Here is a 144,179-nt window from a genome sequence, read left to right as displayed (position 1 = left end):
TACTTATAGATCGTTCTCAAGGTATCCTTAGATTGTCACAAAAGAGCTATATCGATAAGATGTTTAGCAGATTTAGCATGAAAGATAGTAAACCAGGAGACACACCCGTTGTTAAAGGAGACAAGTTTAGTCTCAAATAGTGCCCTAAAAATGATCTTGACAAAATAGAGATGCAGAAAATTCCCTATGGATCAGTAGTAGGGAGTTTAATGTACGCTCAAGTTTGTACTCGTCCTGTCATAACATTTATAGTAGGAATTCTGGGCAGGTATTTGAGTAATCCAGGTATGCAACATTGGAATGCAGTCAAACGCGTGATGCGTTATTTGAGGAGAGAAAAAGACTACGTGCTTACTTATCGGAGATCAGACAATTTAGAGATCATTGGGTTCTCTGACTCCGACTTTGCCGGATGCCAAGATAGCAGACGCTCCACATCAGGCTACATCTTTATGTTGGGTGAAGGAGCTATCTCATGGAAGTCTGCTAAGCAGACTCTCATAGCTTCTTCAACCATGGTTGAGGATTTCATTGCTTGTTTTGAGGCATCCAACCACGGAATATGGTTACGAAACTTTGTCATTGGGCTGCCAGTGGTAGATAGCATTGATAGGCCATTAAAGATTTACTGTGACAATAACTCGGCGGTACTTTATTCCAACAACAACAGGAGCTCAACGAAGTCAAAGTTTATTGACATCAAGTTTCTAGTTGTTGAGGAAAGAGTTCAGAATAAGCAGATTTCTATAGAACATATAGGGATAGACTCTATGCTAGCAGACCCATTAACCAATTGTTTACCGCCTAAGGTCTTTCATGAGCACACTGCTCATATGGGCGTTATTTCTGAGGATACCTTGGTTTAGTGGAAGTCATTTTTTGTACTATATGTTTGCTTTAGACATTGAGTTATTCAATTTTTTAATAAAAGTGATTGCTTATTATTTTATTTATGAACTTGCATGTGTTTTTCTATGTGCAATGTTCACATTGCATTAAGGACTATGGAAAGATCTCACTAAAGACTAAAAAAGGACCAGTTGGAAATAGGCATGTTTGAAATCGCATTGCATGTAATTTCCATGCTACTCATCCATATTTGATTTATGTCATTGAGTGTATTAGTATGGTGATCATCGTGGTTTAGTCACGAATGTAATGTGATGAAAGTCGCGGTGGTTCTATTATTAATATATACAATGGTTCCATTAATAATAGTATACAGATGCGCGCACCTAAAGAATTGTGATATAATTGTTTCAGGAATGATATGTAACCCAAGTGGGAGATTGTTAGGAAATTCACATTTCCTATTCTAATTTAGGTAATATATTTATTATGCAATTATATTTTCTATTATTAAAGGAATGGGCTGAAATTAAGTGATCTAATTTTGTTAAGCCCATTAAGGAATGGGCCATGAATATGGGCCAATTTAGTAGATACCATAGGGAATTATGGGAACTCTATATAAAGAGACACAACATGGTTATGGTCCCCAATATACTAAATCACACACAACTTTTCTTCTCCCCATCCGAAAGAGAGACGAAAGTCCCATTGAGGAATAAGGCGATTTCGTTAAGGAAGACCACAACATCAATATTTGATCTTATCGTTCGTCACAGTAAATTCCGCATCAGAAGAAGAAATTCATGGAATGGATCCAGGTATGTTTTCAATCATAATATTCTAGCATGTTGTAAATTATGGATTAGAATTTACTACTACGGATTCCAACAGAAAGATCCAACCCTTGCCCCTTTTGTGACAGTTTTGTTTCATCTGGTAGCTGATTGGGAGAATCTGCTCACTCATCTTTACACTTCCAGCCAAGAATTTCGAATCGAGTGCTCCATCTTCTCTGTGATAAGACCTTCTGGGCAGGGTTTCATCTGTACGTATCACATGGACAGAGAAGTTGGATATCTTGTGGGATTCAGTATTCTGTTTCAAAGCTTGATATATATTTTTATGCCCCCAAAGCCTTGTTCATCCTATAGTGAAGATTTCTGATTGGATCTGCCTAGCATATATATATAACAAACTTAAATGACCAAATCTTAGTAGAAACGTCTGACTCATTTTTAGGGTTTTGACAGACATCTTGCCTATCTCCTTTGCTATTTTTTTCTTCTTTCTTCCTACTCTTTGTTCAGAGACTGAATACTATGGAGAAGGTGGATAGTAAAGGAGCTTTCGGCAAAAGATCTCACTCCATCCAACAACTGTTTTGACAAATCCGTTTCAATTCTGAAACAGAGATCAATTGTTGGAGCCAAGAGCTCTCATGTTGCTTAATTGTGTTTGAATGGAAAAGAAGAGAAAGAGAGAGGGAGAGGACCAGTCAAAGATTGCACGGCTATGAAACTCATGATTAAAGAACTGTGTGTGGCTTTACTCTTATGAAAATGATATTTATTTAAGGAAAAGGTTCTAAAGGGAGTGTGTGATCGAAAACAAGAAAAAGAAAAAGAGGAGGGGACAGAAAAAGGAAAAGCTACCAGCTCCTTGCGTTTATATGCCTCTTTTTATTTTCTATCTTCCCACCAATATTATGAAGAACAGTAGAGTTGATGATTGGCGGGTGGATAACTCCTCTAAATGTAGAGGCAGCTAATTTAATGGCGGAAGCCATTAGAGGAGAAAATAGAAGCATGCATAGATGGGCGAGAGGAAGTGTAGGGCTGACGTAGCGTGAATAGGGCTGGACGACGACAGATGGACCCACATGACCTTTCAGCGTGGCCTCAGATTTTGTTAGTTTGCGAGCAGACAAAGGGGGGGTTAGTCCACAATGAAGTGGAATGAATTACCCCCGCATTACTTAGTTCATCCCATTTATGACATTAGTCTAGAATGACATGAATTGAAGTGAGATAACACCATTTCATTCGCTCAGGCAAAAACGGGGGAAAGCTGTTTCCTACCTATTTTGCAAATCATCAGCTTTCCACGTGTGACGCGTGTTGCTTCTTCCCCTCCCCCCTCTCGTCAGCCTCTCCAGACGCAGAGCCTCGGCCTCCCTCTCTTCCCCCCTCCGCGATTTTTTTTCCTCCCTCTGCCCCCACCTCCGTCGCAGAGCATGGAAGGCTCTGTCACAGAGCCCCTCGGCCCCCCTCTCTTTCCGCCCCACCGCCCCCCCCCCCCCCCCCCCCCCTGTCGGCCTTCCTTCCTCCCTCTCTCGACCTCCGTCGCAGAGCACGGGAGGCCAGAGCCCCTCGGCCTCCCTCTCTTTCCGCCTCTCCACACCCCCCCCCCCCCCCCCCCCCCCTCGTCGGCCTTCCTTCCTCCCTCTCTCGACCTCCGTAGCAGAACACGGGAGGCCAACGCCCCTCGGCCTCCTGGCATCTCTTCTCTCTCGGCCTCCCTATTTTCTCCCTCTCGGCGCACCGTCGGAGCGTCGCCTCATTCGCCGTTGCCCGCCGCCATCGCCGTTGCCCGCTGCCGTCGTCGTTGCCCAGATCGCCGCAGAGGAAGACGAAGACGATATTTAATTTTTCCAAAGTTAGGAAAAATTAAACATCGTCGGTTTAATTATCCAATTAATTAAACCATTAGTTCTTATTTTTTTAATATATTATTAAATAATAATATTTAAAATGTATATTATGTTATTGATAAATTAATATATTTATTTATTTATTATGTATTTATTTATTTATATTAAAATATTGAGTTTTAATGTTAAACTATATCTTATGTTATTACAAAATAATTTATTTATTTATTATATTCACTTCTGTTATTTATAACTTTTTTTATTTATTTTAAATAATTTATTCTAGTCACACGTAATTAGTATATTAATTTATAATAAACTGTAATCATTAATTGGTTTAATTATCCAATTTTTATAATTAATTAAACCATAATTATTGTTTTAATTTATAATAAATTATAATCATTAAGTAATATAATATAATTTTTCATTAATTAAGATATTAATATATTCTAATACTACACGTTAAATCACTTATAAGTGTAGTAACCACGTTTATTTTTCTTAATTATATGTTTAGGTATATGTTCTATTTAAGTATATTATAAAATGTTACTTATTCTTTTTTTTATATCATATTTTTTATTTAGGGGCATTAACACTAGAATATGTTTTCCAGCCACTTGAACTCGTCTATACTAACACCCAAACATGAATTGAAGTGGAAGCAATTCATCTCATTTCAATTCAATTTTTCACTTCATTTCCACTTCATTGTGGACTAACCCCCCCAAAAGTAGAGAAGCTTCTTATCCTCCATATTGGTTTTCGCTCACTAAAAGGAATCTGGAAAAGCCAAAGGTTCTTCCCACTCAACCTACTCAAGCTTATTGAATGAAAGCTCTTTACAGTGAGGACTCGAAGAAGCTAACATGGTGGCCTCATGAAACTGATACTTTTTTGGGTAGTGGGTAGTGTTGAATAAAACCATATTTAGCGAGAATTCATGGAGTTTTAAGCATTTACTGGAAGATTTAAAAGGAAAAAAAAATTGTTGGGGTAGAGATTTTTAAGTTGTAACAATATTCTCAAACTTTTCTCAGGTAAAAAAGAGTGGCTATTAGTTAGAATGCTTCCTAAGATCATGGTTTAAAGACAAGCAGACATAAAATAAATATGGATTCCTTGTTCTTGTTGGAACCTAGTATGGACTTTTTGAACTTTTCTAGAGTGGACATAATATGCGTGGATGGATTGCCATTCCAATGTTACATTCCAAAGTGTTCTATTGAATCAAGGTCATTCATTCATGTGGATCCTATATGAATGGATGTCTAATTTCATTTCACGTTAGGATTTGATTAAAAAAACACAAGTGAACTATCAGGTTTACACTACAAGTTGCAATCAGGTTGTTAAAATAGTAGCCTTGTATTCTGAACTTGATTTTAAGGGATTAATTAATTGATATTGGCTGGTGAAGACTGTTATGTTGAAGACACTGACTGCTAGTAATGCAATTGACCTTAAGACTGAGGTGGGAATATTAGTGATATGTATGTCATAATTTGTTTGAATCGATGTGAGAGGATTTCTCACTTTATGGATCCAACAATTCTCACAGCCGTAGCAACAATTGATAAAGAAACCATAAAATGGCACAATAGGCTGGGTAATCCTTTCTTGTAAAATTTTAAATAATAAATTCCCTTGTCAAAACCTAATTCTTAGTTATCTTGTTATGAAAAATGAATCCAAAATTATACGAATATAAAGAAAGTATAATGAATCCATAGGAAATGATAAGACATTCTAAAAGATTAAAATCAACAAAATATATGTCAACATGAGAGACCCAAGACCCATCCCAAAATGACTAGCCTCATTTCTAACTAATATACCGAGTTTTTTCTATTCATTGATCCTAGTGTGACTATTCTCTATCTCTCCCTTATGTATGGGCCTTCTTTGTGGTTCCTACACGTAGACAATATTTTTTATGGAGACCCATGTACAAGCACCTAGTTTGATTCTATACAAAATTTGGACCAATGCTCATTCCAAAATGATTATCCAACTTTCAAACCTCTTTCCAGTTAATAAACCCTAGATCTCTACCTTTTGATCCATGTAGAGCTATTCTTTGACACTCCACCTCACGTGTGGACTTTTTTTTTGAGTGGTAGCTCAAACACAAATCACCTCTTCGGTGAAGAATACAAGACTTGAATCAAGCTGGATATTAGGCACACTTCTATATTTATTTTTTAAGTGGGTCTAAGTATTGCTCTGAAGCGATGAAAACACAAGAAGATAAATTGAAAAAACACTAGAGGAAAATAACTTTAACTGAAATGAGGCAACTATGCAACACTCATACTTCCAAACATATCTAGAATATGACCTTTTTTTTTTTGAAAAAAAAAGAGAGTAGGGGAGACTATAACGGTATAACTTAATAAATTTGAACAAGTATAAATTTTTTTGGGGTGGCCACAATATTCGGAGCTGGCGATGCATAAGATACACAACCCAAGTAAGAAAAATTCAAAACTTAAAAGCAATATTGAAGCAAGACATTGCATACCTTGAATGAGCATATCATGAAGTGGTTAAGTCTAACCAAAACTCTCTGATTAGAAAAGAAATTTAGCTAAAAAACTCTAATTTTTGGAGAAAAGGAAAATCAATTCACGTCAATGCATGGAGATATAATAGAAGATAAAATAGAAAAAATGAGAGATTTTTAACAGAATTGACTTTGTACTCCTAATATTGATATATCTAAAAATATAGCTTAGAATCACAAATGGTTATCTCTCAAGAGATTATACTCAAAGATATTTAAACTGATACCTAATTTGAGATAAAAAAAACTTTGTTCTTGCATCTTTTATGACCTCTTGATTTTCTTTGTTCTGTAGTTTATCCTTATCGACTCCAATGCAAATATCCTTAAATATAGATCAAATTGACATGATTTTTTTCTCATTCTGAAACTAAACTTTGATGCCTTTCATTCCAATATAACTTTATTTTATTAAATATGCTTCTTTTGAGAAAAAGAATCTAATAGAATATTAACTTTGTAATCTGACCGAATCGAGTGTTGTTTCTTCTTTTGCCAGATGACCATTGACTCTTCCAATACTTATATCTTCCTCTAAAAATATCAGTTTGAGAATTGGTTTAATATGTAAAAAAATATACTTATAGATCTGTCTTTTGACATATAATTCACCAAATAAAGTCTCGTTCTTGATGTCATAAAATGCCTCAAAAATTGAAGCTTTCTGCTATTGCTTGAACCTCTCTTCCATTTGTTGCTTCAAATATTGATTTATTTTTTTAGAAAGCTCTAATTTTCAAAACTATTTTTGCATGAGAAAGTAGACTCAAATATCTTTCCATCAATATAGAATCTTCAATATGAAAAGTTCAGTATGAAGGTACCAAAGCAAAGAAAAATTGGGTACATGGAATGGAAAGAAAGAAAAAAAGATAAAAAATACGAACCTAAACTACTAAAGGTTATCGATCAGAAAAGGATCACATTATCTCTGTAGGTTGATCGAGTCAACTCATAGAACCCACTATGATACCATGTTGAAGTTTTGGAAAAGAAAAAATTTCATTGACTTGTTGTAATTTGAGTACAATGAGCTTTTATTTATAATAAAGGAAACAAATAGAATCCAATTACAATTAAACTACCGTTATCCCGATTACGCCCAAAGTTAAACACTAAAAGATAAGTCATAAAACAATTAAAAAATAAAACATATATAGAAGACTAACATGACTAAAACACTTTTAACTGAGACTCTTCTATGGGTCTTCTTAGACTCCACCATATTAATTCTGACTCTGTGAGAGTCATGTAAGACTCTTCCATACTTGTTCTTCAACAGTTTTCTTACAAACTAGTTTTCTAGATGAAAAAAAACAAAAATCACTTAAAAAAATGATTGTCACTTCCCCTCAAACTGGAGCAAAGATGTCATACACTCCCAAATTTACATGAGGAGTAGCAATAGACCATTACAACATCTCAAAAAAAATCTATGCTCCATGATATGCTTAGTTTGCTCATGAAATATATGATAGCTTGCTATGTAGATGACCACCAAATTATCACATGCCATTTCAATGGGTTTACTTGTAGGAAAACAAAATTCAGCAAGAATAGATTTAACTCACATTGTTTCACATATAGTATGAGCTATGATATGGTACTCTCCCTTTACACTTGACTTTATAATAATTTTTTTTGTTTTATTGTGATACTGAATTACTTCCCACTAATATAAATTTCTATCAATTCATGATTACTTATAATTAGCAAAAAAATCTTGCTAAGGTAATTTGTGACCATTATTTTGTATAATAAACATTTTCCTGGACCCCATTTTCCTTGAATACCTAGCAAAGATTCTCTATGAATTTGACTTACAGTACTAACAATAAACCTTATATTCTGCCTTGTCATTGTAGCCTAAATAAGTTTGTCTACTAACCACCGACATAGAATCTTGTCTTTGAGCACTAAACTTAACTCATTATGTAGACCCTCATATCACCAAGATACGAATCTCGGTTGCTTTAGCTCCTAACAGCCTTGTTTCAATGAGTAGCTCAACTATATATTTACATTAAGACAAGAAAATACTTGACTTGCCCCTTGCCACTTCAATCTCAAAAATGTGATTCACATTCCCCAAGTCCTGTTTTTGGAAGTGTTGTATGACATGGTCTTTGACCTCTTCAATGCATTGAACAACATCCCCCAAAACATTCACGTCGCATACATACACTATTAGTATAATTGTTCCAAACTACATGCATAAAATAAAAATTGAATTGTCTGAATAACTTTGAACAAAGCTAAACTTCATAATTGAACAATGCGATTCCGTCTGCCCCCAGTGCCGCTACTCTTCCACCGGACGATGTAATCCCATCCGCCCCCAGCCACTACCAAGGCCGTTGTTTTACCACCAGACGATGCAAGTTTATCCGCTTCAGCCGCTACTCTTCTCAACCGCTACCAGTGTCACTACTCTCCAAACCATTTCCGAGAACACACTTCCTCTTTTTGAAGATCAAGCTTGGACTCTCCTCTCGGAGCTTCATATTGCGGGGGTATAATAGAGATATAGATAAAGATAAAAGTGATTGAAAAATAAACAGACTCAAATTGTAGAGTTGTAATCACCTACTATCTCTATTGTAATTCTATAAATAGTGTACACATGATCAATGATAATCACGATAATATTATTTTATATTCCTATATTCTACACTTTCATCATCTAAACAACATACTAGCAAAATGTTTGACTCTCATTTGGTACAATAAAAGAGTCTTATCCCTTATATCAAGATGGTTACAATACAAGCGATCATTAAATAAGACTAATAGTTCATATCTTCAAGTTTGATAAGACTATATCAATTGAAATAAAAGCATGAACTTCTCTCTAATGAAGACAATAGAACAGAAACACTGTAACATAAAAAATTTAGTTAAGGACATCCAAAACTCTTAAATCCATTAAAAGGGTTTACATTTATTTGGAAGAGGGATGCCGAAACGTGTTTGACATTTCATTGAGTGCAGAAAGAAGTCATTTCATGAACAAGAAATAGTTCTTTAAAGACATGGAGATAGAGGTGAAAGCACGGGTGGTTTCTGACAGTGCGCCTTGATTAAGGGGGCCAAGAATGGGTTGAAAGGATAGAACCCTGCAAACTTGGGGAAGCACAGCATGCAGGACAAATTCCAATCGTACCTATCGCAAAATTTCTAAAGATTTCATCGACGCATCCAGGAATGAGGGAGAGAGTCCCAACTAAGGGTGGCTTCTGATCGAGCCGGCTCGCGAGCCGCTTGAGTTCAGCTCGGTTTCGGCTCGGTTCAAAACATTATATTTCGAGCTCGAGTCGAGCTCGAACTCAGAAATAGGCTCGTTTACATTAACGAGTCGAGCTTGAGTAGGGCCCGGTTCGGTTCGTCGGCTCGCGAGCCGACTTGTTAATATAACGAGCGATTCAAGGATCGGGAGACCTCTTCTCATTTTGGGAAACCTCTCTTCGTTTCGCCTGTGAAACCCATACCTCACTCTGCCATTTCCAAGCTGTTTTAGCATGATTTCTTGCAGAAATCGCTGTTCGTCTGCAGGTATTCAGGGGAAATGGGGCATTTGGTCTTCAAATCCCTCATTCTCCCTCTCCCTCTTCGATTCCTCGATTTCTTCCTCTGCGATTTCTGTCTCTTCTTCCTCTATGATTTCTGTCTCTTCTTCCTCTATGATTTCTTTCTCTTCTTCCTCTTCGATTTCTTCATCCAGAGTTTTTCCTCACCGACGAGACGAAATCAACGGTCCGACGGAAGGAGGTAAGATTTTTATTTAATCTTTCTATTTTTTTTCATCGCCGAGCTAACCTAAAAAATCTCTAACTCTCGCTTCGTTTCTCAGCAGTGCTCCTTCATTCTTGGAAAGTCTTTTTGGATATCCGAACGGTAAACACTGTTTCTGTAAGCAAATGTTCTTTTCCTCAGCTCTGTTTTTTTTTTTTTTTTTTTTTTTTTTTTTTTTTTTTTGCAAATATTTGCAACTAACAGTTCAAAGTACACTCGGGAAGAAATCCTTGGAAGAAAACTGCCAGTATGAATTTTATTTCATGATTTTGAGTGTTGATATTGTTTGATTTTTTGAAACGATGAGTTCTTGATTTAAAGGTAGAAGGATGTTTCCTTTTCCTCTATAACTTAAAGAAAAAGAGCTTTGGGGGATGGATTTTCCAATAGAGATGGTCATAATTATTTTCTTTGTTCTCGTGTCTTATTTCAAGTCTCATCTGCACAACCTCCACTGTTTCAAGGAAATCTCCTTTAAAATTCCAATCCTAATGTTAATGTTAAAGTTAGTTTTAAGTGATTTTGGTGGGTGAGGGGCATTCAAATTCCAGTAGTTGGTATTGTAATATAGGTTCCTCCACTAGATGAGTTTTTGGTATACTCTCTTTTTCTTGGAATTGTTTGCATCTCAAATAGTTCAATGGTGCTTCAGTGACACCTGTTCTTACTAGAGGTTGACCTATTTTATTCTCTTAATTTTTTTTCATTTTGTTTTATTTTTTGCTTGAGTGTGCCATCAATTGCATTCTAGCTAGCTAAGAGCCAGGAAACTTCATACTGAGTTATGACATTCAAGAAGGAAAGGAAGGGTGGGGGAAAAAAATCCCCCACCTTGTCATTTGTTATGTTTTTGTATATCTCAGAATGACTTACTAAGCTCAAGTGCTATAATGTTTGGAAAATAGTTGGTTATCAATGATTTTTTTGCTCAAATTCCAATGTTCTTCATAAATGAAGTTATTATTCTAGACTTTCAAATATTTTTATGTTGTGGGATCTTGTTTCTTTTTTGCCTTCTTATTTTTAGGTGTCTGGCCTCTTATAAAATTTTGTACGTTTATCATACATTTCAGCAATAAACAACAATGGTATTCAAATTGTTACTTGATATATTTTAGCAATGGAATTTTATTTCATGATTTTGAGTGTTGATAACATATTCTGTTCAATAATACTCTATTATAGTTAATGGAATTAGGAGCTTTCTTAATTGCATCCAACTTCTCTTTATTATAAAAAAGAATAAAAAATGTTAGTTTTTGTCCTTCTTTCTTAATTCTCATTGAACTTATATCTACTGTTGTTCTCAAATGTTATGTGGCTTGATGTATTAGCAAAAGTGATTTGATAGTTCCTTTGCTATCTTTTGGAAATTGAGATCTTGTGTGTGAACCTTTGATGTCTTAAATTTACTCATTGGATGATATATGATGCCTAAACCTTATCAAATATTCATATTTTGTTGAATTGATACGTTAGATATAGACGGATGTAAATTATCTCTCTTTTTTACAATCGATTTTTATCCTTCCTCTTCGATTTCTTCATCCGAAGTTCTTCCTCGTTGACGAGACAAAAGCGACGGTCTGACGGGAGGTAAGATTTTTATTTAATGTTCTATTTTTTTTTCATCGCCGACCTAACCCTACAAAATTTCTAACTCTCGCTTCGTTTCAGCAGTGCTCCTTCATTCTTGGAAAGGCTTTTGGAGATATCCCTGAACGACGAACACACTTTCGGGTTCTGTAAGTGTTGATTTTTTTTTTCATTTTTATCATTAATTTATTGGTATTGAGGTTGAATTTCATCAGAATATTAGAAGAGAATGTTGGTGTGCTTATTTCTTTCTCTTAGAAGTTTTTAAATTTATATATAAAAAAAGGATCGGTATATTGGACTGGAAACTATTGGGTGCAGGGCTACTGGCTCAAAGAGACCCCGCTGCATTGAAAGACAAGGGTCGTTCCCGATTGTCACAATTTCACGTACTTCCTCTAAGAATAAACAAGTATCTTAAATTATGTGTAGGATCTTTGTTGTTCGGATAACTTTCTTTTCTTTATGTTTTTAATTTGTAATTTTGTTTTTTTTAGAAGTAAGAATGTTAACACCTTCTCAATTGACATCAATAATTAACACTAGTTCTAGTGTGGCTATAAATAGTGACTCAACTCCACCAGAGTCACTACCCTCTGTCATAGAAGTGGGCCCAGATGAAATTGTTAGTGTAAATATGTATATTTGTCTTTATTTGTCTTTTTTGGTTTGTCCAAGGGTCTAATTGTAATTTTCCCTTTCCCTCTTCCTTTCGAATAGGGTTTCTGATGAACCCGTCGGTGTTGTTGTATTTTGAGATTTTTGAGTTGCATAAGAAAAACTCTCTGAAATCAGAGAGATTTACATGGTATCAGAGCGGGAAATCGAGCGATTTTGCTTCAATTTGGTTGTCTAAGGTGATTTGGTTGCTCCCGCACTCAAATTTTTTCTTGTTTTGCTCGGATTGCGCTCGTTCTGCTCATCTTCCGCTTCACGCCGCTCGTCTGCTCCACGTCCGGTGATCTAGGGTACCTGAAGACGCCTCGCCGCCCCACAAAACCCCTGTCGTTGGTTGCATTGTCATTTCGGCGCCATCAAAGGTCGGTTCTCCTCTTTTTCTAGGTTCTTTGTGGTTGTGTTACTCTGTTTCGTCGATTTCTGGTGCTTGTGGTGCGGTGAGCGTGGATTTCTGCATTCCGGGCTCATGAAATTCCACGATTTCGGCAGTAGCCTTACCGTTGAAGGTTGTTGCGTTTGAAGGTTCGGAGTGGGATTTGGCAGTAACTGTGTGGCTGTTTAACGTTCTCATGCTTCTGTTTTTTGTTTGAGAAAGTGTGATTTAAATTTGTGTTGTGAGCGAGGTTGATTAGAGTGGCTGGATTAAGAATTGGCTTCGGTTGTTGCTTGTGGAGCTTTTGCTATCAGACTTACAGTTCTGTGGATTCAATTAGCCATGATCTGAAGGTTATCTCTGTCCGGTTAAATGGGAGTAATTACTCCCTTTGGAAGTTTGTGATGCAAAATTTTCTAATTGGAAAGGACTTGTGGGATTACATTGATGGACAAATCACTGCTCCAGAACCTACATCCACTGACTTCATTAAAGAAAATAAGAAGTGGTTGACTGATAATGCAAAGATCATCACTTGGATTAACAACTCTGTGGATCCGTCTATCAGTTTGCAACTTTTGAAGTATGAGACTGCAACAGAAATATGGGACTACTTGGAAACTCTGTATGAACAGACAAACTTTGCTAAAAGGTATCAAATTGAGACAGAACTGCGGTCTGCTAAGCCAGGTGATCGTAAAATTCAAGAATTCTACTCGTTTATGACACCTCTGTGGGATCAAATATATATGATAGATCCACCCTCCTATCGGAAGCTCCCTGAATATACCAGAGCATGTGATGATTGCAAGCTTACCGATTTCCTTATGGCTCTTCGTATTGATTTTGAACTGATAAGAGGATCTATGATCCATAGAGTTCCACTACCCACTTTGTCTGTAGCTGTATCTGAATTGTTGGCTGAAGAAACACGATTGAGGTCTTTGGGTGGACTTTCTTCCAGTAAGACATCATCACCTGATATGTCCCAGGTACTTGTTTCCGGCACCCACCCTCATACTTCTCAACCATCAGGAGGCATACTTGGTTCTGGAACACACTCTCATACTCATCAGTCATCCGGGAAGCCAAAAATACCAGTTCCACAAGATGAATTTTCCTACTGTCATGGTAAAGGTCATTGGAAACACCAGTGCCCCTCATTACAAAGCAACACTAAAAATCAAGGCAATTTCAAACCTCCACAACATCATGCCTCTAGTCGTCAACATCAAGGCCACTTTAAATCTGCACCACATCATACCTTTAGTCGTCCACCACATAGAGGTTTTTGTCTATCTGCTGCCATTGGATTGTTGGATTATTCAGAAGCACCTCTTGCACCAGCTCTCCCCAGCAGTGATTCTACGCCTGATCTCTCATCATTAGCTGCCGAGCTCACTCGCATTCTTGGCAAGTCGTCTGCTCCTAGTACTCAATTTGCATCCCATGCAAGTATGTCTTGTTTGGCTAGCTCCAGTGACACTCACAAATGGATCTTAGATTCTGGAGCCACACACCATATGACCCCCCACTTGTCTCTTTTACATGATTGTGTTAAGCCTTCTCACCCAGTTAACATCCAAGCTGCTAATGGCTCTTCCATGCCACTAGCCTCGGTTGGAACTGTCACTCACCCTACTTGGTCATTATCTGATGTTCTCTATGTTCCCCATCTCGTTGTTAACCTTCTTTCCATTGGCAAACTTACTGATTTAGGTCTTACCATTTCATTTGCTTCTGATCATTGTCTTATACAGGATCGCAAGTCCGGGAGGCAGATTGGGATAGGCCATAGAGAAGGTGGTCTTTATTTGCTTGATGACTTAAAATTGCCAGTATCTCTGCAAGTGTCTAGTTTATCAGTGCAATCCATGTTGCAAGATTTACTTTCTGTAAATAATCCTTTTTACTTATTGCATACTCGTTTAGGACATGTTTCTGCTTCTCGTTTACAGTTTATGATCACACACAGCATGTTAGATTCTACTATTAAATCTTCCCCTCTTAGTGATTGTGTTGGTTGTCATCTTGGCAAACAATGCCATTTACCTTTTACATTAAGTCACTCAGTTACTTCTTCTCCTTTTGATCTTGTTCACTCTGATGTTTGGGGCCCTGCACCTGTACCCACTAAGGGTGGGGCTCGCATTTATGCATTGCTTGTTGATGATTTCACTCGTTTCTCTTGGATATTTCTTATGCATCGAAAATCAGATTTTTATTCTATTTATGTTCAATTTTGTGCTATGGTGCGAACCCATTTTTCTACTCACATTAATTTTTTTCGCTTTGATTCAGGTGGTGAGTATATGTCATCTTTATTGAATGATTTTCTGAAGTTTGAGGGCACTATTCATCAGTTGTCTTGTCCTTACACCCCTTAGCAGAATGGTGTTGCAGAACGTAAACATCGTCATCTTGTTGAAACCGCTCGTTCCTTGCTGCTCCATGCCTCTGCCCCTCCTGAATTTTGGGGGGAAGCTCTTCATACTGCCACTTATTTGATTAATCGTATTCCTTCATTTGTTTCTGGCAGTATCTCCCCTTTTGAACGGTTGTATGGTGTTCGTCCTACCTATGAACAATTGCGTGTCTTTGGCTATGCATGCTTTGTCTTATTACCCCCTTCCTATCGCACTAAATTATCTGCCAAATCTGCTTTATGTGTGTTTCTTGGTTATGGTTTTGGTAAAAAAGGATACAGATATTACCACCCTGAGTCAGGTAAACTATTTGTTTCTCGCAATGTTAAGTTCTTGGAGCAATTTTGTTATTTTTGGATTCCCTTGTCTACTCCTGGCTTGCATGATACAAAATTGTTACACATTGATCCTTTTGTTTCTGATGAGCCCCATGATGACCAGTTAATCACTCACCATCCGTCCCTTGATTCACCTCTCAGTTCGGAGGCTTCCTCTAGTTTGCCTTCACAACAGTCACATGCAGGTACTGACTCACCTTCTCCCATGGCGCCTCTCCCTCTCGACTCTCTGGACTCTAGTGATCCGCATCTTGCCACCCCTCGCGTCTCCACTCGTGTCTGCCGTCCACCTCAGAGGTATAGTCCATCTTCATATTTGTTCTCTTCTCCCTATTTGACTTTTTTGTCTAGAATTCATTCTTTTGTTGAGCCTAAGTTATACAAGGAAGCTGCATCTGATGCAAATTGGCGCCATGCCATTAATGATGAGCTCACTGCCTTGCACCAGACAGGTACTTGGGAGTTGGTGCCACTTCCTCCAGGTAAGCATGCTATTGGTTGTAAATGGATTTTCAAAGTCAAAACTCAATCTGATGGTACACTTGAGAGCTACAAAGCTCGGTTAGTTGCTAAAGGGTTCTCACAAACTGAAGGCCTTGATTATGATGAGACTTTTGCTCCTGTTGCTCAAATGAAGACCATTCGTACCTTGATCTCTATTGCAGCAGTTCACATATGGCATCTTCATCAATTGGATGTTAAAAATGCTTTTTTAAATGGTGATTTGACCGAGGAGGTATATATGCGGCCACCACCAGGCCTTTCTCATCCTGCTGGTTACATTTGTCGTCTTCGACGGGCTTTATATGGTCTCAAACAGGCTCCTCGCGCTTGGTTTGTGAAGTTTAGTTCCTCCTTGCTTCGTCTTGGCTTTGTTGCTTCCAACTATGATTCTGCCATGTTCATTCGTAAAACTGCTGTAGGGCATATTGTGGTCCTTCTATATGTTGATGATATGATTGTGACTGGTACTGATGAAGATGGCATTGCAGACTTTAAACAACAACTTCATTCTCTTTTTGAAATGAAAGATCTTGGCTACTTACGGTATTTTTTGGGTATTGAAGTTGTCTATTCTCCTGAAGGTTATATTTTATCTCAGTCAAAGTACATCTCTGAAGTGATCAGTCGCGCAGGATTGACAGATGATAGGATTATCGACTCTCCCATTGAACTCAATCATCGCCTTGACCCTACAGATGGTGACTTGTTGTCTGATGTTACCCGGTACAGAGAGGTTGTTGGGTCCCTGGTTTACTTGACGGTCACCCGTCCTGATATTACCTATGTTGTTCATGTGGTTAGTCAGTTTGCTTCCGCCCCTCGTACCACTCATTGGACTGTCGTTCTCCGCATCTTACGTTACTTACGTGGCACTGTGCATGATGACTTACTTTTGTCCTCCACCTCTGATTTGGTTCTCACTGGTTATTTTGATGTTGACTGGGCTGGTGATCTGACAGATCGCAAATCAACTACTGGGTATTGTATCTTCCTTAGCAATTCTTTGGTGGCTTGGAAGAGTAAGAAACAATCTGTTGTCTCTCGCTCTTCTGCCGAGGCAGAATATCGGGCTATGCCGTCCACTGCTGCTGAGTTAATTTGGTTTCGCCGCTTACTTGAAGAACTTGGCTTTCCTCAAATGTCTGCTACTCCTATGTTTTGTGATAATCAAAGTGCCATTTAGATTGCCAAGAATACTGTCTTTCATGAGCGTACGAAGCATATTGAGATTGATTGTCATTTTGTGTGGCATCACTACTTACAAGGCTCTCTCACCTTGCCCCATGTTTCCTCCACATCTCAACTTGCTGATGTCTTCACCAAATCGCATACAGCTCCTCGTTTTCATCATCTCATCAGCAAACTTATGGTCCTTGCACCTTCATAAGTTTGAGGGGGGGTGTTAATGTAAATATGTATATTTGTCTTTATTTGTCTTTTTTGGTTTGTCCAAGGGTATAATTGTAATTTTCCCTTTTCCTCTTCCTTTCAAATAGGGTTTCTGATGAACCCGTCGGTGTTGTTGTATTTTGAGATTTCTGAGTTGCATAAGAAAAACTCTCTGAAATCAGAGAGATTTATAGAAATTACCATAAATGAGGATGAAGGTGATTCTACTCATACTTCAAAAAGACAAAAAAAGTCGCATGTGTGGTTGGAATTCAAAGAAGTATCACTTAATGGTACAAAAAAGGCTCAGTGTGTTCATTGTAAAATCAATTTGAGTGTTATTAGTAGTGGAGTGACCACACATATGAGTCGACATTTGAAACATCGCCCTAGTAGAAAAGTGGCAATGAGAAAAAAAAACCTTAAACTTTCAACCAGTGGGAGCGGGGTCTAATGTTGATCAGAGTCCATCTGGACTTCCTTTTATGGATTTTGGAGGAAAATATGATCAAGCTAAAATGAGAGTACTTATTGCTCATGGATTCTTATGCATGAGCATCCATTCATGATAGTAGAAGAGGAGGGATTTAATTTTGTAATGAAGATGACAAATATGAATTATGAGAAAATATCCCCTAAGACCATTAAGGAGTGTATGGAGGTATATGAGGCAGAGAAAAAGAAATTGAAAATTTTGTTAAAAGAGATTAACAAGATTAGTCTTACCACGGATCTTTGGAAGTCTCAAAAACAAAAAATTGAATACATGGTTATTACAGGGCTTTTTATTGACAGTAATTGGAAGCTACAAAAACGAGTCTTGAGTTTTGTGCATGTTCCTCCTCGTCATGGCGTTGATATAGCAGATGCTATTTACAAGTGTTTGAAAGAGTGGGAGATCGAAAATAAAGTTTTTAGTATTTCAGTTGATAATGCAGCATATAATGATGTTTATATCAGAGTTTTGAAACAAGATTTTTCAAGGAAAAAAAATTTGGTGTGTGGTGGAAAGTTGTTTCATGTGCGTTGTTGTGCTCATATTTTGAACTTATTAGTCCAAGATGGTCTTGTTCATATTAAGGATATCATTGATAATGTGCGTGAAAGTGTCCAATTCATAAATCTGTCTGAGTCTAGACTTCACACTTTTTCTAAAATTGTACAACAACTAGAACTTGGTGAAAAGAGGTTGGTTATTGATTGTCCAACTCGTTGGAACTCCACTTATGACATGTTGTCTTTTGCATTAAAATTCAAAGATGCATTCTCTAGATTTAAAGTTAGAGAACCAACATATGATTGTTTGCCAAGTTTTGATGAATGGGAAAAGGTTGACATGGTGTGTGAGATTTTAGAAGTTTTTAATGCAGTTACTAATACCCTACTTCTAATTTGTACCTTAGTGAGGTATGTAGGGTAAAAGAAGTTCTGGATTTTCATTCTACAAATGAAAATATTTTCATTAGGACAATGGTTAGTAGAATAAAAGAGAAATTTGAGAGGTGAATGCAATTTATTGATGGTTGTTGCTTCAGTTTTGGATCCAAGGGTCAAATTAAAGTTGATCGAAATGTGTTTTCCAGTGATATATTCTAAGGAGGAAGCTACAATGAATATAAATTTAGTTCGACGCACCTTATATGAGATCTACGATGAATATGCATCTTTATATAATGTGGAATTAGAAATGAAGAGATTGTTTCAAGTACTAGCTCTATGGGTGTTTCCACAAGTCGTAGGCCTTCATCAAGTTCGGGTTGGTCAAAGTTAATGAGTTATATGAAACAAAAGGATGTAGTTAATTCACCATGGTCAGAATTGGAAATTTATCTTGAAGAAGGTGTATATAGTTGTGAGAAAACTTCACAATATGATTTTGATGTTTTAGAATGGTGGAAAGTAAATCATATGAAATTTCGGGAATTATCTAAGATAGCAGCAGACATCCTTGTAATTCCCATATCCATAGTAGCTTCAGAGTTTATATTTAGTGCTGGTGGTAGAGTAATAGACTCATATCGTTCTTCCTTGGCACCAAGTACTGTTCAATCTTTGATTTGTGGCAGTGATTGGGTTCGGGTTCTTCACGGTGTAAAGAAAAATCAAAAGGTGAATTTCTTTGATCAATTCTTTATTATGATATTTTTTAGTATATTTTTTATTTTTATTTATTAAAATTTTATTTTATGATTACAGCCTGAGAAGAAGAGTGTAGAGATAATGCTACCAGTTACATGATTTTTCATGTTTCTCTCATCATGGTAATTTTAATATTTTTAATGACATTAAGTAACTAGTAGTGGAAGAGTATTTTTTTATTGGACAATAACTAATTTTATTTTTTTGTTTTTGTCATAGGTGGAGATTTTGCTCATGCAGTAACGTATATTATTTTCTAGCATTAAGAGAAACAACTATAGTTTGTAATTTTATAATGGATTTATAGTTTTTATTTGGCTGATTGTAAATTGATAGTGATATTTCATTTAATTTTGTTGTGTTTGATTATTGTATGAAGTTTATTTATAATATTATGCAATGTATGAAGTGTTTAGACTATTTTATGGAATGTTTATGGAATGTATAGATAATTTTATGGAGTGTTTATGAAGTATTTATGGAGTGTTTATGCAGGTATTATGTATATTGATTATGCCCAATTTTAAGTAGAGGTCATGCCGAATTTTATAAGGTATTATATACATAGATTATACTCAATTTTAAGAAGAGGTTATGCCTCAATCTTATACATGTATTATATATATATATATATAGGTTATGCCTAATTTTATGTAGAGGTCATGCCTAATTTTATGTAAAATGTATATATAATTTTATATATAATTTATTTGATATATATTTTTTGAAAATTTTAAAATGTATGTTGAGGCTCAAGTTCGGCTCAAGCTCGATAACAATTTTAGGCTTGAGACTCGGCTCGACTCGATGCCACCCCTAGTCCCAACACTCTTTCACCTGCGGATCAATTAGAATGAACTGGCTATCATTCACTCGAGGCAAACGCGTCTCTGTGGCTCCCGCTGACTCTGAATTCAGAATGAAGGCTAGGATCATGAGGATCGAGGCTGTGGCTGCTGCTCTACTTCTCATGGTTTGGACACAAGATTTTCTTCTCCTGCTTCATGCACTAGGATGCTGGAGAAGTTATTCTGCTCGAGGGGACTGCATGGATGGGTTTATATAGACTTTTATGGACTAGCTTGAAAGTGGTCGTTACAGGTTGAATCTTGAACGTGAAACGCTGCATTAAGTAGTGTGAATAAAATCTATGACCTTTTGTGATCACGCGTTACCTACCAATGCATAAGTTGGTTGAATGAAAAGAAAGAATGTAAAAAACGTAAAAAGAGTCGTCAAACCGTAACGTACCATGTTGATTAGCATTAGACATTTTAGACAATTGAAATGGAAATGCGGTTTGTTATATATAATGGAAGAGTCCCATGGAGCAGCAACAGGTAGTCGCCTCCACACGAAAGCAGCAGGACAAAAGGGGGAAAAATTCCATCGCCATGCTCCATGGAACTAGCAAGTCCCAACTTATTTTTCCATTGGAGAGAGAGAGAGAGAGAGAGAGAGAGAGAGAGAGAGAGAGAGAGAGAGAGAGAGAGAGAGAGAGAGAGAGAGAGAGAGAGAGAGAGAGAGAGAGAGAGAGAGAGAGAGAGAGTACAATTTTTTTGTGTGATAATCTTAGTGCAATATACTAATCATCTAACCCTATTTTTCATTATCATAATAAACACAGAGGCAAACTGTTTCCCTCATCTCCATGGTTATCTACTCCTTTCAGTACTACGGAACAAATAGATGAGAGTCATATGATTCAAAATGGTTTCTTTATTCAAGAAACTTTACTGAGACTCAGTACTTGTCGACAAAACTAGTATTAGGGCCCTTATTCTCCACGAAACTAGTTTTCTGATCAAAGTCTTAATTAAATGGTAATTTTTCTATCTCCACACCCGGCCTCGGTGTTTCCAGGAGCCCTTTTTCTATTTGGAAACTGAGTATTTCGCAGCTTCTGGTCTCCTTTCTCTTGGAAATTCGCAAGGAAATTTAACAGAAACAGAGGAGATGACAGTCCATGTCTTTTGTGTATGTTAAGTTTATGCTCCATATGCTCTCTCTCTTTCTCAGAACTTTCAAGTCTCAACAGTGTTTATCTTCTGAATTCGTATTCATTTGAAAAATCCAATTCCAGATTTTGATCCCAGAGAGTGTAAATTGTAAAAAATAAATGAAAGCAGGTCCAGGAGAAATGAATTCAGCATTCACACTGAAGAGGGTCACTTTGATTTTGCAAAGATAGTGGTGAGTGGTGACAGGTGAATGAATCAGCTGTTGTTAATGTGGGTACGAAGTCTTGTCAGACATTGGATGGAAGTGTCTTCTTGGAGAAGCCCCTTCGCCTTCGTTAATCCAAAATGAAGATGTGGAGGTTGTAACCAACAAGATGTCCTTTCAAGTCGCTGAATGCTGCCTGCTGTGCGATGAACCTCGACCGTGCATACAAACGTGGAGAAGATGCTTGATGAAGTGAACTCAATGACCAATCTTCTCTACCAATAGTTTGACGGTAGTGTTGTCGAAGACCAGAATATATCCATCAGTTTTAGCCTAAAATTTTATTAAAACAGAAAAGCAAGACATTAGAGATAATATATTGTATCAACTCCCCTAAAATCCAACCATTACCTAAAAAATACTGATACTATCTACACATACTTCATTAGACACATTTGCTGAAGGAGGATCCAAAACTCTTACCTTAGATAGGAACTTCCAACAACAACAATAAGCCTCAACGCATCTTCTCAACTGTTGAACTGATATTTGAAGACATCTCATGGTGGAGACATGGAGAAAGCTTCATCTTTGGCCTGGACCTTGAGAGATGTTGAAGAGATGCCAAATCTCTTCATATTTAAGGCAAAGAGGGGGAAATCCATTTATGCTTCGAGGGTACCAATTGGAGTCATTACCTGCCATGGAAACGTTGTGCCAGCTTGTTAGCTATGAGGCTTTCCACATTTGACTACCTACCTTCCCAAAGAAGAGTCATTCTTTGGTTTTACCATTTATTGCCAATTAATACTTGCCAGAAAAGAGTAAATAAAGACTCTTAGCTGTATCTCTTTCAACTATGGAAAAACCTTTTTCAAAACAGGATATTTGCCCAAATGCCTTCAGAGGGTTGGAAATGGATTGATTTCTAACCCATCAACAATTATTCGAACAATCAAAATCCAAATAAAAGATAATCGGTCATCCCTGAACTCTCTTACTGGACATCTAAGTCTTATTAGGTCAGGATTGGATTACGAGAGCATTGATCATTACTAAAAGTTAAGCAAAATCATAAATAGAAAAAATATTAGGAGAGGAAGTCGATCAATAGATCAGTCTCTGGTCATGTACGTTGCATTTCTCGTAGAGAAGGGGGAGTTGTTATTTCTTTTAAATATAAAAGTTAATTTTAATTATTTTTAAAAATTGTATATTAGGCTACTCCACGAGGTTTCTATTGGAAAATCTATCGAATTGAATTCGTCATACATAAACCTGATCATCTTATCAAAACAACTTTTAAAAAATATATCTTCATATAAAATATGCATCAATGTATCAACAATCAAATAGAATACCTAATGTCATTATGAAATATCTAATTAATAAATAATACACTGAGTGTCTGTCCAAAGGGCACTTTAGGAAGAGAGGGATGAAAGACTTCCACCTTACTGACTCTTACAGGTTTTAGACATTATAAATTTTCTAACCTTACTACGATTAGTAGACACTAGTCTTAGTCATAGTTTCAATTTTCTTTAATTGCATATCTCACTTGCTAATAGATCTTAAAGATCATGGTTTAACCAAAAGTTTTCACAGATCAACTTGAATAAAACACATAAAGATTGAAGAATCTTTCGTTGGTTTTTAGAGTACACTTAGGGATACAACATCTAGGTTTTATTAGGTTGGGATTTGATTATAACAGTATCCGTCATTATTAAAAGCTAAGGGAAACCATAAATAGGAAAACATCGGGCAATGAATTCAGTCTCTAATCCTATACACCTCACTTCTTGCATCGAAGGGGGTGTTTATGTACAATTATTATATTTAAAAATTATATATTTGGTTGCTTTGTGATTTTTCTATTGGAAAATATCTATCGAATTGGATCGATAGTACATAAACCTAAGTATCTTATCAAAAAAAATGTAAAAAGTTGTCTTCACAGAGTATACTTATTGTCATTATTAAATATTCAATTAATAAATACAAGGCTTGTGGATTTAGTCCAAACAACATTTGAGAGATTCAGAAGATCAAGATTAAATACCTCCTCCTTCATGACTTTTAGGGATTGGATTATGAGAGCATTGATCTATATTTATGAGGAACCATAAATAAGAAAACATCAGGAGAGGAGTTTGATCCCTAATTGTGCACATTGTGCCACTTGTACATAGAGTTGGGGTAGGGAGTGGATTGTGGCTTCGGTTTAATGTATAATTTAATTTTAAATTATTTTAAATTTATAACATTGGCAACTTCAAAAAAAGGAAATAAAGATCTCTAAAATTCCACATATGTTAAAATTTTGTACAAATCAATGGTTGTTCCTCCCATCCTTCTTCCATGATTCTTTGATTTTGATCCTCTTCTCATGAGTGATTGATTCGTGTTTGATTCTCTTCCTTTGCTCAAGTGATTTGTGAGGATAATTGTCCTTGATTTATTTGGATTGATTGAGTATGATTTGTAGGAGAATCTTGAATAGCTAAGGAAGTTTGTGATGGGTCCCTCATACGAGTGATTGTAGGAGAACTTGGTAAAGAAGATCCTTGAGGTGGCTGAAATTCATCCATGCATGAGTGTGTACGTCTCCTCTTGTTGATTTTCCTTGGGCATGACTTTTATACTTCTTTATGTACCTGTAGGTTATGTAACCTTCCCCCTGAAGCAGAACTATGAGGCTGATAGAACATTCAACTTGGCTATGAGTACATGAAACTGGTTGGAAGAGGGGTATGGTAAAAATGTCTCCAGGCTAGTTGACAGTGGAAATGTGGTGCACTTGAAGACATCCCATGATTACTTTTTTACGATTAAAATGATAGTCTTTGCCTATTTTTCTGTTGCAAGTGTGGAAAACAGGTCTGTGAGATAAATATGGAGCACTTAAGTTAGCCCATAGAAGAAAAAAGAGGTTTGGTTGAATAAAAATGCAAATCTTTCAGAAGAAATTGAATCCATGTTATTTCTACACATGTAGAAATGAGTTCCCATGTGTTATTTCCTTGAAGAGCATCGTATTCTTCTTCCATGGTATCATGCCATTTCGAAAGTGTAAGAGCAAGTTATATGATGTAGGCTCAGATGAATGTGACTATATGAGCTTGAAGATATGAGGTAGCTGCCTTACTCTTTGCTCTAGTCATCATAGGATGATGATTAGGTTTTTTAGGTGGAGGATGAGATGAAAAAGGTAGGAAAATAGGAAGAACAATTTCAATATTACCAGAAGGTGGTGAGAAAGTTGGACATGGTTTTCGTGAGAATTTAACTTGTATTTTTAAGAGAGGATTTTTTTATAAGGGTGAAGGGTTAGGAACATAGTTTTCGTGAGAATTTAACAGTAAAGGAGTACTTGAAGTTGTGGATGTTTTGTCTAATGATTTGACAAAATCATTAACACTAAGAGTTAAAGGGTTAGTAATTCTCAATTTATTAGATAATATATATGGAAAATATGATTCATAAAAAGCAACATGTTGAGTGACAAAAAATGTCGAGGGATGGAAAAAAGCATTGGTACCGTTTATAAGAATCATGCAACAAAGAGTGGTGTTCAAGTTTTTCTTCATTATAGGGTCGTAGACATGGAAAGCATAAACATTCAAAAGTACGATTAGGTGAGTAGATAGGAGAGGTATCAAATAATAAAGAGCAAGGATTTTGTCCTTGTAAGGGAGTAGTAGGAAGTTGATTAATCAAGTAAAGTCAAGTTTGAAAATCTTCAACCTAAAAACTAGTAGGAACATTGCTTCCATATAACAATGCTAGTCCCATTTGAACTATATGTCTATGCTTTCTTCCTGCTATTCCATTTTTCTCAAGAGTGCATGGACAAGAAATACGATGAAGAATACCATATTGAACTAAATAATATTTAAAAAGAGAGTTGATGTGCTCACCTCCGTTATCCGAATGAAGAACTTTTACCCTCTAAGAAAACTGATTTTTCACCATATTTCAAAATTTAGCAAACATACTAAATACTTCATTCTCAGCCTTGAGAGGATGCAGCTAAATAAATCTGCTATAATCATCTACAAAGATAATTTAATATTTATAACCTGATATAGAAATCAAATGTGATGGTCCCCATTAGTCAAAATGTACTAATTCAAGTGGCTTAGAAGCTCTATATTCAACACGATCAAAAAACAATTTAGTTTGTTTTGCCATTTGGCGACTAACACAAGTTTCTAAAGATGAATTTAAATCATGAAGAATTTGTGTTATGGCTAAAGATGAAATTAAAGTGGAAGGTGGATGTCCAAGGCTACGATGCCACACTATACGTTGTGATGCCTTTCTAACCCCAAAGGCTTTTTTCTTCTTGAGGGAAAAGGTATAGACCATAAGACATTGTCTTGCTGGTCGAAGTTATTCCACTCTGAGTGTCTTTCACATGATAACAATTTGGGCGAAACTCCTTATAATAGTAATTATCTTTTGTAAATTTGGAAAATGAAGTAAGATTATTTTTTACTTGTGGAATTAGAAGGGTATTGTTGAGAAAAAAAGGAACCAATACAAGATGACAATTGCACTTGTCATTTACCTTTTATAGGGAGAACATTACCATCTCCTACTTATAGTTTTTTTGTACCAATATAAGGCGAATGGTTTGAGTACACGCTTGGATTGTTCGTCACGTGTAGTAGCACCAGTATCTGGAAACCATAGTGAATCTTCTTTCAGTTTGGAGATGAAAAATGCTGCTAGAGCATTTGGAATATTTTTTGGTTGATATTTTTGATAGAATCGATGCTAGCATGTTTCAACAAAGTGGGTAGTTTGTGACAAATTTGACATTGTGTACTATTTGAGTGAGAAGTGGATGATTGTTGTTTTTTTTTTCGAAATGACTGGTTGTTGTTGTTGCCTTGTTGGGTGAAATCTATATGTTTAGATGACTAAAGTCTTGCTTGCAAGCATTGCTGAGAATGAATGACCAAGTGTGTGGCTGACTAGAATGCACTAAGAAGGCATTGAAATTCATGTTTGCTAAAAATTGAAAAATGATGGATTGACAAGAAAGAAGAGAAAATCGAATGAAGAAGAGAAATTCCAAGAATGATAAAGTGGAATGAGAAATGAACTCGAATGAGATATGTACGAAGTGAAATAACTTTCTTCTTGAAAGATGAGTGATATTCTTTGGATCAAAGCTTCTTATATGATACCCCTAGAAAATTGAAGCAACCACAGAGGAATTCAGATGGAGCTTCAATGCATAGGAACAAGCCTTCAACCACCAAGAGAGGAACAAAAAGAATTGCTTGAATGAATTCAATGTGTAGAAGTAAGAGTCCAAGGGTTTATATAATTTTTCGAAAGCCGAGGAGTAAGGAAATAAAAAACTCTAGAATTCCACACATTGAGGTATCTTACAGTCATTTGGGGGTTAGTGCACTTAGAAAGTAGATAACCCAAGAAAGAGACTGAAAATAAATTCTAAGGTGATCGACTTTCCCTAGAGAATGCACTATTTTATGTTAGTATGGCCTATAGAAAGTACAATAGAGTGTAGATTTTTTTGTTAGTTAACATTATGACAATTACGAAGAGAATTTACTAATAAAATAGATTAATGATAAAATAACTAGAAAAGAGGGCATTCATGCTATTATAAGTAATTATATATTATAAATATTTTATATCAGTTGACAAAAATCTTGTATTGACTACTCTAGTTATAAAATAATTTTTTTATTAGATGACATAAATTTAAATCATAATGGTAATTTAGAATTAAATTCACATTTATTATTATTATTAAATTATTCTATTAAATAATTAAATTATAAATTATTTTAATTAATTTAAAGATATAAAATTATTTTTAATTAAATAAAAATTATATTTTATTATGAATTAAATTCGTAATTAATTTATTCGCCAACAATGATTAATCAAGGAAGATTCAAGAAATTCATATGAAAATTATAGAACATTAAAAAAAATATTTCATCAAATAATCATAATTTTAAAACTAGAAATACGAATTTGTTTAATATTTAAATTAATATATTTTGATTAAATTTTTTAAAAAATTTAAATTCATAATTAATTATTATGATTAAGCAATAATAGTTCATAAAATTTTAATCAATCTGGTTACAAATTAAAAAATTTATAAAAATTGAAAAATTAAAATAAAAAGAAGGAAAATGGAAATAAGAAGGAGGATTAAGGAACAATGTGAAAAACTACAAAGGCCACCAAGGATGGAAAGTGAAATTCTACCTAGAGAGGTGGATTATAAGTTCCATCATTTTCTTAAGAAAGAGGATGATTCACTTTCTCTAGGCGAAGTGAATTCCACCACGACTTTCTAGGTTGACAAACACTAGAAAACCATTTTCTCTAAAGAAGCCGAATCTTCCATTATTTTCCTTACATACTAATAGGTAACTAGGCGTCTTTACAAATTTGTACAAACCAATGGGTTGTTCCTTCTATTATTCTTCCATGATTCTTGGATCTTGATCCTCCTCCTAAGTGATTGATTTTTCTTTGATTCTCTCCCTTTAATAGAATGACATTTGAGAATAGTTGTCCTTGAATGATTTGGATTGATTGAGTAGGATTTGTAGTAGTATCTTGAATAGCAAATAAAGTTTGTGGTGGGTCCCTCATATGAGTGATTGTAGGGGAAATTGTTCTAGAAGATCCTTGAGGTGGCTGAGATTCATCCATGTAGAGGGATGTCACCCTTATGTCACCCTTTGCGTACCTTGCATGAGCGAGGTGGATGTCTCCTTTGCATTACTTTGCATGGGGGTGGACGTCTCTTCTTATTGATTTTCCATGGGCGTGACTTCTATGCTAAAGCTTCTTCGTGTAGCTTGAGGTTGTGTAACAAATTAACCTAAACCAAGCTTTTACTTTCTATTTCAATAAGTATAATGAACAATGTAAACGAGGTAATATTGTTTTGTTTTATGTAGTTTTAATGGGAAGGTATATTCTCAACATGAACAACCAAGTTACTAAATTATCCATAAGAGTACTTAAGGATGAGCTTCTCAATGTTCCATAAGTTGGATATAAAAAAAGAATAGTATTCCTTGTTGTATAACATCCAATGTGTCTCAAATTTCAAGGGTACTATTACATTGTACATCTTTGGCATAACAGTCATACAAACAAACTGATGCAGGTGGGAATATCTGATGCGGTTACATATTCGGATCCTTAATAGGATCCGGGGTAAGTAGTCGGATCCCTAATCGGATCCATGTTAAATAGTCGAATCCTTAACCGGATCCATGTTACATAGTCGGATCCTTAATCGGATTTTTGTATTGAACCCGGGTTGGACCATAATTTTTAGGGTTAGGGTTTGTTTTATTTTGAGCTGCAGCCCGGGCTTGTCGGGGGAGTTGAGTTTGTGTAAAAGGTTGTTTAGGGTTTAGGAATGGAGGTTGTTGAATATTGAAATTGTAAATCGATTTAAAGAGGTTTTTTTTCTACGATTTTAGGGCGGATTTCTTGCGTTCCTCCTGTGATTCTCAGCTTGATTTGCGTACAGGATAATCGCTATCCGGTCCTGCATCACAAATAGATATAATCTGTGAAGTCCTTTACACTTTGAATTTTGGGTAATTTAATATGATGTCCCATACCATATGTTTAAAATCTCTATGCAAGATATGATCATTTTTAAGTTCAACTACCATTGTTTACATATTGAGCAGAGCTAATAATCACCATAAGAGAATTCTCCCATAGATAAATTTATAATGTTTATTTTAAAATTTTAATTATTTAAGTGATTATCTTATTAAAGAATAGTCCTGTATTTTTAAACAATAATCCAATATGGATTGGTGAGTACATGGAAAAAATTTCGAATTTCTGTAGCAATTTTGGAATAGGACCATTAAGGTTTAGGGGTTTGGTTTTAAAGACCATTTTAGGTTGAACCTTTTCAGGAAATGCAGTTCATCTTAAATTGTAGGCGGTGGTATTTTGGACCATCTTGACCGATCCAACCCTCCTTGTTTTGTTTCATTTCCGTAGTGGAAACCATCTTGACCTTTGAGTGCTGACTACCGTCCGGAGCCGCATGAGTTGCCTTTTCACAGTGTCTCGGCGCGTTTATGCGTTCTCAGTTGTCATCCTCTTACGGATATCATCGTGGTGTTTTTTTTTTTTTTTTTTCCGATAGAGAACAAATTCAGAGGAATCAATCTCCCCAAATTTCCCCTTCGCCTGTTTCGGAGGCTGAATGGCTGGCAAAATTAGCATCTAATGCAGCAGTTACGATAACTGACGCTGCTCTAAATGGTGTTTTCCGAGGCTTGGGTCAGGTCCTCACCCCTATCATCCAGAAAAAGCTGGGCCATTTGTGGCGGATAGACAAATAGCTCAAGAGGTTGAAAAGATATCTAGTGGGAATTCAACCGCTGTTGAACAATGCTAAAACGATGCAGTTTACAGACGAGTGTGCGTTCCTGGGTGAGCGACCTCAGAGGCTTGGCTTATGATGTGGAGGACGTAGTCGATGAGATGAACACTGAGTTTCTTCGATTGCAGCTGGAGGAGAAGAACAAAACCCACGAAAACCAGCTACACACCTTATTCTCTTCTCTCAGACTAAAAGTTTTTCAGCAGTAGAAAAATTATTCTCTCAATTATCAGATAGCTTCTAAGACAAATGAAATCTTGGAGATTGGGAAGAAACAGTTAACAAACGAAAAGAGCATTTGGCGACGGTAATACAAATGAGTATGAAGACTTAGAAAAATAACGGAGGGATGTTGGAAAAAATGCACGGATGCTTATTACGTACTGTAAATCTTGATAATTGGGGTAGATTATAAAAAAGTGAACTCGGGGATTTACCAAGAACCAAGGGTGTCATTCTCCCTGCTCTGGACTCGAGCTACTTGTGCTTGGTCCCTAATCTGAAGCGTTGCTTCACGTACCGTGCCGTATTTCCGAGAATTTTTCATTTAATAAGGTTGTATTGGTACAATTATGGACAGCAGAAGTTTAAGATCAAGGAGCTACCAAAATCTATCTGAAATTTGAAGCATTTGCGGCATCTTAATTCTCCACCACAAACGTAATAGAAAGGCTACCGGACTCAGTTTGCAAACGCTACATTTAGATTATTGTTCCCATTTGGTTGAGCTACCAAAAGCCCCTGGGACTCATCGATGACGGTGGAGACATAGAATGTACTCAAAAGATGTCTGGAGTGTTGCTGCTAATACTCGAAAAAAACCAGTGATTTGTCTCAAGAAGCTGGTCTTGACATATGCAAACTCAGAAATAGCAGGCCAACCGGAAGTGGAAGATTTCTTTCTTTCCATTCTGCTTCTGCCATGCAGCGACTAAAAACAAAGAGATATGGTGCAGTTGGTGTATGCAGAAGAAATATCAAAGAAGGAAGAATAAGAAAAGAGAAGGAGAAGCAGCTGTTGTCGAAGAGTAGTTGTTGCCATATCCAATTAGGTGAAGAATGGAATGGATTTATGGACAATGAAAGACTTTGGCGAGCAACTTGCTGGCTCGGTTTAGGAGTTTGAATGAGATAAAATTATTGGATTCTTGTAGTTTTCATGTGACTTTGCTTCTGCTCGGTTGCAGCATTCTTTCGTCCAATGCTACATTGACATTTCTGGTGTCACTTAATTTTGTTTTTTATTATTTTATTATTATGTTGGCTGTTCATCGCTTGTTATAAACCTCTGCTACGGTTGCATAATTGATGACTGACCTCAACTCATGAAGTTCTAGATTTTGTTATAAAGATCTCTAGTGTGAGAGATGCTGAAATGAGGCAGTTTACAGACGAGTCTGTGCGTTCCTGGGTGAGCGACCTCAGAGGTTTGGCTTACGATATGGAGGACGCTGTCGATGAGATGAATACTTAGCTTCTTCGATTGCAGCTGGAGAAGAAGAACAAAACCCACCAAGACCAGCTACACTCCTTATTATTTTCTATCAGACAAGATAAAGTCTTTTCAGCAGTAGAAAAATTATTCTCTCGTCTTCCTCGCATTGCTGTCCTCCTCTCTGGCGACGCCCCCCGTGCACCCACCAATTATCGTGTTTTTTGCGATTGACTCGTCGCACAGTGGCACCATCTAACCAAAAGGATGGCACCCTTTTCAGCTAGTTTGGTTTCTGGAGGAAATGCTCTTTTGCTCTCTCTGGAAATTGGTTAAACATGAAGAAATATTGGGATCAACACTGACGGAAAAGATGAACACACAAAGAACCGAGTCCGCAGCAGAAATCGGAGTTACCAAAAGCCCTGGGAAACCTCATCAATTTGGGACATCACTTCTTGTGAAATAGAGTTTCGCTACCTCACTTTATGTTTAAAACTAGAAATGCTTCAGGAGATCAAATATTAGAAAAAAAAATTGTGCTTATTAACATAACATTAGGTTAAATAGGCAAAACTATAAGAAAGTCCTGTGCTTCCAATCTAGTACTGGCTTAGAGAAGCAAAAATATTTGGTCATTACTAAAAAGGAACACATCAAGAAAAATGATTGCTTTTATACCTAATAATCTGATAAATTGTACACCCTAAAGTCTGAAAAAGCATTGTAGAGATGATGAACAAATTTAAGCTCTTCTCTCGTGCTGCCATTGATTTTCCAGCAACTTGTTGCATTCAGCAACATCCAAATGCCTCATCTCCCATTCAATGACCAACTCCCCCCTCATCTTCAACATGTGCCGGTTGAGGTCTGCATAGGCATAGAAAGGAGATCAACAATAAAATTGAAATAAAATTTTAATAAACTAAGGATTATTTCTCCAAATCATAACAGATAATCTTTTTACTTAGATTAAGCAGTTTACGCATAAACTGAGAAACTGTGTGTGACTTTTAAAATACGATATTTATGAACAAATATGTAGCATGACAGTATATCCATCAGTTTCAGGCTAAAAAATTATTAAATCACAAAAGCAAGACATTAAATACGATATATTGCATCAACTCCCCTAAAATCCAACCATTACCTAAAAATACCGATACTATCTACACATAGTTCATTAGACACATTTGGTGGAGGGTCTAAAGCTCTTACCTTAGATAGGAACTTCCATGTCTAAAGAGAGGAAGATGAGTGGCTTTGGAGCCACTTCCAACAACAACAATAAGCCTCAACGCATCTTCTCAACTGCTGAACTGATATTTGGAGACATCTCAGGCTGGAGACATAGAGAAAACTTTAGATTTGGCCTGGACCTCTAGAGATGTTGAAGAGATGTCAAACCTCTTCATGTTTAAGGCAAAGAGGGGAGGGGGTCCATCCATTTATGATTCATGGGTACCAATTGGATTATTACCAGCTATAAAAACGTTGTGCCAGCTTGTTAGCTGGGTGGCTTTCCACATTTGACTTCCTATCTTCCAAAAGATGAGTCCTTCCTTGGTTGTACCACTCATTGCCAATTAATACTTGCCAGAAATGCATAAAATTAGGGAACTTAGCTGTTTATCTTTCAAATGTGGAAAGACCTTTTCAAAACGGGATCTTTGCCCACCGTCTTACTTTTATTCCTCCCCTACTCTCCCAAAATTACTTATTAAACATTAAAAGTAGTGAATATCATTGGGGTTAGAGGGGTTAGCCAAGTAGCAATCAAAACCCAATTGACTAACTTGGTTTGGACTGATTTTTCAGTTTTCATGGTTTCTAAGTCCATGGAGGTACAAATCCATTTGAGCATGAGTCTACTGGTTGTGTCAGTTTGGATTTAATAACACTAATGCATTGCACTAAAAGTGAAGCTAAACACACCAATTTGATCATTTAGTAGGATCATATGTGAGAAGAAGATTACAAAATGCTCAGCATTTGTTCTCTCATGGTTGAAATACGTAGTTTAACCATCAAGAAAGAGAAAAGCAAAAATGTAAGAAAAAACACTAAAAGAATGAAGAAAACGTACCTTAACCTTGTCTATAAACAGCTCGGAAGAAATTAATTTCCTCTGGTGGACCCATGCCAAACCATTGGATGAAATGATCCCCCGCTCGAACATGGCCCTTGTGTCCTTTTGATGATACGAGGGCCTTCCCAAATCAAGGGACTTGCAAAGGTTCATCTCCTTCACCACTTCCCGTTGGGTCACATACAATACGAGCATACTTCCCAATAATATTGAACTACATGTATACCGTCCTCATAAAATTAGATAAACCAAGCATTTGCTGAACAAGAGTGGTAGGCTAAATCCACTACTTGACTAACCTCAACCTTGAACTATTATATCTGATCAATGTAGTTTTTCACTTGTTCTCAAACATATTTTCAGCAAAATATTTATTAAAGACCAGCAAATAAATCTATTTGTCATGTTTAAATGCATTGTTCCTATTTTTTATATATTAACAATTCTCATGTAAATTCTCGCATTTTTTATATTGTCAAAAAAGTTTCAACACAAGACAAGACTTTATGATCCCATAAAAGATACATATCAATTGATTTATGTATATTGGTTTTGATATTGGCATTGTTGTACTTTAAATAGTTATTAATACACCATGAATGAGATAAATAAATAAAAGAGATCATTAGAAGTGATTGAGACGGTGACTTGATAGAAGTATTTGAGAAATCTGTCATGAGAAAGGAAGAGCACCCAACATTAAGTAGTGTTTAGATCTAGGTATTATCAAAAACTCCTTGGATGAACTTGATTCTAACTCAACAAAGAATAAGGGATATAGATTATTTAATAGAAGAACTCAGACTATAGATGAATCCATAAATGTGAAACTTGATAAAGTGACCCTAGAAAGCCTTGACAACAATGATGATGAAAAAGAGGTGCATGAAGTTCAAAAGAATCCTCATTTTATAGACTTAGAAAAGGAATAAGAAGCTGATGGGATCACAATGATCAAATCATATTGAGCCCAAATGTAGAAGTTACCCATGACCTCCCTAGAGCTTATAAATACAAATCTACATATCCCCAGGAAAAAGTAATACGAGACACTAGTAGAACTCACTAGGGTTCAATTGAAAAAAGAAATGAATTAGAAATTCATTTTTGAATTAGAATCAAAAGACGTTAAGGAGGCCCTTAAGGATGTTTATTGGATTGAAGCAATGTAAGAGAAACTAAACTGGCTCACTAGGATCAAGGTTTTGGACTTATTCCCTTATTGCTCCTAGATTAGTAGATAAAACTGGCTATTAAAAATAAACTAGATAAAACTGGTAAGTTATTTAGAAATTATAAGGCTAAATTAGTAGCCCAAGGATCTTCTGAAGAGAAAATATTAATTATGATAAAACATTTGACCATGTGGATAAATTGGAAGCCAGTAGAACTTTGTTTTTGCATGCTTCAAGGATTTCACACTATATCAATTGGTTGTGAAATCAACATTTCTAAATAGTCTAATAGAAAAAGAAATATATGTTGCACAACACCCAGACTTAGAAGATCCACAAAACCAAACCATGTGTTTAAACTTTAGTAGGCTTTGTATGGCTTGAAGCAAACACCAAAATCATGAAGGCTTAGTCAATTTCTAATTGATGATGAACTTTCTAGAGAAAAGGTTAACACCACATTGTTTATTAAGAATAGGGTATCTGAAATCCTAGTTATCAAAATTTATGTTGGTAATATTGTGTTTGGTTCTACAAATGAATAAGTTTGTAAATTATTCTCTGAATGCAAAGTGAATTTTCAATGAGCATGACAAGAAAGTTGAATTTTTTTTCTAGGACTGCAAATAAAACAAGAAAAAAATTTACATTCATTTGTTGCTTATACATTTGGATGTGCCTCTTGAGGTCTGCATAGGCATAGAAAGGAGATTAACATTAAAATCGGAATAAAGATTCAATAAAATTATGCATTATTTCTCAAAATCATAACAACTAATCTTTTTACTTAGATTAAGTTGTTTATGCATAAAACGAGATACTGCATATGAATTTTAAAATACAATATTTATGACAAATATGTAGCATGTAACAGAATATATCCATCAGTTTCTGGCTAAAAATGTATTGTAGCAGAAAACCAAGACATTAAATATGATATATTTTATCAACTCCCCTAAAATCCAACCTTCACCTAAAAATACCGATACAATCTACACATACTTCATTAGACACGTTCGCTGAAGGAGGATCTAAAACTCTTACCTTAGATATGAACTTTCAGGTCTAAAGAGAGGAAGATGAGTGGCATTGGAGCCACTTCCAACAACAACAATAAGCCTCAACGCATCTTCTGAACTGAAATTTGGAGACATCTCATGGTGGAGACATGGAGAAAGCTTCAGCTTCGGCCTTGACCTCGAGAGATGATGAAGAGATGCCAAACCTCCTCATATTTAAGGTGAAGAGGGGGGAATCCATTTCCGCTTCGTGGGTACAAATTGGAGTCATTTCCTACCATAGAAATATTGTGCCAGCTTGTTAGTTGGGCGGTTTTCCACATTTGACTTCCTATCCTCCCAAAGAAGAGTATTTCTTGGTTGTACCACTTATTTCTAATTAATACTTGCTATAAAAGCATAAAATAAGGGCTCTGTTATGGTCCTGGGTTAAGTACATATGTCTTCCGCTCCTAACAGGCCGATCTTTTGGGTAGTATTGGCTAGGTGCTTAACATTTGGTATCAGATCGGGCTCCCACGTCATGCGTTCGAATCCCAGAAAGGGCGACCTAGCGGAAGGGGTGACCTAGCGAAGGGCGCGACCTAGAGGCTGGATTAAAATACTTGTAGGCCGTAGGATCGCAACCCGAGTCGGGCCAGTGTCGCTAGAGTAGGCCGTCACTAGAGTGGGCCGCCGTGGACGTCGGCTTGCGAAGGTGGGGTGTGTTCTTATGGTCCTGGGTTAAGTATCTATGTCTTCCGCTCCTAACAGGCCGGTCTTTTGGGTAGTACTGGCTAGGTGCTTAACAGGCTCTTAGCTGTTTCTCTTTCAACTATGGAAAGACCTTTTCAAAATGGGATATTTGCCCACCTGGTTATAGACATCTTTTATTCCTCCCCTACTCTGCCGAATGCCTTGGGAGGGATGGAATTCGATTGATATTTGAACAATCAAAATCCAAATAAAATATAATGGGTCATCCCTGAAATTGAATCCATGTTATTTTTGCACATGTAGAAATGAGTTCCTATGTGTTATTTCGTTGAAGAGCATTGCATTCTACTTTCATGACATCATTCCATTGGGAAAGTATAAGGGCCAGTTATATGATATAGGCTCAGATGAATGTGTGACTACATGAACTTGAAGAGATGAGGTAGCTGCCTTACTCTTGCTCTAGTCATCATAGGATGATGATTAGGTTGTTTAGGTAGAGGATGAGATGAAGGGGTAAATAGGAAGAACATTTTAAATATTACCAGAAGGTGGAGAGAAAGATGGACAGTGTTGGACTTGTATTTCTTAAGAGAGTATTTTGTGATAAGGGTGAAGGATTAGGAACATAGATTTCATAAGAATTTGACAGTAAAGGAGTAGATGAAGTTGTGGATGTTTTGTCTAATGATTTGATAAAATCGTTAGCACTAAGAGTTAAAGGGTTAGTAATTCTTAATTTTTCAAATAATGTATATGGAAAACATGATTCTTCAAAAACAACATGTTGAGTGATAAAAAAAATATTGAGGGATGGACAAAAGCATTGGTACCCTTTATAAGAATCATGAAACCCATGAAAAACATGAAGTAGAGAGTGGGGTTCAAATTTGTTTTTATTAAAAGGTCGTTAAAAAGGAAAGTATAAACATTCCAAAGTACAAATAGGTTAGTTAGGAGAGTTATCAAATAATAAAGAGTAAGGAGTTTCACCTTGTAAGCAAACAATAGGAAGTCGATTAATCAAGTTAAGTGTAGTTTGAAAAGATTCAATCCAAAAACTAGTAGGAACATTGCTTCCATATAACAATGCTAGTCCCATTTCAACTATATGTCTAAGAATTCTTTCGGTCATTCCATTTTGCTCAACAGCGTATGGACAAGGAATATGATGAAAAATACCATATCGAACTACATATTCTTTGAAAAGAGAGTTCATGTGCTCACCTCTACCATCCAAATGAAGAACTTTTACCCACGAAGAGAATTGATTTTTCACCATATTTCAAAATTTAACAAACATACTAAATGTTTCATTCTTATTTTTGAAATGATACATCAGAACAAATATGTTACAATCATCTACAAAGATAATATAATATTTATTACCATATTTAGAAATCAAAGGTGACGGTCCTCATTAATCAAAATGTACTAATTCAAGTGGCTTAGAAGCCCTATGTTCAACACGATCAAAAGACAATTTAGTTTGTTTTTCCATTTGGCAACTAACACAAGTTTTTAAAAATGAATTTAAATCAGGAAGAATTTGTTGTCTGGTTAAAGATGAAATTAAAGTAAAAGATAGATGTCCAAGCCTATGATGCCACACCATAGACAGTGATGCCTTTCTAACCCCAAAGGTTTTTTCTTCTTCAGGGAATAGGTATAAACCAATAGTCATTGGCCTATTGGTATGAGTTATTCCACTCCAAGTGTCCTTCACATGATAACAATTTGGGCAAAACTCCATATAATAGTTATTATCTTCTATAAATTTGGAAAATAAAATACGATTCTTTTTTACTTGTGAAACTAGAAGGCATTGTTGGAAAAAAAAAAAAAAGGAACCAATACAAGATGACAATTGCACTTTTCATTTACCTTTTATAGGGAGAACATTATCATCTCCTACTTGTTGGTTTTTTGTACCAATATAAGTTGAAGGGTTTGAGAACACACCTGGATTATTTGTCATGTGTGTAGTTGCACCAGTGTCGCTAAACCATTGTGAATCTTCTTTAAATTTGGATATGGTGAGTGTTGCTACAACATTTGAAATATTTTTTAGTTGATAATGTTGATTGAATCGATGACATCATGTTTCAGCGGTGTGGTTGGCTTTGTGACAAATTTGACATTGTGTACCATTAGAATGAGAGGTGGATGATCGTTGCTTCTTGTTGTTGAAATGGCTGGTTGTTGTTGTTGCCTTGTTGAGTGAAATTAATATGTTTAGATGACTTATCTTATGTTGGATGGAATTGTTAATTACTCTTATTCCTTGGTTACTTGTTGACTAAAGTGTTACTTGCAATCATTGCTAAGATTGAATGATCAAGTGTGTGGCTCATTAGAATGCACTGAGATTGCATTTAAAGTCGTGTTTGAAAAATTTTGAAAAATGATGGATTAACAAGAAAGAGGAGACTCGAATGAAGAAGAGAAATTCCAAGAGTGGTAAAGTGGAAGGAGAAATGAACTCGAATGAAATATGTACGAAGTTAAATACCTTTCTACTAAAAAGAGGAGTAATGTTCCTAGGATCAAACCTTCTGCTCTAATACCACTAGAAAATTGTAGCAACCATGGAGGAATTGAGATGGAGCTACAATGCATAAGAATAAGCCTTCAACCACAAAGAGAGGAACAAAAATAATTGCTTGAATGAATTCAAGGTGTAGAAGAAACAGTACAAGGGTTTATATAGTTTTTCAAAACCCTAGAAAAGGAAATAAAAAGCTATAAAATTCCTCTCGTTGATGTATCTTAGTGTCATGGGGCAGAAGGGGTTAGTGCAGTTAGAAAGTAGATCACCTAGGAAAAGAGAAGGTGAAAGTGAATTCTAAGGTGAACGACTTTCCATGGGGAATGAACAATTTTATGTTAGTGTGGCCAATAGATACACTAGAATGTAGATTTTTTAGTTAGTTAACATTATGGCAAGTGTAGAAGGAATTTATTAATAAAATAGATCAATGATAAAATAACCAAAGAAAGAGGGCATTCATGCTATTATAAGTCATTATATATTATAAATATTTTTTTATTATTTGACATAAATCTGGTATTGACTACTATGGTTATAAAATATTTTTTTAATTTGATAACATACATTTAAATCATAAAGGTAATTTAGAATTCAATTCACATTTATTTTATATAGTTAAAGTATTCAATTAAAAAAATATTTTAATAGTCATCATTTTTTAATCAATCTGATTAGTAATTATGAAATTTATTAAAAAATAAAAAAATAAACAATAAAAAGAAGAAGGAAGTACGAAGAACAATGGCGGATGAGGGAGTAATGTGAAAACCTTCAAAGGCAACCAACGATGAAACATGAAATTCTAAGATGAGAGGTGGAGTTTACATTTCCATCATTTTATTAAGAAATGAGGTGATTCATTCTCTAGGTGAAGTGAAATTTCACCATGACTAACACTGTAAAACCACTTTCTCTAGAAAAATTGAATCTTTCATCATTTTCCTTACTAATAGGCTCCTTGTTGTGTTTAAAAATTTGTACAAATCAATGGGTAGTTCCTTCCATTCATCTTCCATGATTCTTGGAACTTGATCCTCTACTCTTGAGTGATTGATCTGTCTTCGATTCTCTTCCTTTGATTGAGTGATCGATGAGAAAAATTGTCCTTGAATTATTTGGATTGTTTGAGTAGGATTTGTAGCAGAATCTTGAATAGCTAATGAAGTATGTAGTGGATCCCTCATTTGAGTGATTGTAGGAGAAATTGTTCTAGAAAATCCTTCAATGGTTGAAACTCATCCATGCATGGGGACGTCCCCTTTTGGATGGCTTGCATGAGCGAGATGGATGTCTCCTTTGCATTGATTTGCATGGGTGTGGACATCTCTTCTTGTTGATTTTCCTTGGGCATGACTTCTAAGCTAAAACTTCTTTGTGTAGCTTGAGGTTGTGTAACAAATTAACTGAAACCAATTTTTTGTTTTCTATTTCCATAAGTAAAATGAACAATATAAATGAGGTAATATGTTTTTTTTATGTAGTTTTAAAGGGAAGGTTTATTCTAAACGTAAACAACAAAGCTAGTAAATTATCCATAAGAGTACTTTAGGATGAGCATATCAATGTTCCATAATTTGGATATAAAAAAAAATAGTTTTTTGTGATGTATAACATCCAACATGTCTCAATTTCATGGGTACAATTGCATTATACATCTTTGGGCATAAAATCTCTTTGTAAGATACAATAATTTTTAACCTCAACTGCCATTGTTTACATATTGAGTGGTGCTAATAAACATTATAATGGAATTCTTTATAGATAACCTAAATTTATTTAGGGGTGAAAGTATGAAAGATGGGTTTATTATGTAAATTTTTTATTTTAAAAATTTAATTGTTTAACTAATTATCTTATTAAAGAATAGTCTTGTATGTATATTTTTTTTTAAAATAGTCCTAAATGGATTAGTGAGTGCATGAGAAAGAATTTTGAATTTCTGTAGCAATTTTGGAATAGGACCATTAGGGTTAAAGGTTTTGGTATTAAGGACCATTTAAAGTGGCACCATTTAAAAAAATGCAGCTTATATGAAATTGCAAGCGGCGGTATTTTGGAAGATTGAAGTGGCTTCCTCCATAGCAAAAGACTCCCAACTATTTGATGAATCAAAGTCTCAGGCTATTTTGAGGTGACGACCGACCCGACCCTCCTTGCTTTGATCCATTTCCAAAGGGAAACTATGCCCCCATTGTTGAAAAATTTAAAGCATCGGAAGGACACCCTTTTGACTTTTGAGTGTTGATTATTGTTCGGAGCCATGTGAGTTGCGTCTTCACAGTCACTTGATGGGTTTATGCATTCTCAATTGTTAGCCTCTTAAATTTATATAATCATGGTGTTTTTTTTTTAGATAGGGAACAATTCAGAGGAATTCAATCTCCAAACTTTCCCCTTCGCCTGTTTCAGAGATGTGGGAAATAGTGAGATAGCTATCTCTGGGAAACTACAAACATCTTAGATTTATTGGTTGGGAAAGAGGCTTTCTAACTTAGCTAATCATTCTGGGATGGGTCTTGGACCCAACTTCACATGGTATCAGAGTAGGTACTCATACGTGGGTATCCGCCTAAATTATCCACACACAGAGCCACAAAAGAGGACCTACACATGAGGCAAAATTTTAAAGAATAGTCCCACATGGATTAGTATGTCCAAACATCGTGAGTTTATTAGTTGAGAAAAAGGCTTCATAACTTTGTCATTTTGGGATGGGCTTTGGACCCAACTTCACACTAAGCGATTTGATCTACAAAGTGGTTTGACCGTAGGTACAACAAAAAAAGTTACAAGATCTCAAGTGATTTAGGGTCCTATAAATAATTGAATCCTCTGATTTTGATCTCCACGTAGGAATGTGATTTGAGCTTTGAATAACATGATGGGTGAATTGCAACCTCCATTGGTTGACTAGCTTTAGTGTTATAGGTAGTCTCAACTTGGTGATTATGAGGAAATTTGGACTCATATTACGGTAGTGGCTCCAAAGATGGTGACAAAGTAGTAATCAATCAATCGGGTGTAACAACTATATTTGTAAGAGTCCCTAGGCTAATTGATTGATCATTGCATTGCAAGCCTCTAGAAATCTTAAGTTAATCGATCAATCGTCCCCGATTGATCTATCATGCATTGAAGCTCTTGTTTTAGAAAACTAAGCATGATCAATGAATAGTGTGGGTATGATGGATCATGCTTTATGTTCTATTTCGGTATAGTTTTGTTTAATTGATAATACACAGGTATGATCGATCATGTCGATCACGATTGATCTATCATGCATTGAAGCTCTTGTTTTAGAAACCTAAGCATGATCAATGAATAGTGTGGGCATGATGGATCATGCTTTACGTTCTATTTTGGTATAGTTCTGTTTAATTGATAATACACAGGTACGATCGATCATGTCATATAATTTTTTAAATGCATAGACATGTATGATCAATCTATGCAATGGGAATCACTAATTGTGCTTTATAGCTCATTCTAGCATAGTTTTGTTTGATCAATCAATCCACTTGATTGATCGATCATGCTTTATGTTGCCTAACTGTTTGCACAAGTTGTGATCAACCATTACCAAATAATGATCAATTATGCCATAGCCAATTTTCCAAATTAGGCTTCTAAGCATGATTAAAATTATCCTAAGAATTTTTAACAAGTTTAAAACATAGATATGCATTAAAAAACATGATTTAATGATATATGTCCTAAAACTCCTAAAAACTCATATGTACCTCCAATTTGAAGTTTTAGTGTCCTCTTACATGATTAAAGTTCTTGAGACTTATCCATATAACTTAGACTCTAATCTTCAAGTCTTCATTCTTTCACATGTGGGTGTTTCTTGAAGATGAATTGACACATGATTCATTCTTGAGGTCTTGAGATGTGTTAGATTTAGGATCCCTTGATAGGTAATTGGCCAAGAGAGAGAGAGGGGGGGGAGAAAGAAGAAAAAAAAAGAAAAGGAAGAAGGAGAAGAAAAGAAGGACAACTATGGAGATGAAGAGAGAGAGAGACGGTTTGAGAGAAAAGAGTAAGGACGAGTTCAAGAGAGAAGAGGGGAAACTTAATGATCTATCCCTAGCCTTTAGCCTCTATTTATAGTTTATGAAACATTTAAAAAAATAGTTTATGAAGGAAGGTTGCAATGACTACATTGCCCGTAGGGCTACAAGCTTTCAAAAGAAAAAGACATAAGTAGACACACATCATCTTCTCTAATTACACCCTTGTGTTATCCTTATGAGAAGGACACTAGTTTGCACCTTTTTGCCATCTCCTAGATGTGGGAATGGTATTTATCTTAATGCCCCTTTGAAATGTCTTTCAACAAGATGCATTTGCCAGTTGATCATTCCATGAAAATTGCGCTTGCCTAGATAGTAGTGATTGATCAATCCAAGTGCAATAATCGATCATGCGTTATATCATGAAACGGTATGTCCTGGATGATTGATCAATTGACTATGGTTGATCGATCATACTTTATATGTCTGACTTGTACGTAGGTGTGGCATCGAGCCAAGTCGAGCCCGAACCTACCTATGTTCGAGCCGAACTTGATTTAAATATTTTGAACTCAAGCTCGAGCCGAGCCCAGGCTCGAGCCTAAAATTGTTATCGAGCTTGAGCCTAATAATTTTAACCGAGTTTGAGCCGAGCTCGAGCTTCAACATTCATTTAAAACTTTTCAAAAAATACATGTCACGAGTTCGAGCTCCAACATACATTTAAAACTTTTTCAAAAAATACATGTCAAATAAATTGTATATAAAATTATGCATACATTTTACATAAAAATGGGAATGACCTCTACTTAATATTGGGCATAAGGGTAGCATTGAATCCAGCTGAATCCGAACCTTGTTTAAGCCGAATTTGATTTAAATATTTCGAACTCGAGCTTGAGCAGACCCTAGCCTCGAGCCTACAATTTTAATCGAGCTCGAGCCTAATAATTTTAACCAAGGTCGAGCTCGAGCTCTAGCCGAGTTCGAGCTTAACCTACATTTAATATTCTACATAAAATATATGTCAAATAAATTATATAAATAATTATGCATATATTTTAAAAAAAGACTGATAGGGGAGGTTTGGGATTGAATTTCGATAATGGATTAGAACACACTAATATTAATCTTTTTTACCCCAAATATTGTCTAGCTTATTTTTTAATTTTTGACTCTAGCCATAAATTTACTATGGCCTCCTTAGTACCCCTAATTGAAATTTTAAATTCTAGGAAAAACTAGAAATATTTTTCCTATGATACATATTTCCAAAAAAAATCTTTAAATAAAATCCTATTACTTTTAGTGACTTATTAGAGAATTACATGAAATATTTTAAAATTTTCTTAGGAAAGTTAAATGGACCTCTTATTGCCTCTTCTAGGGAAATAAATAAAAATTAATAATCAATCTAATATATTACTATACTTATCAATAAATTTTTAATCAAATAAAATGTCAAACAAAAAATTGCTATGAAAATTGCCTCATACTAAAAATATTACATCATCAATTGTCAAATACTTATTCAAAAAATTTCTATACGATTTTCTAGCCCATCTTGGCAGGAAAATCATACTTACAAAATTATATGATTTTTAATAAGAATTTTCAATTAGAAAAATATTTACAAAAAAATGAGGTACTAATAGTCCCTAGAAATGTATTCCTACTAAAATGTATTTTCAATTTCTTCAAGAAACATGAGGAAGGGACAACTAGGGGGAGGGGGGAAGAAATTATTTCTCCCCTTAACTTAGGTATCTCTGGTTCTGGTTTTCTGCCAAGACCCGCGGAGGGAAGGGGGTTAGCAGCGCCGGCGAGGACCTATCGTCGGGGATGACGGCTGCTACGGAGGCAGCGACAGCAATGAAAACAGAGGCGAAGACAGACGAGGGGAGGAAGAAATCGAACCGACGGCGATAGAGGCGGATGGGAGGGGCTCGATGGTGACGAGAGGAGGAAGAAGATCTCGAATTTAGTTCGAGATCCAGATAAATCGAATCGAACCGAGCCGAAACCAAGCCGAGCTCGAGCCGCTTGCGAACCGACTTGGTTCGATGCCACCCCTACTTGCATTGTTCTTGATGATCGATCATTACCAATGGTTGATAAATCATTCCAATGCCAGTTTAAAAATGCAGACCTTCTAAAGCATGGAAAATTTTCTCTAAGTGGTCTAGCATGTTTCTAAATATTTTTATGATGATCCTAAACATGTCCATATACAATTTATAACCTAAAACTTTGATTTCACAAATGTATTTAAGGAATAGGAAGTTTGGAATGCTCTCTTACAAAAATTGCCTGAGTTTAGATATTTTGTCTATAACTGTTAAACTCGAGTCTTCTCGTTGTTTTCTTCCTTGTGGGTGCTTCTTTAAGAGATGTTCTTCAATTGTGCTTGAGGTCTTGAATTTGGCTTTGACGCTTTAGACCTTGGGATGCTTTTGAAGGTGAATTATATGAAATACTTGGATTTTCAAGTTATTAGTTCAATTAAGTTTTATTACCATCAAAAGCAATGTGGGAGTCAACCTACGGTCAACACAAGTCTAAATGAAATGGACAATGTGTTGTTTCCAATTTCCATCACCTTGGAACTACTAGAACTTTGGTGGATGATACCCAAGAGGCATCTTAAGTTCTTGGATACGCCGACTGTAGGGCCTTACATAGTCTTGAGACACTTGTCCCTTGTCAACAAGAGGACCGCTTCGAACAACACTGTTGGTGATCATATTAAGAGTGTCCATTGTAATGCATCTGCCCTCAGCCAATTTGAATTCTCCAAAAGTCCTATATTGGTTAGGAAGAAGATATAGAATAAAGATAAAAAGAATATTTTCCTTATGGTATTACTTTCATTGATACATGTATTTATAGTTACAAAATGATAAAAGGATGTACATGAATGTTCGCTAGAGATTGAGCTCGGCGTCGGGAGGTCGAGACTCAACCAGTCATCGGCGGTGGGGTAGAGAGAAAAATCAAATCATAAGCTCTGATACCATATAGAATAAAGATAAAAAGAATAATTTTCTGATAGTATTACTTTCATTAATACATGTATTTATAGTTAAAAATGATAAAAGGATGTACACGAATGTAGAGTTACAAGTGTACATGACTTTTCTTATCCCGATCATCTTGATCTCTATCAGCAGATTGGCTGAAGGGTTTGTAGATGGTTTGTCTTTATAGTTGAGAGGGTTTTCCTTAATTATCTACTTGAACTTCTAACTTCTCCATGAACTGAGCAATTTGGGCATATTTGTTTACCCATTCCTTCATCGCTTGGTGGAGTTCAGTTATGTGCTCCTCAAGTGTTTTTCTTGAGTCATCATGGTGGTAACTTTGATGAAAGATGACACAATATGTGAAGCATCCTTTGAGGAAGATAAAAAATTCAATTCACTAATTGGAGAAGCAACATTGCAATACTTCTCAACATGTATGATCATTATGGCTACCAGAGTTGAGCTCGAGGAGTGAAGTTATACCTTTGATAGGTTGGGGAGAGGAATATGCATTGGTGATGTTGCAACTACTCTTGAATAACTCCTTTGCCCTTGAAATTTTCCAGGGAGGAGACAATACTTTGGTTGTTGTCCTCTCTCCTAAGAGAAGGTTGATCGGTTGAGAGATTCTTTGACATCAAATGGGTGATCAGACCAGCTCTAACCTTGGAAAAGACATGAGTGGGTGATGCCCTTTGAGAGGAAATAGCTTTTGAATATGTGTCGATTAACTTCAACATTTGTGGGTAAGCGACAATTGGATCAAAGGGTCGGATTCTTGGGTAGTAGGGCTTGAGCTGGTGGTGCTAACTCCCTTTCTTTTACCATTGCGGAAAAATACCAATGGGTTGAAAATGAGAAAATGGAGAAGGAGATGCAAGGTTAGATATTGTCTCATCAGGGATGCAAAAATTGTTAATGTACAAAGGGATTCGGTCCTCGAAGCGGTTCAAGCGTAAGTACAACAATAAAGAAAGATACAAGATTTCAAGTTATGTGGGGTCATATATTTGATTTAGTCATTTGATTCGATCCCCATAGTTTGAGCTTGAATGACTTGATCGATACTTGTAGCCTCCCTTGGTTAACTAGCTTCAGTTTTATAATTAATCTTCACTTGGTGCTTGATGAGAAAATTTTGTGCCAGTACCACCAAAGATAGTGGGAAGGTAGTGACAAAAATAATTGCTTTTGCTACCTTTACTATAAAAATCTGATAAAGATCAAAACTAATTTGAGATTTCAGGTTTTGGGAAGATGACAAAGTTGCAGTAGAATATCTACTTGTTGTAAGCTCTATGACAACTTCAGGGGAATTTGACAAAGTTATGACAAAATTTCTATTTTTTGCAGCCTCTATGAAGATTTTAGCCGTGTTTAGAATCTGGAGTTCCAAAAGATCTCCAGCGCTTTTTCCCCTCCAAAAACCTCCCCTCTCCCCCCATAGGTCATCCACAAACACCTCAAGGATGCTTCTATTTATAGGTGGTGGGGGTGGTTCAACCATCCCCACCTTTTTCTTTCCCATGTTTTCTCTTTTTTTTCCTTGACTAGCTACATATGCAAGGATAAAAGAACACTTTGGCATGTGATTTTTCCCATCCCACGAGAGCATGACACCTTACCTCATTCATTTGAAAATATTGTCACTTCTTTCCTTTAGGTGGAGATTTCCTATAACGCCACGTGTCATTAGTGTATCACCCTCTTCTGTTTGGGTGACACTTTGTTGCAAGACTCTTGTACCACCTATTTTGCATGTGTGGGTGTTTATGTGGTACTTAAATGAAATAATCCTCTAATTTGATTTGTAGCGGCCTCGTACAATTAACTTCATCTTGACCATTGATTAGGCTTTTGATCTCAACAACCAATCCAAATCTTGGCAAAAAACCTGAGTTTAACTTTTAACCGTGTACGATCCATTTGGAATGTTTGGATTAATAATAAAAGTTCCTTGAGGCTAGACAAAATGTCCAATCCCACCTTCACAATATAAGACTTGTTCTAGTATCAAGCATTTGACCGTGGTTTTAACCATTAATTTACTCAGGTGTAAATAGAGTTTTTTTATTTAGACTTGAGACCTGACTAAGTCACATAAAAATTCAATTCAAGTCGATTCAAAACTCATCGGTTTAGAATTCATCGATTCAATGGCCAGACTCAAGTCAGTCCTCCCAATTCAACTGGGCTCAGGTGAATCAAAAAGCCATATTGTAATCAGAACACAGTGAAGGGGTGTTAGTCCACAATGAACTTGAATTGAAGTAAAATGAATTGATTCAACTTCAACTCATGTTTGGGTGTTAGTATAGACAAGTTCAAGTGGCTGGAAAACAGATTCCAGTGTTAGTGCCCCCAAATGAAAAATATGATATAAAGAAGAGAATGAGTAACTTTTTATAATATACTTAAATAGAATATATACTTAAACATATAATTAACAAAAATAAACGTGGGTACTACACTTATAAATGATTTAACGTGTAGTATTAGAATATATTAATATCCTAATTAAGGAAAAACTATATTATATTACTTAATGATTATAGTTTATTATAAATTAAAAACAATAATTACGTGTGACTAGAATAAATTATAAAAAATTAACAAAAAATTAAAATATAACACAAGAGAATATAATAAATAAACCTAATGGTTTAATTAATTATAGAAATTGGATAATTAAACCAATTAATAATTACAGTTTATTATACATTAATATACTAATTACGTGTGACTGGAATCAATTATTTAAAATAAATAAAAAAGTTAAAAATAACATAAGTGAATATAATAAATAAATAAATTATTTTTTAATAACATAAGATATAGTTTAACATTAAAACTCACTATTTAATACAAAATAAAAAATACATAATAAATAAATAAATATATTAATTTATCAATAACATAATATATATTTTACATATTATTATTTAATAATATATTAACAAAAAATGAAAAACTAATGGTTTAATTAATTGGATAATTAAACCAATTATGACGATGGTTTAATTTTTAACTTAGGAAAAATTAAACATCGTCTTTGTCTTTTTCAGCGGTGGGCTAGCTAGCAACGGCGACGGCGGCAGGCAACAACGACTAAGGTGACGCTCCGACAGTACGCCGAGAGGGAGAAAAGAGGGAGGCTGAGAGAGAAGAGAAGCTGACAGGGAGGAAGGCTGACAGGAGAAAAAAAACACTTTGTTGAAGGATCGCGGAGGGAGCAGAGATCGTCGGGAGACGAAGGCCGAGGAGAGGGGGGAGGGCATCGTGCGGAGAAAGCTGATGATTCGCAAAATATGTAGGAAACAACTTTCCCTCGTTTTTGCCTAAGCGAATGAAATGGTGTAATTTCACTTCAATTCAAGTCTTTCTACACTAACGCCATTTTTTTATGAACTAGGTAATGCGGGGGGAATTCATTCCACTTCATTGTGGACTAACCCCCCCTGTACAAGACAATATACTTTCCATAAATCAAGTTAAAAGGTTTTGGAATCTCATAAAAAAAATATTGAGTATTATTATTCTAAAAAATAGTTATAAATTTTTTTTATTAACTATTTTTTGAATAATAATGATCAAATTTTTATTTATTTTTTCTACGCACCCAAAAGGAACTTTTATAAAAGCAAACCTGAGACAATTATTTGGAATTTCCACGTGGTAATTATAGCCATTGTGAATCCTCAACTAGTGGGACCAGGAAAGGGTAACATGGTAAGACAAGACTTTCCGATGCTTACACGTAGGGGTGGCATCGAGCCGAACCAAGCCCGAACTTGCCTATGTTCGAGCCGAGCCTCATCTTGAGCCTAAAATTGTTATCGAGCTCGAGCCCACCGAGTTCGAGTCGAGCTTTTAGCCGAACTCAAGCCTCAATATACATTTAAAATTTTTCAAAAAAATATACCAAATAATATATATATAAAATTATGCATACATTTTACATAAAATTAGGCATAACTTATATATATAATACATGTATAAGATTGTGCATAACCTCTACTTAAAATTAAACATAATCTATATATATAATACCTGTATAAAATTCGACATGACCTCTATTTAAAATTGGGCATAATCAACATACATAATACTTGTATAAATACTCCATAAAATTATTTATACATTCCACAAACACTCCAATAAATTATTTATACATTCCATAAAATAATCTAAACACTCCATACACTGCATAATATTATAAATAAATTTCATACAATAATCAAACACAACAAAATTAAATGAAATATCACTATCAATTTACAATCACCCAAATAAAAATTATAAATCCATTATAAATTTACAAAGTATAGTTATTTCTCTTTATGCTAGAAAATAATATACGTCCTTGCTTGAGCAAAATCTCCACCTATGACAAAAACAAAAAAATAAAATTAGTTATTGTAAGATAAAAAAATACTCTTCCATTAGTAGTTACTTAATGTCGTTAAAAATATTAAAATTACCATGATGAGAAAAACATGAAAAATCATTTAGCTGGTAGCATTATCTCTGCACTCTTCTTCTCAGGCTGTAATCATAAAACAAAATTTTAATAAATAAAACTAAAAAATATCGTAATAAATAATTAATCAAAGAAATTCACCTTTTGATTTTTCTTTATACCGTGAAGAGTCCGAACCCAACCAGTGCCACAAATCAAAGTTTGAAATGTATTTGGTACCAAGGAAGAACGATACGAATCTATTACTCTACCACCGGCACTAAATAATGACTCCGAAGCTAATGTGGATATGAGATTTATAAGGGGGGTTAGTCAACAAACTTAAAATTTGAAGTTCATCTTCATCTCCTGCTTCAAATTCATTTAATTCCTCTACATGAAATTCAATTTCAAACTTGGTGTTAGTGTGGAAGAGTTCATATACATTGGAAAATAGTTTCCAGTGTTAGTGCCCGAAAATAAAAAAAAATATAAAAAACAAAAAAATAAGTAACTTATAATAGTATACTTAATTAAAATATAATATTTAAACCCCAAATTAGGTAAAACAAACAAGATTACAACACAAATAAGTAATTTAATGTATAATTAAAATAAATTAATATATTAATTAATTAAATTAGATATTATATTATTTAATGATTGCAGTTTATTATACATTAATACAATAATTACGTGAGCCCATTAACTGTGTACATGATTAATTATAAAAAATAAAAAAATAAACAAAAGAATTTGATCAAATGCTAACTTTAACACACTATATTTTTACGTATTATTGTATCGTCCAAGGAAAAACAGATTAAGAATAGGATTTGCAAGTTTTTTTTTTTTTTTTATAAAAACCACACGTGTGAAACTCGCATGTGTGAACTGCACGTGCGAGTTCGCACGCTGTGTGGGACGGAGCGTCGAGGGGGGAAAATAATCTCCCCCCCTCAACTTAGGTCTCCGAACTTTAGGTATCTTGGGGTTCCCGTTCCGGCGAGAGTGGTGGCCAGCTGATTTGACGGCGGTAGCAGGTAGTGGTAGGGGGGTGACGACGACGGGAGAGGGTCTAGAGCAGCCGCTCTAGTTGGGGTACGACGAGGCGATGGCGACACTACGGGAGTCGACGGCGACGACAATGAGAGGCAGAGAAGGCGATGAGCGGGGGGAAGTATTAGGTGCGACGGTGGCAGAAGGGGTACCGGCGGCGAGAGGGAGAAGGGAGATGGAGGCCGAGAGAGGGAATTTCGGAGGAAGAAGAGAGAAGGGAAGGATGACACGAAGAGAGCGAAGGAGAGAGAGACCGAAAAAAAAAATTCGGGAAAGAACGTGCAAGACTCTCGAAAATTTGCCCCATCCCGCCGCTCGTTAAATTAACGAGTCGGCTTGCGAGCCGCCGAACCGAATCTGACTCTGCTCGAGCTCGGCTCGTTAACCTAAACGAACCCATTTCTGAGTTCGAGTTCGGCTCGGGCTCGAAATATAACAAGTCGAACCGAGCCGGAACCGAGCCGAATACGAGCCGGCTCGGTTTGAAGCCACCCTTACTTTCACGGCTAAATAAGTGGCGGGCAGTATTGTCAACGAAGAGCCCTACCAAGATATCATCGAGATACAGCAATAAAAGGAAAGATCTGTATATACCATTAAACTGAAACAAATAATGTAAGAGACATCTTCAAACATTATTGGAGAGCCAGAGATCTGACATTTGAAGCGGAAAGAAAACGAAAAGCGTGGTTGTGAGGGAGAGAGATGGCGAAGAAGGCTGTTCTCGTGGGCTGCAACTACCCTGGAACAAAGGCGGAGCTAAAGGGATGCATCAACGATGTGAAGAGGATGCACAGGTGCCTCATCCGACGCTACGGCTTCGATGATCAGGACATCACTGTCTTGATCGATACTGATGACTCCTACACACAGCCCACCGGCGCCAACATCCGCCGGGCACTTGCCGATCTCCTCCGCTCGGCGGGGCCCGGCGATGTTCTTTTCTTCCACTACAGTGGCCATGGAACCCGTCTGCCAGCCGAGACTGGGGAGAATGACGATACGGGTTATGATGAGTGCATCGTCCCCTGCGACATGAATATCATCACTGGTACGTGATACGCCTCTGAAATTCCGTTTCTTTTCACCCAATTTTGCTATCGCTTTGACCGATTGTCCCAGTGGTTCACAAGCTGATGTTCCAAAGGAAGAGCTGCTGTCTCTGACAGTTGTGTATAATTGCAGATGATGATATCAGGGATTTCGTGGATCAGGTGCCGCAGGACTGCCTGCTAACCATTGTATCGGATTCATGTCACAGCGGAGGGCTCATCGATGAGGCGAAGGAGCAGATCGGGGAAAGCACGAAGAATGGAGGAGGGCAAGTATCCGGATCGGGATCGGGATCGGGATCGGGATCGGGATTTGGCTTCAAAAACTTATTGCATCAGACTGTGCAAGACGCCTTCGAGTCCAGAGGGATTCATCTTCCTTCCGGAGGCCACCGTAGGCATCATCACTCCAGGAATGATGAAGATGAAGCAGAAGAGAGTCCATTTGAAGATGGTCACACCAAGAGCCGATCTTTACCTCTTTCAACTCTGATCGAAATTTTGAAACAGAAGACCGGGAAAGAGGACATTGATGTGGGAGGGATTAGGCCGACCCTGTTTGATATGTTTGGTGAAGACGCGAGCCCCAAGGTGAAGAAATTCATGAAAGTCCTCATCGATAAGCTTCAAGGAGGGAATACTGAAGGCGGCAATGGTGGAGGTCTCTTGGGCATGGTTGGAAGTCTGGCCCAAGAGTTTCTGAAGCAGAAGCTGGAGCATGATGAAGGTTATGTGAAGCCGGCTTTGGAAACTGAGGTTCATAGTACACAAGAAGCTTATGCAGGGACACGCAAGCGAGCAATGTCTGATACTGGGATTCTGGTAAGTGGTTGCCAGACGGATCAAACTTCAGCTGATGCAAACCCAGGTAATGGAGAAGCCTACGGAGCTTTGAGCAATGCAATTCAAATCATTCTGGCTGAAACTGATGAGCCCATTACTAATAGAGAACTAGTGATGAAAGCTCGAGAGGTTCTGAATCGACAGGGGTTCAAACAGCGTCCCGGGCTCTACTGCTCTGACGATCACAGAGATGCGCCCTTTGTTTGTTAGTTAGTGAAGTCAATCATCATGAATGTTTCTTATTAGGATCAATTTATTGACCCAACTTGTTGCCTGTATTTCATGTGTGCTGAGTGAGTTTGCTAGTGTTGTCTGTTTTGAAGTACTTGTGTTGCTGATAAAGAAGATCAATGGAGTTTGCAAAAAAGAGCTTTTCCATTTTGGCCAAAGAGTATGCATTGTACAATTTTGCATTGAAATCTCACCTTTGTTTCTCTTCCTGTTCAAGGGATGTTTTGACAATGATATAATAAACAGGATATATGACAAAAAACTAACAAAAAACCAGTTCTGCATGGAAGCTTTTGACCTACTGCAAGAACTGAACCAGTTCAAAATTAGGTCCCTTGCTCGTATCAATCTTCAATGTCTTGAACCCATGCTAAATCTGAAAAGAAAAAAAAGAAAAAAAAAGAAAAATAAGCACATAAACTAACTCCTATTGAAGATACTGATGAAATGCTGTATGTACCTTGAAGCACTGATTCAATAGCTGAGTTTGGAACAAGAAGCCCCACTATCCGCTGATTTTCGGTTGTGGTCACTAAACGAACAACACGAAGCCGTTTATGGCTTTGACGAGCCTGTCGACATGGCCAATATTCAGTACATTATTAGATGAGGAAAGAGAAAAAGGAACAAAAAGAAATAAATACATGAAGATGTTATGCAATAACGCAATAACCATGAATATGAACCTGCTTGGAGAGGGCCTTCTCAATGGTACCCCAGATGGGAAAGATGAGACCACCCAAAATATTTACTTCTTGTAATCTTCTGCCAACCGTACAATAGCTGCCTACTTTGCAATTCGGTCCATGCATGCACTGGAAAGTCATAACATGGTATTGTTGAATTTAGGATCCCATGATTAGAACCTCGAACAAAGTAAGAGAGGGAAAGGAGAAGAAGAGAAGAAGAGTGGCATAGTGGGCTTGGTTCCACCTTCTAAGAGGTAATAGAAACATAGGTTAGACAAACTTTTAAAAAGGCATGATCAACATTGGCATGAAAGGAGTCTTTTAATGTCCCCAAAAAATATAATAAAACATAAATTAGGAGAAAGGTCATACAGTTTCACTTGCCCATTGGAAAATGAATGTTAAAAATTTGTAACTGGCAATAGTAATCCCTTTTCCAGATGACCTTCTACCAAGTGACTTTGTTATTAGATAGAAAAAAATAATGTCTCGCAAAAAGTACTACCTGTTTGGATGACACATCATATTCACTTTGCCAGCCTTTACGAGCTTTCTCAACTGAAGAGAGCTTCCTATATTTGCTTTTTAGCTCTGACAAGGGCATCTCTCTGCTTAAAGCAGATAAATTCAAAGAATAATATTAAAGGTGCCAAATTAGATAGAAACACAATATTCAGTGCAACTAGAAATACCTTAACACTTCCCCAACAGCTGGACGAAACACTGAGAACATTTCTGAGTCTGAACTGCAGCACCAAAATCAGAAACAGCTTAGCAACTGTAACAATAGCAATCAAGTCTTCAGAGATTGAGAGCAAAGCACAAAGGATCAAAGGGCAATCAAGTCTTCAGAGATTGAGAGCAAAGCACAAAGGATCAAAGGGACAAGATAACAACAAACTTTCGAGGTAATAATAACAGAATAAGGTTACAGTATTAAAAAAGTGCCCAGGAATTAAACTTTCGAGCACAGAAATTAACATTTGAACCCAAGGATAAAATTTCCCTAAGAGACTGAGAATAAATAAAAATAAATTATCTAATTTTAACTGAAATAATTCATTTATCAAAATATTAGCAGGAGACCAGAATAAAAGAAAACTCTAACATCTGTGATAGGAAACTCTGTTCTAGGATGTAAGTACAAATATGGAATTCAAGAGAACTGCTATAACTTGATTTCTGAGACAGAAATGAATAAATTCAAAAGCACTATTGGCTCAGTTTTTGTTTTTCCTTCCTTGTTTTCTTAGTTTTTGTTTGCTGAATTCAATCATGGTCTCACTCTAGCTTCCAAAGCCTTCCCACAAATACTAAGACCCTTAAGACACAAAATGGATGAACACAATCTCAGATATAATGTAACACAAAACAATACAAAATACAATTTCAGAAGTATAACATAAATACAATTTGGACTAATGACACTAATGATCACCCTCATTCAGCATCTTTTGGCCTCAAAAAAAAATCTGAAGTGATAAATACAAACTTGTCATTAAAATTTCATATTTCCACCTGCTAGGTCAAGGGTTTCAAATTTCAAATACAAATGACTTTTTATATGCAGTAACTTGATGTTATTAAAATATAGTATTAATTGACAAATCGAGAGAGCATGAGAACTAATGAAGCCCTTCAAAGTAAGTCAATCTAAAAATGTTACTGAAATTAAAATGAATTCATGAGAATGTCAATCCTGCATCTGACATGTTGACATGTTGCCATGATATTCCAACTCGGAATCAGGAGGAACTCGGAGTCCAAAATTATCTGAGTCCAATTTGGTGAGTGGACCGGGGCTCAAGAGTCCAGTGGCCAGACTCGGCCGGAGTCAGGGGGCAATCAGTCATTGTAGAAGGGTCGAATCTGAACCCCCGCCCAGTTCTAAATACGAGTCAAGCCAGCTGAGTTGCAGGCCAACTCAGCACAAGGAAAACCATTCATGTTACAAGGGGCACATGCTGAAGATGGTAACTGTTAGAGTTCCTCTGCTTATGATGCAAAATAGGATAATTAAAAAAGCAGCATTATGTAGGATAAGTGTGCAGAGAAGAGAATATGAGATGAATGTGTAGCAAAACCTTAGTAGATAATACATAGTATTTTAAAGAACTATTAGAAAGAATACACATGTGAGAAAACAGGAGAGGACCCTACAAGATGAGGTCTGAAGGGTTCTACTGATGCCCATCGATGGTTCACCAGTAAGATGGCTCAAAAGTGACAATGTTAGATGTTGCAAGGAAAGAACTAAAAGAAGGCCACACAAGGACAAAGCAAATGAAGACCAGCAAGGAGGAAAAGGTTTTTGTGCAGCCAATTCTGATGTAGGAGGAAACAAGGTTTTGACAAGTTAAAACACAAATCCTTACAGCATTAGGTTAAAAAATACACCTGGAACTATCTTGTGTTGCAGGTTTACTTGATTTATCACACCCAAATATGGCATAACCACCAAACCACCTTATGCACTGTAATGACAAAAGCCAGGAACCCATAGAACAGGGTCCATATTCTTTCACACCTTTCAGATGCCAATATGAAGTGTCTTCTTCCCATCCATTCACGCCTTGATTCATAAAACCCCTCATTTGTATGATTGAGTCCATCTTTCTGCTTTTCATCAAGCAGATTACTTGCAGACTGCAAACCACAAGAAAGTTTGAAAGTGCTGAACAGAACATTGATGACAGAAAGTTTCACAGACCAGTCATATCTTGATTTCTTATATATTTAAAATTTTAAAGTACACTTTCGACAAGAAAATAGAGTAATATGTTTTCTCCTGTTATAAACTATTAATAACACAATGAGAAAAGCATACCTCCCATGTGATTCCACGATCAACTGTAAAAGTAAAAAGCATGGTCGATGCCCCAGACATATGATCAACATGAACAGTCTGCAACAGAATGAATCAATATATTTCATAACTAGAGATATGGTACCATTTCAGAACCAAAAGAAAGCGTCAAGAAACTGGTGATATGGAAGTCTTTCTCAGATAAACCATTCACTACTGATGCTGATGAAGTTGATAATTTCAGCAGGTGTTTCAAAAATTCACCTTGGGGGGTCCTCTCTGTTCTATGATACTTCCCTTTATGTCAACAATTCCTGAGTCAAAATTCCCTTCATCACGTGCATTGCGTACCAGGAGATCAAGAATGCTGATGAATAGCTCGAAGAGCCTAGAATATTTACAGATATTGATTAATGCCAGAATACAAGATTTAAGAAAGACAATAAAAAAAAAAAAAAACTACATTCAGTTTATCAAGCATGCATCAGTAATCTAATCGACCAATTACAAACCTATTTTGGATGTCAGGAGGTAAGCCTAAAAGCCTATTAAGGAATCGACCAACATCATGCATGTCGGATTCAACAATGCGACCTGTAACTTTTCCATTGCCTAGTAAAGATCATCATCATCATTAGATTCACCCCAGATCATAGAATGAGTATCATAAGTTTATGGACATGACTTAAAGCAATGAGAGCAGCACTGATAAGAACCCTTTGATCCAAAGCAATTATAGAATGCCAACAGTAAACAAAAACCCACAAGTCAAGTTTTACCCAGTTCATAATGTAAAAAGGAAGATTAAGTTACCAATGACTGTATCCCTGATGATTCCAACAGAAACAAGTGCAGCCTTTGCCTTCACAGTGAAATCTTGAATTGTTTCAGTTTTCTCAGATGAACATCCAGGAGGTGTAACAGGGAAAGGAGCCTAAAAACAAGAGGACAAAAGGAGGTAGATTTATAAAATACATGAACTACAGAGGATTACAAGATGTCAACACCAAACAAGATCTTATCAACCTGATCCATTATTCCCCTATACATCATCATCAAGGCTCTTTTCCCATAAATGCTGTCATAATTATAGGCACTCAAGGATAGACCAGCCCTGTACGACAGATACAATAATTAACAATGAACGATAGCCTGATGATTTCAACAAAAATAAAGTCTACCTCCGATCACCCTGTGTCAAGGCCCCAAGCATTTCCAGCCTCTTAGCAACAATAGAGGCAAACCGGCGTTCACCTCCAAGATTAGTAAAAAGAAGCCTGAGATAAACATACCCAGTTATATTAGAAAAGAAAAAATATTAGAAAGGAAAGAATGTTGAACCAGATCGGTTAATCAAAGAAAAATGTGAAAGCAACAAAACATTTTTAAGACAGCACAAAAACTGATCTCTGGAAGATGATATTTCTTTTTTCATTTTTTGTGGAAAAATATGACATAATAGGACAATTACCAACCAAACCACAAAAAAATGCCACAATTGGATAATTAATAACCAAGCCTAAGGAAAAAATCTCCTCACACAGCATGACAGTATGTCTCCCCACAATCTACTCAACCTGATCTCAATTAAAAAATTATAGCATTCAAACTGTAAAAGTAGCAAGTTAGACAGGATGCTTTTCGTTTCTTTTTTCAATGAACAAGGTTAAAATCTATTCCCTAAGAACGATAGTTTGGTACTTTAACTTGTACTTGAGTCCCTCTCTCTCTAGGCATAACAAGTTAGTGGGATTGAGAGTAACACCTAATAGAGGATGCTATTAATAGAGCATGAGGTTCCAAGTTCCATTCTGTTATATATGGTCTATAGTTTGAATCTTACAGCTCAGTATCTAGTGTCAACAACAAATTGCAAGGAGCTATACACTGCAGTAGACTGTATGTAAGAAGCTAACCTGTACTCTGGTGCACTGGCTTGATTTGATCGATGTGTTCTTCCAAACTGCTGAATTGCCCGGTCAGCACTCCAAGGAAGCTCAAGAGTCAAATGAACCCTTCTTCTCTGACATCCAAAAGTCACAAAAGAACAACAGAAGCACAAAATTTGTTATGGGCAACCAAATACACCACCCTTGTTCACATCAAATCCCTGCATGATATCAATGTTTTTATATGGTTCTAATCTGAATTGATCGGGCTAGACTAAGGTCTCCACTGCAGGAGGTCAAAGTTCAACAATTATGATCTGAATTAGCAAACATTCGCATGAAGCATCTATAAAGTAAAGCAATTGGAATCATCCAGTTGCTGAAAGACTAGAGAGACTTAGATTAGTCATATTTACTAAACTAGCTACCCTGATAACCATAAACATTGACAAGTGACTTACTGGCTAAAAGAGGCATGCATCGATAATGTAAAGATAGAATCAACTGTTACCTGATTTAAAGCCCTTCTATCCGCTTGCAAGGAAACACCAGCTGAACCAGCTTCAGAAATAATTGCAACCAATTTTTTACCTTCCATGAACAGTTGTTTCTCATTCATGTTCACCATTTCCATGGCAACTTCTTTTCTGGTATGGAATGAGTAATATATTGACCATTTCTTCTTGGATAAAAAAAACAATTAAGGCAAGAAACAAAAACTCATTAAGGAGCACACTCACGTGTTCCTTGCCTGATAAACTACACCCTTCCCATTAGAAGCCCTTACAAGCATACCCCGCCTCCCAGTCATTTCTGCAACATTATCAGGTCCCCCAAGCTGCAAACCAATAGATTAAATCCCCTGCGTTCACTCAGTTAAAATGCACAAAATCAAAGATACTCCCTTTGAATATGAAAAGCACCCTTTTCCAAAAATATAAATGCATTCCCTGTGAATATGAGACCTTTACTCGCTGTAAATGCATTCTTCTTTGTCCAGTGACAATTACTAAATATTCAAGTATAAAAAGGCTTTAATATTCTTGAATCTACCCATTCACATCAGCCATTTTCAAGAACAAATAGGTTTACAATCAGCAAAGAAAACAAAAAGGTATACAATTAGCAAAGACAAGCTTCAACACCTGATCGATAAGATCATCCAAGGGATTGTTAGGGAGATCCAAAGAACGTATTATCTCCACAATTTTAGATTTACGCTCCCTGGCAGCTTCATACCTATGAATCACATTAATTTTAACCAGTCAGCATTCAGAAGTAGATACAAGAGTAAACTAATATAAGGGCAGCATCTTATATTTCAGTGAGACCTTTTCAAGAGTTCAGTCATATAGACATGTTGTGCTTGCAGATATTCCTCTGTCTGCACCTTGCATGAAGGGCATGACCAGTCATCACCTGGCAAATCTACTAAAGGGGGATCCAAACATGCAGGGTGGAATAGTTGACCACAACAGGAGCAGTGAAGCAACTTCTTCCTCTCCTGTACAATTAATGTAAATGAGACAATATGGGCAACATAGCAGCACGCAAACAATTTTTTAGAGGATTTTTTTTTTAAAACAGTATAATGTAATATAGTTACCCCTTCATTATGGCAAATATCACAGATTTGAAATTCATCATCAGACTCCGTTGATTCCTGATCAGACTCACCTACATTTTTCAGTCAAACTTGCCCAATAAATATTCGGAAGAGAAGACTTGGAAAACTACAACTGAAAAAAATCAAGCTGGAAGGTGAAGAATGAAGTCCAGTCACTGAAGTATACAGGTGCTCATTCATTGGCGGTCTCAAAATTTTCTAAAGGAAACTGAGAGTCTAATTTTAGGTGACGGGTAAATGAACACATAATTCACTTCTTGGCACTAAGCAGCTTGAATTTATTACAAGGGACTGTATGGAAACTCCTTTTCCCAATATATCGGAAATGCATTGACCTCAAGAAGAGTCTGCCACCTACTGACTTGTATAGGAAAGCAGATTTCTATTATCTCAACAAAGAAATCCCTGAGCTTCCAGGGAGAGGAGGGAGGGAGCGGGAGGAGGACAGGAGGAGGGGGATGCTGAGTTCTTTGCAAACCAACTAATTACATCGAATCTTCTTCAATGATAAGAGAACTGGAAAAATTCTGACAGAAGAGCTTAGCTCCTCAGTGCATTAATCTCAGCCTCAACAGGATCACAAAAACCAACTGGTCCAGGAAATCTAAAGAATCAAAGTTCAGTTTGAGACAGGGAGCAGCCTCCTGTGACTTCCAAATTTTAAAAAATTTCATCATCATTCAAGCAACTACTATTTTGAGTACTAATACAACTTCCAAAATCCAATGCACCCTTCTTAACTTAAAAATCTCTACTGAGCAGAGAATTGCAGATAAAAGGGACAAAATATACACATTAAGGAGATAAAAGAACAGATTTGGTTAAATCTAACTCAGATCTAATTGTAAGAGGACTATCATTTAATACACAATATGGACGAATCCAGTCCAGACTCAAGACTTCGAATTTGAAAATTAGCTCTTCGAGCAATAATTCTTTTACAACTGCATACATATATGTAAAAATTGCTTTACTGAGATTTCAATTGATTAACTCCATTTACTAAGTGGGTGCTTTAGCGAACTTAGCTAATAAACTCATGTGGTTAAGTGACAAAAAACTATCTTGATAATCCTATACCTCATGAACGCTCAAGTAACATGATGTTTAATGAGAGGAATTCACAAGGCAAAAATCCAACATAATTTATAATCAGCACTCCAACTTATCGGCACTCGGATTCCTTAATACTTCAATTACAAAGGGATACAACCATTGTTCACCAACTTTGAATATCTATCAGCTCATCAGGTAATATAAAATAAAACTACGAGGTCCTACTATAGTTCTAGTACAGGCATATTCAATTAGCCTTAACCATTTTGGATTTCCAGATATCTGATGAAGCAGTTGAGCCATTATGGTGAACCTTGTATAGAGAAAGTACAAAGGTATGGAATAAAATTTCTTACTGTTGAAGTACAGAATCAAGCCCCAAGTATTTACATTGAAGCTCGAAACAGATCAGATATGGACCAGATACACCACTTTCTGATCAGATCCCTTTTAGATATTTGAATATCCGGAATCCAAAAGATATCTAGACTATCTGACCAATGTAAATTCAAAAGCGGGTCCGTCGGATAATTTCTGAATACATATTTTTTTTTTTTTTTTTTGAGAATGATGTAAGTATATCTGAATTCGGATATTATTTGAACCCAAAAACAAGCAAAAAAAAATTTAATTTTAAATTTTAAAATTTTTAAAAATCTCAAAGTTCAGAGACTTGTTTAATTTTATTAAAAATAATCAAAGATGGTGAAATCGTGAGTTTAGAAGGATAAAGATGATAGATTCTGTTTGAATCCATCTCTGTTATTTGAAACTATAATATGAAATCAACAGCAGATGTCCTTCAGGATCACAACTGATCTGGGAAAAAGGAAGACTCAGTCACTCAGAGAGAGAAAAACAAGAATAAGACATCAAACGCTTCAACCCCCTTACTCGCTTTTTTGGCTTCACTGGTAGTCGATTTGGATGATAGAACAGATATGAGATGAGAGAAGACTCCTGCTAGGAAGATAGGGAGAACATAGAGAAGACAATCTTTCTGATGGACTGGAAAAAAAACTTTTGTTGGAAGCCCAATCGTCAAGCTAAAAAAGAGGAAAGTAAAAGAGGAAAAGACTGCTACCAGCTGGGTAAAGATTCCCTGAATCTAAAAACTACTGAAAGAGAGCGAGATAAAAAATTCAAAATTTAAAACTTTGGGGAATGAAAAATTTTACAGATGGTAACAAAGGAAGATTCTGGGATCCAGACACTAACCAGATCCAAATATCTTAATTCCAGTTCCGCTTTGGAACTACAACGGATATTTAATTGGATATCTGGTTAAAATCCAATGGATCCATGATTTCAGACATATCCAAAATTTCAGATTCAAATCCAGATGATATTCAAATCTGTTTACACCCCTAATATAGATTCAATATTTTAATAATTTTGTTGTTTATAAAAACTTGCTGAGGAAATTTACTGATGTGCTCTCTAAAATGGAAGGTCATCACTAGCGGTAACAAAATTGCCATGTGATAAGAGTTTTCAAGCTTAACTTCTACTTAGCACCTGTAAAACACCAGCAACAGATTAAATCCCAGAAAGACTCAGTCTTTCAGGCATTCCTCTCGTCTTGAAACTCATACTGAAAAACTGCATGTTATTAGCAAGCAATTGTTTATTAAACATATACACTAACTGATGTTGTGGATTGATTTTTAAATTGCTTTCCTTTGTGACACCAAGATCCATCCCTGCAAAAGGCTTTGTACAGTATTTCTGCTTTTTGCTGCCTAAAACAATGAGGTTAGGATAACAAGTTCATAAAAAAAATGCATTTTGTTTTCTCCAAACTGATATTAGTACCTATCTATTCATTATTTTGGTAACAAAGGATTTAGAAACTCACTAAGAGAGTCCTCATGACTTTCTTCATCACTTGCATTGTTCCATTTTGCAACTTTCCTCACTCTTCCTCTATAAGAAACACCAGAACTTGCAGAGTGCCTCTTTCTTTGCAGCTCCTTAACACCTTCCTCTCCTACAACCATGTTATAAGAAAGCCAGTTTAAAGTTTAAGGTAGAAAGCTGGACTCAAACCATGCAAACTTACAGGTGCATACCCTATATATACCTGAGACAGATTCTGGCTTTGGAGGCAGAGGATAATTTTCTTCCACCAGTTTTAGCAGAAGCTCTCGAGGACCCGAAACAAAATCATCCATTTCAAGACCCTGTTGCAAGGCACAAAACAATGTAATTGTTTATTAGGCTAAGGAGAATGAGTAAGCCTGAGATGAAAGAACTTGACAGTACAATATAGTTGCAGTAAGTAAAACAGGTAAAAGCAATATAAATTAGATAGTGGTATTCAAGCTTATGCAACCAAAACCAATCCATCAAACTGCCCGACATTGGATGACAACAAGATTCACTGCAGTGATATTGGTTACTCAAAAAAACTTATAGAAGCATTGCCTGACTTGCCATTTCTAAGTCCTCCGCTAGCTGATTCATCTTCTACTAAGCCAAATGAGGAACCTCCACTTCTAATACATTTTGCCAAAAAAGCAATAACTACAGCCTCAGATAACCATGTGATAAACCACTGAAAATACTTGCTACAAATCCAGCCACCACTCTGTGTAGTTCATTGTAGAACATGACAAATTGACCATTACAACTCAGCCCACACATTTGAACGGAAAACAGTTGAGGGACATAATCATCTGGAATGAAAGTATGGACTGTTGAGGATAGAATCATGCATTTAAAGTCTACTCAATGAAGAAAAAGAAACATTTGACCCAAATTTTGACTTTGCACTTGTCCTATTGAGCAAATTAGAAAATTTAGTTTTTGGATTTACGTGGTTTTATTTCTATCATTGTTTTTATTTCAATGGGCTGGGGCTGCTTTTGGTTGATGTGTATTTATGCCTTACTTGGGTTCATTTTACATCCCATTACCTTGCCCATTGATGTTTCAAGTTTAATCCTTTTTTATATTAGAATACTAACCTACATATCAGAATATTTAACCTGGCCACCAATCTTAAGGGTTACTGGCTAAAAAAACCTTGTGAACCTTTATATTTGCCCATCAACCATGGTTTTACGACTTGGCAAGTCAACTCAGGAAAGCAAGCCACAACTTCCCACACATGCCCTTCATGCTGCAGTCTCGCCCTTCCAGTGGCGCCTACGGTTAGTACATCCTTCTCCAACAAAGTTATTTCAACTATTTCTTGATTTTCCCTCTAAATTTATCATTTCAGTATGAACCCTATCAACTGGGGGCAAGCACCATAGGACCACGCTTTCCTTAAGCCAAATGAAGAGTGATAGTTTGTTTGAAATTATTAACTCAGATGTATGGGGACCCTATCCCTTGTCCAGAGTCTTTGGTTATAAGTACTTTGTTTCTTTTATTAATTGACTTTAGTTGTGTTACCTGGTTGTATCTCCTAAAAGAGAAGTCTAAAGTTTTTTATGTGTTCCAAAAATTTTATAATGTAATCAAGACCCAGTTTGATGCTTTTTTTTTTGTGAGTTATTCACACTGACAATGGTTTGAAACTTATATGAATCAAAAAAAATTTCATTTCTGTCAGAGTCATGGCATCATCCCCTAGTCATCATGTGTATTTACTCCTCAATAAAATGGGGCAATTGAACATAAGAGCCACCATCTTTTAGAAGTTGAAGGGATGATGCTTATTCATATAAATGTTCCTAAGTCATATTGGGGTGAGGCAGTACTTACTGCATGTTTCCTTATCAATAGGATGTCTTCTATGTTCTTGATCCAAGTGTTAATGCCTTCTGCTAGTTTGATCTCTTTATCTCCTCGTATTTTTGGGTGCGCATGTTTTGCCCATGTGTTTGGTTCTTCCACAGATAAACTCTCTCTTCAAGCAATCAAATGTGTCTTTCTAGGTATTCTCGGGCATAGAAGGGATACAGATATTTTTATTCTTCCACTAGGAAGACATTTGTATCTGCTAATGTGACATTTTTGAAGATGTTACCTTTTTTCTTTGGTTACTGCACATGTTGCTCAACTTTTTACAGGTCCAGAAATATTTGCTCCCACTCTTATGGAAGATGCTCCTAGTCCCTCACAGACTATTTCTGCAGAAAAGCCTTGCAGGTATATCAACGAAGATATGCAACACATGACCAAACTCCAGTTCCCTCCCTCTTGCCTGTTCCAGAATCCTCTTCACTTACAGATCCTAAGGTAACTAATTTGCATCTTCCATTGCTCTTCAAAAAGGTATCTTTTGATTCTTTGTCTGTACCAGTACAAACAGTTTGATTTGTCCTTGTCTTCCTAAGCCATTCCTAGTTCTATACAGGATGTTCTCCTGTTTCCTCACTGGAAGTAGACTATGGATATTGAGATGGAGGCTTTACATGTGACCGAAGTACGTGGACTTTATATGATGTGTCTCCTTGTGCTACTTTTGTTGGATGTCGTTGGATATAAACTGTAACATACAAAGCAGATGGTTCCATTGAGAGATATAAGGCTCGGTAGGTTGCCAACGAATACACACCTATAGCATCAATATGTTTGAATCTTTCTTGCCAATAGCCAGATTGTCAGTATGTATTCTGGTATCTATAGTTGTTAATCAGGTGTATATTAAAATGCATCCTTGTATGGTGACTAAGAGGAAGATGTCTATATGGAGCAACCTCCTGGGTATGTTGCTCAAGGGGAATCTTGTATGTTGAGGGAGGTGGTAATGTCATTCGGATTCTCTTGGAGTCAGTATGACCACTATCTCTTTGTTATGAAACGGTCATCTCATATACTACTGGTGTATATGGATGATATTATTTTATCAGGAAGTGACATCAAGGACATTGAGGAGGTAAAGGCAATAGACTTCAGTCTCTTCAGACTAATTAGTCTGAAGTGACTAATTACCCCCAAGTAGTAGAGCTCCAATACAACAAACTAATTAGTCCAGTAAGTGGTTTTATAAGAGAGAGGGGTCAACTATTTGATCCTAATCTCAACAGTTAATAAAATAGTAAGAGACTCTTTCATTTGCTCTTTGTGACTTTTCCACTCCATGCTTTCAATTCTTTATGGTATCAGAGCTCTGAGAGACTGAAACAGGTGTTATCTGACTTGTCTTTCTTCTTTTCCTCTTCTTCTTCAGTATTTTCTTTTCCAGATTCATCTCTAACAAAAAAAGACTGTAAATCATTGTCGCAGCTCTCAAAAATCCCTCTTTTTCCTATCCTATCATCCTCAGGTGATGGATTGAATGCTTATCACCCATCTCTGAGTGAGAATCTTCTACTGACTGCCCTCTCTATGAAATCTTCTACTGACTGCCCTCTCTATGAAGTATCTTCTACTGACTGCCCTCTCTACCTGGTACTGTCTGCACAATACTCATGTATTTATGTTCTGCTGTTTCTGGATGCTGTGAAGGTGTTTGCTGATTAACCTGAGTGAAGCTCATCTTCTAGTTCTGTTTTAAGGTGTTTTTTTTTCGAAAGATGTAACCATATGTCTGCACAGACTCTAGTTACCTGTTTTCTGCTGAATCCAGAAGATTAACTACCTACTATAGAATTAATTTTTTCTGCCAAGAAATAATATACAGAGGACAATTCTTACTTTGAAGTCATTTCTTTCCTCTATAGTATCTAGATGTTCTTGTATTTGTTTCATTTACTTCCTTAAATTAATCTTTTTTTATGAATTTAGCATACAATATTGTGATTCAAGCCTAAATAAGTGGGGCTAGGTTTTACGAGTATACTTAGTTCATTTTGGAGTATGTTATTCTATAGAGGTAGAGTTTCAAGCTTTTCTTTATGATATGAAAAGTTTCAAGCTTTTCTTTATGGTATGAGAAGTTTCAAGTAGAATTATGACCCTCTATTAATCTTTAGTGGTTATTGGCTCTTGGAGGTTTTGGTCAGTGCATGAAGTCATGACAGTTTGCAAAAGTCTTAGATTGGAACGGTCCCACACTGTCAAAGGTGTGAATAGGATGGGTGACTTTTTGGCTTCTCCATCTTATTGAGAGCGATACTTATCCAATTGATCCTAGTTGACTGATTATTTTTTCTTCTGTACGGTTTGTCTTTTCTTATGCTGCTGGCTTTTGTATTTGTAACTTCTTGTAATCTTTCTCCTTCCTCTGGATGAAATCTCATCATTCTCACAAATGAAAAGGATGTTCCCTCTCATGTCAACGTGGTCAGTAATCATCTATCTAAAAGATGCACACAAGCGTCTGATCAGAGAAAAATTGAAACCATAGAAAAAACATACATATTTGTTCACAGCTTCCTCAGTTCGAGCCTCTCCTGTGCTTTGAAGACCAATAACAACGCATTTATTTTCCATTAGTGCTTGCTTAGCCAGCCTCACAGCTGCAGGAACCTTTGCTGACATGCATATGTGTCTAAAGAATCGCTGTGGAATAATAAATATACAAGAGAGGGACAGTCAATTCTAAAGTTCAATAAATGGAGCAAACTGAAAGATGTTGTACCTGGTGGCTTGCCCAGTACAATCGCCATAGGTTACTAGAACTTGTTTTTTCTTCAAAGAGAAATGCACTTGCAGACAGTAGTTCAACACGTAATTCTGCCCAGAACTCTGCAGCCTTTTTGTACATATCCTATGAAAAAAAATGAACAAAAACAGAAAATCCAAAGAAAACAGCATTAAAATGCCAAAATAACACGCATAAGAGCTGAAAATGAGCTAAAATAAATCAAGAAAAGACAGCATGACATTGAAGCACCGTGCAAAAAATTCTATTTGAGGGTTCCTCAAAAATTTCATTCAAGGATTATCATACCACTATTTCTAAAAATGTAACTGAAAAAAGTGAAGAGAAAAGAGAAAAGAGAAAAATTGAGAAGAGAGGGAGAGGAGATGAGAGAAGTGAAAAACTGAGTCTCGTTGAGAGTCGTGCTCGCCTGGCCTTCCCTGTTTGATAAGTGGGTTTCGTACATTTACAATATTGCCCCTTATACATTTTAACCACTTAACTCATATCTCCCATTCTACAAAGTCAAAAAAGATGAAATCCAGTCTACAACATAATAAAACATGTAGAGTAAGATGACATGAAATCTGTAACATATGATGATGTAAAATGACCAAAATACCCCTCAATAGAGTTTCTAACACTCCCCCTCAACTTGGAACATATATGTCCAAAAGCCCAACTTGTTGTAGAATATCATAATTTCTCATTTTCCCAAAGTCTTAGTGACATATCTCCAAGTTGATCTCCAGAACGAACATATATGGTGACTACTTTTTTCTTTATTATAGCATCTTGAATAAAATAACAATCCACCTCTATGCGTTTCTTCCTCTCATGAAACACTAGATTTCTGGCAATAATATTGCTGCTCGATAGTCACAAAATATAGTCATGGGCTCATCCTGATAAAATCTCAACTCTTGTAACAATGACCTCACCTATATCATTTCACTAACAGTGTGAGATCTATACTCTACTTTAGCACTGGACCGAGCTACAACATTTTGTTTCTTACTTTTCCATCTTATCAAATTTGCGCCTACAAACATACAATATCCAATAGTGGACTTCCTATCTAGTTTAGAACCCGCATAGTCAGCATTAGAAAAAGCTTCAATTTTCCTGTGACCACTAAGCCTAAAAAAGAGAGCATTTTCAGGTAATCCTTTCAAATATTTTAAAATTTTCTATGCAAATTCCAAATGAATTTTCATGGGCACTCCATAAATTGATTCACCACACTGACTGCAAAAGAGATACCTGGGCGAGTTACCGTAGCATATATAAGCTTGCCAACCAGCCTCTGATACACTCTTATTATTGAGTTCAACACTTTGGGGGGGTTAGTCAACTTGACGGAAGAGATGAACTTCGGCCGCATTACTTAGTTCATCTCCTGATGTCGTTAGTGGAGCGCCAGACTTCAAGTCATCTTGATGACTAAGATGAAGTTGAACATCATCTCCACGTTATAATTTATGGAATCTGGTTTCCGACCCTTTTTGCCAATCATCCAAATGAAATAAAGGCCAGGGTTCGAACCCTCGACGTTTTTTTTTCCCCTCTTCCTGCACCCCCCTCTCTCGCTCTCTTCTCATTTTTATTTTTTTCTCCCTCTCTCCCGCACCCCCTCTCTCGTCTCTGCTCCCTCTCTTCTCTCGGACTCGCTCTCCGGCCTCCGTCTCTCGGTCTTCTCCTTTTCATTTTGTTCACCCTCTCTCCCGCACCCCCTCTCTTGTCTCTGCTCCCTCTCTTCTCTCGGACTCGCTCTCCAGTCTCCCTATCTCGCTTCTCCCTCTCTCTTATCCCTCTTGGCCACCCTCTCTTCTCTCTCTTCTCCCTCTCTTCTCCCTTTCGGCCTCCCACTCCCTTCTCCCTCTTGCTATTCTCTTTCCCCCAAAATACCTTCCGATTTCGTTTGATTTTCCCCATTTCGATTTCAATTTTCTTCGATTTTGACATTTGGGCATCGATTGCTTAATTTATACTTCGATTAGGCATCAATTTCCCCATTCGGCTTTGATTTCACCCTTAGGCTTCGGTTTTCCCAATATTTAAGAAGGTATGACTAAACCCTAATTGTTTTTTTGATTAAATTAGTGTTGTATTTGATTTAATTTTAGTTTCAGTGCCTAATTTGGGGTTATTTGTGCATAATTGTGGGATTTAGAGGAATTACTTCTGGCCAGCCATGCAAATATCAGAACGTGTAGGAAATTGTTTCCCGTGAAGATCCGGCTGCATTGTTTAGAGGAATTACTACAAACATACTATCAGGGATGGCTCGTGCTGGAGTCCTGGCAGGATATGATCAGCTGCATCGCATTGCTTCCGAAAATGGCTATGGTTTTGATCAATCCCTCAGAGGTTTGAAATGACAAGAGTGAAGTTTCTTGTCTGCACATCTGTTTCTAAATTGCTTCCTACAAACTGAGGGTGGGCTATGAGACATTGAGCCTCTGTATACATAAGCCTTCACTGGCTTTGTACTTTAATTGTTACATGAAGTAAAATCCGATGCATTTATTTGATGGTCTCATTGGTCTGGAATTCGTCTTCTGTGCTATTTCCTTTTTGTGTGTTATGGGCTGACTATCAAAGGAAACTTTTAACTAACAGTTTGTCATTCTTATAATCATTCTCCATGCTCAGTTCTTCATTGGATCTCAGCCGGTTTAAGAAGTGGACACTGATTCCCAAATTTCAACTTTTCTTATGCACTCGGTTCATGTTAGCCAAATTCTTTTTTAGATAAGAGTCTCTAAGCTTTGGAGTTAAGAGGATATATAGGGGATTTGGGGTTTCAATTACTGGAATCACCTTTTACAGGGGACTATAAACAGTAATCATTAACTAATATAATATATAATTCAATTAATTAGTAAATTAATATATTTTAGTTATACATTAAATTAGTTATTCGTGTAGTAATAATGTTTGTTTTACCTAATTTAATGTTTAAGTATTATATTTTAATTAAGTATACTATTACAAGTTACAAATTCTCATATTTTTCACATTTTTTCTCATTTGGGGGCACTAACACTGGAAACTGTTTTCCAATGCACATGAACTTGTCCACACTAACACCCAGTTCGAAGATGAAGTTCATATAGATGCATGAAATGAAGATGAAGTTCATATAGATGCATGAAATGAAGATGAACTTCAAATTTTCGTTTTGTTGACTAACCCCCCCTTTGATCATCATGAAGGTCATGTCCAACTTCCGTTAGAGTGTCAATAGGTTTAGTTCCCAACAACCCATACTCTTGTAACATATCCATTATCCGTTACATATTTCCTATGTGCTCTTCATAAAAAAAAATTACATATTTCCTATGTGCCAGTACAAGGCCTTCTTTACTTCTTGCCACTTCAATGCCCAGAAAATATTTTAGCAAACCAAAGTCCTTAGTCCGAAAATGATTTGCTAGATGAGTTTTGATCTTGTCAATACCAATCACATCACTGGTAGACTATATAATATCAATCACATATACCAGCAACACCACAATACTGAAGGCCCGCTTTAGAACAAAAAGTGAATGATCTCAGTGACTTCTAAAAAAACCTCATTGATATCACCACTTAGCTTAATGTTTCAAAATACGCCCGTGGACTCTACTTTAAGCCATATATTGCTTTCTTGAGTCTACACATTTTATGCATCTCCCCCTAAGCAACATATCCTAGAGGCTACTCCATATCACCGTACAAGAAAACATTTTTATGTCAAATTGGTATAATGACCCCTTGATTCACAACATTAGAAACTAAAATCCGGACAAAAGATATCTTGTCAATAGGGGAGAATGTTTCAAACACATCAATACCATACATCTGTATGTGGCCCTTGGCTACCAACCTAGCCTTGAATTTGTCAACGGAACCATCAGCCTTATACTACATAGTATACACCCAACAACAGCTACTCTAGGGGGTAAGTCACATAACAGCCAAGTCCCCCGATCTAACAATACCTCCATTGCAACATCCATGGTCTGATTCCACTGTGTAGAAGAAAGAGCGGCCTGCACTAAAGAAGGAATAGTGCAAGTAGATAAAATAATGCCAATTTTTTATACTGGTCGGATAATGAATCGAAAGAAACAAATTGTGACAACAGATAACGAGTAGTTTTTCTTATACCTTTCTGATGGGCAATGGGAAGATGTAAATCTCTTACTTTAGGATCTATAGACGAATCAGAGTCATGGACCAGTATGAGAGAAGGAAGTATTGACTAAGGAGAGGACACTCATCATCGATAATATACCAGTAATGGTTTCTTAACAGTAAACACTCGATGAAGGTCTGAGATTATTATCTACAGGGATAGGGATAACGGATGCAGCACCCGTAGAAGGAAGGACAACATTTGAAGAAAGAAAGCGCAAAGAAGGGAGTATCCATAGAAAAAGTAACATCAATATATACAACTATTTTCCTCATATATGGACAAATATTTGTACCATTTCTATGCGCAAAAATATGAGTGAAAAAAGTATGAGGAGAGAGAATGAGAGAGAGCAGAGAGAAGGAGCTCCAAAAAACAGAGTTGTGTTGGGGGTCACGCACGACCCCCCACCAATATGTTAAGAGGGATGAACAAAAATTACAAGTATACCCCTCACTTAAGTAAAACCCTAATCTCCTTATATCGCTCCCATTCTACATCTCTGATAAACATGAAAATTTGACCATAGACATAACTCAACATGAGGAACAAGACTACATCAAGATATATGAATAACAATAAAGTGAAATGACCAAAATGCCCCTGTAATTATTTTTCAACGCTCCCCTAAGCTGGAACTTATATGTCAAAGAGTCCCAGCTTGCCACAAAAGTTTAGAAATTCAAGCTTCCCTAGCACTTTAGTGAAGACATCACCGAGTTGATCACCAAACCGAACATATGGGGTTGTCACCTCCTTCTTCATCACTACATCTAGAATGAAATGACAGTCCACCTCTATGTGTTTCGTTCTCTCATGAAACATTGGATTGCTAGCAATGAAGATTGTTGTTTGGTTATCACAATACATAGTCATAGCATCTTTTTGATAGAAGCCTATCTCCTGTGCAACAGATTTCACCCACATTAACTCACCTATAGTGTGGGCCATCGCTCTGTATTTAGCTTCTACACTAGACCGAGCAACCAAATTTTGTTTCTTACTCTTCTAGCCGACTCCTAGAAAAACGCAATACCCAGTAGTTGATTTTTGGTCAAGCTTGGAGCTTGCATAATCAGCGTCAAAGAATGCCTCAATCCTCAAGTGATTATTGGGTCTAAAGAGAATATATTTTCCTGGTGCTCCTTTTAGATACCTTAAGATTCTCAATACAGCCTCTAGATGAATCTTGCGAGGATGCTCCATGACTTGACTCACTATACTAACTGCAAATGAGATATTTGGTCTAGTAATTGTAACATATATGAGTTTACCCACTAATCTCCGATTCATTGTTTTATCTTTCAATTCTGGACGATGATCATCATGAAGATCATGTCCTACTTTCATAGGTGTATCAGCTGGTTTAGCTTCCAAAAGTCCATACTCTTGAAGCATATCAATGACATACTTCCTTTGAGTCAAAGAAGTTCCCTCCTTGCTTCTTGCAACTTCGATACCCAGAAAATATTTTAGTTGACCCAAATCTTTAGTCTAGAAGTGATTCGACAAGTGTGTTTTAACTTCTTCAATGCCTGATTTGTCACTCCCTGATAAGATAATATCATTTACATGCACCAATAAGACAATAATCCCAGATAATCTCTTCATAATAAACAATGAATGATCACATTGGCTTCTAAGAAATCCCATTAACATAACCACTTGAGTAAATTTTTCAAACCATGCTCATGGACTTTGTTTTAAGCCATAAAAAGTTTTCTTAAGTCTACATACCTTACTCATCTCCCCCTAAGCAACGTACCCCTGAGGTTGCTCCATGTACACCTCTTCTCAAGATCACCATAGAAGAAAGCATTTTAATATCTAGCTGAAACAGAGACCAACCTTGACTACAATAGAGATCAGTATTCTAACAGAGGACAAGTGGGCAATCAATGAGAAAGTCTCAAATACATCAACTCCAAAAGTCTAAGTATAGCCATTAGAACCAAGACGATCCTTATTTCTTTCAACCGACCCATCTGCACTATATTTTATTGTATACACTCATCGACAACCACTACAGCCCCTGGAGGTAAGTCACATAACTCCTAAGTCCCTCTATCAACCAGTGCTTCCATCTCAACATCTATGGCTTTCTTTCATTGAGGAGACAACAAAGCATTATACACTAAAGAAGGAATAGTGCAAGTGGAGATGGACAAAGCAAACAAATGATTCCCGTTCATCCTTAACACAAATTTCAAATCCCAAATCAAACAACCCAAATATAGCACAGACTAGAGCTGACGTTAGCATGAACTGAGGATGACATCAGCACAGGCAGACTGGAGTTGGCACACATCCCAAGAACAGCATAAAAAACCTCTTTATGGCAGTTTAAAACATAAAGATCTGTTCAAGGAACAACATAACCAGTAACCCTAGAGTGATGGTAGAGAAAAGATGAGAAAAAATTGGACTTTTACCAAACAGTAACCGGAAAACTTGAGAAGATCCCTCTTTTATGTTGACGTCAGCTTCAAATGATGAAAAGGAATGACAAAAAGCCTTCCCAAGTGTGATCTATTGCTCTAATACCATGAAAAAAGTAAGAGAGAGAGATAGAGAGAGAATGAGAGAGAGAGTGGAAAGGAGCTCCAAAAATCTATTTATTAAGAGGGATGAACAAAAAATACAAGTATGCCCCTCACTTAAGTGAAACCCTAATCTCTTATATCTCCCATTCTACATGTCTTATATACATGAAATTTTGACTACAGACATAATTCAACATGAAGAACCACATTACATCAAGATACATATATATAATAAAGTTAAATGACCAAAATACCCTTGTACTTATTTTTCAACTATGCAATCGACTGCTTGAGGTAACAATTTATTTTTGGACGAACCAAACACATGAGGATACAGGAAACAACGGAGCAAGAAAAAGAGGAAGTAAAACCTAAATTGCAATTTTACCCTCAAGGACGGAAGATGGCATCCTGTTGATCAAAAAGCAAGCAATAAGAACAAAATCACCCTAATAAGACTTGGGTACATTCGCATGCAACACCATTCTACGTTCCACTTTCAACGAATGACAATTTTTACTTCCATGAACTCCATTTGTTGTAGATTAAACACAAAAGACGACTCATGAACACATCAAATTTCTGGTTCATGAACTCAAGACATGAATAGAAGTGGCAAACTGATTTTTTGTTTCATTGTAAATATTTGAAATACATCAAAAGCTTCAGATTTCTCCAAAAAGAGATATACCCAAGTACATCTACTGAAATCATCAATAAAAGAATTTTTTTTTAAATGATGTTGATTTTTATTAAGGCAAAAGCTCAAGAGAGCATATTACAAAGGAGGGAAGCCTTCCCAAACAATGAGAGATTGCTGGGAAGTTCCAAATTTTGTCAATTTATCAATCAAAGAGTTGGCTGATCTAGGAATGAGATTCCAATTACAATGTGTAGAAGATACAATGTCAGCAATACTATCAGTGATGGACCAGTGGCACCAAGGGGGGAGGTTGTCTTTGGAACACCAACTAATGACCATCTTCGAGTCGCCTTCAATGATTAACTTGCCATGGAGATGATCCCTTAAGATTTGGAGGCCGAACAGCAGGGCACTAACTTCAGCAGTATTAGAATCGGCAATGCCCACCGGACCATCATAAGAAAAAACAGGGTCTCCATTGTGACCTTTGAACATACCACCTGCTCCTGCTAGTCCAGGACATCCAATAGCACTACCATCAAAATTCAGTTTTATGTAGTCGCAAGGGGGAGGATCCCAGATAGCCATACTTGGAGCTCTGCTGGGGTAAGACAAATGAGTGATCAAATTCCAATTTTCCTGAAGGGAAACCCCCGATAGTGGCAAAATCCTTCTTTGTATGAAGCCAACTCGGGATGAGGCTGATGGCATGAGAAGTCGTGTTGTCTGGGGTGCTAGCTTTGGAGTTGAATCTCCGGTTATTCCGCTCGAGCCAAATGCACCATGGAACATGCGCAACACAGGCTGAAAGAATTAACTTGCCCAGCCGAGGAAGGAGAATCCCTCGAACCATCTCAAAGGTGCCAAAGAGGTCCTGATGTAGCCCGAGTTGGAGCACGATTTTCTGAAAGATCTTCATCCAAACTTGCCATGAAAATCCAGAGTGTAAGAGGACATGCTGGACTATCTCTTTGCACTCACTGCAAAGGGGACAAGAAAGATTGGAGACAGTGAAGCCTCTTCTATGAAGGTTGTCTGAAGTAAGAATTTGTTCTTTGATGGCTGACCACACGAAAATTTTGATTTTGCTTGGCGTTGAGAGTTTCCAAGCCAGATTCACCTTGTGCTCATGAGTATTGTAGTCTTGCTTTCTGATATGAGAGTAAGCGGAAGTGACAGTGAATCGGCCATTATTATTGGGCTTCCAAATCAGCTTATCAAGTGAATGCTCCCAGATAATAGAACTGCTGAGTTTGGTAAGGAGAGAGCAAAAAGACAACGATTCCTCATCATTTAATCCCCGACAGAACGGGAGACTCCATGAGTGATCACTCCATGAATCAGCCACAGAGCAAGAGAGGTCTCTTGCCACCCTATGCAGCCCCTGAGAAGTCCTCCGAGAGAGATTGGGGGCCACACCATTCATTCGACCAAAAGAGAATGGTCCTTCCATTGCCCGTGTGAAATGAGGTAGCATCTTTGAATACTGGAAGGAGCTTGAAAACTGATTTCCATATCGGGGATAAGAGGCGAGCAACGCCACCCTCTCCACCATGCACCAGAAAACTGAAGGTAGAACTTCACCATATTCCTCCATAAACTGTTATGCTTGTTGATGAAATTCCAAATCCATTTAAGCATAAGAGTTTTGTTCATTTCTCTTGTAGGCCGGATGCCCAATCCTCCCCTATTATGAGGCATGCAAATATCCTTCCAACTAACCATCAATAGAAGAAATTGAAATACTTATAACCAAATAAACTAGACTAGTTATAGGACAATGACCTCAAACATCGGAGTGAACAATATCAAACAACTGACTAAACTTATGATGAGAGAGTGGAAACAAATTTCGATGATGCATGCCAGCTAATACAATTCGCATTGAAATGAAAGATGGGAAGGTAATACAGGAAAAAACTGAATAAGTTTTTTTGGAGATCGATGACCCAACCACAAGTGTCATTGTAGAGTGCAACACATGTAAAGTATTTTTTAGCAAGTGACTCTCCAAATAATACAAGCCATCCCTCTGAAGCACGAAACTAATCATCTTCTTCATCTCAAGATCCTAAATCACACAATGAGCTATAAATAAGGTTAACGAACAATTCATCGATTTTTATTTTTAAATGATGTTGAATTTTATTTTATTTTGAGAGGATGTGTGAATGTATTACAAAAGAAAAATTACATACCTAGAAGCTAAACAGACATTTCCTCCACAAATGATGTTGAATTTTATTAAGACAAAAACTCAAAAGAGCAAATTACAAAGGGGGGAAACCTTCCCAAACAATGAGAGATTGCTGCGAAGTTCCGAATTTTGCCAATTTATCAACCAAAGAGTTGGTTGATCTAGGAATGAGATTCCGATTACAATGAATAGATGACACAATGTCAGCAATAGAATCAGTGGTAGGCCAGTGGTGCCAAGGGGGGAGCTATCTTTTGAACACCAACTGATGACGGTCTTTGAGTCTCCTTCAATAATTATCTTGCCATCGAGACGTTCCTTGAAAATTCGGAGGCCGAATAGAAGAGCACTTACTTCAACAATATTTGAATCAGCAATGCCCACCGCCCCCACATAAGAAAGAATAGGATCTCCATTGTTACCTCTGAAAACACCACCTGCTCCAGCCGGCCCAGAACAGCCAATAGCACTACCATCAAAATTGAGTTTGATGCAGTCGCAAGGGGGAGGATTCCAGATGGTCATAACCGGAGTCCTGCAAGGGTCTGTCATATGTGCGATCAAACTCCAGTTTTTCCGAAAGGAAACGCCAATAGATCGGCAAACTCCTTCTCGGTATGTAACCAGCTCGAGATAAAGCCCACAGCATGTGAAGCCGTATTCTAGCTTTGGAGTTGACTCTTTGGTTATTTCGCTCTATGCACCATGGGACATGCACAAGACATGCCGAAAGAATTAACTTGCCCAACCGAGGAAGGCGGGTCCTTCTAACCATCTCATAGGTGTCGAAGAGGTCCTGATGTAGCCCCATTCGAAGCTCAATCTTCCGAAAAATCTTTATCCAAACTTGCAAAGAAAATTCACAATGTAAGAGAACATGTTGAACTGTCTCATCGCACACACCACAAAGGGGACAAGAACGATCAGGGGCGGTGAAGCCTCTTCTATGAAGGTTGTCAGTTGTGAGGACCTATTCTCTGATGGCTGACTACACGAAAAATTTGATTTTACTTGGCGTTGAGAGCTTCCAAGCTAGGTTTGCCTTGTGCTCATGCATATTGTAGTCTTGCTTTCTGATATGAGAGTAGGCGGAAGCAACAGTGAATCGGCCATTAATGTTGGGCTTCCAAATCGTTTTATCAACCGCATGCTCCCTGATAGTAGTATTGTTGAGTCCAGAGAGGAGAGCAAAAAGTCGAAGTTTCCTCATCATTTAGTCCGAACGGGAGACTCCACGACTGATCCCTCCAAGAATCAGCCACTGAGCAAGAGAGGTCTCTAGCCACCCTAGAGAGCCCAGGGAAGTCCTCCGAGAGGGGGCGGGAGCTGCACCATTCATCCGACCAGAAGAGGAGGGCCCTTCCGTTGCCCGTGTGAAAGGAAGTAGCATCTCTGAATACTGGGAGGTGCTTATAAATTGATTTCCATATCGGGGATAGGGGGCGAGTGATGCCACCCTCTCTCCACCAGGCACCGGAAAATTGTAGGTAAAATCTGACCATCTCTCTCCATAGGTTGTTATGCTTGAGCTTGATGTTGAAGTTCCAAATCCATTTGAGCATATGAGTTTTTTTCAATGCCTTCGTAGGCCGGATGCCTAATCCTCCCCTATTCCGGGGCATACAAATATCCTTCCAACTAACCAAATGATATCTGAGGGTGTCTTCTGATCCTCTCCAGAGAAAGTGCCGACGGATGGCGTCAATCTTGGAGCAAACGGAGGTCGGACAATGCATAAATGATAGCAGATAGTTTGGCAGCCCTGCCAAAAAAGTGGCTAGTCTCTTCTCAAATTTCTCAATGAGGGGGGACCAGAGCCCTAGATATAGTTAGTTGACTAAATGACAACAGACTTAAAGAAAATTTAGGAACTCGTAAAACAGATTGAGGAGACCAGAAGGACATACCAACTTCTTTTAGACCCATCAACTAGTAACATGTTTAATATCAGAAAACTTAGTCAAATCAGAGAATAAAGATGACATAGTAGCAGTAGTAGTAGGGTTGTTGTTGTTGTTGTTGTTGTTATTGTTGTTGACTGGTGCATATCATCTGAAACCCCTGGTGTAACAGTGTTTACCACCTCAGCATTGCTATCATGAATGGTCAAATTTCCCCATGCTGGTTTACAAAACTTAATCCAAGTATGTCTTCGACAATGGTTACATTTTCTCTCCGACTTACCACCACCTCAGCCTCAACCTCAACCAGATCCATCTCTACCTTTGCCTCTACTAGCATTGTTACGACCTTTGGATGATTCTATGAAACCTGAAGTATTAAGTGCAAAGGCATCCACCACTTTAATTCCTTTACCACCCTTGGGTACACTTTTAGTTTTTGTTAAAAGTGGTAGATAGTGTAGGCACATCATCTTGTGTACTTGTGCTTTTGTGCTTTTATTCCATCAAATTCAGAATCCAGTCCATCAAGAAATTTAGCAACCAATAGACGTTCATCCGTAGTATATGGATGATAAACATTAACCTCTTGTCGAACTCCCAAAAACTCATTGTAGTACTCAATAACAAATCTATGACCCCTCTTAAGACCAAAGAAGTCTGTGTACAAGTCATATACCCGAGATTGGTTGCTTTCTTGTGCATACAGTAATTCTAAGGACACCCACATTGCCTTTGAAATCTCACAGTTCATGACTTGATTCCTCAATTTGGAATCAATACTATTGACAATCCATATCCTACCCTGACTGTCCTCAGCTTCCCAGTCATCATTCACAGGGACTGGAGGATCATCTCGAATATATTTGGATTTCCTCTTGGCTTTCCAGCATGATAGACTTAGCCCAATTTTAGATAATTCGGTCCATATAACTTTTCCGAAGTAATCATAATTGTATCTTTGCCATCAGAGTACTAACTAATCTTGATGGAGTATAAATCTCAACTAAGTCAGCCATACAAGTAGAATAATGCCCAAATCAACTCTAATTTCACTTCCCAAATCACTATGCATGAACCAAGTATGCGGGCTCCACTTCAAAAAAATTAGGGTTAGGGAAACAATATGACGTGTGCACCTCAAATTATTTCAAACAATAACAAATGCTGCAATTTGAAGAAATTAGTTCCAAACACAACCCAATTAGGGCTGACACGAGCCTATGGTAGAATGATGCAAGCAAGGGAACAAGGTAGCCGGCACATTCCAAGAAATAGACAATTTCAGCCTAGCAAACCCTCAAGAAGCAATTATATAACTTAGAACTGCTCAATAGGCAATAGAACCATCAACCCTAAAGTTATGGCACAGAAAGAATAGGAAAAATCAGATTTTTTTACCAACCAATCAAGAGCAATTGTATAACTTGGAACAGCTCAATAGACAATAGAACCATTAAACCTAAGGTTATGGCAAAGAAAGATGTTATGATCTTGGGGTTAAGTATTTGGCTTTCCGCTACCTAACAGGCCGGTCTTTTGGGTAGTATTGGCTAGGTGTTTAACAAAAGAATAGGAAAAATCAGATTGTTTTAGTTCGCACCCTTCAATGGAGTAATCTGATGACAAATAATAAGGCCTCTCAAATGCGATCTATTGCTCTGATACCATGAAAAAAATGAAGATTGAAGAGAAGGGAGAGAAATTGAAAAGAGATGAGAGTACTCAAAAACTGAGTTTCATTGAGGGTCATGCTCGACCCCCCTTCTCTATTTAATAAGGCGGTTTAGAACATTTACAAAATTGCCCCTAATACACTTAAGCCACTTAACTCCTTATATCTCCCATTCTACATAGTCAAATTACATGAAATTCAGTCTATAGACATAATAAAACATGTAGAGTAAGATGACATAAAAATATGTCACATATGCTGAGGTCAAATGACCAAAATACCCCTTAATAGAGTTTCTAACAGTAACTCAAATAAGGACTACCATACCACCATTTCTGCTTCTAACGGGGCTTCAATAACTTCGAATTCAACCCCTTTGTAGCTTAGTGAACGGCATACATACATTCCCCTGAATAATATATCAACACAACAACATCACATCCCTTGACATCAAATTGCTGTTGGACTACTTAATAAGTTGACAATAAGCTCATTCTCTTAAAACATGAAAAGATTAAAATGAGTACTTAATTAAGAAGTTGTCTTACCTTGCTTTCATGTCCATGGCAACAAGCTCCAATGCCCCAACACCACCTTTCTCGAGAGCCCCTGAAACAATTGAGAAGATGTTATATAGACTTCAAATTCAGCTGATTTTTAGGAAATAAAATCCCAGTAAATAAATGTGACCACAATATCATTATCTAGCAGCAGAAACAAGAGAAATAATAGAAGAAGAAAAAAGAAAACAGGAAAAAGATCAAATAAAATAGCTGGATACCAATTTACCAAAAAAATAAAAAAAAAAAGCTGGAAATCCATTAACCAAAAAACAAAGAAAGGGGAAAAGAAAAGACAGACCTAAAAAGTCTTGGAATTTAGAGAAGCATGTTCCCGAGCCCCAAAGTCCAAGTCGGACCATGTAACCCATATTACGAGGCTCTGATGCACCAGTTGCTGAGCAGTAGATAACACGAGCCTGAGGGAGCCGAGCCTGTAGTAATTGAATCTCTAGTCAGTCTGCCAAATTTTAGTTAATAAAAAAAAAACGAAGCTTCACATCCAGACAAGTGCAAATTCACTCTGATGCCACACATCATTGCAATTGTTACAAGAGAGCAACTAGCACAGTTCATAATTATAGCTAGATCCAAAAGGAACACCAAAATAAGGCTCATAGAAGCAACCCAGCAATTAATGACCTTAGACTTAGCAAATCACATTCTAATGAGATTAGAGCATCTGATATAAATCTTTACGCATAAAACTAAGGCATCAATAACTATAGAAGAAATGTTTTCCGGTGTTATTCATTAATATTTGCTAAGATCAAAATCAACATCAACTTGTCTGAGGCAAGAAAATACCCAATCCAATATGGACAAAAAAGGGCTGCACAATCATTATATGAGTCAGCTGGTCCTACCACAATAAAATTTCAGAGATGGCCAACATACTGCAAAAAGTTTGATGTGCAACAAATGAATAATATACTAGTGTCAGTAATAAATAAGTGTCTATAATTTTTATATTAGAAAAACATTTAAAATAAACAGTACAACAGGAACAATTTTTGAAATGGCAGTATAATAAAAAGTTAAAAACATGCATAGAGAACAAACTTGCAACCAAAAACAAACAGGGACAGTGAGAAATTGGATTCCATCAAGAGGGCTCCCCAGGGAGATGTCCACCTGGATCTCAAGAACAGCCTCCCCTGTCCTAGTCGATTGGCTTCCAGCTTCAGGAACAAGATTTTTAGCTTTATGGCACTGAAACGAAACCAAGTCATCTAATAGTTAGTATTTGTGACAGTGATAGAACCTGGATAGAATACAAACTTAGCTATTCACCACTTAAACCATACTGTTAACATGAAAAACTAGATGCCTCCAAACATGAGGAGAATACATAACTTTGCACTCACCACAGATTTGAAGCTACATATCATATAGAACTCGAAATACACTAAGCACTTGATAATATTAACAACTGTGTCATAGCTCTAAAGGATAAACTCAGAGGGCTAGCCTCTATAACTTTTTCCCACCCTGAAGACATAATAACAACTTCAACTTCATCAAGTGGAACTAAAAAATGCCAATATTTCAGATCCATTCTACCTCATCAAATACCACGAGACCGTCATAGTCAGAGCCACACCATTGCAACAACTGCTGTAAGCGTGAACGGCCCTTTTCTGATGATGCTATAAGGCTACTATAAGTTAAAAAAACAACTCCATCCTTCAAACCAACAGACTTTGAGTCAAGCTTGGAGTAAGGTAACTTGTTCAAAGCATGCACTGCATAAAAACACATTGACCGCACTTCAGAATATAAGACTTAGTCAATCTAAACAAATGATGTAAGAATCAGCGAGTTCCTCGTTTAAAATTTAAACCATTTATATCTGAAAAGGTATTGGCAAACAAATAATCCACAAGGCTGTGCAATTGGGACTGTTCAGTTTGTGTTCTCACTGAGTCTTGTTCAAGACTTTTTTTTTAAATAAAGATGTTTAAGCTATTAAAAGAGTAACGAGTACAATACCTAGCTAAAAGGGTCTTCCTCCACAACAAAGTGTTGGAGTGAAACACCTAATTTAGCCTGAGTGTCAGCTAAATGATTAGTTGACCTAGGAGTGTGCTTCCAATTACAGTCTAGAAGAGAAATTAAATTACATATATCAAAGAACATATCCCGGTGTCACCATGGAGGAGCTGACTTTGCACACCAGTTGATAATAATTTTAGAATCGCCTTCGATGTAGAGAGGTCCCACTAGATGGTGATTGAAGATCTACAGTCCATTAAGTAATCCGGAGAGTTCAGCAGTGGTTGAATATGAGATTCCAAGTGGCCCAGCGAAAGAGAAAAGAAGAATACCGTTACCGTCATGGATAACTCCACAAAACCCGCAGGGCCTGGGCATCCAAAAGCGCTTTCGTCAAAATTCAATTTCTAGTAGCCCATCAGAGGGGGAGACCAAATTTCCACAATCAGGGGACGAGAAAGATAAGACATGCCAGCTATCAGCCGCCAGTCCAAGACTTAGGAGATGATTTTCACACCTATTTCTTTTTTTTTATAGTTATTGATTATACATGCACTCACCCACCTTACTCCCAACTGAGACTTGAACTCAAGAGCTCACACATGAAACGCCTCATGTGACTATTGAGCCAAATGCCTCTCTACTATTTATCATGAGGCTAGGAATCTATCTCATTCTATTTTCCAATTAGAGTGGCACTAATCTAAATAAAATCTGAACAACTGGGAAAAATATTCCCAACCTTTACTTCAGACCCTCACTAACCCCTACCTTTTGAAAAGAAGAAACATTGGGCCTGCACAAGAAGCATAAGGACAGCCAGGCAAATCGAAGCACTCACATCTGTGAGGTATGATTACTCAAAGAGCTGTTTCTAGTATGGGCCCTCAGATAATCAATCCATACCATGGGAAAGGGGGAAGGGGAGGGAAGCAGGCAGTGTTGGGAATTCATTTGGAATTGGAATTCAATTGCAGATGAACAGGAACACAAGAGTTAGCACTTAAAATTGTAGTGCAATTATTTTTTACAAAGAATCTTAAAAACCCAATTTTCCACTTCTTTTGGTATTCGTTTTAGTTCTCCAACATGAAATAGATTCTGGAGAGAAGAGAAAAAATCATTGTTCTCCCCCTAACATCCTGGCCAAAATAAACAAATGATGAGCTTGGACAACATAAATGGGATACAAAATTAAATGGGGCACAAACTAGGTCGAATATAACAAACACCCTACACTATGACCGTGTTAAAGTTGAGTCCAAGTCCAACACAAAATGACTATCTGAAGTTAAGATTTTTTGAAGTAACAACAATAAGATCGTTCCTAATTTTAACTTATATCTGATAATCCCTTACTCTTTAGGAATCTCATTTTGGCACAGTTTAACAATAACCAATATTTTGACCCAAAAAAAAAAGACCTTATTTTCAAAATGATAGGAATATCTGAAAAAAGATGAAATATAGGAGAAGAAAGAAGAAAGAAGGGAAAAGGTGAGTTCAGAGGAAGAGAAGAGTTATTGAGAGAAGAACATGATGTGATGAAAATCAACCCCCTTTCCCTTTTACTAATGACTTAAGTGACTTGATGTCTATTTACACAACTACCCCTTGTAACTCAAAAACATATAACTCTCTAACTACATATTAGAATAACGTCTAATTTGGACCATTGACTTATAAAAAACACCTAATCATGCTGACACTCCTACAGACTAATTCAGAATATGTAAAAATGACCAAAATACCTTTAATTGATATTTAACACTCCCCTCAAGTTGGAGCATACATGTCTAGAAGCCCCAGCTTGTTACAAAATATCTCAAACTCAGACTTACCCAAAGTTTTGGTAAAGATATCACCTAGTTAGTCTCATGACCGACTTGGAGTAACAACTTCCTTCCTTATCACTGAACCTCGAACGTCTTTATATGTTTAGCTCTCTTGTAGAGCACTGAATTGTTTGTAATGAAAATTGCCGCCTAATTATCGCAGTACATGGTCATGGGTTTATAACATATAGGTTCAAGTCCTAGAGAACAAATCTGACCAACATCGACACACTTACTGTGTGGCTCATTGCTCTGTGCTCTACTTCGGCACTTGAATAAACCACTACATTTTATTTCTTACTCTTCTAGCTAACTAATTTTTTGCCTACAAATACATGGTACCCAGTGGTAGACTTTCGATATAGCTTAGACCTTTTATAATATGCATATGAAAAAGCCTGTATATGCAAATGATGATGGAGCTCAAAGAAAAACCCTTTCCCAAGCGATCTTTTAAATATTTCAAATTCCTTTAAGCAACTTCCAAATGTATTTACATGGACACCCCATGAACTAACTCATTACACTTACAGCAAATGATATATCAAAATGTTAAACTATAGCATAAATCAATTTATCAACCAACCTCTAACGCATTATTTTATCTATAAGTTCATGATTGTTTTCATTATGAAGATCATTACCAACCCCCCTTGATATCTCAAGAGGTTTAGCACATAGCAGGTAACACTACAACTTTAGATGATCTTTTCATAACAAATAATAAGTAATCACAATGACTTCTAGAAAAGTCAAAAGATACTACTATCTGGCTAAACTTATCAAATCACACACAAGGACTCTACTTGAGTCCATAAATTGTCTTTTTTTAGCTGCACGCTTTCCCAATCTCTCCTTAAGCAACATACCCAGGAAGTTGCTCCATATACACTTCCTCTTCTAGATCACTAGACAAGAAGGGATCCCATCCTGTTGAAACAAGGACCATCCTCGATTCCCTACCATGGGTTACAATGATTCTAACTAAGGTCATTCTAACTGTAGGAGAAAAATTCTCAACCACATCTACACATAGTTTGAGTATACCCCTTGACTACCAATCTTGCTTTACACCTGTCAATTGAGGCAACGGCTTTATATTTGAGAGTATATTCCTAGCAACGCCCCACAATTGTAGCATCAATTGGTGGAACACATAATATCAATGTGCCTAAGTCATGTAGATCCTCCATCTCAACATTCATAGCTTACTTCCACTAAAGAGGTATCAACGCATCTTGTACTAAAGAAGGAATAGTACAAGAAGATAGGGACAGTGCAAAATTTTTATAGTGACTAGAAAGAGAATGAAAAGAGACAAAATTAGAAATAGGATGTCTAGTTGACTTACAAACACCTTTTCTAACAACAACAAGTGAGAGAGAGAGTTGTAAATCACTTACTTATTCACTTGCGAACATGTAAATCACTTACTTATTGACTTGCGAAGATGTAAATCACTTATCTCAGGATCTTCAAACAAAGAAGGTTCGGACACAAGTGAGAGAGAGAATTTTGTTCGTTTCTTGACCAACTTTCATCTCTGATAAACCTGTAGTGGCTTTTATGCTACAATGCTAGGCATGGGGCTATAAACATCCTCCACATGACTAGGAGTAACAATATCCATCAACAGCAAATGGTGTAGACTCCTTTTTTGACCCAGAGAATAATGGAACATCTTCAAAGAATGTTATATCAACAAATATAAATGTTGTTTCTTGTGGAAGGACAATAACATTTATGTTGAAGAGAAGATACGGAAGCCTCTTACATGACTCTCACAGTAAGCAAGTTCACAGAGCCAGAATTAATATGGTGGAGTCTTACAAGAGTCTTGTTAAGGAATAGTCCCACATGGATTAGTGAGTACAAAGATCTTGAGTTTATTGGGAAAGAGGTTTCCTAAGTTGACTAGTCATTTTGGGATAGGGCCTTGGACCCAATTTAACACGGTATCAGAGTGGCGCAGCAGAAGCGTGGTGAGCCCGTAACCCACAAGTCCCAGGATCGGAACTTGGCTCATACGTAGATGATATTGTGTTATCTGGTTGCCTATGTAGATGACATTGTGTTATCTGGTGATGATCTTGATAATATCTGAGCAGGTACTCATATGTGGGCCTACACCTAAAAACTATCTACTTGTAGAGCCATAAAGAGGGCCTACAACTAAAACTATCCACTTGTAGAGCCACAAAAGATGGCATACACCTAAACTACCTACTCCTAAATTATCCACTTGTAGAGCCATAAAAGATGGTCCGCACGTGAGGGGAAGTGTTAAGGAATAGTCCCACATGGATTAGTGAGTACAAAGATCGTGAGTTTATTAGTTGGGAAAGAGGTTTCCTAAGTTGACTAGTCATTTTGGGATAGGGCCTTGGACCCAATTTAACAAGTCTCACAGAAGAATCTCAGTTTAAAGGTGTTTTAGTTTTGTTAGTCTTCTATTTAAGTTGAGTTATTTAATTATGCTAAGACTTATTTTTAAGTGTTAAAGTTTGAGTGTAATTGGGACAAGGTTATAATTGTAATTGGACTCTACTTTCCTCTATTATAAATAGGGGTTCATGTACTCAGATTACATCGAGTCAATGAAATTTTTCTCTTTTCCGTAAATTCAACATGGTATCAAAGCAGTTTCTAAGAGTTGACTCGATCAACCCACAGAGATAATGTGACACTTTCTGATCTATTATCTCTAGCCGTTTAGGTTCATATCTATCTTTTTTCTCTCTTTTCAGTCCTTATACCCGTTGTTTTCTTTATGTTTTCACCTCTATACTGAGCTTTTCATATTGCATATTATATATTGACGGAAAAATATTTGACTCAACTTTACAAGGAAAAATGAATTTTTGCAATCGGAGTTATCTACAAAGAGAAATCAATATTTGAAGCAGCAAAGGTCAGATTGCAAGAGAGATTCTAGCAGTAGCAGCAGAAAGCTTCAACTTTCGAGCAATTTTATGCTATCAAGAACGAGACTTTATATGGAGAATTATATGACAAATAAAAGATCTTTAAGTCTATGTTCTTACCTATTCAACCAATTCTCGATCTTAGTTTTTTATATGGAGATATTGATCTTGGAAGAATCAATGGTCATGCTGAGAGCGTACTTAGTTCGGCCAGATTACAGAGACCAAAATTTATTATATTATTTATCTCAAAATAAGTATATTTTATGAAGAGAAGTTATACTTGGATGAAAGATATTTAAGTCTAGTTTCAAAAGGAGAAAATTTCATGTCAATCTGATCTACATTTAAGGATATATTCGTGTTGGAAGAATCAAAGGTCACGCTGGTATCCTGTTGCATTAAAAAATCCGAATTTAAGCCGAATTTTTTGCGTCACTTTTTTTTTTAAATGATGCTGATTTTTATTAAGACAAAAACTCAAAAGAGCAGATTAAAAAGGAGAAAATCCTTCCCAAACAATAAGAGATTACAAAGAAGTTCCAAATTTTGCCAATTTATCAGCCAAAAAGTTGGCTGATCTAAGAATGAGATTCCAATTACAATGTATAGAAGATACAATGTCAGCAATACTATCAATGATTGGCCAGTGGCGCCAAGGGAGGAGGCTGTTTTTGAAACACCAACTAATAACCGTCTTCGAGTCGCCTTCAATGATTAACTTGCCATGGAGACGATCCCTGAAGATTTGGATGCCTAACAACAGAGCACTAACTTCTGCAGTATTAGAATCGGCCATGCCCACCGGTCCAGCATAAGAAAGAATAGGGTCTCCATTGTGACTTCTGAACATACCACCTGCTCCTGCTGGTCCAGGACATCCAATAGCACTACCATCAAAATTTAGTTTTATGCAGTCGCAAGGGGAGACAATGGAGACAGGCATTACCCACTTTAGTGATTATTGTTACTATTTTTGTTTGAAATCCTTTGAGGTTTATAAAAATTTTTTTTTTTTTTTTGAAAAAAAAATTTTTGTTGCCAGGAGTTACGATCCCCTGGGTTGGACGTTACGGCAATGGCATTGTGATGGCTGGACGAGAGGTCGGTCAAGGAGTAATTTCCTCCCACCAACCATCTGGGGAACAAAGTAACTCCCATTCAACGACCACTCTCTCTGATCCAGCACCTCTAGTAGGACAGCATCCAGGAAGAGGCGAAGATCGAACCAGTCTGGGGAAGCAGCACCGGCAGCAGCAGCAACGAAGAGGTAAACAACCGGAAGAAGAAGAAAAGAGGGAAAAGGAAGTTATTGAATCTGAAGATAGTTCAGGCGAGAGATGGCAAACTATAATCTCGAAATCCTCACGCCGAAGGATCCTTGTGGAGGATCCGACCATATACGAATTCCGGAATGGAAAAGCAAAGCTGACTTTTCAAAAGAGAAAGGAGAAGAGTGGGGAGGCCATCCAGATTCATGCGCAAGAGGGGAAAAACAAATCATACATCTCCCTCCCGATCTCCGCAGTCAGATTTTTCCTAGACATTTTTAGGAAAGTCCAAGTAGGAAACATGGGAAGAAAATACAACAAATCACTCCTCACTGGCGATCTGGAATTCCAAGTTCACAGCCAGTATCATGGAGGCCTTCTTCATTGCGTCATCCACCAAAGACGTGGACAAATGATAATGGGTATGATTTTCCTCCCACAGCCCTCCACTTCTGGAATGGGTTGGAAACGATTTGATCAAATTCTTCAGCAGCTAGCCACCCCACCAAAAATCCACTCACAACCTAGCGCTTCACACCAGACAACTCTGTCGCTCCCACCGGATCCTCCACTAGAGAAGACTCCGACCTGCAAAACCAATTATCCAATACCACCATCAACACCACTCCCCCAATTTTCACCCCAGAAAAAACAATTCTTTATATCCCTGCCAGCCCACATTGAAACTGAGGGCAAGCGCAAAATGTCCCTGGCAGTCCTCTTGGAAGACCCGGAAAATTTTTTCACCAGAAGACAACTCCAAGAATGGCTGCAAAAACGAAATATCACGTTCACAGCCATCATCAAAGCTCATAAGAGGAGCTGGATCATCAATTGCCATTCGGAGGAGGACCGCAAGAGACTTCATTCACTAAAGGCAGAGACTATTTCAACGATCCTCCACATGACCAATTGGAGCCCAGAACTCACAACCCCCATCTCGGGGCAATGGGTGATCGTCAAAGGTCTTCCGGTGGAAATCCGATGCTGGCATACTCTGGAATGCCTCACAAAAGAATTCGGAGAGGTTATTTGGGCCGAAAGCCAGCCAACGCAGCTTCACAGAGAAAAAATTTTCATCCGGCCAAAATCACCGGTAAGTGGTTTACAATTTTTTCATATCTCCTGCGGAAAAACCATGATCTGGGTCTCCATGGAATTCGGAGATCTGGAAACCCTTCCGGCAGCCAACTCGGAAGAAACCTCACGAAACACAACCCAGACTCAGCAGATCCGTCAGTTACTGACTTGGAAGCCGCACTCGGAGTTCAATCGGACATGGGTTCCGAAAAAACAAAAACAAAAAAAAAAATCCAACCACACAACATCAATCCCCATATCCCGAAACAATCCAATCAACACCAGTTCACAGTAACCCTTTCACTGCCCCCGCCGAAAAAGATCCTATCCACATAAGTGCATCCGCAGACAAAATCTCATCTCTGAAATCGCCCTTGGCAACAGTGCCAATCCCCAATTCCAAAACACCTGCAATACACCATTCCCCAAATCCAAAAGCTGATAGGATCTTTGAAACCGATGTGCAGACACATCCGGACAAGGGGATTATTACTTCCCTTTGTTCACATCCATCACTGTCAAACTCTAACCCGCCTCGAAACAAAAAACACTTTCCCCCACATACCTACCTCTCCATTTACCAAAATCCATCATCACCTTCTCAACCTCGAGCCCCGCACCATACTCTTACACAAAAAAAAAAAAAAAAAAAAACCACCTTTTCAACCATCAAATCCACAGCCGTCGACCTCTACAACTTCCAAAGCGCCTCAGCCCACATCACGCCGTCGCCCCGTCATGTCCGTTCTACATCAACCCTTTCCCCAACGCCGCACCTCGAGTCCCGAACCCGCCTGCCATACATCAACCTCCAACACCCTTCAGTCCACATCACGCCCCGTCCTTCCCTTTCTACATCAACCTTTTCACCTCTGCCGCTTTTCATTTCCCGAAGCAGTACCCCCAGATTTTTTTCAAATATAGAATGGAACCTTCTTTTTCCCAACACCTCTGGCCAAGTCCTAAACAAAATTGGATCTGACCATTGGCCTATCCAACTCAATTCCCGGCCTCTTGCGTGGGAAAAATCTCCCTTTCGGTTTGAGAATGCCTGGTTATTAACCACGGCTTTCATCCCTTCTTTGAAATCTTGGTGGGCCGAATTGGAAAATCATCCGAACCCGGGCTGGGCCCTCCCTCGGAAACTGAAAGCCCTCAAAGCAAAGATCAGAATGTGGGATAAAAATCACCGTGTTTCTGCTGCTTCCCAGAAAGATTCGATTCGCCGCCGCATTTCTGAGCTGGATCTACTGGAGGAACAAAGGTTAATCTCTCCTACTGAATTTTTGCTTAGAAATAAATTAAATGCTGAATACCGTACATTTCTTCATTCTGATTCTGTCCGTTGGAAACAACGTTCAAGATTTCGTTGGATGGCTAAGGGTGATGGAAACACAAAGTTTTTTCATTCCATCGCCTCGGCCAGGAGGAGGACTAACCGTATCACTGCTCTCTGTAACGGAGACCAAGTGGTAACGGATAGTGCCTCCATTTCTAACCTTTTGGTGAAGTATTTCTCAGAGCTATATTCAGAAGTCTGTTTCAGAAGACCAAAAATCCATCAGCTCAATTTCGAGCGCATCTCAACTGAAGACGCAATTGATCTTGAAAAACCATTCTCCTCAGAAGAAATTGAACGGGCTGTGCTGGGCCTTCCTAAAGATAAAGCCCCCGGACCAGATGGCTTTAATGGTGAGTTTTATCACTGTTTTTGGGATCTGTTAAAAAATGATGTATGTGCCTTCGTTCACAATTTTCACCAAGTGGGAATTACTCACTCTGGAATTGGTGCATCTTTTATTGCGCTTATTCCTAAAAAAACAAATTCAGAGGAGCCTAAAGATTTCCGGCCCATCAGTCTCATTTCCAGTTCATATAAAATTATTGGTCGTCTGTTGGCTAATCGGCTAAAAGCTGTCCTTTACAAGGTAATTAATCCTTGTCAAAGTGCTTTTATCCGAGACAGAAACATCCTGGACTCTTCTCTTACTGCTCATGAACTTCTTCATTCGTTCAAAAAATCTTCCCTTCCTAGGTTTGTTCTGAAAATTGATTTTGAGAAAGCCTTTGACCGGGTTGACTGGAAACTGGTGGATTATCTTTTTGACCGTATGGGTTTTGGTACCAGATGGAAATTCTGGATGAGGAGTTGTATTTCCTCCCCTTCTTATTCTGTTTTGGTAAATGGGAAACCCCGAGGATACTTCAAATCCTCTAGAGGGATCAGACAAGGAGACCCCCTTTCTCCATTTATTTTTACTCTCATTGGAGAATACCTTACCTCTATGATCCGGTTTGCTAAACGTTCGGGTTGGCTCGGTCCTATTTTTTCTGATCCAATCCAAGACGTCCCCATTCTTCAGTTTGCAGATGATTCTATTCTTTTTGGAGAAGGGTCCATGAGACAAATAAAACGCATGAAAGCTATCTTGAATATCTTTGAATTGACGTCTGGTCAAAAGATAAGCTGGGAGAAAACCACAATCTTTGGTTTTAATATTGATGCATCTATTCTCAACTCAATGGCGAACTATCTGGGTTGTAAGGTAGCATCAATTCCGAGTACATATCTGGGCTTACCTTTGACTCCTTTCCTGGCTTCGAAAAATTCCTGGTTTCCGGTTGTTGAGAGGCTTGAGAAGCGTCTGGCTTCTTGGAAAGGAAAATTTTTATCCAAAGCTGGTAAACTGGTTCTAATTAAATCATGCCTTCATGGAATACCTTCCTATTTCTTATCTTTGTACAATTGTCCAGCTTCTATTCGGGATAGAATTGAATTTTTGAAAAGAAGATTTTTATGGGATGGGCCAAATGGGGAAAAAAAGGTTAATCTTGTAAAATGGGTTGATGTTTGTAAACCAATTGTAATGGGGGGCCTCGGGATTCGTGACGTTGCTACCACCAACAAGTCTCTGCTACTAAAGTGGGTTTGGAAGTACAACATGCAACCCAATCTACTGTGGCGCCGAATGGTTGCAAGTAAATCAGGAAAAGAGAGAGGTTGGTGGACGGAGGGGGGAAGATTTTACAAGTTATCCCCTGTCTGGAAGAAAATTGCCAAACTCTTACCTTGCTTCAAAGCCGCCGTCAAATGCTATATTGGAAGTGGTGAAAGTACTCTTTTCTGGTCCGATTGGTGGATCGGGACTAGTTCCTTAGAGGAAAGTTATCCTCTTTTATTCCAGCTGTCAAGATCTCGAAGTTCAATGATTTCTGACCATTGGCAGTCCTCGGGTGGGTGGAATCTTCATCTCAGACGGGCATTAAATGACTCTGAAACTGTTGAAGCAACTGGCCTGATCAATTTACTTTCTGGTGTGGCCTTAAAAAATTCTTCCGATATCCTCATCTGGACACCCAACAAACAAGGTATGTTCTCTTCAGCCTCAACGTACCATCATTTGATTTCCTACCATCCTCTTCACGCAGAACATCCTGTTTCTTTTGCTTGGTCGCTCCCGATTCCTCCTCGCATCAATTTTTTCATCTGGACGGTATGTCTTAAAAAAATTTTAACTTCTGACGCTTTGCAAAGACGAGGCATTAATATTCCCAATCCAGAATGCCCATTTTGCAACACATCTCCTGAAACAGCAGATCATACGCTTTTGCATTGCGAATATGCTCATAAGATTTGGACCGAATTAATGGACAAGATCGGTTTATTATATTGCCCTTCGCAAGATTTGCTAAACACTATTTATACTTTGGTTAGCTCCCATCTTCTGAAGTTAGGGAAAATCTTAATATCTTGTTGTGTTGGACACATTGTGTGGAATTTATGGAAAGAAAGAAATAATCGCAAATTCAATCAGAAATCTATTCCTCGGAATATTCTCTGTGATCAGATAGTTGGTCAAGTTAGCTCTTGGGTTCTCCTTCGCAAAGAATTCTGTGATCTAAGAGCAACAAATATGAGGGAAAATTGGAGAAATGTTGCGAAAATGTCTCTTATTTCGAAGGCTCCTATTATGATAGAATGGACTAGACCTCCTCCTGGACACTTTAAATTAAATTTTGATGGAAGTGCTTTCGGTTATCCGGGCCCAGCCGGATTTGGTGGAGTAATTCATGATGATCAAGCAAATCTTCTCTACACTTATGCGGGTCCAATTGGAGTATCAGACTCTACTTGTGCGGAATTACATGGCTTGCTCAACGGGCTGAAACTCTTCAAACAAAAAAAGGACGGTGCTCTCTTGATTGAAGGGGATTCTCAAGTTATTATAAATTGGTGCTCCAAGCCTTCAAAACCTCCTTGGCGTCATTGGAAGATTTATGATGAAATCTGTAATTTAACTTCTGATTTATTATGTACTTGGAAACATGTACCAAGATCTGCTAATCATTTAGCCGATGTTCAAGCTAAAAAAGGCGTTACCCTCCAACATCTTGTTGTGGAGGAAATGTCTTTTTAGTTTTTTAGTTTGTATTTTATCTCTTTTGAATGCATTTACAACTCTTCTCAAAAAAAAAAATCCTTTGAGGTTGGTTTCAACTTATTTTTTATCACCCATTTTTACCTTTTGAGAGTCTATGTCCAGTTTCGTACTTATCCTTGGGACACCGTGATCGAGGAGATTATTACTACATCTATGTTATTTGTTTCAAGCTGAGATCACTGCCATTACCTCCCAGCTTGAGGAGGAGAAGTACAAGAAGTACAAGAAAAAGGTATTTTATTCCATATGTTGTGGTAATTTTAATGTAACAAAAATATTCAAGAAAAGGGGAGCACAAAAGATGAATTTTTTGCATCTATAAAGAAATTTTTTTAGCAAAGATAATTGAAGACCAATAATCCTTTTCTTTTTTTTCTTTTTTCTTTTTTTTTTTTGAAATGATGCTGAATTTTACTAAGAGAAGCGAAGCTCAAATGAGCAGATTACAAGGGGGGAAAGCTTCCCAAACAATGAGAGATTGCTCGAAGGTTCCGAATTTTGCCAATTTATCAGCCAATTCTTTGTCTGATCTAGGAACGAGGTTCCAACTACAATGAATGGATGACACAATGTCAGCAATACAATCAGTGATAAGCCAGTGGCGCTAAGGGGGGGAGCTATCTTTTGAACACCAGCTGATGACAGTCTTTGAGTCTCCTTCAATACACAGCTCGCCATGGAGATGCTCTTTGAAGATTTGGAGACCGAATAGAAGAGCACTCACTTCAGTAGTATTTGAATCAGCAATGCCCACTGGTCCTACATAAGATAGAATAGGGTCTCCACTATTGTCTCTAAAAACACCACCTGCTCCATCCGGCCCAGGACAACTTAAAGCACTACAATCAAAATTGATTTTGTTGCAGTCACAAGGGGGAGGATCCCAGATGGCCATAATCGGAGTCTTGCAAGCGTCAGCCATATGTGCGATCAAACCCCAATTTTTCTGAAGGGAAGCACCCGATAGAGAGGCAAACTCTTTCCTGGTATGTAACCAACTCGAGATGAGGCCCACTGCATGAGAAGTCGTGCTTTTCAGGGTACTAGCCTTGGAGTCGAATCTCCGGTTATCACGCTCGAGCCATAGGCACCATGGGACATACGCAACCTAGGAAGGTAGATACCCATAACCATCTCATAGGTGCCAAAGAGGTCCTGATGCAGCCTCATTTGGAGTCCAATCTTCAGAAAAAATCTTCATCTAGACTTGCCAAGAAAAATCACAATGTAACAGAACATGCTAGACTGTCTCGTCGCACACACCTCAGAGGGGACAAGTACGATTTGGGGCAATGTAGCCTCTGCTCTCTAGGTTGTCAGAGGTGAGGATTTGTTCCCTGATGGTCGTCCACACGAAAATTTTGATTTTGCTAGGCGCTGAGAGCTTCCATGCCAAGTTTGCCTTGTGCTCATACAAACTATAATTTTGCTTTCTGATATGAGAGTCGGCGGATGCAATTGTGAATCGACCATTAATAATGGGCTTCCATACTAGTTTATCGACTGCATGCTCACGAATAGTAATGCTGCTGAGTCTAGAGAGGAGAGCAAAAATCCAAAATTTCCTCATCATTTAATCCCCAACGAAACGTGAGACTCCATGTGCGGTCTCTCCAAGAATCTGCCACTGAGCAAGAAAGATCCCTCGCCACCTACAGAGCCCCGAGAAATCCACCATTCATCCAACCAAAAGAGGAGGGTCTGTCCATTGCCTGTATGAAATGAAGTTGCATCTCTAAATACTGGAATGAGCTTTTGAATTGATTTTCATATCGGGGATAGGAGGCGAGTGATGCCACCCTCCCTCCACCAGGCACCCGAAAATTGAAGGTAGAATCTGACCATATCTCTCCATAGGCTGTTATGTTTGACATTGATGTTCCAAATCCATTTAAGCATAAGGGCATTGTTCATCTCCTTCATAGGTTGGATGCCTAAACCACCCCAATTTCGGGGCATGCAAATATCCTTCCAACTCACCAAATGATATTTGAAGGTGTCCTCAAATCCTCTCCAGAGAAAACACTAACGGATGGCGTCAATCCTGTAGCAAACGTAGGCCGGACAATGCATGAAGGATAGTAAATAGTTTGGCAATCCTGCCAAATAAGACTTGAGGAGAGTGAGTCGTCCCGCAGTAGATAAAAGCTTGCCTCTCCAAGTAGCTAATCTCTTTTCAAATTTCTCAATAAGGGGGGACCAAAGCATCGCCGAAGGCCGAGAGTCAAAAAGTTGGAGCTCCAGATATGTAACTGGAAAATTCCCCAATGAGCACCCCAAATAGTCAACCATACCTTGAAGCTCAGATGAGTCGATGTGGTAGCCTAGGAGAATGGTTTTCTTCCAGTTAATGTTTTGACCAGAAACCAATTCAAATAGTCCCAAAATAGCACACAGCTTCCTGATATGATCCATAGTACCAACCCCAAAACAAATGGTATCATCTGCAAACTGAAGGATCGGCACATCAAAGGTTGCACAGTCCGTCGTGGGGAGGAGCCATCCTAAGTTCTTGGTCGAATAGATCAAGGAGGATAAATATTCTACTATAACATTGAAGAACAAAGGGGAAAGGGGGTCTCTCTGGATCCCTTAAAATACCCACAGACTGTTCCATTGAGAAAAACGGAGTAGCTCGCAGAGGAGATGTAGCTTTGAATCCAAAAACGCCATTTTTCCCCAAATCCCATCTTTCCCAAGAGTGTCCAAGAGCTTCCAATTAACTCTGTCAAAGGCTTTCTCGAAATCAAACTTGAGGATGAATTTGGGGAGCTTTAAAGCCTTAAAACGGTGGATGAGCTCGTGACATGCCATGGCCGAATCTAATATGTTCCTTCCCTTGTAAAAGCACTTTGGCCATGATGAATGGCAATAGGGAGAACCGCTCGGAGGTGATTGGCAAGGAGGCATGCTATCACCTTGTAGGCACTAGTGATGAGAATGATCAGCCGGAAATCATATGGAAGTTCTGCTCCTTTTTTAGGGATGAGGGCAATAAACGAAGCTCCGATGCTCCTAAATCTTATGCCATGTTGATAGAATGAGTGAACCATGCAGGCAATGTCGTCTCTAATGAGGGGCCAGCATCGGCGATAGAATTCCCCGTTGAAACCATCCAGGCATGGAGCGCGGTCCAAAGGAAGACCCAGGGCTGCTTTTTCAATTTCCCTACTGGAGAAAGGGAGCTCGATGAGGCTAGCTGCAACCGAAGGGATACCCTAGATATGAACCCTTTCAAAGAAAGGGCAGACTGGCTGGCAATCAGAATATAAATCTGCAAAAAAGTTCACCGATGAGTGTGAAATAAGGGATCGATCCGAGGTAATCTCACTATTGACGCTGAGCATGGTGATGCGGTTGGCTCTTCTCTGTGCAGAGGCGACTACGTGGAAAAATTTAGTATTGGCATCCCCATCGACAAGCCACTTACATCTTGCACGCTGCTTCCAGTGCACTAGCTCACTGTGAGCGAAGGACTGAATTTGCCCTTGGAGGGCATATCTCTGAGTTAACTTCCGAGGAAGAGAGGCTTCTAGATTCCTCCTCTGAATCTAGAGTGGCAATCTGAGTAAGGGTGGAGGCTCTCTTGGCAGAGGAAGAGGCCTTTCTCGCAGAGGCCCAAGACTGCAGCAACGGCTTTAGCAGCTTGAGCTTGGCTAGGAAGGTCCAACCACTCAGGCCAGCAACGACCATCATCTCCAGGAAGGACTGGATAGAGGGGTCAAAAGAGGGATCCGCCATCCAAGCATTGTTGAATCTGAAAGAGAGGGGGCAACTGTCGAAGTGGGTATCCACCATAATCGGCCAATGATCAGTGACGACCCTATTGAGAACTTTGCCTGTGACATTGTTGTATAACTGGAGCCAGTTATTGTTGGCTAAGAAGCGGTCAAGCTTGGAGAGGGCGGGGGGTTGTCTGCCATTAGATCAAGTGAAGGTCTTCCCAGATAGGGTAATATCGTCTAGGTCCCTGCCGCCAATTAAGTCTGTAAATAGCCTCATGGAGATAGTGATTCTCTGGGAGGGCCGGAATTTCTCATGGAAAAAGCGGGAAACATCAAAATCTCCCGCAATCATTAGAGGAATGGGCCACCTCTGACAAGTCCTCAAGAGGTCATCCCAGAAAAGATGTCGCTTATGGTGTCTGGTAGGACTATACACCCCCACTAGGCACCAAATGTTCCCCGATCCTTTGTCTCTCAGCTTAATTCCAAGGGAGTAAGTGCCGCAACAATGATCTAGCACCTGAATGGTATTGGTGTCCCACAACATCATAATGCCGCCAACCGATCCAGTCGCATCCACAGAAATCCACCCAGACTCCTTAAGGGGACACAACTCACGAATTTATCCAAGGGGCAGAGAAGCCGCCTTGGTTTCTTGAAGAATAGCTATATTTGCCTTGGTAGAGGCAAGGAGGTCCCGAACTGAGGCGCGGCGATGCAAGGATCCAATTCCACGAACATCCTAAGAGAGAATGATCATTGATCACTTGTCTTCTTCTTGGACTTTTCAAACAGATGGTTATCGGCTCCGTGTAGACGGTGCCCATCACCTTGGCAAGTTCCACTATTTGGGCTCAGGTTTCTGGGTCGAATTTTTGTTGTTCTGTTTGGAAAGCAGCCACAAAATTCTGAGCACTTTCACCCAGCTCTGAAAAGATGAAGTTCCCTATCTCTGGGTTGCAGGGGTCCCTAGTAGTAACATTGGGTCCTCCCTGGAAAAGTTGTCTCGGCTGGCCTCTATTCCAGCGTTGGTATGTGGCAAGGGGAGCAGGAGTTTCGGGGGGTGAGGATTTCTCGAAGGAGAGGGACGGGGAGAGTTCATTATCTGAGTGGTGTGAGGACTGTGGGGGTGGTTTATAGGAGGGCCTGCGGGGGTTTTAATGGGAGGGGAGGATGGGGGTGTAGTTATTTCGAGGGATAAGGCGGGAGGGTGGATGGCAGCTGTAATCATCAGTGCCAGCTGCAAGACTGTCTGGGTGAGGACGCATCTGCTGGAGTTGCTGCTCCCAATGGACGGGCAGGTTGTGAAGAATCTCTAGGTTCAGTTGCAGGGCTCGAGATCACACTTTTGAAGTCTTTTATATCCGCCAAATCAATGCAAATCCAGAAACATGCATTATCCACCATAATGCATCGGAAGTAGTGTCCTTCACAAGGACGCATAGGATTGCTGAGAATCCGGGCCTCATCAAGGCAGTGTCAGTGTTCACTAAGGGGGTCCAGAGCAATTATGGAGCCAAACTACGAGACGATGCTCATGAAAACCTCATTGTGCCATAGTTCCGTAAGGAGGCTGGTGACTATAGCTAGGGGTGGCATCAAGTCGAGTCGAGCCTGAACCTACCTATGTTCAAGCCGAGCTTGATTTAAATATTTCGAACTCGAGATTGAGCCGAGCCCAGCCTCGAGCCTAAAATTGTTATCGTGCTCGCACCCGATAATTTTAACCGAGCTCGAGCTTCAACATTCATTTAAAAATTTTCAAAAAATACATGTCTCGAGTTCGAGCTCCAACATACATTTAAAACTTTTCAAAAAATACATGTCAAATAAATTGTATATAAAATTCTCCATACATTTACATAAAATTGGGCATACATTTTACATAAAATTGGGCATGACCTCTACATAAAATTGGGCATGCCCTCTAATTAAAATTGAGCTGCGCCCGAACCTTCCTATGTTCGAGCCGAGTTTGATTTAAATATTTCGAACTCAACCTCGAGCCAACCTTAGCCTCGAGCCTAAAATTGTAATCGAGCTCGAACCTAATAATTTTAACCGAGTTCAAGCTCAAGCTCGAGCCAAGTTCGAGCTTCAACCTACATTTAATACTCTGCATAAAATATATGTCAAATAAATTATATATAAAATTATGCATATATTTTAAAAAAAGAATGATAGGGGAGGTTTGGGATTGAATCTCAATAATGGATTAGAACGCACCAATATTAATCTTTTTTACCCCAAAAGTTGTCTAGCTTATTTTGTAATTTTTGAATCTGGCCATAAATTTACTATGGCCTCCTTAGTGCCCCTGGTTGAAATTTTATATTCTAGGAGAAACTAGAAATTGTTTTTCCTAGGATACATATTTCCAAAAAAAAAATTAAATAAAATCTTATTACTATTAGTGACTTACTAGAAATTACAAGAAATATTTTAAAATTTTCTTAGGAAAGTTAAATGGACCTCTTATTGCCTCTTCCAAGGAAATAAATAAAAATTAATAATCAATCTAATATATTACTATACTTATCGATAAATTTTTAATAAAAATTAAATGTCAAACACAAAATTGCTATGAAAATTGCCTCATGCTAAAAGTATTACAGCATCAACTGTCAAATACTTATTCAAAAAAATTTTATACGGTTTTCTAGCCCATCTTGGTAGGAAAATCTTATTTAGAAAATTATATATTTTTTTAATAAGAATTTCTAATTAGAAAAATGTTTCCAAAAAACACGAGGCACTAATAGTCCCTAGAAACGTATTTCTACAAAAAATGTTTTTTCAACATTTCTTGGAAAAAACACTAATAGTCACTAGAAATGTATTTCTACTAAAATGTCTTTTCAATTTCTTCAAGAGCAATGAGGAAGGGACAGCTGGAGTTCAAGAAAGATTTTTTATCACTTGTTTATGATCTCGCATGTGCGAAATTGAACGATGTCTTCACGCATAGGGGGGAAAAATTATTTCTCCCTTAACTTAGGTCTCTAGTTTTCCGCCGAGACGACGTGGAGGGAAGGGGGTCTAGTGGCGCCGGCAAGGACCTGTCGTCGGGGCTGACGGCTACGACAAAAGCAACGGTGAAGGCGGCCGGTGAGCAGCTGTCGACGGTAACAGAGTTCACCCGCAATAGAGGATGGGAGGGGCTCAGCGGTGACGAGGGGAGGAAGAATGCCCCCCCCCCCCCCTTCACACTCGCTCCCACTCCCGCTCCCCACACCCGAGTTCGTTAACGAGCCGGCTCTCGAGCTTTTGAACCAAACCATGGTTCGGTTGAGCTCAGCTCGTTAACTCAAACAAGCCTTATCTGGATCTCGAACCGGTTGAGCTCAGCTCGTTAACTCAAACGAGCCTTAAGTTCGAGATCCAAATAAATCGAATCGAACCGAGCCGGATCCGAACTTAGCTCGAGCCGCTCGCGAACCTGCTCAGTTCGATGCCACCCCTAACTGTAGCCCATTGCCCAAATTGGCTAGAAGGAATCGAGGGGAGCCATTCTGATATCCCAGTGATGCCCAAGGGGGAGTGGGGTGTGAGAGCAAGGCCCGCAAAAGACTCTTGCTGGGTTCCAAAGTGAACAAGCTAGGATAGGGGGGGTAGGAAATTCTGGGTGTATAGGGGAGGTGAGGCTCGTCGGCCAGCCATTGAAGGATGCTGGATTTGATGATACAGGGGGAGGTGTGGACTAGGATAGAGTGGGCCAGAGATTGTCACCCTTTTTGGAGCAAGTTGGGAGGGATTTGGATGGTATTGCCGGAGCTGGCAGGGGGAGCACCAATGATCCCTTTCATTGCAAGCTGAAGTTATAAACTCCAACTTGAGGGGGAGTGTTGAAGAGAAGATAAGGAAGCCTCTTACATGAATCTCACAATAAGCAATCTCACAGAGACTGAATTAATATGGTGGAGTCTTACAAGAGTCTCAGTTTAAAGGTGTTTTAGTTATGTTAGTCTTCTATTTATGTTGAGTTATTTAATTATGCTAGGACTTATCTTTAAGTGTTAGAGTTTGGGAGTAATTGGGACAAATAGTATAATTGCAATTGGACTACTACTTTCCTCTATTATAAATAGGGGTTCATGTACTCAGATTACATCGAATCAATGAATTTTCTCTTTTCCATAAATTCAACAATTTATATCCTTTCTGCGTACGAGAATAACCAAGAAACACACATTTAACAACTCAAGGAGACAACTTATCAAGAGAGGAACCAACTACATGTACAAACATATACACCAAAGGTAAGAGGACAGAGAGAAAATAACGCAACTTTAGGATTCAATACTTGGAGAGGATTCTTTCCTCCAAATACAGATGAAGCATCCAATTGATGAGAAAGCATGCAGTAAGAACCGCATCGCCCCAACAAGATTTTGGGAGATGCATATGAAGTAACATAATACAAGCAACTTCTGGAAGATAACGATTTTTTCTCTATGCTATTCCATTTTGTTGTGGAGTAAACACACATGAAGATTGATAATTATCCCATGAGTCTGACTGGAGGAATTAACCTTCTGATTCTTAAATTCTAGTTCATTTCTTATTCAAAGTTCCATCAAGCTCCTATACATTTCAGTTTACCAACTTAAAGATTTGGAGGCTTGGATCTCACTAGGAGAGGGGTTATCTCTCCAAAAGAAAATTGTAAGTTTGATTTCTCTTTAAGATACAAAGGCTTCTTATTCCACAACAACGAAAACACTTTTTCATTCTTTCATATACTAGGGGATTTCACTAGGAAAAGAAAATGTTCCATACTACCGTAATTGAGTCCATAACCATGGGTTTTGGTGGCTTCCCCATTCAGTGACATTGGCACTGGACGTTGCCCAAATGGGTACTATTGGGGCGGGTGAATTAGATAATAGACGTCTGTTGGCATTCCAGCCTTCCTTCTCCTTTCAGTTGTATTTTAACTTCCTTTAATAGAGGTTCTCTGATACATTAAAGCTAGAAGAATTGGCATTCTAGAGCCTAGAATCTAGAAAGGGAGTGCCAACTAAGGTGGAATCTAGTTTATATTGAATCTTTTGGGGAAAAATCAAATTTTGTAATTAGGGATTAAACTTGGCTAAAAGAGAGCCCCAAATCTCTTAGCATATTTCAGCTAGCAAGGGTTCTTGGGCAGTGACTACATTTAGGGGAACATCGAGAACAAAAAATAATTCTCCCTATTGTGTGTGTTTGTTAATTATATGCCATATTTTATTTTTGCACACTCAGCTTTTATATTTTAATTTAGAATCTCAATTCACCCCCTCTTGAGAAGCCACCTGGGACAACACTGAGCCCACGATAGGACACATGGTTGGTACTTTACCCGGAGCCTAGACGAGTTGCAACAACTTGGTCAACACATTGCTCAGCGATTTCCTCTTCAACATCTATTGCACAGCCTTCACTACCTACAACTACCCTTGCCAGTTCAAGTATGTCCACCCCACATGTGCATCCTATGTCTTCCAAGGTAATTGACTCAAGAGCTTATACTCATATGCCATATATGTCTTCTTTTACAAATCTAAGGGAGTCCTCTCTCATTAAGCATGTTGCACTTGTCAATAAGTCAGTGTCTTCTATACAGGGAGCGGTTAATATCACACCTACTCCATCCATGTCTTTTAAATCTGTGTTATTCATTTCGAAATTCCCTTTTAAAACTGAGAACGCTTCTATCTTCATGTGATTGTGAGGCTTAAAAAATAGTACTTTTTGGGGTGCCCCTTTTAGATATTTCAAGATATATTGGGTAGCTTCTAAGGAACCTTACAAGGACACTCCATGAACTAACTAACAACACTTACAGTAAAGGATATATCAGGATGAGTGACAATAACATATAGGAGTTCTCCAACTAACTAATGATACATTGTCTTATCATGGAGTTCATCACTTTGTTCATCATGAAGGTAATGTCCAACCTCCACAGGACTCTCAACAAGCTTAGCCCCAACAGTCCATACTCATGTAACATGTCTGTGACATATTTTTTCAGAGTCAATACCAGACATGCCTTGCTTCTAACCACTTCAATACCGAAAAAGTATTTTAGTGACTCCAGGTCTTTAGTCTAAAATTGTTTTGCTACATGTGTTTTTTTAAATAGCTAAATGTGCTTTTACCTCCTCAATACCTTGTATATCACTACTAGATAATATGATATTGTCTACATCTACCAATATTGCCACAATATCAAACGATCTCCTCATGATAGAGTGAATGGTCATAGTGACTCATGACAAATCCAATAGACATGACTATTTGACTATAACTTCCCAAACTATGCCTGGGTACTTTGTTTGAGACCGTATATTACTTTCTTTAGTTGGCATACCTTGTTAGTCTTTCCCTACGCAACATATCCAGAAGTTGCTCCATGTAGACTTCCTCAGCCATGTCGCCATATAAAAAAGCATTATATCAAGCTGATACAATGACTACCCCTGGTTGTCTACGATAAACATCAATATCCAAACAGAAGATAGCAGACAACAAGAGAAAAGGTCTCAAGTACATCAATCCCATATGTCTGTGTGTAACCCGTGGCTACCAATCAAACCTTGTACCATTCAACGGATCTGTCTAGCTTATACTTCAATGTATACCCATCTACAACCCACAACTATAGCACCAACGGGCAAGTAAAACAACTATTATTTGCCCATAGCCAATGGTGCCTCCATCTTAACATCCATAGTTGTCTTTCATTGAAGAGAGGAAAGAGTAGCCTGCACAGACGAAGGAATAGTATTGGAGTGTTAGCCTAGGTGGCTTCACAAGAGGGAGGTGAATTGACAATTTCAAGTTAAAACTAAGTAGTGCATGTAATCAAAAATCATGCATAAAAACAATTGCAATGTAAAGTAAACATGCACACGCCATAGGTGATAAGAGAATTTTTGTTATATCAATGTTCCCTTATTGTATTCACAGCCCAAGAACCCTTGTTTTGGAAATTCCACTATTCTTAAAGCTCTAATAGCTGGAATTACACAAAGAGATTCCAGCTCTCTTTAAGCCACGAGTAGTTCAATACACGCTTTTTACAAAACTCAATCTCCCCAAGAGATTGTCTAGATTCTATCTCTAGCAAGGTCTTTCTATCTAAATTAAATAGGTCCCAGATGAACCTTTCACAAATAAAAATGAATGAAAGAAAAACTTACACCCAAATACTTGGAAAGTACTTTCTCGTTGAGAGATCCAAGCTTCCACTTTTTTTTTATAAAGGTGATAATATATTAACAAAAAGAAAGATTACAAATAAGAGGGCCTCCCATTACAACCAGAGTAGAGAGGAAGGTCCCGTGTTTCGCAAGCACGTCAGCCAAAGAATTGGCAGAACGGGGAACATGTGACCATGTGTAAGTAAGGTTGGCTGGAAGGTCAAAAACATGGTACTAAATAGGCCAATGTCTCCAAGGAGGGGTAGCAACAGCGAAGCACCAGTGGATGACTATGCTGGAATCCCTTTCGGCAATGAGGGGGCAGTGAAGTTCACTAAAGGTGGCTAACCCATGGTATAAGGCCAGGCGCTCAGCAGCAGTAGAATCCAAATCGCCCATCAGGCCAACATAGGAGAACAAAATATTACCAGAGGCATCCCTGATAACCCCACCAAACCCAGTTGGGCCCAGGTTTCCCTTAGCACTTCCATCAAAATTTAGTTTATAAACTCCTTTGGGGGGGGGGGGGGGGGGGGGGGGGGTGACCAGGGAATATAGGTTGGAGGGCGCCAGCTTCCAGCCATTTGAGCAATGCACTGCCAATTTGTTCTCAAAGAGGTACCACTGGAAGTGTTGAAGGCATCCTTTGTGTGAAGCCACGCAAAGATGTGTCCAACAATCAAATCAGTGATCACCTTGCCTGATAGGGATTTTGAAGTAAACCGCCTGTTGTTCCTCTCCTACCAAAGGAGCTAAGGAATGTACCCAAGGCAAGCAAAGGCCAACATATATACGACCCAACTAGAGCAGGGAGATATGATGGAAGAATTGACAAACATCAGTTAAAAGTTGAGGCATACAAAAAGTAATGCCAATGCGTTATAAGATCTGGGTCCAAACTCTCCAAGAGAAATGGCAATGACGTAGCAGGTGCTGGATAGTTTCATCTTCCTAGGAGCACAGGGGATAGAGTCTATAGAGTGTGGCTTTTCCTCTTCTTCTAAGATTATCTGCCGTGAGAATCCGGCCATGGAGAATGCACCATAGAAAGAATTGAATCTTTGGAGGAGCCAATATCTTCCAAGCAGTAGAACTGCTGTAAGGAGGTTGAGGTTCAAGTGTGGCGGTGATGAGTAGATAAGCAAAGGAGACCGAAAAAACTCCATTGGGGTTGGGCGTCCATATGATTTTATCCAAGGTGGTGGAGTGAATGTCCATGCATTGAAGGTTAGATAAGAGTTGGGAGGCTAAAATAGCCTCCACATCAGTGAGCCCACGCCGAAAATGGAAATTCCAGCATCCAGGGGAGGACTATAAATCAGCAACCATAGCATTCTAAGAGGAGCAAATGAGGAGCAGTGGGAATATAGGTTGGAGGGCGCCAGCTTCCAGCCATTTGAGCAATGCACTGCCAATTTGTTCTCAAAGAGGTACCACTGGAAGTGTTGAAGGCATCCTTTGTGTGAAGCCACGCAAAGATGTGTCCAACAATCAAATCAGTGATCACCTTGCCTGATAGGGATTTTGAAGTAAACCGCCTGTTGTTCCTCTCCTACCAAAGGAGCTAAGGAATGTACCCAAGGCAAGCAAAGGCCAACATATATACGACCCAACTAGAGCAGGGAGATATGATGGAAGAATTGACAAACATCAGTTAAAAGTTGAGGCATACAAAAAGTAATGCCAATGCGTTATAAGATCTGGGTCCAAACTCTCCAAGAGAAATGGCAATGACGTAGCAGGTGCTGGATAGTTTCATCTTCCTAGGAGCACAGGGGATAGAGTCTATAGAGTGTGGCTTTTCCTCTTCTTCTAAGATTATCTGCCGTGAGAATCCGGCCATGGAGAATGCACCATAGAAAGAATTGAATCTTTGGAGGAGCCAATATCTTCCAAGCAGTAGAACTGCTGTAAGGAGGTTGAGGTTCAAGTGTGGCGGTGATGAGTAGATAAGCAAAGGAGACCGAAAAAACTCCATTGGGGTTGGGCGTCCATATGATTTTATCCAAGGTGGTGGAGTGAATGTCCATGCATTGAAGGTTAGATAAGAGTTGGGAGGCTAAAATAGCCTCCACATCAGTGAGCCCACGCCGAAAATGGAAATTCCAGCATCCAGGGGAGGACTATAAATCAGCAACCATAGCATTCTAAGAGGAGCAAATGAGGAGCAGTGGGAATATAGGTTGGAGGGCGCCAGCTTCCAGCCATTTGAGCAATGCACTGCCAATTTGTTCTCAAAGAGGTACCACTGGAAGTGTTGAAGGCATCCTTTGTGTGAAGCCACGCAAAGATGTGTCCAACAATCAAATCAGTGATCACCTTGCCTGATAGGGATTTTGAAGTAAACCGCCTGTTGTTCCTCTCCTACCAAAGGAGCTAAGGAATGTACCCAAGGCAAGCAAAGGCCAACATATATACGACCCAACTAGAGCAGGGAGATATGATGGAAGAATTGACAAACATCAGTTAAAAGTTGAGGCATACAAAAAGTAATGCCAATGCGTTATAAGATCTGGGTCCAAACTCTCCAAGAGAAATGGCAATGACGTAGCAGGTGCTGGATAGTTTCATCTTCCTAGGAGCACAGGGGATAGAGTCTATAGAGTGTGGCTTTTCCTCTTCTTCTAAGATTATCTGCCGTGAGAATCCGGCCATGGAGAATGCACCATAGAAAGAATTGAATCTTTGGAGGAGCCAATATCTTCCAAGCAGTAGAACTGCTGTAAGGAGGTTGAGGTTCAAGTATGGCGGTGATGAGTAGATAAGCAAAGGAGACCGAAAAAACTCCATTGGGGTTGGGCGTCCATATGATTTTATCCAAGGTGGTGGAGTGAATGTCCATGCATTGAAGGTTAGATAAGAGTTGGGAGGCTAAAATAGCCTCCACATCAGTGAGCCCACGCCGAAAATGGAAATTCCAGCATCCAGGGGAGGACTATAAATCAGCAACCATAGCATTCTAAGAGGAGCAAATGAGGAGCAGTGGGAATATAGGTTGGAGGGCGCCAACTTCCAGCCATTTGAGCAATGCACTGCCAATTTGTTCTCAAAGAGGTACCACTGGAAGTGTTGAAGGCATCCTTTGTGTGAAGCCACGCAAAGATGTGTCCAACAATCAAATCAGTGATCACCTTGCCTGATAGGGATTTTGAAGTAAACCGCCTGTTGTTCCTCTCCTACCAAAGGAGCTAAGGAATGTACCCAAGGCAAGCAAAGGCCAACATATATACGACCCAACTAGAGCAGGGAGATATGATGGAAGAATTGACAAACATCAGTTAAAAGTTGAGGCATACAAAAAGTAATGCCAATGCGTTATAAGATCTGGGTCCAAACTCTCCAAGAGAAATGGCAATGACGTAGCAGGTGCTGGATAGTTTCATCTTCCTAGGAGCACAGGGGATAGAGTCTATAGAGTGTGGCTTTTCCTCTTCTTCTAAGATTATCTGCCGTGAGAATCCGGCCATGGAGAATGCACCATAGAAAGAATTGAATCTTTGGAGGAGCCAATATCTTCCAAACAGTAGAACTGCTGTAAGGAGGTTGAGATTCAAGTGTGGCGGTGATGAGTAGATAAGCAAAGGAGACCGAAAAAACTCCATTGGGGTTGGGCGTCCATATGATTTTATCCAAGGTGGTGGAGTGAATGTCCATGCATTGAAGGTTAGATAAGAGTTGGGAGGCTAAAATAGCCTCCACATCAGTGAGCCCACGCCGAAAATGGAAATTCCAGCATCCAGGGGAGGACTATAAATCAGCAACCATAGCATTCTAAGAGGAGCAAATGAGGAGCAGTGGGGTAAAAGATTTGCCTAAATCCATGACATTACACCAACGATCATACCAGAATCGGATTTTTTTCATGATTGCCCCGGATCTAAAGGAGATGAGCAGAGGATAGAGGGAACGCCAAAGAGGTGAAAGGCGATGTTGGTCACCACCAGTGATCCACCATCTCCCATTTGGGCGAAGGTTCATACCCACCAGAGGTCTCCAAATAGCATTCAAATAGATATTGAAACGCCAAAACCATTTCAGAAGGCAAGCCGAATTCATGTCTCTTGTTAGACGAAGACCAAGCCCGACCAAAGCTTTGGGTTGACAAACTTCCACCCAATTGACTAGGTGATATTTGAAGCCCGCCCAAGCTTCCACTTCTTTTCAGCACAATGTAGAGTGTGTATGAGCTTCTCTATAATGAGATGCAAGGAATAGGTGGAGGAAAGAGGATTGGAAATGCAAATCGTAGCACTTTCACTCAAAAAAACACTTTGAGAAGTATTGCAAGATTTTATAATAAAGGCTTGAAGATTTTGCCAATAAATGCTCATTAACGTCTCTATGTGTGGTTTTGTGCGGCAATTATAACTTTCCCAAGTCAAACTAACTATTTTTTTACCTTGCAAAAATCTATACGTTGATTGATCGATCATTGTAAAGTGATTGATCAATCAATCGATCATAATGGTTTTTTTTAAGGATGTGACTAATCAATCAACAAGTTACCGTTGGTCCGAAAAAGTTAAGTTGATCGATCATTACTAGGGGATGATCAATCAATAATAATTCCCTCTGGCTATGCAATGCAAGTATGATCGACCATGCTTTATGTCCCTGACTTGCAAGATTATGTTTGATCGATCAATTGTGCAGGATGATCGATCATTCCATGTAATTTTCACTTGCCTAGACAACTTTGATCTATCAATCCAAGTGGGATGATCGATCATGCGTTATAGCATGATATGGCCATGTTCTGGATTATTGATTAATCGACTATGGTTGATTGATGATGCTTTATAGTCTTGGCCTGCATATTTCTGGATAATCGATCATTAGTAGAGGTTGATCAATCATTCCAGTGCTAGTTTAACTAAATTGACTTTTAAAGCATGGGAATGATTTAATCTAAGTGCTCTAACATGTTTTAGAAGATGTGTATGATGTTCTTAAATATATGTATATGCAATGTATGTCTTAAAGCTCCATGCACACCATTGTACTTTAAAGAAAGGAGTTAGGATAGCTCTCTTACATATTTTTCTGAGTTTTGACATACATCATTAACACTTAAACTCTAGTCTCCTCGTTGTCTTCTTCTGCATGAGTGCTTCTTCAAGAGATGTCTTTCTATGGTGTTTGAGGTCTTGTATAGGCTTGATTATGTTGAAGTTGTAAACCTTGAAATGCATTATCTCTTGAAGGTTAAGTATCTAAAATACTTTAGTTTGCCAATGTTAGTTCTATTAAGTTTTGTTATCATCAAAATTAATAAGGGAGTCAACCTAGATCAACATGGAGGACAAGGACATAGCAAACTTTTTGTAGCGGTCAGAAAGAAAATCAAATGACACGAAGCGAGACAAAGGATAATGAGTACCTTTTCTAACACCTTTCCAAAGGGCAATGGGAAAGGTAGATCACTTACCTAGATCACTTACCTCATGATCAATAGACAAAGAGGGATCTTAGTCCGATGTAAGAGAGGGAACAACTTTATCTTGAGTCACTTTCCCTCAGTGATATACCTGTAGCAACTTCTCTGTAGTAGCATCAGGATTCGGACTAGGAATCTCTTCCACAGGAGTGGGGGCAACAACCTTAGGAATAGGAATGGGTGGAGACACATTTATGGACGATGAAAGAAAGAAAAGAGAATCCTCAAAAAATGTCACGTTTGCAAAGATAAATGTTTTCTTAGTAGATTGATAGTAGCACTTATATCCATTCTGAGTGCATGAGTATCCCAAAAAAATACATTTAACAGTTCGAGAGGACAATTTGTCCCTAGAGGTACCAAATACATGTGTAAAACATACACACCCAAAAACACGAGTAGACAATAGAACTAAGTTGACCGATGGTAATAGCACTTGTATAGGAATTCTACCATCAATAACTATGGAAGGCATTCGGTTAATGAGAAAACAAGCAAAGAGAACAACATCGCCCCAATACGATTTCGGTACATGCATATGGAGAAGCATGGTATGAATCACTTCTAATAGATGGCGAGTTTTATGTTCAGCAATATCATTTTGTTGTGGAGTAAAAACACACGAAGACTAGTGTAGAACACCATGATCCTAAAAGAATAAGTCAAAGTTTTGGTTCATAAACTCAAGACCATTATCAGTGTGAAGTCTACAAATAGAAGTATCAAACTGATTCTATTTAATTTAAAAAAGTTTGAACAAGTCAAATACTTTAAATGTATCCCATAAGAAATACACCCAATTACATCGACTGAAATCATCAATAAACGAAAGAAAATTCTTATAACGAAAAATACTAGGCACTGGATAAGGCCCCCAAACATTATAATGAATAATGTTAAACAGGCGACTACTTCAGGATTGACTTGGAGGAAAGGATGTTTGGAGATGTTTGCCCAACTGACATGAGTCACACTAAAAGGATAGACTTGAAGGAAATGCAGGAAAGAGTTGAATCAACTTTGTAGGAAAAAGATGACATAACTGTAGATGCCACTATAGAGGAGAGACAATAGAATGCAATGCTTGCGAAGTATTTGGTAAATGGTTGTCCACATAGTATAATCCGCCTCTCTCACCTATGGAATCAATCATCCTCCTCGTCATAAGATACTGAAAAGCACAGTGCAAAGGACAAAAAGTTACAAAACAATTCGTTGACTTGGTAAGTTGACTTATTGACAACAAATTAAGAGAGGATTTAGGAACAAACAAGACGGAGTGAGGTGACATAAAGGTAGATGTAACCAACGTACTCATTCCTTGTACTGGAGAAATGGATCCATCGACCAACTTCATTTGTTTAATAGTAGTTGACACTTCTAAATCAGAAAACAAAGTGGACATACCTGACATGTGAGTAATAGCTACTAAGTCAAGAACCAAGGTGGAGGATGGACACAAATGGAGGACAGAAATACCTGAATTAGCCAATGTGGCTATAGGAGTGGAAGACTGAGTCATAGATGTTAAAGAGGTAGTAGCATTCAGTTGTTTCATGCGCTAAATCAACTGTTGCATTTCATCAGATGCATCGGTTATAACTTGTACAGGAGGCTGAGAAGACATATCAATACTCTCATGAACAAGAGAATTATCCCAAGTGGGTTTACCAATTTTTTTCTAATACTTGTAAGAAAAATGATTCATACGGCCACAATGAGCACATTTTCTGTTTGGCCTAGTATCACCTCTGCCCTTTCCTCTTCCTTGGTTATCTCTTACTCTACCTCTAGTGCTTCCAACTCTACCCCTAGATAGCTCTGAGGACCCCTAAGTGTTTAGTGCTGATATAGAAATGCTAGTCACAACTTGATTGCCCTGGGCTACAATAGCATTCTCTGCATGTAATACTCTGCTATAAGTTGCGGATAATGATTGAACGTCTTTGGAGGCCAATAATTGTGCCTTAATAGAGTCAATTTTTGGTCTAAAACCATCCAGAAATTTTGCAATATGTACCTGTCCATTCTTGTTTTCTTGTTTCCCTTTCATCCAACGTAACAGGCTGGAAAACACTTATCTCTTGCAATATACCAACCAGGTCACTATAATATGCAATGATAGACCTCTGACCTATCTTGAGGCTAAACATTCTGGCATATAATTCAAAAACTTGTGACAAGTTACTTTCTTAAGCATAAACAGACTCTAAGGAGTTCTACGTGTCCTTAGTTGTGTCACAATTCATAACTTTATTCCTAAAATCAGAATTCATGTCGTTAAGTAGCCAGGTCATAACCTGACTATCATCGGCTTCCTAGTTGTCATTCAATGGGATAGGAGTGTCATCCCTAATGAATTACCACTTCTTCTTAGCCTTTAAGTATAATTTGACTTATCATAATCAGCTCAGATAGTTTTGGCCATTCAATCTCTTGGAAATATCATAATAGTATCTTTCCCTTCTGAGTTTCTAGAGTCCCTCAAATGGGCAATAACCTCACCTAAGTTTGCCATGTATATTACAAATATGGAATCTAAACAACCCAAAAACAGCAGACAAAACAATATGCAAAGGTGTCGTGGGCCCCACTTCTCAGACAAAATTAAGGTTTTTACCAATTGGAAGAATCACCTGCCCTACTAAGTAACTCACTTGTTGTTGTAGGTATTGCTCCGAAAATTCCACAGATTTCTCAACTTTTTAGGGCTGACATCACCAACCCAGTGATGACGTAGGAAGTCTGCGCAGTAAGAAGAGGGGAGAAATTTCAGTAAAGAACTTTCCTTTAGGGCATAATTCCAGTTCTATGCACTTAATTTTGCATAAACCATGAAAAAACCAAGAAATTAGGGCTGACTTAGGCAGAGCCCAAGATAACGCAGGCAGAGGACCCAATACTAGGGTCACACAATCCAAAAAAGAGTGATTTTTCACTTAGTACCCTCGAAAGGGCAGTAAATAGGTTCAGAACTGCTCAGCAAGCAGTAGGAGCCATCAAACCTAGGGTTATGGCAGGAGAAGAAGGCAAAAGTTAATATTTTACCAACCAATCAAGGTAGATTTCTGAAAATCCCCTTTCTTATAAGTCGCAAGCTTTGATGGAAGGAACTGGAGAAAAATGAAAGGCTCCAACCAAGATCTACTGCTTTGATACCATGTAAAAGAGTGAACTTTAGGGTTTTAGAGAGAGAGAAGAAGGACAAGAATTCAGAGCACTGGAATGGCTCTGGTTGGTGGTCGAGCTCAACCCCCAGGTCTTTTATAGAGTTCTGAAATAAAATTACATAAATACCCTTTCTCACTTAAAAGAACTTAAATCTTTATATCTTCTTACATACTTATTCAAATTACATGAAATTTGTATTAAAAATAAAACTACACACATAGAACAAGATAATGCAATTGTTGGATTTTATAGTAAGTGCAAATTGATGATATTGTCCTTCAGTAGATTTTCAAACAAACGTAATATAGAAGATACATGTCTAACATCGCTCAATGACGATCATTGGCCGATTATGGTAGATACCACTTCGACAATTGACCCCTCCCCCTTTCAGATTCAACAATGCTTGGATGGCGGAACCCTCTACCCATTCCTTCTAGGAGAGGATGGTCATTGCTGGCCCGAGCGGTTGGACTTTCCCAGCCAAGTTCAAGATACTGAAGTCGTAGCTGCGATCCTGGGCCTTTGGGAGAAAGGCCTCTGCCTCAGCTGAGAGAGCCACCGTCCTTTCTCAGATTGCCACTTTTGACTTTGAGGAGGAATCTAGAAACCTCTTTTCCTTGAAAATAACCCAAAGATATGCCCTCCAAGGGCAAATGCAGTCCTTCGCTCATAGTGAGCTCATGTACTGGAAGCAACGTGCAAGACTTAAGTGGCTCGCCAATGGGGATGGCAATACTAAATTCTTCCAAGTAGTCGCCTCTGCACGAAGAAGAGCCAACCGCATCACCACGCTCAGCGTCAATGGTGAGATTACCTCGGATCGATCCCTTATTTTAGACTCACTGGTGAACTTTTTTGCAGATTTATATTCTGATTTCCAGCCAGTCCGCCCTTTCTTCGAAAAGGTTCATTTCCAGGCTATTTCTTCGGTTGCAGCTAGTCTCATCGAGCTCCCTTTCTCCAGAAGGGAAATTGAAAAAGCAACACTGGGTCTTCCTCTGGATCGCGCTCTGGGCCCGATTGGTTTTAACATAGACCGATGTTGGCCCTTCATCAGAGACGACATTGCCTACATGGTTTGCTCATTCTATCAGCATGGCATCATATTTAGGAGCATCGAAGCTTCGTTTATTACCCTCATCCCTAAAAGATAAGGGGCAGAACTTCCATCTGACTTCCGGCCGATCAGTCTCACCACCAGTGCCTACAAGGTGCTTGTACGCCTCCTTGCCAATCGCCTCAGGGTAGTTCTCCCTATTGCCATTCATCATGGCCAAAGTGTTTTTATCAAGGGAAGGAATATATTAGATTCGACCATGGCATGTCACCAGCTCATCCACCATTTTATGGCTTTTTAAAGCTCCCCAGATTCATCCTAAAGCTTGATTTCGAGAAAGCCTTTGACATAGTTAATTAAAAGCTTTTGGACACTCTCCTGAGGAAGACGGGATTCGGGGAAAAATGACGCTTCTGGATTCAAAGTTGCATCTCCTCTGCGAGCTACTCCGTTCTTCTCAACGGAACAGCCTACGAGTATTTTAAGGGATCCAGGGGAATCAGGCAGGGAGACCCCCTTTCCCCTTTGCTCTTCAATGTGGTACCGGAATATCTATCCTCATTGATCTATTCAGCCAAGAACTTGGGATGGCTCCTCTCCACAACGGACTATGCAGCCATTGATGTGTTGATCCTTCAGTTTGCAGGCGATACCATTTGTTTTGGGGTTGGTACTATGGATCAGATTCAAAAACTGCGTGCTATATTGGGACTATTTGAATTGGCTTCTGGTTAGAACATTAACTAGAAGAAAACCACTTTCCTAGGCTATCATATCGACTCATCTGTGCTTCAGGGTATGGCTGACTATTTGGGGTGCTTAGTGGGAAATTTGCCAATTACATATCTAGGACTCTCACTCTTTGACTCTCGGCCTTCGGCGACGCTTTGGTCCCCCCTTATTGAGAAATTTAAAAAGAGACTAGCTACTTGGAGGGGCAAGTTTTTATCTACTACAAGGTGACTCACCCTCCTCAAGTATTGTTTGGCAGGACTGCCAAATTATTTATTATCCTTCATGCACTGTCTGACCTCCTTTTGTTAGAGGATTGACGCCATCCGTCGGTGTTTTCTCTGGAGAGGATCAGAGGACACCTTCAGATATCATTTGGTGAGTTGGAAGGATATTTGCATGCCCCGCAATCGGGGTGGTTTAGGCATTCGGCCTACGAAGGAGATGAACAATGCCCTTATGCTCAAATGGATATGGAACTTCAACATCAAGCATAGCAGGCTATGGAGAGATATGGTTAGGTTCTATCTTCAACCTTTGGGTGCTGATATGGAAATCAATTCAAAAGTTCCTCCCAATATTCAAAGATGCAACTTCATTTCACACAGGCAATGGAAGGATCCTCCTCTTTTGGTCGGATGGCGCGGCCCCCGCCCCCTCTCCGAGGATTTCCCGGGGCTCTCTAGGATGGCGAGGGACCTCTCCTACTCAGTGGCAGATTCTTGGAGAGACCGCTCATGGAGTCTTTAACGTTTCTTGGGGGATTAAATTGATGAGGAAACTTCGGCTTTTTGCTCTCTCCTCTCTAGACTCAACAGCATTACTATCTGTGAGCATGCAATTGATAAACTGACATGGAAGCCCATTATTAATGGCCAATTCACAGTTGCATCCCCCTACTCTCATATCAGAAAGCAAGATTACAGCATGCAAGAACACAAGGCAAACTTGGCATGGAAGCTTTCAGCGCCTAGTAAAATCAAATTTTTCATGTGGATGGCCATAAGGGAACAGATCCTCACCTCTGACAACCTCCATAGCAAAGGCTACACAACCCCCGATCGTACTTGTCCCCTTTGTGGTACGAGCAATGAGACAGTCCAGCATGTTCTATTACATTGTGATCTCTCTTGGCAAGTCTGGATGAAGATCTTCTAGAAGATTGGACTCCAAATGGGGCAACATCAAGACCTCTTTGGAACCTATGAGATGGTTATGGGGATCCACCTTCCTAGGTTGGGCAAGCTAATTATCTTGGCATGCCTTGCACATGTCCCATAGTGTCTATGGCTCGAGCGCAATAACCAGAGATTCAACTCCAAAACTCACGGCTTCTCATGCAGCAGGCCTTATCTCGAGTTAGTTACATACCAGAAAGGAGTTTGCCTCTCTATCGGGTGTTTCCCTTCGGGAAAATTGGGACTTGACAGTACACATGGCGGACCCATGCAAAACCCCGATTATGGCCACCTGGGATCCTCCCCCTTGCGACTGCATCAAACTCAATTTTGATGGCAGTGCTTTAGGTTGTCCTGGGCCGGCTGGAGCTGGTGGTGTTTTCAGAGACAGCAGTCGAGACCCTATTCTTTCTTATGCAAGGCCGGTGGGCATTGCTGATTCAAATATTGCTGAAGTGAGAGTTCTTCTATTCGGCCTCAAATCTTCAAAGAGCGTCTCCATGGCAAACTATTTATTGAAGGAGATTCTAAGACTGTCACCAGCTGGTGCTCAAAAGATAGCTCCCCCCTTGGTGCCACTAACCTATCACTGATTGTATTGTTGACATTGTATCATCTATTCATTGTAATTGGAACCTCGTTCCTCGATCAGCCAATTCTTTGGCTGATAAATTGGCAAAATTTGAAACCTCCCAGCAATCTCTCATTGTTTGGGAAGGTTTCCCCCCTTGTAATCTGCTCGGTTGAGTTTTCTCTTAATAAAAATCAGCATCTTTTCAAAAAAAAAACATCACTCAATGAAAAAAAAAAAAAAAAAAGAGAAAGACTAAAACTATCAATTGCCAGGAATCAGTAGAATAAGTAGATGAAGAAGCATCTACCTTCAATACGAGAGGCCCCCACATCGTCTAAATCTCTTCGTGCATCAAACTTTAGATCAGAACCAACAGAAATCCATCTAAACAAAGCCATTAAAAAAGTGGAAAGAAAATTAACAAGTTATGTGAAAATAAAACTAACAAACTTGAGCCATGTGTTATGAATTCTAAAATCGAAAGTCTAAAAATGACTATATATTAAAGACAAAAGGAATAGTAAAAAGGTCCACCCAACAAAGACATACAAGGCTTTGTGCCTTCCATACTGCCAGTTCTCCCAGATCAACCCAGCAATAGTCCGTCCTTTACCTACACCAGCACCATCCCCCACAAAGAAACCTGCCCTTGATCCACTAGGAAGGTGTTGAAGATGCCTCTGCTCAGAGGGTAAATAGAATCATTTTCTCAAAACTGGCAATAAATAAGAACATGAAGAATACAATTTTGCTAGTTGGATCAAACCATAGATCAGATTTACAACAATCACCTAAATTCGACATGTAACACATAAGAAACTGTTATGACAACTTACAACACATGGAAGTAAGCCAAGTTGAACATAGCCTAAGTTGGTCTAGAAGATCACTCATCAAGAAATATAGAAGAATTTAACAAACCTGACAAGCATAGACTATTGTTTCAATTTGCAAGCATGACAATGCTTTGGACTTCTCCAAGTGATCCTTGATTTTGAGATCATAGGTGGGTTCAGGAGGTTGCACTGCCGCCAAGGAAGAAGTTTCCACAATTGGGTCTGGATGAGGAGGCCCAATGGATACTTTGGGAGGATGCTGAATAACAAATCCACATTGCAAATGGATAATTTAAATGTGTATTAAATAATCAAATATTACTTGGCCAGGAAAAACATGTTTCTACAGGCATAACCAATACAACAACAAGTTGCAGAAATATAGAACATGATAACTAAAGGAAGAAATTCAAAAAAAAAGAAACTTACATAGTCTTGAAATGTTTCACCCACCGCCCCTCCATCTTCCTCTCTCTCCACATCAATCGCTACCTGAAAATTTCAATGTAGAGAAAAAGAAAGGTTTCAACAGTATCTAAATTTAAATATAGGTCCACTTCTACAAGGAACGTGAATTGACCACATCCTAGACCATAAAAAAAAACAGTATTCAAATTTAAATGGAAAAAGAACAAAAATGAATAAAAGGTATCAGTCATTCCTAGAATGTGGTCAATTTACATTCCTTGTAAAAGTGGACCTATATTTGGTTTTTCACATAATATGTTTTTCTTCTTTTCTTTAAAAGCACTGAGAAAAAAGTTTGCATTAAGAAGAGAAATAAAGTTGATCCTTAAGATACAAATCAAGTAATAACTGTTCTTTATTCCAAAAAATAAAATAGTAATAATTTAAAAATAAATAAATCAGTGGTACACAGTGCTTCATGAGAAATGCAAAACAGTGTATGCTCATCAGATCAACTGAGTGGAGCAACCTACTTGAAGGCCTCGGTTGAAAATTGACACTAAAAGAAGGCAAGAAAGAGTAAAATGATTTATGGAATGAAAATAAGGTGAAAGCATCTTGAGGTTTATACCGCTGTCTGTTAAGGAAACAGGGAAGAACATTATCCAGTGAAACTACGGATGATATTCTTGCTGTTGGACCCTGATTCAACTACATCGTGTTAAGGCGCTCATTTTAAGAATTATTGACCTTCTCCAACCACTTACAACCCAATCGAGGAGTAGATCGCTGGCATTTATTGAACAGAACTATGGCTGGTGTGAGACCATGAATGATAATAACATCCTTGGGTTTCCTTTGCAGTTGGATTTGATCAACTGGATGCATGAAATTTTCCTTCCTTTTAACACATTTCGTTTATAGGATGAATCTGAGCAGTGCATCAATTTGTTTGAAAGAGCATCAGCTAACTTGAGTCTCTTCTCAGGGAATTAAGATGAGGAGATGCAGGATAGCTTTACCACCAACTGTTATTGTGTATGATCTATGTTTTATCTAGCCAACTACCAATCCTACAACCCTTAATATCATACAAAAAAAAAAGATCTTATAGCCTTAATATTCTCTCACCTTCATCTTAGTACGAGGCAAGTTTCTTTACAAATTCAATTGTTCACCGACTAAAATATACCATCATTACCATTCAGACAATTAACCGAACCTGCAATAGGAAAGATGCAATTGCAAGAGAGGTTTGCCAAGTGAACTATAACTCCAGAGTCGAGTTTATGTGCACGAAAGAATCAGGTTCCTTTCTTCTCCAAACAAGTCCAGGGATCATATCGGACTTAAACCAATGACTCAAGAAGTGAATAATCACTAGGATTCAATTAAGAAGGATATATTTTCATTTCCAGATGCAACTCATCATTCAACACCCAATGCTGAGGATAGTCTCCCTCATCACGGACACATACAGAATATGGCAGCCTATACATACTAGTCGCTGCAGATTGTCAACCGCAATCTTGCAATGGATACTAGCAGTAAGTCATGATGTGGCTTAACTTTACTCTATAGAAGCTCTTACGCCTTGAGGTTTGCCAATACTGCACTAAAGCCATTTCTTCCATTGGCTTCTTTTCCATCAATTCTTTCCTTTGACAAAGTATCATCCTCACACAGAAAACTCAGCAAATGGTACTCTTGAGCCCTTTGCACAGTGCAGACCCCTTCAATATTAAAGACTTGGACCAAAAACAACATTTGAGCACAATCATGGCTACAAGTTGCTAGCACCATGCACATAATATCAAAGACTTGACCAAAACCTTGAAATTTGAAGAGGGACAAGAAGAAAGAAAGGAGAGAGAAACAGAGAGGAAAGGAGATTTACTTTTGGAAATGTCTTCAGTGTATGCTTCACACCAAATGGGTCACAATTTCAAAGAAGAAACTTGACTTTTTTTTAGAAGGACAAATCTTGATCTAATTCAAACAGAATTAAGTTGAGATCTTTGGCGGCGGTCCACCCACTTGATTACAGATAAAAACGGAAAAACTCCTTTTCATGGAGAGGAACCACTCTCCCTGGAACTTGAAGGGCCGTGAAGTGAACCCAGGAAGAACGACAAAAATATCTAGCACCTAAAACAAAGGGCATAACAATTAAGGAGAATCTTTTTACTTCGAGCCTTTCAAAGCAATGGCATTTCAGAAGGTTCAAACAGCACATTCTCTAGTTCACACGGAATCACAAAACGATCCACAGTTAAAAAAACAAAAAAATTAAACACTGGATTTCTGAAGTGAGAAAATTAACAAAGAGAACTCATTTAAAGTCAAGTGAAGTGTACTAGATAAAAGAGACACCAGAAGACCAGTTCAAATGATAACATACACATGGCAACCAACACAAAAGTAAGTTTATGGCAGTTTCTGCTTCCCTAATTGCAAATAAAATAAATAAATGACCTGTCAAAAATCTCGGTAGCACCCATGTAATCACTTTCAGTAACACACTTATTTACAATTAAACTGAGTTATGACTTTAGAAAGATAAAAAAGTGCCCCGACCTCATTTACTTCCTCCGACAGTTCCAACGAGCCTGGGTAGAACTGCTGAAGCTTGGACACATCAACAGCGAGATCAACGCCGCATTGCGGGCAGGCGAACCTAGAGAGCCCGTGTGGAACATTGAGGATGGCCTTACATCGAGCGCAAGGGAGCTGTAACTTGGTGGGGTCGATCCCCTGTGCGGGTGCTCGAACAAGCTCCGGCGGGAGCATTTGGGGCAATTGACACTTGGGGCAGCTGAATTCAGTCATCCCAGGGGCGACCGTCAGGATCCAGTGACAGCCGGCACAGCGGACCTGACAGCTTCCAGGAAGCGAGGGCAGCGAGGGAGACGGCAGGGGCGGAGGGACCGAGGGCTGCCCCATCTTAGGCCTCTTATTCCTCTTCCCCTTTCTTTCCTCCTTTCGAATGAAGAATTTGGAGGGAGATTGAAGAGGAGGGAGAGGGGTGAGGGCGCAAGCGGCGTGCTTATTTGGGTCAGTGTTGGCGGTAGGCCGGTATCAACACCATTTTCTTCTTCTTCTTCCCCGAATCTTGACAGAGATTCATATGGAAAATTAGAAATTTGAGAGCACAGTCAGCCTTGCAAGAATTACTGAATAAGATGGAAAAAGAATGTGAAGAAATTATTTGAATTCCACTGTAACATCTTCTCCCATTTTATTTATTTTCTCAGGAAAAAAAAAAACTTTTGATCTTAATCTTTCTCACACTATAACTGACACCATCGCATGTCACATTTATAGATCTTATTTTTTCATGCACATAATAGTTCACTTCTTTAATAATTAAATTTATTAGTTCAAATAATGTTAGCCTAGGAGGACATTGCTAAGTGATTTAATTTTTTTATAAATATCATCTTTATGTAAACATGGAAAAAAATATGTGATGGCATCTGTCTATTCTTCATATTCCAATTTCATACATTCCCATGTTTAAAGATATATGGTTTTGAAGAGTTATGTGGACCTAAGTCCACATGTTTAGGTCCATCTAATTTTTTATTTTACCATCAAATTTGAATTGAATTACCTAAATTTGATTTGTTCTTACTAAAAGGATTTTTTTATATAACTGCATATCATTTCTTATTCAAGAAAGCTTTTCTTATTTGGGTCAAATTTTACCCATTCTAGCAAGTGAATGAAATTTACTCACAATTTTGTAATACTTTGAGCATATTATAAGATTTTTTCTTGGTAAAAACTACTATTTGAGTATTGACATGTATTATAGCGGGAATTCTATGAAAAAATCATGATAGACAATCAAGAATTTTTAAGGAATCGAGTGTTAATTTCATTGATTGATTGTTGAATTGCCTTTTTTTATTGCAATCTTTAGAATAAGAGGATTGGAAAAGAATATAGTTGTAGGAGAAAGATATACAAACAAGATTACAAATCCAAGAACTTAAAGGAAGATTTTAAACAAAACTCAAACTCTATAATTGAGAAGAATTGGTGTGAGTTATCTGAAGAGTTGACGATAAGAGAGGAGTTTGCATGGTAGATGCAATGGACACCTGCTAGGTAGTAGTTGGATCTTTATCAATTCTTCTTAAGTTGTCTCACAAGATTATCTAGCATGCAACCTGCTTGGTGTCATCTAAATAGCTAGTTCAAGAAGTCTTTTGCACTAAACCACCCCTACTCTGTTAGATTTCTCTAAACTCTCACAACTCTACTAGATTTTTTTACTCTAAAATACCACTAGCAGACTCATGGATCTAATTGACTTAAGTACAAATATTAACAAAGATTTTAAATATAAATAAATAAAAAAACTTACAACCAGAGAAATGTGTTAACACCATGAGGTAAGATAAGAAATATTACTCACTTTTCTTATTTGTGCTATATTGGTGAAAACTTTTCAGAGTTTTTCTTATTCTTTTATAGGCAAGTGTCACGGTTTCTTAAATATTACCTGAGCTTAAGCATATGCAAATGTGTAAAATAAACAATACAAATCACATAACTCAAAGGATTGGTCATTAAGATTCGTCTTAAGCTCAAGCATATACATGTGTCCAAAAGTAAACAACACAAATTACATAACCCAAAGGGTTTGTTAATAAGGTTCCTCCTAAACAAGGTACATTTTTTCTTGATTAGCCAACTAGAGATTCCACTAAAAAAATTGTGTGGCTCTAAAACATGCTTTGATACACCACTATAATTGTGTTTTTGGAACAACCACAAACTCTCAATTTTCTTTCTCCAAAATAACATTAAACAATTACAACACTTGCTACCTATCCCATTTTCTATACATAAGAATTGAAAATAAAATTAAGTCAAATCAATGTAATTATAGAATTTTAGAACTTATTGAAACAAGGTAGAATCTCCTAGAAATTTTGGGTGAGAAATAAATAAGTGGAAAAGAGTCACTATTGAAGCATTACTTTATTTTATTGGTGAAAGTGCATGAGAAATACAATGAGAAAGAAGAGCTTGAGACTAGACAGTTTTTGTTTTTCCTCAAAGAATACCTCTTCATGAGGTTGAAATGGTGCTCGTAGAGGCTAAAATGGTAGTTCTAGAACTTTTATTAGCAAAAGGCATTATGTCGACATCTCTTAATGAAACTAGTTGTTGGCTCAAGTGGCTTCTCAAGAGGGGCTGAATTAAGATTTACAAGTAAAAAATTTAACTAAGGCATGAAATGTAAAACATGCAATTAAGTAATTCCAAGGTAAAACATAGGGAGACACAAGTTGTTTTGTATGGATGTTCCGCTATTGGTATTCACCACCCAAGAACCCATGCTTTGGACATTCCACTATAGAAGCTCTAATAGCAAAATTTTACACCAAAGAGATTTCGGCTCTCTTTAATCCAAGTGTAGATCAGGTACACACTTCTACAAAAATAATTTTCCCAAGAGATTGGCTAGATTCTAGCTCTAGCTAGATTTGAATTACAATAGGTTCTAGATGAACCTTTCACAAAAGGAAAATCAAAGAAAGGTAAAAAACCACTTACACCCTTTCACTTGGAGAGTACATTGTCCTTGAGAGATCCATTCATCCAATCATTGTAGGGCAATGTGAGTATGGGAGTTTTGTCTAATGCAAATGCAAGGAAAGGTGAAGGAAATAGTATGATTTGTTTTGCAAGGGAATAACTCTCTTTCACTCAATAGCACTTTGAAAAGTATTTGCAAGATTTTGAGAATGAAGGCTTAAAGACTTGTCAATAAATGATAATTAACTTCTCTATGTGAGGTTTGGTAGGGTATTTATAACTTTCCCAAGCCAAACTAGTCTTTTTTTGCCTGTTTGTAAAAGTTTGTGTTTGGATTGATCAATTTTACTGTAATTGATCAATCGTGTACAATGATTATTTTTTCTATTAGAATGTGTCTTATTAATTGATGGTATGATCGATCAATATGTTCCCATTGGGAAAGATATTTTAAGTTGATCGATTGTTGCCAAGGTATGATCAATCAAACAGAGTTCAATTTGGCAATTCAATGTAAGTATGATCGATGAATGAACTTTTTATGATCGATCATACTTTATGTCCCTAACAGGCAAGATTTTGTGTGATAGACCATTCAATGTAAATTTTGCTTGTTCATATAGTATTGATTGATCAATCCAAGGGGACGATCGATCTTGCTTTATATCATGAAATGATCATGTTTTGGATGATCGATCAATCGACTTAGGTTGATCAATCATGCTTTATAAACTTGGCTTGTGCATTTCTAAATGATTAATCATTGGCAGCGATTGATAGATCATTATAGTGCCAATTCATTTAAATTAAAAACATGAGAATGAATGATCCTAAGTGCTCCACACATGTTTGAAATGATGTATAAGATATTTTGAAACATGTATGAATGCAATGTATGTCATAAAGCTCCATGTTTAGCATTGTACCTAAAATTGAAGAAGTTTGGATAACTCTTTTTTACATGGACTGGGTTTTGACGTATATGAATAAATCCTAAACTCTAGTCTTCACTTTATCTTCTTCTTCAAGGGTGCTTCTTCAAGATTAGATTTTTCATGATGCTTGAGTCTTGAGTAGACTTGATTCGTTTGAAGCTTTAGATATTGAAATGCATGTCTCTTGAAGTTAAACTATTTGAAATACTTAGTTTGCAAATTGTTAGCTCTATTAAGTTATGTTATCATAAAAAACATTAAGAGAGTCAACCTATGGTCAACTATCTCCCCTTTTTTTATGATAACAAAACCTAACTTTGAAGAATTAAAACATATGCCTTCCTTCAGGTTGGAGCTAGGTTAATTATGCAACTTTGGATTAGGCTCCCTCTTAAATATTTTCTTTTTAGTCATTTAGTGCTCAATTTTTTTAATTTCTAGAGTGCCTAATGGGTCTAGGTCTATTTTCCATGTTTTTATCCTCCTTTTGTTATACTCAAAAAGATTTTCAAATTAGAGTATGCAAAAAGTGCGATTTCATATATGTTCAACTTTTGCAAATATGTACTAATTACAAATTCTTTATAGAAAATACAAGCATACGTGAGACAATGTAAGTACAAAGGAGTCAAAATGGTCCTAAGGACTAGAGAGGTCTAGGATGGCGGTGGCAGACGGCTGAGTAGAGTCTCAAGCATGCTCTTGATCCTCTGCTGAATCGCTCTAAGCTCTATCTGGCTAGACTCCAACTGCTCTTACATGGAAAGAATCACTACTTGGTTGGCCCATACGTCATCCACTACATCCTCAAGGGCTGTGAGTTGGTTGGTGGAGGATGATGCAACTTCTTCAGTTGTTCTCTCCTCTTTGTGAACTTGTACTATTCGGTTTGAGGTTTTAGACTTATCCCCTCTTTGAAGCCAACAGTTCGTGGTGCCTCTCTCTAAATGGTGTCCTTCTGCACCCATTGACCTCACCATTTGGCTAAGCCAAACTCTCCAACTTTTGTCTCACCGATGGACATCTTATTTGTGATATCCATTGACTCCTTGTCGGGAATGTTAAATTTATGGAAAAGAAAAATACTTTATTGACTTCATTAACTTATTATAATCAAAGTACAAGAACCTCTATTTATAATAGATGAAGGTAGTAGAGTCCAATTACAATAAAACTACCTTTGTCCTAATTACACCCAAACTCTAACACTTAAAGATAAGTCCTAGCATAATTAAATAACTCAATATAGATAAAAGACAAACATAACTCAAACTAGAACTCTTCTAGGATGTGACCATAAGATAAAGATGCCTTGAGTCCTTGATCTTCCAACTTATGTGATAAGGATGCCAACTTATGGTAATCATGGTGGGTCCTACTTCTTATGTGCTTGGGCCCATCTTATGGGCATTCCTTAGTCGTGTGACCCATCTTATAATACTCTTAGATATGTGGGCCTTCCTTAGTTGTGTGGGTTTGGGCCTATCTTCCAATGCACCCCTCAAAGTGGGGCTGAGACAACAGCATGAACTCACAGCTTGTTGCAAATGATGTATAAAATCTTTTTGTATAAAATGGTCCATCTTCTAATATGCCTTCATCTTCCAACACTTCCCTTCACGTTGTTGTGTCCTTCCTTGAGGCCTTGATGGCATAATATAAGTGAGAGTAAAAATCACTCCTAGCCTGTAAGACATTGCTCTATTCTCTAGTCCTAAAGCTGGATGTAGGACACACTCCATCTTTTATAGGTAGTGTATCTATTGGCATTGCTCTGAAGTGTCCACCATCGTGACCCTCCATAGGACTATGACTCTCAAGTGGTAGGAGTAATAAAAGCTATTACAGGGGATATTTGGTTTATTTATAATGGAATCCCAATCTGGACACTGACTCTCATGGTATCCCAACCATGATATTTTTGAGAGTTAAATTTATCATGGTGTCCCAATCCAGGCACCGACTCTCATTGTGTCCCAACCATGACATTTTTGAGTCAAATAAATTATGGTATGAGAAAAGGTATTGAGGCCACCTCTTCTTCAATAATAATGTCTCATCCAAATATACATAATAACAACAACTGTAATGTAACACCACCATCTCCAACACATATAACACGAACCAAAATAATAAACCTTGTAGAAGGATCCATGAAATAATCATAATACGATATAAATATTTTTTCTTAGATCCATAAGCTTCATCTTTTGTGCTCCCCCTTTCTTGAATATTTTGGTCACATAAAATTATCCACAACATATGGAATAAAATACTTCTTTCTTATACTTCTTGTACTTCTCCCCCTCAAGCTGGGAGGTAATGGCAGTTATCCCAGCTTGAACCAAATATCATAGATGCAACAATAAACCCAAATAATAGAGATGTATAAATAAGCCCTCAAACCAGGGAGAAATGAAATATTTTCCTGATATAGCAACTCAAAAAGTGATGCAAAACAATGAGCTTAAATTCGGATTTTTCAATGCAACAGGATACCAACATGACCTTTGATTCTTCCAATTCAAATTTATCTTTCAATATAGATCAGATTGAAATGAAAAATTCTCCTTATGAAAGTATACTTAAATACCTTTCCTCCTAGTAGAACATATCTTCATAAAATATAATTATCAATAGATAAATAATCTGATATATTTTGGTCTCTATCATTTGGCCGAACTAAGTATTGTTTCTCCTTTTTTTTCCAGAATGACCATTGACTCTTACAAGATAAATATCTCCTTTTAAAAAATTCATATTGAGAATTGGTTGAATAGGTAATAAAATATTCTTATATATCTTTCTTTTGATATATAATTCTCCATATAAAGTCTCTATCTTGATAACATAAAATACCTCGAAAGTTGAAGTTTTCTGCTGTTGCTCGAACCTCTTTTGTAAACTGACTTTGCTGCTTCAAATATCGATTTCTCATTGTATATAACTTAGATAAAAACTTGGTTGAATAGGTAAAATAATAGACTTAAAAATCTTTCTTTTGATATATATTTATCCATATAAAGTTTAGTTCTTGAGAGCATAAAATACCTCGAAAGCTGAAGCTTTCTACTATTGCTCGAACCTCTTTTGCAATCTGGCCTTTGCTCAATCAAATATTTATATCTCTTTGTAGATAACTCCGATTGAAAAAAATAATTTTTACTTGGAAATTAGACTCAAATATCTTTCCGTCAATATATATTTTATAGTATGAAAAATGCATTATAGAGGTAAAAACGTAAATCAAACTACGGGTGTAGCGATTGAAAAAAAATAACTACGAACCTCACCTTAGGGTTTAGGGTTTAGAGAAAAGGATCACATTACCTCTGTGGGTTGACCATGTCAACTTACAGAACTTGCTCTGATATCATGTTGAATTTATGGAAAAGAGCAATACTTCATTGACTTCATTAACTTATTATAATCAAAGTACATGAACCTCTATTTATAATAGAGTAAGGTTGTAGAGTCCAATTACAATAAAACTACCTTTGTCCCAATTACACCCAAACTCTAACACTTAAAGATAAGTCTTAGCATTATTAAATAACTCAATATAGATAAAAGACAAACATAACTCAAACTAGAACTCTTCTAGGATGTGACCATAAGATAAAGATGCCTTTGTGAGTTCTTATTGATCTTCCAACTTATGTGATAAGGCTGCCAGCTTATGGTAATCATGGTGGGTCCTACTTCTTATGTACTTGGGGCCCATCTTATGGGTCTTCCTTGGTCGTGTGACCCATCTTATAATACTCTTAGATGTGTAGGCCTTCTTTGGTCGTGTGGGATTGGGCCTATCTTCCAACAGGCAAGATTGATTCTACATCATCAGAGGATAGCTATGATCTCTTTAGTGAAGGGAAGACCATTCACTCTCGAGATTGTGGCTATGTCCATCATCTGACATGCCATCAAATACCCAAATTTGAGTCTCACCTTCTGAGTGATCACCCACATCTAGAAAATGTTGGTGGTGGTGAGGCATGAGTAAGTGCCCGCCCTTAGATTGAGAACATGGGTGACTATCTCAGTGATTACTCATTGAGCCATCATGAAGTCTTTGATCTTAATCTCATATGAGCTTTCCACTTGCTGCCCGAAGACCCTTAGAATGATGTCTGGAATATTTTGAGGGCAGTCAAAGTTAAGATAAACCAACCAGTTCTTCTTGACATATTGGGTCATGCCCATGAAGGTCGTGCTAAGGAGGTCATTCAGTTCCATTGATTGAATGGAAATACTAGTCTTCTTCATGTAGGAAGTGATCTTCAAGTTATTTGACCCAAGCTCCTCTACCTCAAGGTTGGAGTAGAAGACTGTGACAAATAGTGGGTATACCAGCTCATCTCTTCCAAGAAGTCCCTCATAGGGTGAGAACATGTCTTCAAACCCCTCAATTCCTCTCTTGCAAAAGGTCACATCGACCTTAGTTGACTTCACTATGCTCCTAGAGGCAAATCTATGGAAATACTTACCCCTTTGTTGCCTATTGTGGACATGCTCACACCAGTTAGGCATTTCTTCATTTATGTCACTTTCAATCATGTGGTTTTCCTCTTTGCCATAATTTTCATTCTAACCATGGTGAACAGTTTGGTTTTAATTGAAAATGGATGAACTAGCGGGTTTTAGCCTTGGATTTCAATGAAGAACACTTCAAAATTCGAATTGGAAGAGGAAATGGGGCATTGGAGCTTTGACAAACCGTTGCAATAGAGTTTGGAAATGATTTGGAGAGAAGAGATTCGGTTAAAATTGTCTGAAACTCTTCAACTTGTCATTTTTCACCGTGAATGATCGATCATTATGTGTTGATCGATTGATCAAATGCTTAAGTTGATCAATCAATCAATATGCATTGATCGATCAATGACCTCTACAGAGTGACATAAATATAATTTTTGATTTCTACTTCTCTCTTATGGCAACTAAGGTAGGATGTGTTCTTTAAGCTCATATTTTTTAGGCTAAGTGGATCAAGGTGTGTTTCTCATGTCAAGTTCTCTTCGAAGCTTTGAGAACCAATCAAATCCTAATGGCTTTGTGAAGATGTCCGCTAATTGATTTTTTGTGGGAACAAATTCAATTCTAATATCCCTGGTGCGAACCAACTCTTTGATGAAGTGATATCTTATCTCTATGTGTTTTGATCAAGAGTGGTGAATCGAGTTCTTACTTAGACTTATGGTGCTCATATTGTCACAATGGACTGAAATTCTTTTTGCTCTAGGCCATAATCATCTAGTTGTTATTTCATCCAAATAAGTTGAGCACAACAACTTCGACATGCAATGTATTCAGCTTTGGTGGTGGATAGTGCAACTGAGAGTTGTTTCTTGGAAAACCAAGAGATGAGCATATTTCCAAGTTATTGGCAACTACCACTAGTACTCGTTCTATGAATTTTGCAATTGGTAAAATCAACATTTGAGTAACCTACTAGATCAATGGCTGAGGAGTTTGAGTACCAAAGACCTAAGTTTGGTGTTCCAAGTAGATAACGAAAAATTCTTTTCACTCCACTAAGTGAGATTATCTAGGTTTGGACTGAAATCTAGCACATAGATATACTGAGAACATTATATCTGGTCTACTAGTCAAAAGGTAGAATAGGGATCCTATCATACTTATGTACGCTTTTTTTTTATCTATCATACTTATGTACGCTTTTTTTTTTATCTATGGCCCTATTGGAGTTGTCCGAGTCAAGTTTCAAGGACAAACTCATGGATGTGCTAATTGACTTAGGATTTTCAATGTTGAATATCTTAAGTAATCCCTTAGTGTATTTGGACTATTTTAGAATGTTCCATTATTGATTTGCATTACTTGAAGTCCAAGGAAGAATATGAATTGACCCTTAAACTCATTTCAAACTCATTCTTCATTACACTAGCAAATTTTTTACATTGAGAGGGGTTTGTAGAACCAAATATGATACCATCCACATAAATTTGAACAATAATCAAGTTTTGATCATGGTTCTTTATAAATAGAGTCTTAGCTACATTACCTCTCTTGTAGCCATTCTTTTCTAAGAGTACTCTTAATCTTTCATACCACACTCTAGGAGCTTGCTTTAACCCAAATAAAACTTTATTAATTTGTATATGTGGTCAAACTTGCTCAAGTGCTCAAAAAAATTTGGGGTTGTTCAACATAGACTTCTTCTTGAATGTACCCATTTAAGAATGCAGTCATTACCTTCATTTGGTACAATTTGAACTTCACGTGACAAGCATAGGCTAAAAGGATTTGAATTGCCTCTAGTCTTGCCACGGGTGCATAGGTTTCCTCAAAACAATTCATTCTTCTTGGTTATATCCTTTGACAACTAACTTAGCTTTGTTTCTCACTATTTGTTTTTCTTCATTGGCTTTTTTTCCTATAAACCCCTTTTGTTCCTGATTTGTTGGTTGATTTTGGGATCTAGATACAAAAATCCAATCTTTTTTTCTTTCAAATTGATTCAATTCTTCTTGCATTGCCATGATCCAAAAGTCATCTTTTTGGGCTTCGATAAAGTTTTTAGGCTCAATTTGAGAAACAAAGGTATTATTTGCCATAGTTTTATGAGCTGCTCTTCTAGTTACAATTTTGCTTTGAGGGTTTACCAATGATTTGTTCTAAGGGATGATCAGCCATGAACCTATAGTTCATTGGCTCCATAGGTGGTTTTTCGTGGTTATTTGGGTCATTTGGGTTCCCTTCAAGATTTTGGTCGTGAGGTTAAAATCCTAAGGGTGAATCGAAGGGGTCTCTCTCTTCGTCATCAGAAATTGGAGTTAGGTTGGATTTGGTAAATCGAATTCATCAAAGTCAACATGTACTAACTCAACTCTCATAGATGTCTTGTTATAAACTCCATATGCTTTGCTATAAGTAGAATAACCCAAGAAAATTCCTATATCAACCCTAGATTCAAGCATTCTCAGTTTTTCCTTTGGTTCTTTCACTATGAACACTTTGCATCCAAAGCTTCTAAAGTAAGTAATATTGGGAAGGTGTCTGTTTACATCTCATATAGAGTTTTGTTGAGAAGTAGGTTTATGCTAACTCGATTTATGATAAAGCATGTGGTGTTTACAACTTCGGCCCAAAACCTATGTAACATGTTGTATGCATGAAATATAGCTAAGCTATTTCAATTAAGGTTCTATTTCTTCTCTAAAGAACATCATTTTGTTGAGGAGTTTGAGCAGCTAAGAATGTATGGTCTATATCATGCTTTGTGTAATATTCCTCAAAGTGTGAATTTTCAAATTCTCCTCCATGGTCACTCCTAATTTTGACAATACTAGCCTAACTCTTTTTGAATTTTTTCACATAGTTTGGCAAAACGCTAGAAAAGCATCATCCTTATGGACTAGGAAATCTGTTGGAAGATGTAATCTATATATAATGGTATTGATGTAAAATTGGTTATTTTCTTGCCCCTTTTCCACCCTTTTCAGTCTAAAGGGTATTGATGTAATTATTATATTTTTCACTATTATAAATAGATGTTAAGGCGAAGGATTAGGCATGTTACTCAACCCTAATCCTATTTTCCCCTTTATCAAACTGTCTCCAAGACATTTGTCCCTCTCCTTCTCTTTCTCTCTTTCTTCTCTCTTCTATCTTCTCTCTCCTTCTTTCTCTTCGGTTTCTATTTTGCTTTGATTGATCGGTTTACATTAATTATTACGGGTTCCTAAATCCAATTGGGTATCAGAGTTATGGGTTTAGGATCACAAGGTTAAGGTGGTGTTCTATTGATTTTTTTCATTAAGCTTCATGTTGATATTTTTTGGTGAAGCAGGGAGCAAAGTTGAAGCACCTGAGTCATTCAAAGATAAGTTTTTTTCCTCCCTCCTTTGTTGAGAAGTTTATTGATCTTTGACCTCGAGAAGAAGGTTGATGAGTGAACATGCTCGTCCTAGTTAGTTAGAAGATTAAGTGTTGCTATGTCTTATGTTTTAGCATAAGATTTCAGAATTTGGCTTGTTCAAACTCATGCAAGTTTGATGAAGGAGCAATTTGTACCTTGTTGCTGGTTTAAATCCTTTGGAAAATTACATTTTGGACCAAGCCTTATTGGTTTTCTGCTGCAACTGTATATTATTATGATAAAAGTCATGTTTGAGATCATTGTTTTTTTGGAAGACTAGCATGTTGCTAGTTTTTTATTTTTCTCTCCATTGAATTGATGACTTAGAATTATATGGTAGGCAAACGTAGCTTGTTTAAGATCGCTACTATACCCATAAGAGGGTTATCAAACTATTTGAGTTTGTCTCAATCAGTTAAGAGGTTCCTTATCACTCGAGACCTCTTAGGACACCTAACCTAACCAGCTCCATCCGTCAATGAGAAAGATAGCCCTTACACTAAATGGCTTAAGGATGATGTTGAATTTAGGACCCCATTAATAATATCTCGAGCAAGGTGAGAGAGAGAAGAGAAAAAACCAAGAAGGAGAGAGAGTGCTCTCAGGTAGAGGTGAAACAAGAAGAAAAGGAAGAAGAAACTCTACTCGAGAGAGGGAGATGAGAAAACTCCTTGACTTGATGATTTTATTATGAATACAAGCTCCTCTATTTATAGTGGAGGAGTGATAAAATTTATTTACAATTTCAAAATATAATTCAACTCAATTTAGAACTTACCCAAATTCTAACTTCCTTAACTTGTGACTTAAATTTTAAGTCCTCCATAAGGATGTGACCTCTTAACTGGATTTGCTAGCTCTTGTGATATATTTTGTAGGTCCCACTTAATCTTCCAGCTCATGTGTTAAAGATACCAGCTCGTGGTATATTTTATGGGTCCCACTAGATCTTCAATTCTGCCAACTAGTGCCACCTCATGCCAGCTTGTGTGCTGACTCCTCTTGGCTTCTCACGTCCTCATAGTGGATCCCGCTAGCTCATGCAACCATGATGGGTCCCACATTATAATACTCCCTCTCAAGCTGGGAGTGAGAAACTATCTTAGATGCCCAACTTACTGTAGATGGTGGACAAAATTTTTTGAGAGACTGATTTGGTGAGAATATCTGCAACCTGGTTCTCAGAAGATATATGCTTGAGAGATAGATGCTTGTAGTTAATTTTTCTTGTATGACGTGGCAATCTACTTCAATATGCTTTGTTCTCTAATGGAAGATTGGATTCAATGTGATGTGTATTTTGGCCTAATTATTGCAATATAGGACCATAGGAGCTTCTTTGTAGAATCTCAGTTCAGTAAGAAGAGACTTGATCCATAGGAGTTCACTGACCGTGGTGTCATGGCTTTGTATTCTGCTTCTACACTGGACCGTGCAACCACATTCTGTTTTTTGTTTCTCCATGTAACCATGTTCCCTCCAACCAGTGTACAATATCCCAAAGTAGATTTTCTGTCATCCGGGGATCCGGCCCAATCCGCATATAAGAATCCTTCGATGTTGAAGTGACTATGATTTTTATAGGGAAGTCCTCTTACTGGTGCTCCTTTCAGATATTACAATATCCTTTCTAGTGCTTGCCAATGACTTAGTTGTGGTTGTGCATATATTGACTTACCACATTAACAACATATGAAATATCCGACCTTGTTACCCAGAGGTAAATAAGTTTTCTAACCAATCTTTGATATTTTTCGGTATCTACCTCTTCTCCTAGACGTGTACATAATTTTGTATTTGGGTCCATAGGAGTTTCTATTGGTCTACATCCTATCATTCCTGTCTCCTCGAGTAGGTCAATGACATACTTCCTTTGAGATAATATAATTCCATGTCTGTATTATAGTACTTCAATATCCAGAAAATATTTGAGTAGTCCGAGATCATTTGTCTTGAATTCAGCACATATCTTTTCTTTTATTTTCTGGATGCCCTCGAGATCACTACCGATTATAATAATATCATCTACATATACTACTAGAATAACTTTGCCCTTTGGTGTGTCTTTAATAAATATGGAGTGATCTCCAGAGCATCTGTGAAATCCGGCCCGTATAAGTGCTTGGCTAAAATTTTCAAACCATGCACGAGGAGATTGTTTCAAACCATAAAGGGATTTTTTTAGTCAGCATACGGACTCCCCCTCAACCACATACCCAGGTGGTTGCTGCATATAAATTTCCTCTTTGATATCCCCATTCAAAAAAGCATTTTGACGTCGAGTTGATAGACTTACCAGGAAGATTTAGTTGCTAGAGATAATAATATACGTATCGAGTTCATTTTTGCCACTAGAGAGAAGGTTTCCTCATAATCAATGTCATAGCATTGTGTATTGCCTTTAGAAACAAGGCGAGCCTATAGCCGAGCCACAGACCCATCCGAATTGTGTTTCACAGTAAACACCCCTTTACAACCAACATGTTTCTTATCTGATAGTAGTGGGACTAGTGCCCATGTCCGATTTTCAAAAAGTGCCTGCATTTCTTCATCCTTTGCTATCTTCCACCCTGGATGTGATAGGACTGTGGTACAGAGATGGAAGAAATAGTAGAGAGAAATTGACAACATACATGGGGCAGACAATGATGAGGCACAAAATTTGTTATGGGATTAGAAGTAGAGGGCATGGTGCATGATTGGGGTTCTTTTCTGAGGGCAATAGGACGAGTATCATATTATGGGCCAAAAACAACTGGAGAAGATGGAATTACCTCGGTAGGATCCGTAAACTCAGTAGGTGTGCTATCATCCAGAATGTTAGGGGGCTGAGTAGTGTCTGTGGCACGGGGCACAACCAGTTGAGGAGACCTTGGAACAAAAGATAAACTGGGAGGAGCATGGTAAAAAAAATGAGAGACTTTAAAGAATGTGACATCCTTGGACACGAGTAAATGCTGAAGAGTGGGATTATAATAAACATAACCCTTTGGTGTGCAGGAGTATCCTAATAAAATACACTTGATAGATTTTGAATCAAGTTTACTGTGTTTGGGGGAAAAATATGGATAAAACATTAACCCCCGAATACTCTCAAGGGCAATGAAAAGAGATCATCATTGGGTAATAATAGAGAGTAAGGGGATTTATTACCAAGAACGGAAGATGGTAACTGGTTTATTAGAAAGCATGCGATAAGGATTGCATGTGCCCAATAAAAGTAAGGGACTTTCATGGCAAATAGTAAACTGTGAGCTACTTCAAGAATATGACGGTTCTTCCATTTTGCTACACCATTTTGTTGACGGGTCTAGGCACATATATGAATAATGCCATTTTCTTGACAAAAAGCATCAAGGTCTTTGGAGGTGTATTCTAAGGCATTTTCAGACTGGAGGATTTTAATTTTCTGACCAAACTGAGTGAGTACTATAGCATGAAAAGATTTAAATATCAATGGTATTTCAGAACGCTCTTTAAATAGAAATAGCTAAGTGGTATGAGTGAAGTCATCAATAAATGTGATAAAATATTTAACTTGTGAAATGTTTGAGACACTCAAGGGTCCCTATACATCAATATGAATTAAGGAAAAGGGAGTGACACTTTTAACTTCTTGAAGAGGTGAGTATGTTGACATCTGATGTTTGCTCATTTGACAGACTTCACAATGAAACTTTGACCTTGCTTTAAGAGTAAGAAACATACCAATGAAGAGATTGTGCATACGGATGTCCCAAACGGTTGTGCCATATCCTGGTCTCAGTTTCACTGGTGGAAACATTATTTATTTGTAGTACATCTAGGTAGTAGAGTCCCCCCTTTTTCATGGCCCCCACCAATCACCTACTTCATTATAAGATCCTAAAAAACATATGAAGTGGGTGAGAAGGTGATAGAGCAGTTAAAATATCTGGCGAGCTGATTAATTGATAAAAAATTTAAAGGGAAGATAGGAACAAAAAGTATCTCAGTTAGAGGAAGTGATGGTGTAACAGAAGTGAAACCTTTCCGTAGAACTTTAGTTTGAGATCTGTTAGCTATGGTAACAAATTTTTGTGAAAGACACAGAGACACTAGGTGTAGTAAATTTTGTTACTTGTGAGATGCTCGGAGGCCCCTGAATCAATTATCCAGGATGAAGAGGAGGTAGATAACATACCTGAAGTGGTGGTAGTAGCAGTAGTGGAGGATGAACTTGGAGCAAAACCCAGTAGTGTTTTCATTTTTTGGAATAATTCATCCTCGTCATCATTAAAGGTTTTCCTTTCTATTGATGTGGTAGGTTGTTACTTCTTTGTAGCACTTAATAAGACTTGATTAGCCTTCTTATAACACATCTCTTCAAGGTGGCCATATCTTTTGCTAAAGGGGCATTACTTGTCTGAATAACATGCATCTATAGTGTGGTCAGTTTTCCCACACTTGGTGCATTCTATCCAATCGGTTCTGCCATAACCATTCCTTCCACCTCTTCCTTGACCTCTAGAATTTTTGCCATTGCCTCGGCCTTGGTCAGATGGTGTTCCACTCTGTCCAGAGTACATAGCAGATGATACTTCAGTATTAGGAGAAGAAGTGTCTAGAATACGGAGAAGTGTAACACATACATCATCAAAAGTGGGAACTGCGGAAGAGCTAAAAAGTTGACTCTTAGAAATTTTAAGATATGGTTTAAAATTAGCAAGGCATATGGTTGGGACTAGGCCTCTTTCTATTTGTCTTGGGCAGAGATGTCTGTGGAGGTAGGCTGGGCTAGCTTCCATTCTTGAAGAAGTCCTCTAAAGCGAGCTAAATATTCATGGATATTGTTGCCTTGTTTGATGGTAAGCATCCATTGGAGAATATCATATGGCTCGTGTAAATTTTCGGAGCTAGAATACAGCTTCGCACATGTCTCCCAAAATTTTTTAACCGTCTCAAGATGAATAACATTATTGGAGACATGTTCTTCCATATTGTTCATAAGCCAACTAATAACCAACGTATCATTCTTCAACCACTTAGAATAAAAAATATCACTTTCATCAATATGTGGTCAATGGTTGGTGAGATGACCAACGAGGTCTTTTGTGATAAGAAACTGTCAAACTGATGTGGAGTAGCTCATAAAATTTGAAACCCCCCGCAAGGGTATAGTGGTAATTTTGAGTATGTCATGCTTGTGACTCATGCTTTCTTCAGCCATAATAGGCAATTCAATTTAAAAATAATTCTCCAATCAATTAATAAAAAACATACCAAGTAGAGGTATTTAACCAACTCGATTAATGGAGAGGCTTAGCATAAAAGCTAAGTAATCATATGGAGTGAATAATCACTCATAAAATTTTTAATATCATTCTTCTTAATCCAATAATCTTGTTCCCACAGAGTTTAAAAAAAAAACTCAACATGCATTGGTCTCGATTTAAAATTTCCAAACAAACAAAAACTGCCTTGGTAACTTCTTCTAATCCAAGATGCATATATTTCCATAATCTTATAAGATGAAGATATCATAAACATATCTTAAAAGCCATCTTCTAATATCTAAAAACAGTTAGCATAAATCAATAATTTGAAAAGATAACTTATCTCATGTGGTTCAATCTTGCTTCATGAAGAGCCTTCTATGAGCAGCTTTAATCATATCTTCAAAGAGAATTTCTTTGACGTGGGATCTTAAATTAGTAGCTCCGATACCATGTTGAATTTAGGACCCCATTAACAATATCTCGAGAAAGGTGAGAGAGAGAAGGAAAAAAACCAAGAAGGAGAGAGAGTGCTCTCGAGTAGAGGTCAAACAAGAAGAAAATGAAGAAGAAGTGGGTGAAGAAGCTCTACACGAGAGAAGGAGAGGAGAGAACTCCTTGCCTTAATGATTTTATTATGAATACAAGCTCCCCTATTTATAGTGGAGAAGTGATAGAATTTATGTACACATTCCAAATATAATTCAACTCAATTTAGAACTTACCCTAATTCTAACTTCCTTAACTTGTGACTTACTTAAATTCTAAGTCCTCTATAAGGACGTGACCTCTTAGCTGGATTTTTCAGCTCGTGTGATATATTTTCTGGGTTCCACTAGATCTTAAATTCTGCCAAATCGTGCTAGCTCATGCCAGCTTGTATGCTGACTCCTCTTGGCTTCTCACGTCCTCATGGTGGGTCCCACCCTAATAAGTGTGAATAAGATTAAAAAAATAATAACATTTAAGCTTGATATATCTTCCAACCCCCCTCTTCCCCCTCTAGTTGGTGGTGTGAAGATATCATTTATAGCAACTTGGTGTATGAGGTGGAGAGAACTTTTGAGCTATTCGATTTTGTGAGTATACCAATAATTGACTGTGAGAAGAAACATGTGTAAGGCTAATAATTCTTGCTTGTAAATTTTTTCTAACAAAGTGACAGTTCAATTCAATCTGCTTAGTTCTCTCGTAAAAGACCGAGTTGGAGGAAATGTGGATTCCAACTTGACTATCATTGTGGAGTTTCATAGGTCCTTCGTGGTTGATCCCCAACTCTACTAAGAGAGATTTAACCCATAACAACTCACTTACTGCATGTGCCATAACTCTATACTCAGCTTCAACACTAGATCTAGGAACTACATTTCATTTTTTATTTTCCAGGTCACTAGGTTGCCTCCAAGTAGAGTAAAATATCTAGAAGTTGACTTTCTATCATCTAGAGATCTTACTTGTTGATTTTTGGATTCCTTACTATAAAGTCTTCAAACTAAGGCAATGAAAGAAAAGGGAAGGGAAAGAAGAAGAAGAAGAAGAAGAAAGAATAAGATGAAGGATGACTAGGAGAGAGGAGAGTGTTAGGAAATAGATGCCCTAATTTCAAACGAATGAGAGCAATAATAATAATCGAGGAAGAAGAAAAAAGCAAGCACGAAAAAAAACACAAGATTTATACAGGTTCACCTAGAGGCGAGACTACGTTTAGTCTTTTACAACTGTAGTAATCTACTACGAAGATGAAATTATTTACAAGAGAGATCGCATACACTTACAAGTGTTTTTTTTCTCTAACCTCTCTAGGTTTCAATTGATGCTCCTCGGATGATAAAACCTTAATAGTGGCACCACAAATATAAAGAGGAAATTAGGCAACCGTGATACAAGAGTAAAATCTCCAAACTACCCTTAATGAAATAGCAGTTAATATATCATGAACCAGGCAGGGGCTCTACCCTCACACTCTTGGGAGGGGGGCTTCCCTCCCCCCTTTCAACCCCCATGGCGACCTTACCGCGAAGGTCAATCAATGTACCAACTCAATGTAGGGCATTGATTAGGATCCACTACTTAACAATCTCCCACTTGGAGACTAATCCATCATCAATATCTCATCTACAACAGTAACAATTTCTCAATCCTTAGAGAGAAGTGCAACTAAAGTTGCACACAAGTTCAGTTTCTCGATCATATTAGTCTTTGTCAACATATCAGCCGGATTCTGAATTCCTTGAATCTTCTCACGTGCTAAGACTCCATCCCCCAGAGCCAATCTGATGAAGTGATAGCGCACCTGTATGTGCTTTATTCTGGCATGATGAACATAATTCTTTGCTAAATGGATAGAACTCTTGACTCTCATAATATAACACATTCTTCCCATGCTTGAGACCTAATTCTTCCCAGAAAGACTGTAGCCATACCATCTCTTTGCTAGTTTCAGTCACGGCGACATATTTTGCCTCAGTAGTGGAAAGAACAATTATCTTAGAGACCTAGCTAACTGTTGTACCACCCAATATGTATGCATATCCAGTGGTACTCTTCCTGCCATTAATGTCTCTAGCCAAGTCAACATCTATATAACCTTATAATGCCAAGTTTAACTTTTTGAAACATAAGGCTGAGTTTGCAGTGCCTCTCAAATACCTGATGTTGAATTTAGGATCCCTTTTCCAATATTTTGAGCAAGAGAAAGGAGAAAGAAAAATAAGAAAAGGGAAGAAGAGCTCTCGGGGTAGAGAGAAGAAAAAAAAGAAAAGAGAGATGTGCGCCAAGCAAAGAGAGAGAAACTTACTCAAGAAGGAGATGTATAACTAAATCAAATCTGAATTACAACACCTCTATTTATAGTAGATGAAGTGATAGAGTCCTTATACAATTAACCTTTCAATATCCTAATTACATTCCAAATCTAACTCTCTATAATAAGTCTATCAACACAATCTACTAGAAGTCAAATATGAGATGAACTAGAACTCTTCTTCAATAATGTGAATTTAAGGGTGGTGGCCAGCTCATGGCTTATCCTTGTGGGTCCCACATGATCTTCCAACTCATATTGATAAGGTTACTAGCTAGTGGTATCTTTGTGGGTCCCACTTGATCTTCAAGTCTTCTAACTATTTCAGCTTGTGCTTCTTATCTTCTTAACTTATGCTAGCTTGGGTGAGGACTTTTCTTGGTATCCCACATCCTCATTGTGGGTCCCACCAGCTCGTACACCATGCTGGGTCCCTCATTGTAACACTCCCCCGCAACCTGGGGGTGAGAAAACATCATAAATGCCTATCTTGCTGTAGATGGTAGACATAATCTTGTGAGTGACTGGCTTGGTGAGAATATCAGCAACCTAAATTTGTGATGATATATGCCTTAAAGATAAAAAACCTGCTTGGAACTTTTCTCGTATAAAATGGCAGTCCACTTCAATATGCTTTGTTCTTTCATGAAAGACTGGATTTGATGTAATGTGTATTGCTGCTTGATTATCACAATATAGATCCATCAGAGCTTCTTTGTAGAATCCCAATTCAGTGAGGAGATCTTATCTATAGGAGTTCACTAACAGTGTGTGCCATGGCTCTGTATTCTGCTTCTACACTAGATCGTACTACTACATTTTGCTTCTTGCTTTCCATGTAACCAAATTCCCTCCAACCATCGTACAAAATCCCGAAGTAGATTTTCTGTCATCTGGTGATCCTGCCTTGTCTCCATTTGAGAATCCTTTGATGTTGAATTAACCATGGTTTTTATAGAGAAGCCCTCTTCCTGGAGCTCCTTTCAGATATCGTAGTATCCTTTCAAGTGCTTGCATATGACTAAGTTGTGGCTTGTGCATGTATTGACTTACCACACTTACTACATATGATATATCCGGCCTTATTACACACAGGTAAATAAGTCTTCCCACTAGTCTTTGATATTTTCCAATATCTACATCTCCACATAATTTTATATTTGAGTCCATGGTTTGCATCCCATCATTCTTGCCTCCTCTAGTTGATCACGGGCATACTTCCTTTGGGATAACACAATCCCATGTCTGGATTGTAATACTTCAATACCCAAAAAATATTTGAGTAGTCCAAGATCCTTCGTCTTGAATTCAGCACATATTTTTTCCTTTGTTTTCTGGATGCCCTCGGAATTACTACCAGTTAAAATGATATACCGACATATATAGCCAAAATTATCTTACCTCTCGGTGTGTTTTCAATAAATACTGAGAGATCTCCAGAGCATCTGTAAAAGCCGGCCTATATGAGGGCTTGACTCAATTTCTCAAACCATGCCCGAGAGGATTGCTTTAGACCATACAAAGATTTTTTTAGGCGGCATACTGACTCCCCCTCAACCTCATACCCATGTGGTTATTGCATATAAATTTCTTCTTTAATATCCCCATTTAGAAATGCATTTTTCACATCAAGTTGATATATCGGCCATGATGAATTGGTCGCCAGAGATAATAATATATGTACCGAGTTCATTTTTGCCACTGGAGAGAAGGTTTATTCATAATCAATTCCATAACATTGAGGATAACCTTTGGTAACTAGTCGAGTCTTCAATCGAGTTATTGACCCATTCGGATTATGTTTGATAGTATAAACACCCTTGCAACCAACGAGTTTTTTATTTGTTGGAAGAGGAACCAGTGAGCATGTCTGATTGCTATTAAATGCTTTCATTTCTTCATCCATTGCTACCTTCCATCCTGGATGCTGTAGAGCCTTCTGATAGGACTATGGAATAGATATAGAGGAAATAGAAGAAAGAAACTAACAACATGAAGGTGAGAGGTGATGATGAAACACGAAATTTGAAATGAGATGAGAAGTGGAAGGTCTAGTGCATGATCTAGGTCGTTCCTTACAGCAATAGGACGAGTATCAAATGTAGTGAAAATGGATCAT

At 37.9% G+C, this 144,179-nt stretch overlaps 2 protein-coding genes across 6 annotated transcripts; one reads left to right on the top strand and one right to left on the bottom strand.

Moving 5' to 3' along the window:
* Positions 1 to 50,206: 50,206 nt before the first annotated feature.
* On the bottom strand, positions 50,207 to 122,740 carry LOC137954039 (protein FORGETTER 1-like). Of its 5 annotated transcripts, none has more exons than XR_011112472.1 (34): positions 122,231 to 122,740; positions 119,675 to 119,737; positions 119,331 to 119,504; positions 118,959 to 119,089; positions 118,717 to 118,793; positions 83,362 to 83,543; positions 82,933 to 83,010; positions 82,100 to 82,232; positions 81,787 to 81,847; positions 81,566 to 81,647; positions 68,094 to 68,222; positions 67,871 to 68,014; positions 63,699 to 63,798; positions 63,474 to 63,605; positions 60,539 to 60,609; positions 60,264 to 60,436; positions 60,078 to 60,171; positions 59,673 to 59,770; positions 59,444 to 59,579; positions 58,960 to 59,066; positions 58,225 to 58,320; positions 58,070 to 58,157; positions 57,857 to 57,977; positions 57,556 to 57,655; positions 57,308 to 57,431; positions 57,065 to 57,142; positions 56,765 to 56,883; positions 54,930 to 54,983; positions 54,743 to 54,845; positions 54,235 to 54,363; positions 54,009 to 54,120; positions 53,847 to 53,924; positions 50,386 to 50,450; positions 50,207 to 50,288 (listed from the first exon to the last, which is right to left on the bottom strand). XR_011112472.1 is itself a non-coding variant. In XM_068801626.1 (32 exons), exons 1-32 carry the CDS (start codon positions 122,594 to 122,596, stop codon positions 53,893 to 53,895), a joined length of 3,687 nt encoding a protein of 1,228 aa, XP_068657727.1. In that variant the 5' UTR covers positions 122,597 to 122,740; the 3' UTR covers positions 53,753 to 53,892. The 5 variants fall into 5 exon arrangements, 2 of the variants coding, with proteins under 2 accessions (XP_068657727.1, XP_068657728.1); XR_011112473.1 differs by having other exon boundaries at positions 53,851 to 53,924; XM_068801626.1 differs by lacking the exons at positions 50,207 to 50,288; positions 50,386 to 50,450 and having other exon boundaries at positions 53,753 to 53,924.
* On the top strand, positions 52,128 to 53,706 carry LOC137954041 (metacaspase-5-like). The gene is made up of 2 exons (XM_068801628.1): positions 52,128 to 52,473; positions 52,608 to 53,706. Exons 1-2 carry the CDS (start codon positions 52,128 to 52,130, stop codon positions 53,525 to 53,527), a joined length of 1,266 nt encoding a protein of 421 aa, XP_068657729.1. The 3' UTR covers positions 53,528 to 53,706.
* Positions 122,741 to 144,179: the final 21,439 nt, after the last annotated feature.

This window comes from Aristolochia californica, unplaced genomic scaffold (assembly GCF_029961685.1).
Source record: "Aristolochia californica isolate CCGP_79_NKW_82.1479 unplaced genomic scaffold, dmAriCali1.0.hap1 SCAF_16, whole genome shotgun sequence".
NCBI classification, from domain to species: domain Eukaryota; kingdom Viridiplantae; phylum Streptophyta; class Magnoliopsida; order Piperales; family Aristolochiaceae; genus Aristolochia; species Aristolochia californica.
The sequence above is the reverse complement of the archived record's forward strand: the minus strand, read 5'-3'. Positions and strand labels throughout refer to the sequence as shown.

Coding starts and splice junctions, on each gene's coding strand:
- LOC137954041 (XM_068801628.1), top strand. CDS start 52,128: ATGGCGAAGAAGGCTGTTCTCGTGGGCTGCAACTACCCTGGAACAAAG. Junction 52,474..52,607: donor CGACATGAATATCATCACTG/GTACGTGATACG, acceptor GTATAATTGCAG/ATGATGATATCAGGGATTTC.
- LOC137954039 (XM_068801626.1), bottom strand. CDS start 122,596: ATGGGGCAGCCCTCGGTCCCTCCGCCCCTGCCGTCTCCCTCGCTGCCC. Junction 63,799..67,870: donor AGGAAGCTGTGAACAAATAT/GTATGTTTTTTC, acceptor GCCTTGCAACAG/GGTCTTGAAATGGATGATTT. Junction 60,610..63,473: donor AAGTCATGAGGACTCTCTTA/GTGAGTTTCTAA, acceptor TGAAAAATGTAG/GTGAGTCTGATCAGGAATCA.